Genomic DNA, 140,018 nt, shown 5'->3' with positions numbered 1-140,018 from the left:
AGTTTGCCAGCACAAACATTCAGACACAGTCAGAGTTTGAGATGTGCACAAAGGCTGAAAAACAAACGCACAACAGCACATAATCAACCATTAAATCACAACGTTTTGTTTTCACACTTCGGTTTTTGTACAGATTAAACATACAAGATACAATGTGTTAATTTGTGAGCTTTAGAGGTGCAATTTGATGGATTTTGGGCAGAGCCAGGCTAGCTGTTTCCAGTCTTTATGCTCAGCTACTGGCAATACTGTAGCTTCATTTTTATAGTCATGAGAGTTGTGTTGATCTTTGGTCCAAAAGTGCTTTTTGGTGGCTGCTGCATTTGAGGGAGACATGGTGTAAAAACAGACACTCCGGGGAAAAGGGGAAAAGTCACTGAGGCTGTTTGAATGGCTGCTGATAAACAATCAATCACATAAACCAACTATTTGTATCCGGGGCTCACCTGTGCCTCAAATAGAGCTGTTTCGGCCCTGTCAATATGCATTTTAGCATCTGTGACGATGAAAGCCAGATGACGCCCAACTGTATTTGACTTTGATATTTGATGGCACCTTTCCTGAGCCCCACATCACAGCTAGTATTTTATCCCAGATCTACTTTGTCCCGGTGGAACTAGCTTAGAAAACATTAAAGAGACTCTATTGAAGTGATGTGAAGCATCACATCTAGAGCTATCAGCACTTAAATCTGTCATAGGAGTTATTTAATATGACAAATGTACAGGACTCACTACCTGTTTAACTGCCTCCACAACAACGCATATAAAATTGCTATACTGTTTAAATGACTATGACAGCTATTGTCTGAAAACAATGCCCTTTGGTAGACAGACAGAAATATGTCTTTTCATCACTTACATAAGACAGACATAGACTTTTTAAGGTCATGGGTTAATCAAAATAAAATGGTATCGCTTTCTATGAGAACATATCTTTCCTTCACTTTGAACTGCACTGTCTGTAACATGGGAAACACGCACTCCCCGGGCAAAAAGCATGTTACGCACTCCATGCCGTCGCCAAAATTGCTGAAAGGTTAGATATACAATCAGGAAATTCTCCGTGATAGGTTGCAGCAGCTCAGCAGGATTTCAGATTCCCCGCTGTTACAGTGTGTCATGCCTTTCCCTTTCCTCTATGACCCCCAAACCCAGCAGGGACCACACCGCTGTGCTGCAGTGATGGCCTGGAGGATCTCAGAGGGGCCTCTGGTAGATTTATGAGCACCATGCTTTTGTTTAGCCTAGGCGTCCTGCTTATTTTTGCTTCACTGTTAGAGACTACAGGTTGAGATAATGAATCAAGGGCTGAGGTTATGGATCCTCAGAGAGCTGCTCCTCACTGGTCACCTGGTTTGGAAAGAAATACTGTGTAGATAAGACTCACATACTCAAATATAAATATACTCACTTTAGATATGACTACTCTCCATACATTTCACACCTATTTAATTCAGCTTTTCTCTGTTTTTAGCCATACTAGCGTCATGTCTTTAGGGATGGCAATATTGGTCTGTCTGTTGGTCAGTCCACTAATTTAGTTCAGACTGAAAAATCAACAAAAAAAACAAAACTATTTGATGGATTGCCATGAAATTTTGTACAGATGGATGAATCCTGCTGGCTCTGGTCATTCCCTGGCTTTTCCTATATATACCCTCAACAACAAAAAAAAACTAAATTTTGAGTCATTTTGAGCATGTTAGCATTAGCACCACTGTGCACAGCGTACAGCCTCACAGAGCTGCTAGCATGGCTGTAGACTCTTGGCCTTGATTCTACAGTTAAAAGCAAGCTGTCAAATTTGAGAGGCAGCTCGAGGCCTGAAGCTTTTGCTCTTCTGATTGTGCATTGCATATCTCCTTACAACACATGACACACAAGGACGCCGACGACTGGTGCAGTCAGAGATGAGAAAGAGACACATTTCTTGAACTTGAACTCAAGCCTGAAGCTTTATGTAACATAATGATCCGATTCAATTAACAGAACAGTCCCATATCACTTATTGAATATGTAACACAGTCCTGTGTACACAAAATGTCATACACACACATACTGTACATACTGTGGGGGATTTACTCTATTTCACTACTTATGTCCACCATGCAAAGTCAGTTATGTTTAATCAAAAGCACAATGACAGCAATGGTTCAATGCACCATTATATCTGCATGCTTTTCACCTCAACCTCTGAAATCCTGTTGCTGCAGCATCAACGAGATGTATCATGACCACAATGCTTTCCCTGTTCTTTCTTTGTCAATGATATGCTTGGTCTGCCAGACTGTCAGGGGTTGGTAGTTTCCAAAGGCTAAAATAACATTTGTTCACAGTGATAGAGCCTGGAAATGGGGGCTGGTTTAATTACTTTAAAATGTAGATAAGGGTACGGTGAAAGGTATAGCTCAGTAATAACACAGCTATAAATAGCAGATGTCATCAGAGCTGGGAGAAGAAGGTGTTTGAGCTAACAGGGCTGACTGGATGATATGTCGACTGAGGTCAGTGTGTGCGTGCCGACTGCAGCGGCTCCATTTTTCCATTGGTCACTGCTGGCACCCATAAAAGTCCTGCACATGACGGGGTTGCAGCAGCGTGGTCTCATCGCCCAGAGGTTTGCTTTCATTCTCCTTCCAAGAGAGGCTTTATAGTCAGTGCCTCAAGCTGAATTCCACATAAATGGTATTGTTCTGTCAGACTGAAGTGACAAGTATAGCCAAATAAAATTGTTCTTTTTGATTGTAGTTTTTTTTAATAGGGCACTGTATATGCCATTCAGTATCACATTTGTGGATGGTGGAATGATTTAGAGCATTCACATTCATATTAAACACCCAACATTAATATTTTGTTCTTTTCTGTCTCCATTTTATTCATAAATAAATAACAGAGGCTCTTTCTTTCCTTACAAAACAATGACTCATCACTAATATTAAGATATCATCCTCATGCTCTGAGCTGTAGCGGCTTCCTCACCAAGTTTGTGTCCAAGTTTCCTCATTATCTTTTTCTTGTTACATGGCAGTTTCCATACACCCTAACAAGCCAAAAGAATAATTATGTACAGTGTTTTTCCCTCCTCAAGTCTTTCCCTGCTTTTCAAATGTACCGTATCTGCATCAAAAAAAGCGGCTCATGGGCTTAAAGCTGCCTCTGACAGCAGCCTCAGCTCTGTTTCACTGCTTGCCGGAACACAGCTTAACCCCCAACTAGAGCATATAATGGGCCAACCTGACTGGCAAAGTTTGACATGCAGTCCTCCCTTTGTAATGGGGGTCAGAGCCTGCTATGGAGGAGCAGTTTACAAGGGGAAGAAGGGAAGAGGAATTTATGAGGACAAGACAAAAGCCCCTGCAGCTGAGAGGTGGTTGCCTTTTTCCTTCAGCTGCTGTCTGTTCGCAGTAGTGCAGAGGCCTTATTCTGAAGGGTCAGGAGGTCAAGTCAGGGACCACGCTAATCCCCTCACAAGCTTATTATGAGCTCCTGAATGTGCGGACACGAGCAGTGCAATACTTTAAGTCGTAAGTCGAACAAAGCTCTTGATATACTCTCGTTGTTTCAGCAGCCATATGTGAAACTTGAAGAACCCTTATTTTCCATTTAGTTCTTTGTATTTAATGCTATACATTACTTATATATCTATTTAAGCAACTGAGTTTTCTCATTAGAGATGGCAATGGTAGCACAGACAGTCAGATCTACATACTCGCTAAACATCAGCATATTAGCATTAGCTGACATTACCCTTTAGCCTCACAGAGGCGCTGAAAACATCTGCCTGCTGTAGCCGAAAACAATGCAGATGAGAGCGGTGAGAGTGCACCAAAACAGTAAAGGTACACGCCGCAAAACCAAAACAAGAAGCTGAAAGACGCTGTAAAGCTCCATAGAGCTGAGAGGAGTCTGGTGCTAACTCTGTGGGTGACCTCTTTAACATACCCAGTCATTTGATCCATTGTTATTATACATGTATGGTTATAGCTGCTTTAAGCAGAACTGTGGCTCATTAACCTGGCAGTCAGCAAATGCTCCCAATGATTTCTCTTTAGATTTTTCCTCATTGGCTTCCAACCTGCTGTCCCTAATTTACTTAAAACTTATCCACGATTAGGGATTAGTGGAAAAGAACAATATCCACTTCTAATCAAGCTGCAGGAATTGAGCCACGTAATGTCTGTGAGGGCTGCAGGAGCACACGTGTTTGTGAATGATCACTTGGTCATCCACGGAGATTAGCGAGCACAATGGCATTCCTCCACATACAGTAACATCCTATGTAATTAAAATGGAGCAAATTCCAAAGTACAATTAATGATACCAATTATAGATATCGTTGAACAAACAAGCTGACATGATGACAGACACACACACAGGATATCCGAAAGTAAGGAAACACTGTGTGTCAATAGGAAACAACACAGCGTGAGCCGGAGTGTGTCCCATGTCCCTGAAGGCACCGTGCACTTGAACCAGGTGCCTTCCTCTGTGTGTTTTCCTGTTTACTGACTCGCCTGCCTGCTTGTTTGGGTGTTTTCTTTTGGTCAATACCTTCCTGTGGGCCGTGTAGCTCTTGTCTGACTTCACTGCACTTTTCTGGCCACCGGACGTCATTAAAAGGGCTCAGAATATCAGCCAAGGGAAGTCTGATAGAGTCCAGTGTGCGGTGCATTGTTTTGAAACCATGCTGGTTTGGGCTTTAGCTATTTCTGGAGCCACAGAGCTGCCTCCTGCACATCAACTGTATTCAACTGTAAGAAGTAGTTATTTTCCACCTACACCGTCATCGCCAAATAAAACAATGCCATTTCCAAGGACTTCCTTTAAGTATACATTTATTTCCTCTCTCAGGAGCGACTATTTTTTCAGTGACTCAAACACTGGAATGTTTTTTAAACTGTTAAATTTAAACATTACAAAAACATACCATGTTTTCATTTGTTGGTAATCAGAAATTACTGATAAATGTCATGTTTTATTCTGACAAATAAATTGTTTTATCAGTGCCTGTATGGACAACTCCCCATGTTTTTAGCCATGTTACTGGAATGTGTTTATTTGGTACAGACATTCATGTCACCCACAAGATGAAATGTAATAAGTTTGGTAATCCCTTAACTTTTTATCTAGTGCCACGTGGTGTTTCTAGCGTTTACCTGCAGATCATTGTGTCAAAAGAGAAAAAAAATGACGCCTTTATAACTTTCCAGAGTTGTAACATCCTGTCTCAGAAAACCATTGTGCAGTGTTTCGGTGTCTGAGAAACCTTCAAATTCACGGATCTGTTACTCAAACTGGATTTCTCTTATCTCACCGGTACCTGAAGCAGCACGCCCCCATCAATGTTAGGGCGCTTGCATTTTGGTCTCAATACCCGCTTAGTCTTGTTCTGGTATGTCCACCCTTTGTCTTCAGTGCAACACTCTAGCTATCAGATGTGAGAGGACACTAAATCCTCCAAATATTCCTGATGGCTTGCTTGACCTCAGGTTGTGATATCGCTCAGTATCTGTGTCACTGATTGAGACTTTATAATGTGACCTTTGTGTTATCAGACGCACCGTAGACCCCAGACTGCACAGATCACATGCCCCGCTCACAAATACACACAACTCTGTCTGTGTTGACACACCCCAAAGTTTTCTGCTTTCATCCCGACCCAAGACAAACACTCTGATAACGACGGATTAGTCGGACTTGTTCAGAATTGCTCGGCTGACTCTTAACATATCATACACTCACTCCAACCTTTATCAGGCCTTTATCAATTGAAACCTGCTACACTAACACTCTACTGTATTCTCCACTGATGTGTTCCTCCCCTCGCCTGCAACAAGTCGGGTTATTCCCTCAGCGGTTTGGTATTTGACACTCTGAGAGACAAATGGAAGCGCAACAAGTCTCCCTGGTGAGGGTCCAGAGCCCTGCAGTACTGGAACAAGACCCTGTCACCTCACACCAAGCACACACTGTTATCATCCTGCGCTCTGCCAAACATGCCACCACCTCACCAGCTGCACTCGGATCAGCCAGCGTTTTTTAGCCTCCCAGAATGACAGCAGCCTGTGCCCTTGACAGAGCCACCGAATGAGCCGCTAGCTTGTTTAAAAAAAGAAGTGGCATCAAGTACAGAAAAACTACTTAAGTCAAACTTCTGGAGAGAAACAGCTCAAAAGTTTGCCATTACTTCTTGAGTGGCGCTGGTAATTGTACACTGACCTCAGTTTCAGACAAACTGAAGTTGATCTCATTTCCCAAAACCAGTCTTTGAATGTGGGCATGATTACTGTCAAACAAACCTCATCTAACCACCAGATTTACCACAGAAGAAGCCTTGAGCTGAATTGGTGTCTGTGGTCAGTATTCCCTTGATATTTCATCACTGAAGCAGAGCTTTTAGTGGGCAGCAATTTTAGGGTTATTCCAGGCTTGTTTTAGTTTTTCAGGGCTATCCCAGGCTTCAGTGATTTGAGGTGATTTCCCCCAATTAAACACTTTTAAGTTATTAATTATTTTCACAAAACCTCTTAAAGGATCATGGAGTCCTTCACCAAATACCTTCTGACATATTACACCGCCCTGCTTCTTCTCAACAGTACAGTATTTACACAGTAGGTATTCATGAGGGTCTATGGTCTATGGAAAGTAGCAGATTGCATGTGATGGTCTTGTTAAGGAACATAACTCATCCGTGCCACAAAGTTCTGCAAATTGCCTTAACCATGCTATCTCATAACCTAAAAGTCGATTACATTATTGAAGACAGACTTGAGAATTTGCAGACTCCAGCCATTTGTTCCCCAGAGCCCCACACACTGCTTTACTGTAAAATGCGATACCTCTTCATTAATCCTGCTGATTGGAGCGCAGCCCAGTAGGATGCATGCAGTTTGAGAGCTGACTGCATGGCTGACATTTTTTTGTGTGTGTGTGGGCACACACACTTGTACACACATATCTGTTTTATTGTGAGCAAGTGTGCGTTTACACCTAAACACGTGTGTGTGTGTGTGTGTGTGTCCATGCATCGTAAGTGAAGCATTGGTGCCTCAGGACTCAAATCCCTCCACCTCTGAGTGTGTATATGTGTGTGTGATTTGAGCGCCAAAGGAGAAGTCTTGCATCCATCTCATCTGACAGCCCCCGACCTTCCAGTAATCCCAGTATTTCTCACTATCTCACTCCCTATTACCTCACACGTACATACACATACACAGGGACAGCAGGCATGTGACCTGCTGCAGCATCAAAGCTCAGTCAGCTCATTCATCTGCAGCTGAATCGACAGGCAATCTCACCCAGGACTCCATCATCAGCTACTGGCCAAAATCTGTTGTCATTCTATCTGCATTCCTGCTTTAAAGTGAAGAGTCCTCCAGTCCACGTTTTATCATCTCTGCAGCCTGATTTGGTGTTGGATTTCATTTGTCTTCAATCGCAGGAGAAATGAGACTCCACTATGTTGGGTAAAATTGCTACAGAGATATTCCTTTTTATTAGCCATGTTATGTTGGTCTGCCTGTCGGCTGGTCCAGCACTTCGTTCCAGACTGAATATCTGAGTAAATATTGGAAGCATTGCCGTGATATTTAATACGAATATTCATGGTGCCCAGAGGATAAATCCTAATGTTATTCAGTAAAATATCTCAACCACTTGGATTGGCATTACATTTTGTACAGATACTCGATGTAATCAAATTACTTGACATTTGTGGTTTTTAGTAAAATGTCTTGACAACTATTGGACGGATGGATTGTTACAGACACTCATGTTCGCCTCAAGATGAATTGTAATAACTTTGGTGATCCCTTAACCTCTTCTCTAGCGCATCAGGTAAACATTTCAATTTGTCCAAAGCTTTGGTTTTTGACCAGAAAACCGATGGCATTCCAGTAACACTCTTCTTTTGGTGTGTTATAAACAATTTATTAAATGTTTATATATTGTTTATAAATGCTAAATAGGTGGATTAAAGTAAAGTGTTACTGATATTCCCACCAACCTCAGCTGCACTTTGTGTTTGGTCCTAATTAGCAAATGTTAGCATGCTAAAATATCAAACTAAGATGGCGAACATGGTAAACATTATGCCTGCTAAACGTTAGCATGTTGACATTGTCATTGTGTGCATGCTGATGTTAGCATTTAGCTGTTAGCTCACAGAGTGGCTGTAGACTCTCTGCTGTGAATGTCATGATCACTAGCTTACAGTCAGAAACTCATCCTAAAGGTCGTATATGGCGGTGCAATGAAAACATCAGCACAAACATTATACAGACCAGAGTTTTACAGAAGCTATAACTCTCCTGGTTGTTGCTACTGCAGAAAGGTGTTACTCCTGTTCTATATGTGAATCTCTGGCTGCAAACCTTTGTCACCCAACAGAATCTGATTTACCGCCTGTTATCTTCTGCTTCCTCTATCTCTATGAACAATCTGGTTTCACTTGGGCTCCCAGCTCCATTTAAGAGCACTTTGTCATCACAATGAGAGGAGGAGATATTCCTCCCTGCCAAAGCACCCCAAATTATGTATTGTGTCATAAAAAGGGAAGACATATTTTATATGGCTGGTGCTGAAATGTCCTAATGTCTTCAAGATGTTGGGATTCTTTATGGCACACATGAAAAGAAGTTAAATTTTTTACAAATACAGCCTGTATTTGTGATCACGGCTTATCTCAAATGAAATCTGCTGAAAAGAAGATATCATGCACTGTTTAACTGGACACAGAAACTGTACAATAATAATGGTAAATATCAGTCAACATGGATTTCTAAGGTTAGAAATATTCTTGACAAATTTGGGTTATGATATTTGTGATACGATCAATCCAGACTACATAAAATTTCAGGCTAACCTTTGACTCAAAGATCTGGATCTTTAGGATTGGCTCAGTGAGGTTTATGATAACTATGAGCTTTCTAAGACTGATATTGTTCTTGAAAAAAGTCTTTTTTTGGTTAACCCTGTGAGCGAATCTGTAACTGCCAACAATTATAATCTGCCAATATCTAACTGTGACTATATTCCAAGACCGTCTAGTGTATGTTAGACAGGAGATTAAGGTGATGAGTTTTTCCTAGCTTTGACGACTCTGATAAACTCACTGTAACCTACCTGCTCAGCACCAAACAGCAAAACAGACACCGTTAGCAACTAGCTGGTGAACATAGTGGAGCATCTAGCCGCTAAAGAGCCAGATATTTCTCTCAGAAGTTGGTGGAGACCAAAAACAGAGCTACATGGAGAGTGAATATTGGGCTTTCATTTGGCAGGTGGCCACAACGACTCCAAATGAATGATAACATTTCTCCATGTCTGCTGGATGTGGTAATACTGTAGGAAACTGTTGGCTTAGAAGTAGATGATCAGGTCAGTGTTATGTTAATCGAGTGTTTCCTCTGCCCTGAGATGCCCAAAAAACTGCTATTGCAGGTTTAAACAATACTATAAGAATAATCCAAGCACTGATAAATCCGAAAAGCACTACATTTGCTACAATAATAATAATACCAGTGTGTGCTTTTTTTCTCATTTGTATATTTGTTCATCATTTTCTTCTTTATTTTTATACTTGCCTATTACTGGGGAACAAGTGTCCCTGTCCACATTATTGTTTCCTTGAGGGCTCATAAAAAAGTATCACTTTGTTTGTCATAAAAGAAAAAACACTCCTTGCCTTTTTGAGCAAATATGAAGTTATAAAATCTGCCTCGAGCAGTGCAAAAATATGTATGTGTTATGTGGCTGTAATCTGTGGGGAAGTGGCAAGATTTGTAATCAGCTTCCCCGGGCCTCTGCAGTGGCACAGCAAACAAAGGCAGCTCGAAGATTGGAAGTGAGTGACCCCAACATGGCCAGTTGTTGTTTACTTTATACAGAGACTGACGGCTGCATACGGGACTGCACTGTGTATACGTGACTGAAGTCACAAAATGCTCGATACGGCTGCATAACAGGACAGGACTGCAACTAATTAACTGTTTTTTCTTCTGCATATTTATGGCCTTTCTCTTTCTCAGTTTGTCTTTTAGGTTTCCTCATTATCTGTCACTCTATACAACCTTTCGTCCCGCCGTAGACCACATGACAAAGACAAGTAGGGCTCTGGAGGCTGGCGTCCACTGTCTGCAGCAGTTTAACTGATTTATACTCGGTTAACAACCCTACAAATCCATAACAACCATTATGGTCACTTTAAAAATATCATCCACTCCTCAGAGATACAGGAGAATGTGCATCATAACCACAGTACAATCCCAGGGCAGCAGGGGGAACACCCATGTCGTATTCCCTCAAATGTTTGCTGTACTCCAATCCTGTCGTGTTGTTCAAACCATTCAAACACTGCTGCACAAAGTCATTAAATGTAATTGCTTCAGTTTACAGTGCTGCGCGTTTGATATGTGTTGACATAAATGACACAAAGCAAACAAATCTCTGGATCCCTCAGTGCCAAAATGACTCCAAAAAAACTTGACTGTAAGAGCTCGCTGATGCAATTATTTCATGCTGATTTGATTATAATTCAGCCCGTCCTCTAACTCTCGTTCGGCACAGATGTGACACTTGTTCACAGCCAGCCTCCGAGGTGGTTTTCAGAGAGCATCCATGTTCGGCCACGGTGCCCTGCCTTCCCCTCTGCCTGAGCTCCTCTGACTCACACACTGAACACTGTTGCCAGGGCTACCATTTATTAATATTGGTCCACAACTTTGAGCCTCATCACCAGGCTGCAGAACGGCCGATGGCTGACACAGACACACACACACATACACACTGATATACACATGCATGCAAACACACACATACGCATGGCTTTGTGTTCAATTGATGTTTGAATGAGAGCACCTATAACAGAGCGAGGCTTTGGAAGAACAGGGTGTTCACTGAGACTGAAGAGAGAATTGGAAGTGGAATATGTTGGACAGTAGCGACCCCTTGTGGTCATGTTTGGTGAAGTGGTCACTCCCCCCACCCCCCACCCCCAGGTTCAGCACTTTGTATATCCTGTGTCATAAATCGACACCACATGCTAACTCTAATCAAGGTGTGAGTCTAGTTACAAAAATTAAGAAGTAACACTTAACACTGTTAGGTACACAAGATCCTGTTACTGAGGAATGAACGAGTGAGGAACGAATCAGGAAGGACCTGATAATTGATAAATTACTAATAAGTAGTTCCTGACTATGAACTATGAATCAAGGACCAATGATTAATGACGGAGAACAGAATTAAAGATATATTAATAAATCATTATATAACAATTAGTTCACAGATTTCTGTAAATCGACATACAACTTGTTTTTGTCGTTCCTGATTAACTCTGAATCAGCAGGCACAAAACTAGTCATTAATTACTAATAACTTAAACATTATTTACTGTTTTTGCACCTTCAAGTAACGTGGTGCGTCACTTTCAGACCACATTTATATTAATAGTCACAGCCGTATGTCATACTCTGTAGCATCAGAATATGAAACAAACAAAATACAAAGCGTTTGCGGCCATGGTAAACCCACTCAGGTGATTTCATTTGTTTTGGTTGATTAGACCTTTTCTCAGGACTGTGCGGGTGTTTGCAGACTGTGTTTGACTGACATCCCCGTCTCACTTTCCTGTTAGTTTTAATGACAAATTACAACTTCATCATTCTTATTAGTACCAGGAGTTTGGTGACCTCGCGTAATTCACAGTGTAGTTCTGCCCAACTTCAACCTGAGCTGTGTTCAAAACACCTGCAAGGGTCTTTAAATCTTAAAAAAACAAAAAAAACTATTTGCTTTCTCTGTGAAGTTTAATTGACAGTGGCTTTCCAAAGATGCAGACATCTGTCAATACAAGTGCTTTATCGTTTCCTGTGAGTACAAAATGTATATTGTTTCCTTGTGTAACTGCAAAAAGAGTGCACTATGAAAATAACTGTATAGCACATCCTGTATACTATTGATATGTAGTTTGGAATTTGTACGCAGTACAGTTACAACAAATAACATTACCAATTACATTACCTTCACATTTCTTAACAACATTAATTTCTCTGTTGATGCAAGAAATAACAATGGAGCACTTACGCCCCCAATTGGTCACTTTGTGTTACTAAATGCTGATGCAGAAACTGTGATGTAAAGCAAGTGACAGACCATTTTTATTACTTTAAGACGTAATACTTTAGACTTTCAGTGTGATTAGACTACACTTGTGATAGACTGAGTAAAATAATCATGCTCTCATTTTGTTAACCTCATCTTCACTCAGTCAACTCACATTGAATGAATTGAATGATTAAAAACAGAGATGAAGTAATATTTGGCATCTACACCACATTTGTGGTTTCAGCAAGTGTTTGCAGAAGTATTGCAGCAGCAGCATATCGACATCTTAAATTGACTGCATTATTGAAATGGCTGCCACAGACATCTGTTGCAGCGAGGAGAGTATGTTCTGTGACAGAGTGACAGTGAGTTGTCCGCCTAACACACAGGCTTGATAGTTTCATGCACAAGCCAGACGTACAAGAAAAATACAAGAAATTAATTTACAATGATAACAAGGCAAATACTGCACAAATTAGTACACAAACAGATCTGCATACAGTGAGTGAACAAGTGATGAAAATATTGCCAGGACATAAACTTACAATATGCATGTTAACACAATCAGCAACCTTAGTGAAGTGAAACAGTGATCCCTGGTCGCTCAGCACGTAGTACTTCAGGAGGCATCATGGTCCCAAGTGGCCAAATGCAGGAAAGCAAAGCTTCACTGTGGTCAGTCTGGAGTCACACAATTTTATGTTGGTCACAACGTTAACAGACCAAGAATCTGAGTGTTCAGAACATACTAAACACGATGGGCAATCCAGTAGTCAAACTGAGTCACCTTTGCAATCCACTGTGACCACCTTGAATCAAAGCTGACTACAGCTGCATTTGTCTGCGACGGAGCAAAACTTTGAGAGTCACCAGTCAAGATTCACAAAACCGGATCACCTTGTGCAAACGGTGCATCGGATAAATGTTGTTCTACCTGAGAACGCTCACAGACGTCACTCCGTTAAATAAAATAAAACTGAGACTCTTTTTTTCCTGAGGATTCAGTTTCCTAAAGGACCTTGGAGCTTCCCTGAACAACAACCATTTCCAATCAACAGTTTACGACCTTTGAGTTAAAGTTGCATAATCACTTTAACTGCTTGTCCATCTGCCTCTTTTTGTTCTCTGTGTTATCAAGAATTTATGCAAACTAAACACGATTTATGACCAGTACTGGGTTTTATTGACCCATATGCAGTTTCACATTTCAATGCCCAATAACAGACGGTGGCCAAACATTAACAGCTGCATGTCGTAGTTCTCTCTCCCTTCTGTAATGCAGGTTTTGGTCCAAGGTCAAAGTAACAGAGAGGCTTTGCTGAAGCCATTGTTACGTTGAGTGCAATTGCAAAACAAGAGAAGCAAGTGGGAGCTCAGTTAATGAGGTGTTTCTTTTATCTTCTTATTCTTGCGTACAAGATCATTATAAGTCATAGGTAATGTTGCCGTTCACTGACTATTGACTATTTTAGCACTGTGCTTGGTCTAAGCTGTCACAAAGTGTTTGATAAAGATGGGGGACAAGCCAAGTTGAAGTGCCAATGAATACCATAAATTCTCAAATACTGGCAGAGACCTTGATTTACCCCAGCAACAGAGAGAACCAGGCTTTTATTTGGAACAGGCTTATATAAGTGACATGCCTTTATTTATAGCTTACCCTGTTATATAAATAAATCTCACCATATTTCAGTAAGACCTGTTTCCTGGTCTGCTCCTGTCTTAGTTTACTGTTGACGAATTTCCCCCATGTTTACCTGTTGTCTTAATAAATTCAGTATAATGTACCTTCCCACTGACAACAGCCATTTCAAATTCTGCTCTGCTCTGAGTTTCTCTACTACTGTTTTCATTCATTTATTATTTCCAGTTGCTTCCATTTTGCTGTTTCCGGCTCCTGGAGGTCTTCCCAGCAATCAAACACAACATGTGTCCTTATGAAATGTCTGGACGCTGAAATTCACCTTGTGGGGACCATAAATATCTGTATCAAATTTCATGGAAATCTATCCCTTATTTGTTTAGATATTTCAGTCTGGACCAAAGTGGTGCACCATCCAACCTGACCTTCCCGTCCCTGGAGCCTGCCGTCTGTCAGTTTCCCCCTTGACAACAAGATGATGGAGCCTCCTTGTCTTTCCTTTTGGGGAAAGAGTCCCTTGTGCCTCTCAGGAGGAGGAGTGCTGCAGGAGGTGATGGTGTAGGAGGGTGCAGCAAGGTGAACCCATGGTAAATCTGTCTTCCACTTCCTCTGTCTCATATCTGCAGCACAGTCTGTTGATCCGCAACGATGCTGCAGTTGAGAAGAAATTATTTTCTCATGTCACTATCAGCATTTTTACACGTTTGCTTTTAGTTTGTTAGTTTGTTAGTTAAGCTTTATTTATTCAGGATATCTCAGTGAGATCGATTTTGCAAGTGAGACCTGAGAAAAAATGACATACACACAAGGTAACAGCCAGACGTAAGTAAGTAGGTAAGTCACACAAAGCAGTCATTATGCAGCAGACACACTACTTAACAATCACAAATATTATTAGTAAGGTTACCCTAACCTTCAGCCATGACCTTTAATTCCTTCATGACTTAAAACACAGTTCATGTAGATCCAGGGTGACTGTCTGAGCCGGGACTCGGTTACAATTTGCTGGGTCCATCACAGGGTTACGTTCAGGCGTGCACTCTACTTAAAATGTTGTGGGATCAACAGCCTTGTTCAGTGGAACGTGGATAAGATTTGCACTGGGGTGTCATCACAACTGTGAATAAGTAGGTATACAAGTGTATTTCTTCAGTACAGTACTGGTCATGATACACTGGCCCATCTCTGGTTTGCACTCAGATATGACTTTTATGCTTCAGTGTTCACCGACGCTGGTTGAAATGTTTTTTTCTTAGAAAGAAGGATTAGAGGCCAGAAGCAGATTATTCTAATAGTTGTCTAAAGTCAATCAGGCTTGTGTCAAAAGGTCAAAACACAATAAGGTGAACCCAAAGCAAATCTGTCAGCCATTTCCCCTTTCTCATGTAAGCAGCTCAGTCAGTGCTGAGGCGGCTACAAACAGACTACAGATGCTTGCAAATGAGTCCTCCTCTGCCCCTCAGTGGAAACAGTCTGTGATTCCTCTTTTTCAAAGGAGCTGTTAAAGCCCATCAGGCTCTCAGGTCACTGTCAAAGCCAATCAGGCTTGTGTCAAAATGTAAAATGGAGTAAGCAGCAGGTCCCAATGCACCTACGGCATTATTTTCCTCTTTCTTCTTAAGATGAAAGAGTCAGTCCTTTGTATGTTTGTTTTAATGCTGTTTTTTTCTACTACTATATTGAGCTATGTGTAATTTAAACCCTTTCACATTGATTACAATCATCAGATGGTTTGCAGAGTGTACCCGAGACCTTTTACTGAATGTGATAACAAAATGTCCAACTTAATATCTGGGTCACTTTATATCTAAAAATACTGATGTGAGCAGTAACAAAGCAGGCTCTGCTGTGAGGGTGACACTGTAGAACTACACTGATTTATGGCAGATTTATGCATGCAGCCTTCATCAGTCAAACTGGTATTTGGTTGTTTTTGATTAAGAATGGCGCTTATCTGTTTATCTCTTCATATAGTACACATGATTTTTATCAACCACATAAGCAGCATTTCATGGTACTGTGGTACCTTATTTCTTTTTTTGAACACAAAAATCTCTTGTACTTGGTATTTTAGACTGACTGAATTATCTCAATAACTACAAGATGGATTGCCATGAAATTCTGTACAGATGTTCATGGTCCCCAGAGGATGAAACCTACTGACTCTAGTGATCCCCTGACTTTTCCTCTAGTGACACACATTTGCGATTTGGAGTGAAATATCTCAACAACTATTGGATGGATTGCCATTAAACATGGTACAGATATTCATGACCCCTTCTGGATGAATTGTAATAACTTTAGTGATCCCTTAACTTTTCATCTAGCGCCATTGCTAGGACATTAGAACCATCTAATTCTTCATAAAACACAGAAATCTGTTATACTTTTGATTAAAAGGGTCCGCTGAGCTCCTCTCACAGGGTGAATTAAATCAAATTGAAATTAAAGGGAATCTTAATGAAATTTGAACCACAACAATTCATCATTAAATTTAGAAAACAGTTCGTATGTAGGCTCTCTTGCCAGTGTTTTCTGAGCCTGGATAAGTACCGAGCTCTTCCTTGGGCTGGTTAAAGCCTCTGTGATGCTGTTCTCTAACTCATCCAGTGGTTTAATACCTAACCAGCTTTACAACTTTCTTTCATATCCATAGATTTTAAAGCCCACAGACACCTTATTAACGTAATACCTCCAATGAAAAAAGAGGTTGTTTAAGAGACACAGCCCTGTGATCCTTGTATTTTACCCATGTCTTCGTTCAGCATTACAGCTCTGTAGTCTGAACGTCTGCCAGGTTTTGAAGTCATGATCAAAGCCAGTGGATCCCAGTGCATAGAGGTGTTACCTAATAAAAATGTATTCACATCAGGTAGCTGCAATGTCAGTAAACTGTATGTGCATAAATCTGGTGCACCGGATTAATAGACCAGCAACAACAGACCACTCTGAGGCTCCATAGAGAGTTGAAGTTGCTGCACTCTGACTAATTCTATATAATAATGATAATAATAATAATATTTATTTGTCGAGCACAAGTACATTAAACACCAACATTAAAAGAAGCAAATGGAAAAACCTTCTTAAATAAAATACATTAAAGGAATAATGAATTGAGAAGAGCGATACCACTCTCATGTCTGTGTGCTAAATATGAAGCTACAGCCAGCAGCCAGTTAGCTTAGCTTAGCATAAAGACAGGAAACAGCTAGCCTGGCTCTGTCTGAAATTAACATAAATTCTCTGGAGTCTCTGCGACCTCACAGTGATGACAAGACTTGAGGAAATCACTGCGCACGGCCAAGAAATAGTCCTACACATAACCTTCTTAAAAACAGTGAATTGTCTCTTTTAAACTTAAGTTTTTGCACGGACTGAAAAAACAGGATAAAATGTGTTAAGTAGTGAGTTTTAGAGGTGCTGGTAGGCACATTTTGTTAGCTTCTGACGGAGCCAGGTTAGCTGTTCCCCCTGTTTCCGGTCTTTATGCTACGCTAAGCTAACTGAGCTGCTGGCTGTAGCTTCATATTTAATGGACAGGCATGAGAGTGGTATCGATCCTCTCATCTAACGCTCGACAAACTCAAAATTGAATAAGCATATTTCCCAAAATGCAGATAGTTTGACATCTTGGGAAATATGCTTATTCGATTTTGAGTAAACTGAGACAGAAGAAAACAGAATAAAATGACGTAAAACAAATTCCACTGAAATAAACTAAGATATAATGTATTACAAAGTATTACGAAGACAGACTGCTGTAATAAATCACCTCCTCATTCACTCTCCCACCTCCTCTTTCCTCCTCCTTCTTTTAGCTAACTGGCATTATACATTTGGCTTGAGTACAAGGATTTAAAAATACCAAAAGCACAAACGTTTTCTATGGAAATCTCGGCAGGATTACAAGGACGTGCCTACACGTGCATTCATGTGCAAAATATGAAAAATTCACAATCTACATCTACATATATCCGCAGACAAATGCTCTCCAGTCACTTATGCGCAGTGTGTAAACAGCCTGCTGCATGTTGTTCAGCTTTTTTGAATGCAGCGTTGGCATCTGTCACGTCTTGCAAATAATTAAGATAAAAACAGCACAAGTGTGTTTTTATTTGTTGAAAAACACATGTGCTAGATGACCGTGCATCTTAGTGGGAAGTCCTGACCTTCAGCCTCTGTGTGGCATCATGATACAATCAAAAACATTGAGCAACTCAGGGAAAAAAAACAGGTCACTTAACCCCTAACCCGGTCATTGTGGTTTGGCACGTTGTGTTTTAGGTCAAGGAGCAAAGAAATGTTTCTGAGAACCAAGAACCACCTCGAAAGCCACTGCTCATGATTTCTGTCAGAAGTCTGCAGGGAGAGGAGATAGTGAGTGGTGGCAGAGGAAGAGGAGGAGAGAGAGATAGGAAGAGAGAGAGAGAGAGAGAGAGAGAGGACAGTCATGCACTTACTAGCAGACACCCACACACAATTTCTCAGCAGAAACTCACACACACACACACACACTTTCTCACATACGCTGCATGCACATCGGAGGACCTGCTCTGTAGCCACTGTGTTTGTGACGGGCTCGTTGTGCCAAGATGCCTTCCTGTGGCTGGCTGTTGGCTCTATCTCTGGCAGCACTAACAGGTAAAAAAAGTTCCTCTTTATCCTCACTGATCTGTGTGTGTGTGTGTGTGTGTGTGTGTGTGTGTGTGTGTGTGTGTGTGTCAAGTCTCTGCTCTCTGTGTGAAGACTTTTATTGAGCTACTGTACCACAACCAGTATTTCTATATGTTCACGGTGATGACAGGAGCTGTGAAGTGTGTGTAAAATGTAAAAACACATCATATGTAAGAGTTTGATTGTGTGACGCTGTTAAAACACTCATCTAAATTTATGCTGCTTTCTAATCTTGAATGGGAGCACCAGTACTGTCAAATTTCCCCCCGGGGATCAACAAAGTATTTCTGATTCTGATTCTGATTCTGATCTGCTCTTTCCGTGCCGGCTGGTTTACTCATTGGGATTTCTTTGCATGAAATTAGTCTTGGAATGAGAAAACAGCTCTGTCTGTGTCTCTAAACATGGACATGATTAAACTACACAATCATTACTCTTATTGGACAAGTTGTGCTTAATGTAATTGATATCATCTTTGTTTTGTTTTTTTACACAGCTGCCTTGTTTGGTCTCTGATCTTGTCCTGTGTCTGTTTCTTTGACTGACCCAGTCTTTTTGTCCAAGTTTTTGTCCTCATAAATCCTGAGCTTTGAGTTGCATTGATTCCACAGATTGCTCCGACAGTCACAGTGTCGGAAAAGATTCAGCACGATAAGTCATCAAGAGCTGCACTTTTACGCTTATCTGAGTGTTACTTTCCAAGGTCTCTTGTCAGCATTCGCTTCTTGTTTCAGGAAACACTGTTGGTGTGGCTGCATTCGAGCGAACTGAGAGGAACTGCTCTCTGTCCCCACCGGTAAGATCAACTTGTGAATGGAAGCACTGTGATTTTTTTCAACAAATTAAGTCATGAAATTGACCTCAGAGAAGTCACACAGTATTTTTTTTTTTCCTATCATGAAACATGTTCCATGAGTTTTACACAGTTACAGTTAATGATTGCTGCACATGCACTACAGTTAATGATTACAGTGGGAGATACAGAAAGGGATGAATCAGCAATTCTTCAGGTTTTAATTAAATCTGACGACTTTTCACACTCTCTGTCTGTCTCTCTCTCCCTTTGTGTGCGTGTGTTTGTGTGTGTGTGTTACAGTACCTCCCCAGCACAGCAGTAAACACCACTCACCGGCTGCAGGAGTTACGAGAGCGAATGCTTCCCTTGAATATCTCTGCCTACATTATCCCTGGCACTGACGCTCACCTGGTACATCGGCTGTCCATCATAATTTTAATTCATCTGGGTTTAAACTGTGTGTGTGTGTGTGTGTGTGAGAGAGAGAGAGAGATGCTAACCTGCTCTGTCTCTCTCTCAGAGTGAGTATATTGCACCACGTGATGCCAGGATGGCCTTCATGACTGGCTTTACAGGCTCCGCAGGTACAATCCTCTCCTGCCTGTTGTCTTCTCTGCCTCCTCCTCTTCTTCATCCTCCTCCTCTTCTTCATCCTCTTCCCCATGACTCACCCCCCCCCCCCCCCACCGCGTCTGAGTGCCGCCGTCATGCAGCTCTTCTTCTTTCATCCCACATCCTCACCATACAGCCTGCTCCTGGTTCATTTAGTTTCATCGTTTTCAGTCACTGCATCATTGCATCTTCTCATTCATCAGCGCTCTCCTTCGCAGAGCAACTTGACCGTTAAATCACGAGATCTATTTTCACGCAACACTGGTGAACAGAATTAATGATCTTACATATTTCTGTACTCAGCTGTTGCTCGGATGAAAGCATAAGAAGACAGATGACAATTCAGAAAAGTGCTGTTTACACCAGGGCAAACCTATGACAAACTCCATAAAGAAAAGTCATATTTTCTGGGCCTCCATTAAGAATCAGACATGCAGAATTTAGATTCAGGGATCTACTCAGCTGTTGCTGCTTAAGTGTCTCATGTGAGGGTACAACAGTGGAATGATAATGTAAGCCCTGATTATGAATCCACCACACATCTATCTCCTCAGTGTTTCTTCTTAACCTTCCTGTTTCTCCCCATACGCATATATTTCTCAAGATTAGCTGTCCCATCACGCGTTGTTCCAAGTCAACTCTGACATTTATAGGCGTTTGTAATTCACTGTCTCGGCCGCCCTCTCCATAACACAGCTGCTGTCCTGCCTCTCCCCAGGCACTGCCGTAGTCACTCAGACCAAGGCCGCTCTGTGGACAGACAGCCGCTACTGGGTTCAAGCTGAGAGACAGATGGACTGCAACTGGGAGCTGGAAAAAGATGGTAGGGGTGGTCATATTGTGATGACTTGTTATGACAACGCAGGACACATGGATGCCGATCAAATATTTGTGGTTTTGATGATCTGGTCTAAAAATAGACAAATGCAGCATCTATTATTACAGGATTTACATGGTAGAAATAGTTCACCAACAAACTGAAGTCACTGCGTGTTTTGTCTTGTAGAAACACTTTAACGCTGAACATATGATGCTGATGATTTGTAAAGCACAAAATGTCACACACAGCAGCAATTTATGACTTGTATTGACAACTATCAACTAGGATTTGTACTGTGACAAAGAGAGCTCAACCCACGGTAACTTGTAAGAAACAACGCAAGTTCATTTTAATTTTAGCATTCTGATTGTATTGGATATTATTGGGGATATTGGATACACCTTTAGCCGTTTCAAAGCCTGTGTAGCCAAAGTCTGATGTATCTTATTCCTCTGTGCCACAGACCTCCATTGTTGTCCATAAGTGAACACAAAATAATACTGTTGCACTGGATGACATGTTCCTTTGTTACGATGAACAAGGCCACTGTGGTTTATCTTGAGTTGATCCCACATACATTGCCCAGGTGCTGTAAATACTCACTGGAGGGTATTCATACGCTGCTGAAAATAGTCCCCAACAAATGCACTACTCATGTTTGAGTAATGTTTGCTAAATACAGTGCAAATACAGTGTTTTAGGAAATTATTTAGCCCTTTTAAAGTTTTAAAAGATGTACGTCCTCAGTAGGAACAGATGTGTTTGAGGCTGAGAGCCACAGACAGGGTAGCAAAGTCAAAAAGTTTTGAGAGGTGGACTAACGCATCGTTAGTTTTGGTCTTTTCATGGGATTTGCTGACAATAACAAATACATCGAATAACGGCAGCATTATTCTTTAAGATGCATTGCGCTTTCTGGGCGTGTGTAGATTTGTGACTTTAGCCTTTACTGTAATTACACAATATATCTCACACTGTACTTACACTACTTTATACGATGCACCTGTACAATATAATGTACCTTCATTGCTGTAACAATCACACAACATTGTATTTTGTTTTTTAAATCATTTTTGTATGCATTCACACGGGGACTCATTCATAGCATCTTGTAACAAAATATGGACCAGAAAGTGACCTTTAACTGCCTGTAAATGTAATCATTTATATCTTTGCATGTCATTCATTGCTCTACAAAAGCATGAATGTAAATTATAATTAAATAAATAATTATAATTAAAAAAAGAAACATAAATTAAACTATGATGCGTAATCAGTTTTTATTGTAGTTTATGGATATTGTTTAATCTTTTGTTACAAAGTAATTTGTGCTCATTTGATTTAAATTACATCTAATTGGCAAAAACCAAACTATTGCTGTGATGTATCACAATATTCAGCACAGGCAGGCCACTAGATTTATTCTGTCACATCCTCTAAAGTCAATAATAGCTTGACTACAGTCTGTCATGTGTGATGTTCCCCAGTGTCCATCAGCAGCGTAGCAGAGTGGCTCCTCTCTGAGGTTCCACCAGGAGGCGAGATCGGCTTTGATCCCTTCCTCTTCTCCCTCAGTAAGTCTCGATTTTCCATCCCTCCTGCCAGTCAAGGTTAACATCAATAAAGTGCTCGCCCAAGTAGATGGAAAATTATTGATGGAGCCTCCAGACGCCGTGCAGACTGTTTACTTGCAATTGATTCGGTTCAGTGTGTGTAATGATCTGCAATTTCCTCCATTAGAAACGCAGGAGGACTACAGCATCAGTCTGGAGTCGAGCAATCGCAGCCTCAAGTCCATCCCCGCTAACCTGGTCGACAAAGTGTGGAAGGAAAGACCGCCCATCCCACCTGACAGCCTCACCCGCCTGCCCGACAGAGTCATACGTGGGTTTCCTTATATGTGTGTATGTGTCTGTACTGTACACACACACACACACACACACACTGCAGTCTGCTGGTCTGCCTGTGTGGTGCCCCCCTATCTATGTGCTGATAAATACATGCAAATAGACAGCAATAAGCGGCTCCACAAACACAGCAATAAACAGCCATGTTTTTATGGCTGGCTGACAGATCAAATACTAACTTTTGAGTCGATGGAGAAGCCTCCGGATAAGGAAGTTGTCTGGACGCCCATGGGCCTTATTAGTCTTTATGGTCGGAGAATAGACAAATGGAAGAAATGGAGAGCATCATAAACCTAATGGTCTCTGTGTGTGTGTGTGTGTGTGTGTGTGTGTGTGTGTGTGCCTGTGTGTGTGTGTGTGTGTGTCTATACATTTGACTGCAATCTGGAAAAAAAAGCCTCCCCTACAGTGTTTTGAGTTGTTTATAAATGCTGTCTCATAGTTTGGATGTGAAAGCTTGGCAGTCTGAGTAGAGTCCATAAAGTGATGAGCAGTCTGCAGATGACAGGAATGCCAAAGAAAAGGACCAAGTTACTGGAAAAGCACTGATGTGTGTCTGCACTTAGTAGGATGCATCACATTTACAGAGGGCACTAAAGCTGCACTAATCAATGTTTTTATACGAATAATGTGTAAAGTGACGAACTCACAGAGAATTATGACCCGACTATGTGGTTCCCCGCAGCTCTAAGGAGCAATTTAGTGTCTTTCAGGTCATTGTTTGTCATTTACAACTTTACTGTTTTGCTTCACTTTCACCGCTCTCATCTGCCTTGCAAGCAAAAGCTCTCTATGAACCCACTGTACGCTACGTGTTCAGCACCAAACAGCAGACAGACACCGTTAGCAACTAGCTGGTCAACATAGTGGAGCATTTAGCAGCTTAAAGGCCAAATATTTCCCTTAAGATTTGGTGGAGACCAAAACAGAGCTAAAAAAGAGAGACTATATTGGACTTATACTCATCAGGTGGACACAAACATGACTCCGAATGATTTATAATGTTGCTCTGTGTCTGCTGGGTGTGTAAATAGGCAACTGCATAATAACAAGTTGACCATATCTTTAATATAAGGTGATAATATGTGAGTGTTGTGTTTTCAGCTTGTTGCGCTGCCCTCTAATGGCCAAAAAAATCTATTAACGCAGCTTCAATAAGACTTACGGTGAAGATAGATAACACTGGGGAACAATTTGAAAAAAAAATTCTGTTGAGTTAGATTTTTATGCTGATTAAAACTAAAATTGGCATGCTGATTCCAAAATTGCAGTCAGTTTTTTTCTAGCACATCAAGTTTTTTCTCCACAGCTTACCCTCCAGATAAGCAAAATTCCACTGATTAGCTGTAGTAAGACTTGCCAGCTGATTACGATTGGACTCATCTACAGCTACGTGGCAACTTGTTTGTGCAGTCACAATTGAGACAGTGCGGTGAGAGGTGTGTGCAGCTCCCAATAGGTCAGTACTATCACACACATATCTGTTAAGTACAGTATTTTTCATATTTTTTAAGAAAACGGGGATCCTATAGTTCAAAAACTTGACATGATAGAGAAAAACTGAGATCAGTTTTGGATTCCGCACCCAAAAATTTGTTAAAAACAGCTGTCAGACCTAACTCAACAAAAATTGTGTTCCCCAGTGTAATAAGTGTTTATTGTCATGTGGATGTGGATAAATAAAAAATGTAAGTAAGTAAAATGTGCGTGTTTGCAGAAAGGTCCTGGCAGATGAAAGTGGAGCACATAAGGAATCAGATAAGGGACAATCCATACAGACCAACAGCTCTCCTGCTGTCAGCACTGGATGAAACAGCCTGTAAGTAACTCAGACTGTGACAAGCTGTTCAAACATGTTTCAATAAATCACATTGCTGAATTCACTGAAAAATATGTTGATATGAGCATCATAAAAATGCATCACAGCTACTCTAAATGTGAATGTATTCCTTGCAGTTTATAATATTTTCTACTTCAACATTCAGTTTTGTCACATTCATTGTAGCTCTTCACCGCCACAGAAACAGAATTTGATTTCCCATCAAGACAACTGATTAAGAGTTTTAATATAAGTTTTAAACAAAGTTAAATGTGAAGAACTACATTCTGTTATTAGAATCACTGCAAAAAGAAAAAAATATCAGATTATTTTAAACAAAGTATGTACAGTATTGCCTTCAGAGAAGGTGCAAATACAAAAAGTATAATGTAACCAAAAAAATGTTTGAATTATCACCGGTAATGAAAAGAAGACGCTGAACCATGTAACAACCAGACTAATGATGATTTGAAAATACACAACATGTTCAAAAATAGATTAGTAAACCCAAGTGGATTTACAGTTTGCAACACGATACAATGTCTTTTATAATAAAACTGTAGCCTGAGGAGTTGCACTCTGATGTGAAGGATTATGGAAGGAATACAGGAATCATCTTTGCATGACAAGGATATAAGAAACAGACTATAAAAAGATGTTCAAAAAGGCAAAAGACACATAGAAAGATTTAATTTTAAAATAAAGGTTGATAATTCTCTGTCCACTGAAATGTATAATACTGATTTTCTGTATGTACACTGGACTTCAGTTCAGCACATCAAATTCAAAAGCATCTTTCTTATAACCCACACAAGAGCACCACTGAGCCTCAGACGTTTCCTGACTTCTGATTTCAGAATTAGCGAGTCTGGTTTCAATGGCAGGGACACAGAAAAAGTCACATTCGTCAGAGATGAACATTAGATGTAAACTCAGGTTAGATGCAGGAGATGATGTCAATGAATGTGTGAGCTGCTGCTGCTGCTGACAATCAGGGGTGGTGTATATTTTTGATTTCTAGGGCTGTTCAATATGCGCGGCAACGACATCCCATACAATCCCTTCTTCTACTCCTACACGCTGCTCACAATGGATGAAATCTGGTAAGTCCATTTTTCAGGGATTACACGTGAGATTTCTTTCTTTCTGTTCTTTTGATTCCCATCACTTATACTAGAATATAAGAGCAACATCTTATACTGTCCCTTCTACCACATCTCCACATCTGCAGGCTCTTTCTCCACATGGACAGACTGACAGAGGAATTGAAGGCGTACCTGAACGCCTCATGCATCGGGTCCCTCTGTGTGCAGCTAAAAAGCTACAACACCGTCTTAGATCATCTGAAGACGTATGTGGCCCAGCCTGGGGTTAAAGTGTGGATCGGCACAGAGTACACAAACTACGCACTTTATGAGATCATTACACCAGAGGTATTTTATTTCATTATAGACACTGTACTGCATAATTTTGTTCTTTGTTAGTGTTATATGATTATATTTTCATCTTGAATGAGATGCACTTTGTACATACAGTATAACAATCTGTTTGAATTGCTGTATCTTATCATGAAGGCAGCTGTAGTGAGTCACCACTTGGTGGATGCTCCTGGGATAAATACTTTTGATGCGTGTTGTGGACAAAATCCAAGTTTTTAAAACTGCACTAATCAATATTTTTTATATAAACAATGGATCAATGATGTGAAAGGGTTCACTCATGGAGAAGAACCCACAAAGATTTAAAAAGGTCTACCCTCCTTCTTGTGGGTGGTAAATGAAAGGCCTCTCCAGGAATAACCAGTATTATTATTATTATTGTTTTTCTGCATCATGTAGGACAAACTAATGACAAGCTCCTACTCTCCTGTGTTGACGACTAAAGCAGTGAAAGATGACACAGAGCAGCGAATCTTGAGGGATGCTCACGTACGTCATCTGCACACTCAAGTTATACACAAGCACCCCACCGTGTACATGCACACGTGAACACCTCTAATGAGAACATGCAAGATACCAGAATGTGAGTCCACTATCACTCCAGGGATTCATTAACCAGTCCTCACTGTCTGACTGACTGGTGGGACATTTATGAATCGTTTTCATTTAGAGCTTGAACACTTCAGTGAACACACGCCCTGATACATTTATTACCGCCTGAACAGCCTTGCAACATGTCGTGTGACTTGTCAATCTGTATGTCTTGTGTTGGTGTGATTGATGCTGAGACTCTCCTGGTCAGCATGTCGTTGTGGCTCTGCGTAGGTGCGGGACGCAGTCGCAGTCATCCAGCTGCTGATGTGGCTGGAGAAGGCAGTGCCAGAGGGGATGGAAACTGAGCTGACTGCCTCCGACTATGTCAATAAATGTCGCAGGTGAGTGCACGCGGAAATACATGAGGAGAACTGTGAGTTGCACTCACTTCATAGCTGACTTTCATAGCTAATATAAACATGATTACAGCAAACAGAGCGACAGCAGAGGCCCCAGCTTTGAGACAATCTCTGCAAGTGGACCCAATGCTGCACTTGCCCATTACAGGTAAGATTTACTCATAGTCTTCCTTTTCTTCTTTTTCATTTAAATTATACATGTATATAAATACCTCCTCTTTGTCTTTAGCTTACAACATCCTTAAAGGACCATAGCTGTGGTTTGGTGATGTGGTTCTTTACATTGCTGCTTAACCTTTTTCAAAGCACACCATAAGTTTTAAACTGATCTGTCTACCTCTTCTCGTTGGTGTGTTCAAGGATGCTCAGACATCCAAGATTTGAGAGTCGACTGCAGACAATCATCGCATTCATGTCCACAAACAATAAGCAAAACATGAACACTGCAAAAAAAAAGTTTAATTAAAGGATTAGACTGGCGATGAACTATATTACTGTTATTGTCAACAAATCCCACAGAAGACAAAAAACACATAATCCCACAATCATTTTTCTGCTGTATTAATACCCTCTAGTGCACCAAATGTGTACTTATCCACAGCAGAAAATAGTACCTAACAAATACACTATTTACTGTTATAACGTTTGCTAAATGCTAAAGCGCTGAGCTGGAAATTACTGGGCCTTTTTTTTCAAGTGAAACTTTGTATGTTAAGATTTACAAATTCAGTAGGATGGATAGGGAAGCCAAAAAGCCTTCAGAGGGAGCATTCTGGGGAAGATGCTGACCATACAATCGCAATGTCATCAGTTCGAATCAGGCTGGAGACCTTTGTTTATTGCCACCCCCCCTCTCTCAACACTCATTTCTTGTGAGCTCTCCACTGGACGCTACATTATAAAGGCAAAAAGTACCTCCAAAAATTACTTGAATAAATGGAGAACAAAAGCCACCAGATAAGAAATCAATCAACAAATTCAAGGCATGCTTTAGAAAATGGTCAGCAGTAATGTGATTATTTGTAGCTACTGGGCTAAAACTGTTAAAACACCGGTATGGTCCTTTAAGTGTGCTACAAACTGCAGCGCTACTATTATTTCTTGTTTTTCTGTGTTGCAGCCCGACAGAAGAAACGAGTCGGAGGTTGACGGTTGATGAGATGTACCTGGTGGACTCTGGTGGCCAGTATCTGTGAGTAAAAACGCACTCTGCTTGCAGACTCTTCCAGTTTCATTTCTCATCACTTGCATCTGAAATGAGTCATCATGTCTCTCACTACTATCAGAGACGGGACCACTGACATCACTCGGACAGTTCACTGGGGAACTCCCACAGCAATGCAGAAGGTAACACACAGATATTATAATGAAAGTGTGAATGTTTGAAGGGATATTTACATTTTATCTGTCAAAACACGAGATGGCTTATCATCCACACTGCAATTTTTCTGTATCTCTGCTCCGCTATAGAAACATTTTTTCTTTGTTGGCATGATCATATAAGCCAGAAACGTTTGCCTATGAAAAGCTTTGCAGTAATCAATAAAAACATTTAATGCCACACAATTTCCCTGTCATTAACTACATGTCTGACTTCACAGGAGGCCTTCACTCGAGTGCTCATGGGAAACATTGAGATATCTCGAACCATCTTTCCCTCAGGGACAAGAGGTGGGAATGAACATATTTAGAATGACATTTATAATGATTCTACCTTGAAACATTTCTTAGTTTCACCACTAGAGGACACTGTTTCCCCACTGGCCAATGTTTTGTGAGACTTTTTTGAGTGGATGAATTACAGTAAAGTATCTGCAGCAGGATGTTTGATTCAGCTCTCACCTGTTTATGTAAAGGTGTAAACATGGAGATGCTGGGTCGCCGGGCATTGTGGGAGGTTGGCCTGAACTATGGCCACGGCACGGGTCACGGTGTTGGGAACTACTTTGGAGTTCATGAGTGTATGTTCTGTTTTTATTTTCCATAATTTTTTTTACATGAATCCATCCTACTAAAACAGAATTCAAAGTTAGATTTCAGTGATCTGTAATGCCTAAAAGCATCATGATTACGATGCCCAAGAGGCTGTTTTACATCAAATCGAACTTGCTGCTGTTGGGCTGCTACTACAGTTAACGAGAGTGATAAAATTAATAAGCTGGCAAGCAATTTGCATGTTTGAGAACACATTTCATTTTGCAATGCAACCACTTGTGTGACCAAATACACTTGAACAAAAGCAGCTGAGGTCTTTTATTTGATTGAAAAAGACAACCAGTCCCTTTTTCTTTTTCACTCCCTGAAGAAATCACAAAAAGCAGTCACATTAATCACACAATATATATATATAATTAGATAATAGATAATTTAATAGAGACATTTAATAGAGAGAGGAAACATAAGATAGAACTATTCTCATTCGAGGTTGCAGGAAAATGTGAATTGATATCTGGGTACAGAAAAAAAACCCAGTTTGTAACTTAAATGAAACAGCTAACAATGGAAGTATAAAAATGAATGTACACAAATTAGTGCTTTTAAGGTTTGTTTTCACTTTCATTTGTATTTTAATTTTTTAATCATGTCATATTTTTCCAGGGCCAGTTGGCTTTCAGGGCAACAACATCCCCTTCAGAGAAGGCATGTTCACGTCTATAGGTGAGACTTTATTTCCTTTTTCAAAATAAATCAACACCCCCTGAAGAAAACACAACATTATGATCAATTTAAATGAATGAACTGATGATGATTTTTCTTTAAGAACCTGGATACTACAAGGAGAATGACTTTGGCATCCGGATTGAAGACGTTGCTGTGATTGTACCTGTACATACAAAGGTAGATACAGAGTGGTTGACCAAAACAGAGATTTATTGATAAGCTAGAATTATGTCAGTGGTTTCTTGCTTTTAATGCATGATATAAGTAACGTCAAGGCGATTTATTTTCTTTCCCTCAGTATGGTCACAACTACCTGACCTTTGACACTGTGTCGCTGGTTCCATATGACAGAAAGTTGATTGACACTTCCCTCCTCAGCTCAGAACAGGTAAGAAATACTATTTAACTTCATAATCAACTGTATATTGAGAAGTTAGTGGAAGTTCACCATCACTTGTATTTTTAAAAGGAGGTGCTAAAATGCTTAGCCAACACATTAAATAAAAGCCCAGTAACAAGCTATAATGTAAGTTTACTTCCCCAAAGAGTTTCTTGTAATTTGTGAATACCTTTCAGTGTGACATCAACCAAGTCGTTCGTTTTGCTGCTTTACAAGTGCTGGTTTCCTCTTAAAATCCCCCTTTACACTTCAGGTCGCAGCTTCTCTGCAACACATATGTAAAAACATTATTTGTGAAAACAAAACCTTGTGTGAAATCAACTACTGTGCTTTGTTTCTTTTTATTTATATAATATTTAAGATTTTACAAAAAAGAACATTAAGAACCTATGTACATTTACTCAGTACTGTACAATTTTGAGGTACTTTACATTTTATGCTACTTTATACTTCTACTCCACTACATTTTAGAGGGAAATATTGTACTAGTTGCTGGTTACTTTACCTTTTTGGCTCGTGGCCCCTTACAAAAAAAAGCAGCCCTGGTTGGGGTTCCTTGTCACATTTCAGGTGTCTCTGTGTTGTCAGCAGTTCCTCCAAAGAGACATTTCCCCTCTGAACTTCTCAGATGGTTTCATTTAAATATTAGTTTGAGGCCCAATGAGGAAAAAGTATCCACTATTTCACTAAAACTCAAAGGCCTGGCGCCTACGTTGGGAACCACTGAACTAAAATACCAGTATACAGCTGCATACAAAGAAGTTAAATTTAGCTGCACCTCAACTAGCTGCAACAAAAAACTGCTTCTTTGACACTGATGCAAAAGCTTTAACAATTTAGCAATGTCATACATAATAATATGTCTGCAGAACAATTACTTTCATTTTGATAAATAAAGTACATTTGGGGGGTAATACTACCTGTACGTTTGCTTAATTTTGGGTGAGTTTGGGTGCAGAACCGTTACTTGTAATGGAGTATTTTTACATTTTTTTTACCTTAAGTAAACCATATTAGTACTTCTTCCACAACTGTCAGCATCGAAGAAGATGTGACCAAGTGGCAGAATGTAGGCACAGAACAAAAGTGGTTTACTCCTAATTTGGTTCATCTAATTTATCTGGAATATTAAACCAAGATACTTGTTTTCTTACCTTTCCTCCCTCCAGCTTCAGTGGCTGAATAAATACTATGAGATGATCCGGAGGCTGGTGGGTCCTGAACTGGACAAACAGGGACTACGCGAGGAGAAGGACTGGATGCTCAAAAACACAGAGCCCTTCATGGAGTCTGGATCTTCTGCATCTGTCTGTTCCTCCTCGCTGACGCTCACCGCTCTGGCCGTTGCTCTCCTCCACAACATCGTCTGAGCATCTTCATCTCTCTTGCACTCACTCCATTCACAGCAGACTTGCACACTAATGTTACCCCTATGCAGTCTCTATTGAGCAGCTATACCAGGTTGAGAGATGCACTGCAATTTAGCATTCTTTTAATTGAAGGATGTATTTGTTTAATTATTTAGTGGCTGATATTGTGGTGTTCAAAGTTGATCTTTTCTGTGATTCTTGATGTTTTAGCTTTTTGGTTTTTAATCTGGACATTTGTATGACCAGCTGATATAATTTCTATTTTATTAAAGTAACACTGTTAAAAATAAAGGTGTGGACTTGAGTCATGAATCTGATTATTTTTCGATTTGACAAAATCATAAAAAACTTGTAACTTGGCTTTGACCCACTCCTAAAAACACAGTGCCATAGCACCACTAGTGGTAAAAGATAATTCACAGGGTACCTTTAAGTACTGCACTTCAGTGCAACTTTAGGTACTTCCTCAGGTACATATTCTGCTACATTAGACTTCTCCACCATTACATTTCAGAGGGACCCGCCACCAACGTTACATTTATCTGACAGCTACATTTAAAACATCATCAGTTTATAAAATATGATGCATTCTCATTGATTACCTTGTCCAAGAGTATATAAAGTAGTAGTAGTATAAAGTAGTATATAAACTACAACATCAAAATACCCAAAGATTAAAAAGTATGTTATGAAAATTGTTCAGCGAATCAAAGCTTCATTTTCCTGACAAGGCTGCCAGTACTTTGAATCAATCTGACGGCAGCCAATCATCTTGTGGGCCGGAGGGAGAGGTGCGTTTGGCAATGCTCACCAGCAGACAGACAAAATGACACCCCGCATTATCACGTTTGGCTTTACTTCATAGACTACGCCGTGGTAAATAAAAAACGGACAGCAACAACTTCCTTGCGGCTGCACGAAGAGCGGTAAGTTGATGCTAACATTAATATTCTTTAAGCTAGCTAAGAGCGAACGTTAGCGAAAGACTTGTTCTGGTTGCCATGGTCAGTTGCCAGGTAACCAGCGGAAACTCCAGGAAGCTACTGCTCCCACAGTATGAAATACAGGGTCACAAATTGGGCGAAACATTGTGACCTTATATTAGATAAGAAAGGTTTGATAGCACAAATATTAGTGTATAGCTCTGTAGAGCCACGACACTTACTTCCTCTAGAGGAGCAGTAGGAGGCAAATGGCTGGCCGTTGGATAAATCTGTCAACAATCAACAAATATATTTGGCCCCCTGACGAAGGGTGAAGCCTTTCTTAGTTGACATCAAAAATTGCACATGATTCCTCTTCATGAATCCACAAACAATGTCTCATGTAAATCCCAATAAATGCGACCTTGTAACATCTAATGCTGCCCCACATCAGGCTATTTGAGCAGCACATGGTCTAAGTGAAGTCTAATAGACTTATGAGAAAGTTAACACAGGTAAATAATATAATATGGGCTATTTGACAATAACAGATTGGTGTCAACAACAGTACTTCCATTCAATCATAAATGAGGCAGGCCACTGTCTATGAGTGGATAAACTTAACTGAATTAAAACAAACAAAGCATATTAAAAATATAAAGACTTCTGTCTTCTGTAAAATGCTGGCCCCCAATAAACAGTGCTGAAAAAAACTGGCCCATGGTTGAAACTATTTGTCGACCCAAGCTTTAGAGTTACAGAACTAACAGAAAAAAGTGTGATAATCAGGAGACAAAATACATCTGATGGGTCACAGAATGTAGTGTAACACCCCCTGTTTCAAGTCTGTGTGCTATTTTTCTACAAAGACTACATTAAACATAAAATCATATTTATCCTGCAGTTTACTTCTTCCACATGTGAAGAGCTCACACCCACAGAGGGTTGCCTGGCAACTATTCTGTCAGCCACGTCTTGAAGGTGTGAAGGTGCTGCATCAACACCCTCCATCCGCATGCTCTTCTCAAACGAGGGCATCACTGTGATGTTCTCTCAGAAAGTTGGACAGCTTTCAGTAAAGGCATATTCATCCATATCCGCTCTGCGTTGGGGTTTGTGGTAAAGAGGCTCTGAAAAAGAGGAACAGCAAGTATGAGATCATTGTTCTCTGTGAACTAAAGTCACTTCTGTTGTGCCTTTTCCCCCTTTAGTTACTGTTAATAATAATAATAATAATAATGATAATAACTTGCATTTTGCACCCAAGGACACAAAACAAACAGACACAAAAACATAAAATGAAACGTTTGCCGGGTATAACAGAGTTAATTAAGTCCGTAGGCCTTAAGAGGCAGGTTTTTTTTTGTCCAAATATGCAGCATTGCCGAAATTTCAACATCTTTACTTGCAGTCTTCTCCAGTGAACAGTGACCTCCTAGCAGTGGTGGAAAAACAAAACAGGGACCCGCTCGTCAAAACATTGCTCCATAGCACTACTAGAGGTCAAAAACTCCACAGGGTACCTCTAAGTACTGCACTTAAGTGCGATTTCAGGTACATTTTGTGGTACTTTACACTTTTAATCCACTACATTTTAGAAGGAAATATTGTACTTTGTACTCCACTACATTTACGTGGCAGCTATAGTTACCAGTTACTTTGCTGATAACGATTTAATATTTAAAACATATGATCGGTTTCTAAAATATGATAAATTGTTCTAGTAATGTAACAATGTATGATCTAGCATTATGATAATATTTAAAAATTCTGAGGTTGTGGTTATAAAGAGTACTTTTACCTTTGACACTATAAGTATATTTTTCTGATAATACTTACTTAAGTAACGTATTCAATGCATTACTTGTACTTGTAATGGAGTATATAGTTTGTAGTGTAGTATTGCTTCTTTTACTTGAGTGACGGATCTTCAGGTAGCCTCTAGTGGAATCTGTTTCTTATTGTTTTGGTCCCTTTAAGATCTGAAGACAGATCGGTTTATTGCCAGCCTTTTTTTGAGTGACAGGAAACTAAAATAGGGCATCCTCTTATCATGTGGTTTGCTACCCCACCGAAATAACAAGCTAAACTTGACTTACACTTCCCTTACTACCAGTGTTTGCCTCGTCCAGCAGGCTGAGTGTACATTGAGAAGCACGCACATTTCTGTGACTCACTCAAGTTGTTTTTGTCTTGATTGTCTGTTTTTGGGTGTTTTTACAGTATCAGCATGTGTCTTGCCTTGCAACTCATTTGTCTCATAAACCACTTTTGGTATAAATATCCTCTGTTGGATGGACTGGACTGTCTGATCACCGGTTTGTGATTCTGTGCGTCTGACCTCTGCTGCAGCTGCAAAGCCGTTACTGAGTTTCTAAATATGTCATATTTTGGTTTCTTTCACTTCCACACTTTAGGTGCGATGACAAATACGTGCTCATTTGAGAACAACGGCTAAACAACAAGCTGAAGTATCATAAAAACATTGTTTGGTCTGGACTTTACAATCACTCTGAGTTGGCTGACAACTCAAGAGCTGCTGTGTTGCACGATAGAGATCTTTCCTGCCGGCAAATCTACTTCAACATTCTGCTGAAGTTGAAAACCAACGTCTGTAGGAGTAGAAATGTTGAAATGCAGTGGCTGCAGGTTGTATTCTGGCTCTTTAAAAACCACTGCTCTTCATTGATGATCCTTTTATGAGCTTTAATCTGACTGAACATGTTAAATATGAGCAACCTGAGGTCGATTATTTAATCACAACATTAAAAAAAAACCCTGTGTTAAGCAAGATTCACAGAAGAAATACTGAGCCTGTGTGTAATAACAGAACAAACCGAGTTGTGGTGACATTTTCATGAACTGTTTCGTGTGCCAGTTTAGTTTAGAGCTACAGAGAGTTTGTAGCACGCAAGGCTGAGAGATATAACAAACTCACTAGCCTGTGTGTAAACCCGAGCACCAAAAACAGGGTTTGCCTTTTCAGTTTCTGTGCGGCCACGTGACTTCCTCTCAGCCTCTGCACTTCGTTCAGCTGCAGCGGAGTGCAGCTCTACCTCCCCTCTGTTTTCTTCTTTGACATCTTTGGCCGTGACAGCACAGTGACAGAAACCCTCACTGATTAAAACAGGTGTATCGCTCTCACAGCTCTCCGTCAAGAGAGATCTCAGGACCACTGAAGAAGAAGATGTTGAGGCGAAGGCCCTCCAATGCCTCGGAGAAGGAGCAGGTGCAGAAGAAGAAGGTGAGTTTTTGGTTATTAGTTTGTTTTGGAAGGAGAGGATGCTTTAAAGTGAATGTGCTCAAACTGAGCTTTTATAAATGTAAATATTATAGACTATGCTAGTGAAGAAGTCTTTGTCACACACTTGAAACACTTGATGTTTGCGCTGCAACATTTCGTACAGCTGTCTTTGTGTGCACATCTTTGACACAGGATGTCTGCTCAAGTTGGTGCAAACCTCTGCGGTGAAGCTGAACAAAACCACACAGTCTTTATGATCTTTATGTTTAAAACAAAGTTTTTTTAAGTGTGTAGTCTAACTGCTCTCTGGCCCGTACATATTCTTTGTACTTTTTTAGAAAAGTAAAGTTCCTCTATTCTGCCAGGGTGAATCATTGCTGCAGATGTAGTTTGAGTCACAGCAGGCTTTGTGGCTTCTGGTGTTTTTGTCTCCAGCTGCCACCATGAGAGTGAGCCTCCTACGCTCGACACCAGTGCCCTTATTTTCCATCCACAGCTCCCCTCCTGTGGTCCAACTCACGCCTCGTCATTACACATCTCATTGCCTTTTGTTCTCTGCAATCGTCTCCCAGCGCTTAATTGTCACTGGCGATAATCGAGGCTGGAGAACATCATTGTTCCACGACACGAGTCACTGCTCTGCGATTATCAGCGTTAATACAAGATTGATTTATCTGAAAGCTTTGTGGCTTTTTAGGGAGGAAAACTGCAGCATGAAAAACACATATTTACCAGCAAAACTGGTAATAGCCTCATAATGAAGGTCATTTGTTCCCTTGACTGCACTGGCGGTTTAATTCTTCAGAGTAGACACAGACATCAGAGACCATCAGCCGCCAGCGCTGACTGGATGTCTGCAATGATTGGCTGCCAGCAGTTGCTCAAGCTTTGCCCATTTCCTGTGGTTTCAGCAAAGACTCGAGGAAGATGAGCCGCGATAAGATGCACAGTGACATGTGGTTATATGGAAAATTAGACGACGAATTTCCACCAGAGCTAGAAGAAACTCTTAGATATGAAAATTATGCAAAAGAGTAAAAACGTTGGCTTTTTTGGGGGGTTCAAAATAAGTCATATGCAAGTGACATGCTGCATACCAGACTTGAGGTAAAAGGATCAGTCTGTTGATTTGTTGATTGACAGAAAATTAATCAGCAAGTAATTTTTCAAGCTAAAATGCCCAAAATCCCTCCTCGATTATGAGGATTTGTAAATTTAATATCTTCAGGTTTTGGGCTGTTGGTGTTTGGACAAAACGCTATTTTTCACTATTTTCTGACATTTTATTGACCAAACGATTAGTCGATTAATCGAGAAAATAATCATTAGCTGCGGCCCTATGCCAGACTTTGAATTCAGAATAGAGAATTTTACCATCTGTCCTTTTTCAGACTCAGACTAGAAACATGCATCTTCACACTGACACTGAGTTAAACTTAAATGATGAATTTGGCTGTTGTTGTTTTACACATAAGACTTTTTGATTTTCCGTTTAAAAGTCGGTCTTACGAATACAAACTATTTATTTCAGGGACGTTCATGAATCACCACACATCCTCTCCTTTGTGTTTCCTGCTGAGCTACATTTATAAAAACTATGTCAGAAGCAGCTGCAGCATGAGGACATTTACTTTAATCACACATTTCAAGAGATAAAAACATGTTGCATGTGCACAACCATGAGATCAGTGTTATCATTAAAAACCAACAAACAATGGACTGACATGTTTACACCATTTGCTTTGTGGTGACAGAGTTACTGCTTGCCCTTTGCTGTTCCTTATCGCTTGGTTATGATTTCAGAATAAAATGCAATTATTTGTTTGTTGACAGCTCACTCTGCAGAGGTCCAGCAGCTTCAAGGATTTCATGAAGCACAAACCCACCTCCCCTGTTGCGTCAGAAAAGGAGTTTACTTTGGAGGAGAACGTAAGTCTGACGTTTACTCCCAAACATGCTCATAAAAACACACAATACATCACTGTTTTGAGAAGAAGTAGATATCTTACAATCTCTTTGTGTTTTAAGTTCCTAAATGCCAGTTCCTAGAGATGTTTTATCACACTGTTCCTCATCCGTCATGCTGTGAGCAAATGACACTGCATCCAGAAGAGGCCAAAGTGCAGAAATGGTTATCAGTTACGGCTCCACAGTGCACAGTTTATGCTTCCTGATTTAACACACTTCTGCACATGCGGGAAGATGTTAACACTTTTAAACTTCACTAAACTATAATAACTTCCCAGAATCATTGTGCATACAGTGAGTGGAAGTTGGAGGACAAATAAGCGTAGAGGTGTAGATGAAGAGAGGAAGTAAGAAGGAGAAGCGTTGCACAGAGCCCAGATGACAGCAGCATGCAGACAGGATGTCCTCTTGTGTGCGCCAGTCAAGCAGAGAGCCGCTGTGTCAGACAGAGGGATGCAGAAGCAGCAAGTATTTAACTCGGAGTCTGACGGTCATCCCCCAGTGAATTTGGGCATTTTTTATTCAATATTATGCATTTTTTATTTTTCATGTGTTTACATCCCTCTCTGTCTCTGTGGTGGCACTGTGTTTGTCATCTCTTTTCACTGCAGTGCTTAATCGAGAAGGTCTAAACTCATAAAATTTCTAAACAAATAGTTTGAAATAAAGTTATGATCACAGTCTACAAGTGCACAAAATCCTTGACAATATTTGACATGAGTATTTGAGTGCAGAGTACTGGATCAAAATTAAAAAGTCTAATACAACCATCACAAACAATCCCTCTAAATTAATGCTCTATTTTCTCATTTCTGCTTCATTTTCCTTTGCGCGTTGCAGAGGACTCGACCTCCTGTGTCCTCAAACAATGCAAAGTGTCACACAGAACATTTGTTGTAACAAAGTGCCTCATAAAAACACTGAAAACATCATTAGCTTTCATTACTGTGCCCACAGCCCCATGGTGTTTGGCTGCAGACAGAGTTATGCTTGGTAACATTCTCACAAAAGCACCTGGCCGCAATAGAGTGCAGGTGTGAGAGTGTGTGTGTGTATGTGTGTGTGTTGTGCGTGTGTGCATGTGACTTTGTGGGTATCAGCAGTATCACATACTGCAATAACACATATGCAAACCCCATTACCACAAAGTCTGTAGGTTTGAATCATTTGTTAATGCATTAAAACCACTGAGAGTCAAATTATGTCAGTGACAATATTTTTTTTAATTCACTCAGATTTCCCTTCACATTACTAAATCTAAATAAGGTTGTACCACATATCCTCTCGTCATCTCCTCACACCTGTCGACAAATGTTTTGAAAAGGTTTTTTTACTCTCGTCTCAGGTGGCAGAGTGTGTAACAGCAGAGGAAGCAGTGAAAAGTGGCAGCAAACTGGGCAAGAAATGGCGCAACGTCATCTCACGCACCATGACCCGCAAAACATCCAAGATGGTGCAGAAGGCTCTGGCTGAGGAGGGGGTAACTACTGTTTACAGTTACACTTACAGTGACATATGAAGATCACAGTATTTAAAAACTTTACAAGAGTATGTATTATACATAATTGTACTATAAAGCATTACTGAGACAAAAACACACCTTAACATCTTGTACACTTGTAGTTGTAAACATAGAGCTGCTACTGTTACAAAAAGATGGAAATTGTCTCCATCTAGTGGACAAATATATGTACTGTGTTTTTCAAAACAAAGGCAAAATATCTCTGTTGTTTTATTTTCAGTGGTGGAAAGTAACCAAGTACATTTACTCATGTATTGTACGTATTTCCATGTCATGCCTCTTTACTCTTCTACTCTACAGTTCAGAGGGAATTATTGTACTTTTTACTCCACTGCGTTTATCTGACAGCTGTACTTGCAATGATGAGAATATGACTAAATAGAATAGATTAAACTGACCAACAACACACAAAGAAGTTCATATTGGCTCCACCTCGACCAACTACAGTAAAGTGCTACATACACGTGAATGCATCGCCAGTATATGATAAAATGTAGTAGTATAGCAGTCACAGGGCAAAATATTTACTTTTGATACTTCAAGTACATTTGCTGAAAATACTGTTCTTTTACATTCAATGCTGTACTTTGACTTGTAATGGAGTATGTTTACATTTTACTGAAGTAAAGAGCCTGAATACTCCTCCACTCCTGATTTTTAAGGTCTAGAATTTAAGCAAACATTACTTTCCTAAAGGGAACGGTCTAGCTTATTTTATTTTTCACTCATTTGTTTTCCTATTCTTTCTGTCTTGTTTAGTTATAAAATACAGTATAACCTTCTGTCATGTTGTCACTTTCAGGGCTCCTTATTAAATATAAAACATTACTGTTGTTTTAAAAAAATAATTCAATGGTCATCATTATGTGACCTTCAGTTTCAATCGAACATTATTTGATTAAGTGAGCTGAAGGTGAATTGACCTCTGACCTGCACTGTTGTCCTCTGTGTCTCCAGGGTGAGAGCGGTGAGGAGCTGTCTCCGGTCTCTGCTGACTGGCTTCCAGATCTGAGTGCAGGCCAGAGGACGTCTGTGTGCTCCACAGGGTCAGAGGACACCGCGCCCAGCCCCATTACCCGCCAGCTCTCCAGCAGTGAGTGCACATCTGTGTCCCTGTAAACTAGAGGATGAAGTCATCGTCTCCGATGCCCATAAATAAATTAACATTCATAAACCTGCTTAGAAATCACAGGGAAAAAAAAGTTCCATCCCAATCTTGCCTGAGAATCATCTCGTTTTTAAGTTTTCTTCAGTATCAAAGTAATCTAGTGATAGCTGTCTGTTCATCCATCGGGACACTGAAAACAGGAACTGCTATTAGGTAATTCGGCATACTTTTAATGGTGCCAATTTGCCAAAATGTAAACAAAATGTGGGGGTTGACATCCTGTTTACATCCCCCAAAGCATTATGGGAACTGTACTACCAAAACCTAGAACATGAGTATCCCCCAAGTAGAAGTAAGACAAAGAAATGTTTAATATTAATAGTGGAACAGGAATAAATTCATATTTTTTGACATAATTAAGGCTTAGAATCCCATCACCACTGACACTCTTCTATCCTTTCATATGCTGATATTTGCAGTGTGTTGAGAACCACACATCCAAAACCTTAAGTATCTGAAGGCTCAGGATGAGTGTGACCCTGCTTCTTATCTGTGTTCCTCAGGTGGCGACAGGCAGAGTTTGGACAGTGGATACTGCCAGAGGGACAGCATGAGACTGGAGGAGAACGGCGTCTCTTACAACGGACCTTTCTGCGGTCGTGCTCTGGTCCACACTGACTTCACTCCCAGCCCCTACGACGTGGAGTCGCTCAAACTTCAAGTGAGTCTCGGGGGGGTGGGTGTCTCTCTGATTCGGCCCTCGGCCTCTTCTGCTGTCTCGTCCAGTCGTCCTCCAGGGAGCTTGTTAACCGCGTAAAACAAGACGCGTTTTTTTCATCATGATTCTTAAAGGCAGATTTTGAACAACATGAACCATTACTGACTGCCTGTTTGACAAAAGAACATGATTCAGTGATTGCGTCATTACATCATCTTACAAATGTTCATATTTCACTTTTCATTCACTTCATTTCTCTCTACGCAAGTGATACTTATTTTTGAGTAATTGGAGAGAAGTTGGTTCGTCAAGCCGTCGACTCAGAGGAGTACAGACATATAAAGAGTTTATAGTGATGAATAAAAGATCAAATGATTCTTGTTCTCAAGGTCTTTCTGTTGTTCATCCTTTCATCTGTGTCAGTTGGTGACGTCATCGTGACTAAGTCTGATATTCATGCGTCATCTCTCTCTTACAGAAAGGAGACATCATCTACATCATCGAGAAGCCCCCTGTGGGGACCTGGACTGGGAAGCTCAACAACAAAGTGGGCTCCTTTAAGTTCATCTACGTCAACCTGCTGCCTGATGACAGCCCCCCGTCCAGGAGGAGACACCGCAGCAGCAGGACCTGCCAAGCCAAGTCCAAACCCAAGACCCTGGAGGAGGTGCTGGACACCATCGGTCTCACTGTAAGAAACACTCTGAGTTTGTCGCACCGCAGCAGGACTCGTTCAGGTCATTCTCCACGTCATGGTCGTGGACATCCATCTAAATGTTCCTGTTTGTGTTCGTGTGTTTCAGGAGCTGAGTTCTCTGCTGTCCATGCACGGTTTCCAGAGCCTAGAGGACTTTGCGGGACTGAAGCAGTCTCACCTCAATGAGCTGAACATCACCGACCCAGAGCAGCGCTCCAAGATCCTGAACGCCTCTGAGCTGCTGAGAGACTGTAGGTTTACACACTGTGAAGCTGCCATAGTCTTTCATAATGTTGCTGCTCTGCTGACTGGGAATAAGAAAGTACCTCTAATCCAGAATTTAAAATCTGAGAAGAAAAAAAAAAAAGAGTCTAATTTTAGAGTCACTTTGTGCCACTCAGACGTCAGGTTGAGTATAAAAAAAATCTGTCTTTGGGGAACACTTTATGCTGCCATCATATTCTTTCTGCTTCAGCTGCATAATTAGGAACATTTAATGGCTCACTTGAACAGCATTACACTCACAGTTTGTCGTTTAGTTGCTTGTAAGACGTCCTGCTTTCCCCCGATGTCTCGGCTCGTCTGAGCTCCAGACAGATCATTTCAATTTTAACAACATCTATATGTTTAATACAATTCATGGACTTGTTAGCGTCACAGTTAGCTGCAGCAAAACAGTATTCTTTGTTCGATGATGATACGTTCTTGTTTATTTCCTCAAATCTCAATGTATCTACTGTATTTAGATTAATACTGGAATCAAGAGAAAGACCTTTGATTAAAAAACCTGACACACCCCGACTGAGACCGCTTGACCGTCTAGTTTTGAAAGATTTGAAATAAATCATTATGAGTAAATATTTATTCTTTATCTACTATGTACTTCTATTATCTATTAATATTATATATGCTCAGAGATGATGCCCCACCAATAATTCCTGACTGTAGAATTACATTTTACAGTTTAGCATCCTTCTCTTGTTTTGATGATATATTGATGAAGTGTCGTCTCTCCTACTAATTATTTTTAGAGTTGGAGACGATTTAAATTCAACCAATTAAAAATATAATTACAAACTGCAGCATGTTTTCTAAACATTTACTATTTATTTTGAAATATTAAATAATAAAACATTAATACTTCATACTTTAAAAATCAACTTTGTTTTTCTTTTAGAGGAGTTGTTTTACAGTGAAGTCGAGCTGCAAAAACACTGAGGAAGCCAAAACAATCCAACCTGTTCAGCTTGTTTTGTAGCAGCTACCACATGTCATGACCTCGGAAAACACAACTAAGATCAGAGTTCACTCCAATTCAACAGGGAGAAAAGTGCTAATTGATACACTCTTTATATTGTAAAAATCCCACAGAGGTTAAATAAATCTTTGATACATGAAAAACACAAAAATGAACCTCACCTTTTAATGAAGAGACCACGTGGGGAGGCCCAAAACTCAAGAGAGTGCACATTCGATTGGGAGATAATGTTACAGCGCCACCTAGTGTGGCTGTAAAACACATTGTAACAACCAACACCTGCAGTCAACCAGCCTCAGTGTCCCTTATATAAGAAATGACTTGGGTCAAATATATATAGAGAGAGTAATTTGAATATATTTACAAGGTTGGTTTTTGTATTTGTTTCTCTCTGAAGCTGAACAAGACGATGATGAACAGACCTAAAAAAAAAAAGGATTATATTGAGTCGTTCTGTACTAAAATGTGATCCTCTTTGTCCTGTGTAGCTGAAGAAGAGTCAGAGCCAGAAGAGGAGGACAGATCCGTTGAGGATGCCAAGGAGCCGAGGGATTCGGGCTGTTTTGAGAGCTTGGAGAACCTGGAGAACGGGCGCGAGGAGGCAAAGACTGAGGACGAGGAACTCCAGGAGGAAGCATCGGAGGAGCAGACGAACCAGGAGAAACATGAGCAGGAGTCAGAACAGCAGGAGGAGCAGCTGGAGGCTCTGCAGGAGCAGCTGCAGGAGCTGACGGTGGACGAAGGCTCTTGAGAAGTGATGGAGAAATACTCAAACTTCTTTTATTCCTGGTTCTCAGGGACTCTGTGGACGGAGGTCTAATGCCGTTAAAAACGTCTCTTGATTAAAAGAGAGCGGGCTGGTGGTAGGAACACAATGTAAAGTTGAAATACTGAATGGACGTGATGGTCTCTGAGTGTTTGGACCAGTTTTGCGAGCAGCAGTTTCTCTTCATCTGCCACAGCTGGATTATCTGTCTTTGATGTTGCATTGTAAGAATTATGTTTGTTGTTGTTTCCTACTGAGGATATCATGTAACGTGTCTGTTAATGAAGGTACATTTAAAGGTTGTCTTCCTCTTCATCATCACTCAGTCTTCCGTGTTTTCATGTTGTGCCGTCTGATACAAATATGAATGTAAAATATTTTCAGATGTTTTTCATGTAACTTGAATACTTTGCTTTTACTTCCGTGTTATGAGTCACGTTACACTGATTTCTGTCACATGTTATCATGAGGACGTTGTTAATTGTGCTGTAAATAGAGTTTGAATAAAACATAATTCAGAGAGAATTCTTGAGCAAGTCAACTTATTTAATTAAGTACTATTATAGATCTATATGATTCCTGGATAATTAATAGTAGATATTTCTGACTAAATAATCTTAACTCAAGATCCACTTTACTAGCGGTTTCCAGAGCTTTCAAGCAAAGAAGCAAAGAACAGATGTGTTTCTCTTCTAACTCTTTTGTAAGACCTCTTCCCTCGCAGCATTACAGCCTACAGCTGTTACCCATATATAATGCCATTGTTTTGAAGAGATGACCTCTGGAGAAAATTGAATTCATACTACAGTTTGTTATTATCCAGGGGCACAAACATGTATAGAAAACAACAAGTCCTCTGTTGAATATTTAATGATAGTGGATTAACTGAGAGCTGAGCCGTCTCCTCTGGATTTCTTGTAACAGTAACTCTAAAGAAAATCTCTTTTAAAAGACAGATAATAATAAGACAATATTGTTTATTTACCAGACACATTGATCATGTAAAAAGAAGTGAAGTAAATTGAATGAAATACATGTAGTCACAGTGTTGATACTAAACAAAGTGAACATAAATAAAGAGTTCCATCAATGGTATAGTACTGTATCTGTATACATAATGCAATGTAATAGATTGATCAGAGCATTCAGATCTGACCACGTCATTTTAACACAGGAGTCATACATACAAGAGCTCAGCTTGCCTCTACAGTCTGCAAACCTTTACAGCTAAAAATCAAACTTCAACCGTCCCTTTAAAATCCGCCTTAAAACACAAACGTCCCTTCTTCTATCGAATATCAATCACATACATTCTTGCTTCTCGGTGACAGCGACTCAAAGCGATCAGATGCACCAAACTGTCTTTAAATACTTTCTGGAAAGAAAGCCCACGAAGTTCAGCTTCAGTTTTCCACTCCACAGAAACAATACTGCCACACACTTTACAGCTTCTTCCAACGGAGATACGTCGGTTATCTCTCATTTTCTCTTCAGAGAGCAGAGAAAGTAAACATAGACAAAAGGATTCATCTAGAGCTGAAACTATTAGTCCATTAATCAATTAGTCAATCAACAGAAAATTGATTGTCAAAAATTTTTATGGAATTTCTTAAGCAATAATTCCCCAGATTTCCAGCTTTTCAAATGTAAATATTTGCAGATTTTCTAATAGTAAATTGAATTTTTTTGGACTTGGACAAACCGAATATGTCAACTTCCATAAATGAACTTTTCACTATTTTTCTGACATTATATCGGCCAAGAAATCAGTTCATCAAGAAAATCATTCACAGATTTATCAATAATGAAAGAAATTGGCCTTGTTTCCATCTTTTAAAAGTCAAAGTGTCTAAAATCAGTCTTGAGCTTTAAACTGCTCCATGAAAATTACAGTACAATGAAAATAATCACAAAGCTGCATCCTAAAATTTAGGTAAAGGAGAAATTAGGAGAAATTGTGACCGTTTTCAGTCTCATAATAAATCATCTCGGGCAGATTTCAGAGAGTCTGATTCGATGATACAAGAGAATTTCTACACAAGTATATTTCACAAACACTAACTCTGTCTTGCATACAACACAATCACTATTACAAACTCTCGCTATCAGCTAACATCATTTAAATACCAAGAATAAGCTTCACTTCTTTCTCTCAGTTTTCTTAGTGTGGATGCTGTCCCCTCGAGCGATCTGCGACCAAAACAAAAACAAATTCTCAAGCCACATTAAAGGCTGCGCTCCGTCTGAAATACACAGATGTGTGAAAAGAAAGAATTGAGCGTCTTTCTCCCTCTGCCTCGGCTTTATTCTCTGCTATAATGAGCCTGCCACAGACAGGCGGCTGCAGTGGAAGTGGCCTCGGCCTTGGGCGTACTGTAGGAATAACTGTCACAGCGAAGATGCGAGGAAGAGGAGAAGAGTTAAATATGAGAGCCGTTTTTATAGCGCAGAAGACGGCAGGAAGAGAGAGGACTTAGAGGAAGATCAGCTCTGGTGTGACTTGCAGGAGGAGGTGCTCAAGCTCACAGGCGGCATATTTAACACTGGCCGCACTTAAAGAATAATAACTAAACCTTGCTGCAATCTTTCCTCCTTTTCAGTACATCTTTACCTGCTAAAACTATGTACAATTCAACAATGGCTATGCTTAGTTTTTGCTTCACAAGGTCTAATTCAATGGTTCCCAACATTTAAGACCTGAGACCCCTTAAAAAGCTTTTTCTACTCGTCACAGTCTACCAGGTGTAACCAGTTCAACCTCAGATTTTATTTTTTAATAGTTTCTAGGGCAAAATTCACAGTATTTCATAAGGGAAAAAAAGCACATTTGTAGTATTATTTAGCAGAATACTTTACCTTTTAAAAGGAATACTTGGAAATTTGGGAAAATACACTTTAAGTTAGATGAGAAGATTGATACCTCTCTCATGTCTGTACGCTAAACATAAACCTACAGCTAGCAGCTGGTTAACGTAGTTTAGCATAAAGACTGGAAACGGGGAAACAGCTAGCCTGGCTCTGTCTAAAGTTCAAAAATACACCTAACAGCACCTCTAAAGCTCAGTGATCATTTTGTTTAATCTATACAAAAGACAAAATGTAAAAACGACAGGAAGTCAAGAAAGAGAGCCGTAAAACCACAAAAAGTTAGTTTTTTGTACACAATAATCAAATGTGATGAATGTGATAGAACATGTTAATTAGGGAACTTTAGAGGTGCTGGCAGGCTGATTTCTTACCTTTGGACAGAGCCAGGCAAGCTGTTTCCCCCTGTCTGCAGTCTTTATGCTAAGCTAAGCTAACCATCTCCTGGCTGTAGATTTATATCTAGCATACATCATTTAACTCTCTGCAAGAAAGCGAATAAGCTATTCACCAAAATGTCGAACTATTCCTTTAAGAATCTAGATTTTTCTTGCAGCCCCTCATGGGGGTCCCAAACCTCAGGTTGGGAACCACTGGACTGATTAGTGAACGATTAATGAACGATGGCATTTCTCATTGAACTCTGTATCAGTGGCTTTCAAGGGCTTCTCTGTTAGTTGACCTCAGTTGCATTTGATCGTGCAACTGTTATGATAAGGCACTGTTACTACGAGTGTCTACTATCATCAGAAGTCAGGCCTTTTCTCACGCACACGTGGACTCTGGATAGGCGTAAAGCAATTTCATCTATTTTAGAGCACCGACGTCACACTACATCCTTGACTATATAAAAATGGAAGGACAGGCGTTGGTCTGGATCAGATCACTTAAAAAAAAAAAAAGGGAAAAAAAGATGCACGTAGGTAACAACAGTACTGAATGCAGCAATATCAGAATACAAGGTAGATTTTGACTTGCCTGGAAGGAGCCTTTAGGATATCTCAGCTAAGGATTTGCATGTCCTCCCCCTGCCTGGACATCATGTGTACTCACAGACTTACAGCTGCAACCCTCACACACACACAAGCTGCTCATCCAGCCTCCTCATGGTTTGCATAGGGCATGTAATGTGCACACAACAGAAAACTGACTGTATGTATGAAGTTTTATACACGTCCAGAAGTTATATTGTCTTTGCCAGACACTTGCAAGGAGTATATTTGAACTGGCCTCTCACAATAAACGTCATTATGCAATTTTAAATAAAGAACAAAAGTAGTACTGACGATCAGAGCAGCCCACAGGTGACCTGCAGGGATGTCATACTGTATATTTGGAGAGTTTTTCCTCTCTGCAGTTCTCCCAGCAGCTTCTCCCCATCTTTTCCATGCAGTGTTCAGGAGACAGGAAACTGCTGACTTTCCATTAAATCACTCCCCCTCCTGCAGGAGGAAGCGTCAATCAAACAGCTCTGCAGCTACTGGTGAGGAGAGGAGGGAAGAGGAGGAGCTGCCGCAGAAGCTCTGCTCTTCTGGTGGAATGTAGGGCAGGAGTCGGAGCATAACTGCGTCACCCGCACAGTAATCTGACGTTGATTATTAATGTTTCAGTTCCTGACCAGGCAGGACGCCGGGGGAGTGGCTACAATGGCAGCCGCCCCCTCATGCAGCTAATGGGTCTTGTCCTTGGTGAGGGATGCTTCTGGATCGGCCTCGGGTGATGCCAGGGGCGGGACCTTTGCACCAGGAGGGTGTTCCTCTTTGGGGGAGGGGCTCTTCTCTGCTGAGGCGGCAATGCTCGGCTTGGCATCATCAGGTGTGTGCTCATTGGGGATGAGTGGAGCTGTGGTTTTCTGAAAGGAACAAGACAGCATGCTGAAAAGACTCCAACAATCACATTTTGTGTTTGTTCAAGTTCTTGAATCTCCGTTATATTATTAACATTATACTTAAAGAGCAACAGCGCAGACATCAAACTAGTTTTATTTGAAGAATAAAAATGACAAAAAGTTAAATTAGATCACTCTTCTCTTCCTTGCTGACTGACTGTTATATATCACTTTGAATGTGGCCACAGTGCAGAGGGATCTGGCAAAAAGGTTGAACCTGGCTCAGTGTAATGTGGCGTCAACGAGCAAGTCGCTTTGTTGGCCAATCATGTGTGATCACAGGGGGAGCTGTTGGACGCATGGACGTCGTCTTTAAGGGGTTGTTGTTGTTTTCAAATGTTTGTTTCTGTCTTTAAAAGGGTGAGAGAGGAAGGCCAGGTACAGCAGGGTCACGTTGTCTGATCACCTGTGTCACGGTTCTCACCTACTCACTTGCAAAAAAAGAAAAAAAAAGTGTGACAACATCCACGCTAGGTGCCCCCTGTGGTCACACAATACAGTGGCCGCTGTAACAACGTCGCTGTACCTGAAGCATCTTGCCCCGACACAGCCACTTGCATTTTTTTTTAAACACACGGGCCTGTTTTTAGTCTGAATGCCAACTACCAGAAGTGATTTCAATTGCAGTGAAATGCACTAATTAAACAATTAATGAAAGTAGTACAAGTGCGCAAAAAGACCTCTCAACTGCATTAAGGGGGGTAAACAGTTTTGTTACCACCCTTGGGATATCAACTGGATTTTCCCAAACCATTCTGGAGATATCAAATGTTTAAAGCTATAATTTCTGCTATGTAATACTTAATAACATTAAGCTCTGCAGTATGTGGCAGTGAAACATTTTCATGTCAACATGATCTTTAGCAACACTGAGGAGAAGGACACGTTTATATTTCAATATGAAAAAGTATGCATAGCACAAACACGGCTAATGATCTAGCTATTAGCAGACAATATAACAAGTGAACAATTATAAATAGATAAACAATGGCAACTATGTAAAGAGCCACAAAATGGATTATCAATGAGAAAAGTGCTCTCCACTTAGAGCACACTTCCTCTCACACACACCTCCTCTCACTCTCTGTAATTGGTTTAGAGTCTGTTTTATGTCGGCTCTGCGTTCACTATTCTGCAGCCTCGATCCACTTTGGAGCCAGGCTCAGAGAAGTGTGTGAAGGGGGAGGGTACAGTGTGTGTGTGTGTGTGTGTGTGTGTGTGTGTGTGTGTGTGTGTGTGTGTGTGTGTGTGTGTGTGTGCTCACCGTGGTTTGTGACACTGGGTTGCTGCTGCTGGAGGAGGAAGGTGCAGCAGGCGTTGCAGAAACAGGAGAATTCTCCTGCATCAGTCCTCTTCTGTCCAAGACGCTGGAGAGGAGACAAAGCCATCAGTCACTAACTGCATCCTGCTCGTTATTCAGCGGAACGAGACGCAGCAGAGCGACAAATCTAAGAGTCTAATCTATCACTGACACCGATACAGAACTCACTGACGACAGTAGGGAGAAAGCAAAAGATATAAAACTTTATACAGAGACTATGTTGATGGCCGAGTGGTAACTTTTCTTCCTGCCATGAACGGAGCTGTTTAATCAGAGACTTAATTAAAGACTTAATCTGACAAAAGTTACCTCGGGTACGTTGGCCCACAGAGCACCTCACAGCAGTTTTTGAGGAAGTTCTTGTGGCTGTACGGGTTCTGGACTCTGTTCTTTCCCGACCAGGATCCTTTAATCTGGACAAAACAAAATGCACACAACACTCGTCACTGGAGCAGCAAACCTTCCCAGACCAAACATCGAAAAACACATCCTGACTTGCAATCTCGCTCAGTTCTCTTTCAAAAAGATTTTCCCTGTGCTTATACCTTATTCAAAAGCATAGTTCCATTTTTAGATGTTATTCCCACAGGCTTGGCTTTGACCTACTAAAAAAGAATCTTGTCAGGGATTTAATGATTCCTGGTTTAATGGGAACTCTACATGCCAACGGGTGTGAACGAGCACAGCAGCTACAGATTACAACAACTTTAATAATTCATTGAAAAATCTGTGAATTCATACAAAGGATTCCCCCAGAAGTCCTTTTCCACTGTACTGTATATATGCTCTCAGTCATATGGATTATTTGGCAGACACACTCTAACCCCTAAACATCTGGTTTTCCTCAATCAGCTTCAAGGTTGGAAAAATCCCCTTATTCCACACTGACTGTATCCTCTACATATTCTGTATCAGCTTGTTTCATATTCATATGATGTTTACAGCGAGCGAAATATTCACACCCAAGACTTTTTATGGCGGCACAATTACGTCAAATGGAAATATTCTAGGTGTTTCTAGATAAAAACATAGATACATTCACACCTCTTCTGCATGTTTTTTCAATTAAAGAAAAAAAATAATGTAATCTACATTTTTATTCACAGTTAAAATTCTCCTGAAAAGACACTAGAATAGAGCACCAATCAGAGATAAGACAGATGCAAATACAACGTATACAACATGATTTTAAGTAGCATTACTGCATTAACAATTCATTCAAGGTTAACAGAGTTTCAATTTTTTATAAGTGCTAGATTGATGAATTAATTGTAACTGAAACTAATTACCAAACATTACCTGCAGAAGAAGAGAAAGTAGATTGATCAATTGACTTATATAATTGACCCATAAACTGAACAGAGTTTGGCTGCACAGCATGAGTTTGTACTGACTGACCCTCTTTCAGGTCAAAAGAAGTAGTGAGTAGTTTTAGTTGCAGTAGATATAGGTCAACAGTCTGCTCATAAGGTATTTCAGTACTGCATGTGTACTATCTGTGTGTGTGTGTGAGAGAGGGAGAGTGGAAGTGTGAGTGTGCAGGAGACACAGTTGACAGAGTGTGTGTCATCCTGTGGGAGACCAGAGCAGCTACAACACTCAAGGTGCCTTCTCTTGTTCGCCCTTATTCCACCATTTCTATTTTCCTCCTCCTCCTCCTCCTCTCTCTCTGTTACTCTCTCTCTCTCCCCCTTCACCTCCCCCTCCCTCACAGCAGTATTTTCTGGCAGCGTGCCCAGCCCCTGCAGGTATCGATGCATCTATTATTAGGCCAATCACAGATATTGAAACGGCCGGGCTGACAGCCATTGTTTCAACTCCCGGAGCAACATCACACTGTACTGTGGGTGCACATTGCAGAGCTTCATTACTGATTAAATGAAAAAAATGAGGCCAGCTTTCCCGCAGGAAAGAAAAAGGGGAATTATAAATTAATCATTAAAACAAAGTATGAGTGCACTCTCTTGCTTTCAGTCATCTAGAACCTCCCACCATCCACCATCGCTGCTGCTGCTGCTTCTCGTCAGAGCCTCTGCAGTCAGATGTGGGCTAACAAACCTCCAATAAAGTACAAACGCTGTAAACGCTGTAAACGCTAGTATACACAGACACAACATAAACTACTCCCTCTGTGGATTCATCCACCTGCATCACCTCCACTCATCATCTGCTTTACATCAGCCTGAATGTATGTATGTGTGTGGTGACTAAATGATGACTCAATGGTAATGTGATCAAGCAATCGATATTTTTCTCCTCATTTAGCCTCACAAGCTTCTTCTAAACGTGGCTGACAAGCTGAGCGTGAGAAACCAGCTGGTCTCGTTTTGTTCTCATTTCAGCTCAATTCTATCATTAGGTTTATTAAGAATAGCAGCTATTCGTGCATATTTTTAGATCATTCGAATATGTTGGCTTGGTGAGCAGAGAGGAGTCCAACTGCTGCTTTTAGCATTCAAAGCATTTAGCAGCCAATTTGTCATATGGCTCAGACTGAGCAGAATAAAACTGCTCATGCTGTATTGGCCATGTTCCTCTTGTAAAGATCTCAGCGTGGCCGAACTGGATAAAAAGAAGACATATTACAGATTAAAATACAGGCAGAAAGATTGGTCACTCCGCCCACGTGGTCCGTTCTGCCTCATGTGAAGCCTGATTAAAAATAAGGAACAAACAAATGTGACATACAGTATGTTTTTGTTCTAGCTTCAGATCTTGTTTTCTCACAGTCTCAGTTTTATTTTTATTTGAGTTCACAACACTTTCTGTATTTGCTTTACTTTCCTTTACAATATAATAGCCTTGTTTAACAAGCTACAGTTTACCAGCCCTCTGTCCTTCGGTGCTGTACAAGGCGGTGCCGTTGTCAAGGAAACAGTTCTGTGGTCTTAGAAATTGTAATGTTTACACCTCTGTGGTGTATGTTTGTCTTTCCAGTCACATGAAGCCAGGCTGCCTGATCACAACATTTACAGACATATTCTTAACTGTACTTTATCTTCATTATGCGTTTTGACAATATGAATCTAAATCTAATAAATTAATAAATTAAAAACAAACCTTCATCTTCAACACATGTTTAACCCTTAAACGCTTGAATATGTGAGGACTAGAAGAATATCTGCTCATCTTTTTTATCTTATCTGTGATTGATCAATGGGGTAATCACAAAGCTGGATATCAAAAAAGTACAGTGCAAGAAGCATTTCAGTGCTTCCAACCAGATGTTGAAAAGGGTGTAAATGCATGCGTCTCTCTTCATAGATAGTTGTTAGCTACCAAGCTGATAAACTGCACAAGTTATTCTGCTTGCTTCTGGTATTTCTGACAGTTACCAAACAGGTTCAGGTGCATTACTATCACCCTCTTGATGATAATAATGTCACAGAAAACCAACAAAAGATAGAAAGAAAGTTAATCCTGTTAGTCCCTGTGTTATTTGTCATGGATCATTTGCATAAAGACAGTGTGAAACCTAAACAAACGAGATGCAAACTACAGCACTGTGCCTCACAGCATGATTCAGACCTAAGAACAAACAAACTGTAGACGTGACTACAGCATTAGTCTGTAGTCATGTGCAGTTTGAATGGATTCGTGGACAAAAAGCTTCAATGGTATAAAACATGTTTGATCGAACATGCAGTGAGATGCACTTACGTCCTCATTGGTGGTCTGGTTGAGAGAGATCAGGTAGGTGTGGAAGCCGGTCAGTCCCACCACTGACCACAGGGTGAAGAAACACACCAACACCTCCAGCACAGTGAACTCCAGTTAAGAAAACAGCAACAGATGTTTTCTGCCTGACACATGTTCACTGATTAAACAGTGGACAGCAGGTGACAACAGACAATTATGTAACATGATTAAAGCCGGTGATTGAAAGGAACCAAAGTCTAAACACAGTAAAAAGGTCAAAGGCAGGGTTTATTTTTATTGAGCAAAAAGAAAGAAATGACCAGCTGGAATTGAGTTCATTTCATTCGCTAAGCCCTGCGCCCCCTTAGCTACTGTTCAATACATGTGCAGTTTTTATGATGATGATTGTGGCAGATTTACAAAAGCAGCTTCTCATTTATATCCGGTAACCTTTGATTTTGCCAAATGAAATGACAACTATCGCTAGCATATTTTACCAGCTGTAGCTAGCTAGTTAATTAAGCCAACGATAGTCCATGAGTTGGTCGACGAAGCTGTTTGCAGTTGACTTTTTAATGCGTCCAGCTGATTTGTTATAAAAGAAAAAGCTTGTAAAAGGGGTCTTAAATATGCACTTGTACTAAGTAACTGGACATTCTAGCGGCTGTAGCTTACACTAGAGCAGATAAACACTGTGTTGAAGCCATTCCTTACACTTTTGCTCTTGTGTTTTTGATTTTAGAAAGGCTGTAAAAACGACACCACTTAATCATGTTAAGAAATCCACAGCTTGACAGACCTGCTGTGCCTAGTTACAGATGCTAAGTTATTATAGGAAAAATGTTTGGGGAGAAGCTTAGGGAACGGTGCTAGTTGGGATGTCACACTTGAAAAGTATCTTTCATTTCCTATTCTAGGAAATCTGGCAAATATAGCACACACAGCAGCTGTTTTTGTGGCATATACTGTGGTCAGAGATTAAAAGGATATGTCCCAGGTGTTTCCTTCAAAGTGTTCAAAAAGCCATTATCCACTGAACCTGTGAACAGAGCAACACAGAGAGAAGTTAAAAAGAGAAGACTTTCTAAAAAGCCCACTGCTTCCTTATTCATTTTTTATCTACTGGAAAGACACAATTCTTACATATTACTACTATTAAGATAACAAGCCCAGAGCTAATTATCCTGACTAGAAACACTCCTGTTTCCTCATCTCTCTGTCTCCTTTCTGTCTGCATTGCGTAGACCAAGGAAGCAGAGGGATGAGGATGAAAGAGGAATCATGTCGAGCTGTCAGTTGCTGTTGCATGTCGTGTCACGCTCCTGGAAAAGCCTGGTCTGAATTAGGTCATAGTTTCAGCACATGAGCATGAGTTTGCATATACAGCAGAAGCTGCTTGTGTCACAGGTCGTTCTTCCTGTTTTGCCACATTCATTGAGCTATCCATGTATCGTTTTCCTGCATGATGTACCTGTCTGTTCCTTCTGATTGGACAAATTGCTGACAGGATACTCACGCATGACCACGTGGACGATGTCAAAGGTGAAGATGTAGATGGTGAGCAGGGAGAGGGACATGGTGAAAAGGTAGAAGTATCGGTAGTTCCTCTTGCCCACACAGTTTCCTACCCATGGACAGTGGTGATCAAAACGATCTGTGAAAAAGAGAAGAGGGTCACCTTATAAATATGTAAAATGTACCAAAAGCTGAACACCAACTTTCTTAGAAAACTGACAAGTGTTAAAAATACACCAGTATCAGCTGCAGTCTTTCAGTAAAAGACAGCTTTGTGCATCAGCTTCTATAAACCTGCAGTCTAAATATAGTGATCTCTTCCTTTTTGCCTCTCCTCTTCTATAATTTGGAGGCAAGCCAGGTGAAAGCAGGACAGGGTCAAACGGACAACAGAGGTAAACATCTTGCTTTACACTTTTCTCTGCAGCAGACACGCCGCTGCACTCCCTGGATGGAGTTTCACAACAACATACAGTAAACATTGAGGCAGAAATGCAAGACCTGAAGCGGCTTGTAGATATAAGGTCAACTGGATCATAATGGATCATTTTTATATTCACAGAGCAGAGAAGGAACCCTTTTATATAGTCCTTTCAAATAGTTTTTTTTAGCCACACTTGCAACATGGCTCTAGGGAAGACAGTGTCTGTCACTCAGACTGAAATATCCAACAATAAAATCTTAAAATCTTATACATTCATTGTCTCCAGATGATGACTTGTAAACACTTTGGTGATCTAGCGCCACCATCAGGTCAAGATTTCAATGTGTCTGATACTTATGACCAAACACCTAAAAAACTAACGACATTGTTTAGTGCTACCTGGCTAATGTTAACATGCTAACACGCTAAACTAAGATGGTGAACATGGAAAACATTACGCCTGCTCAACGTCAGCGTCATCATTGTGAGCATGTTAGCATGGCAACATTAGCATTTCAAAGCACCACAAAGCACAGCCTCACAGAGCTGCTAGCATGGCTGTAGACTCTTTGTCTTGTACATAATACCCCAAATTTTTAGATTGCACAAGAAGTGCAGCAGGACAATAATCCTCTTCGCTGTTCACTCAATATGGATGTCAAAACCCTCTAATTAAAGCTGAAAGCACTTCACTAGCTTGATAATCAAACTGAAATGCCATTTTGTCCATTTGAATAAAAATAAATCTGATGTGTGCAGCCATTCAGAGGTCTGGAACCAGACTAGCACTTTACCCCCATAGTTATTGTTATATTTCAACTCCCATGTGCTACATAAAGAGCAACTGTCCAAATACTCACAGACTATATTGTACGACAGACATCTCATAATATATTAACCAGAGAAGGCTCCGGGTATAAACAAATATCGTTTGTGAAATGGCTTGGCTGTTTTTTCATTACTGCATATTCTGTGAGAATATGTGTTCCGCTATAAACAATGTTATGTTGAGGAGGAGATGATATGACTGCAGTATAACAGGCATGCTGCTGTGTCATGCTTGAACTATGTGTGTGTGTGTGTGTGTGTGTGTGTGTGTTTCTTCAGCAGGTGGACACAGATGAACCAGTGTTCACAATGACTGAGCGCTTATTCCCTCACTGAGCCTCCACTGTCTCCTCTCATATCGCCTATGAATCTGCGCTCCCCTCAGACGCATTCCTCAATCATCAGAAGCCAAATCACTGTTATTCTGCAGGGTTGAGAGACGACACAGCTGCATACACACACATCACCACACACACACACACACACACACACACACACACACACACACACACACACACACACACACACACACACACACACACACACACACACAGTTCAAACGGCCTTCAAATTCAAAGCACATTCCATAAAAAGCACTCGCTGTGAAGTTTTTGGCCCATTTGTTTCAGTTTTCTAAAACTTTTGCTCCCTGTCTTCCAAGTCCAACATTTATTTATAAAGCTATGACTTTTTTTTAAATAATTTAATTACTGTGACAAATGAATGTAGAGAGGTAATTAAGATTGAGGCTTGAGTAATAATCATCACGCCAGCAAGCCATTTTTCCCACAAAACATTACTCACCTTTCTATTTCTGAAGAAACTGAAATAAACCAATTTCAAAGGGCTGTCTTCTCACTTTGTAAAGCTTTTGTTTGGACGTTATGAGAAGTGACGGCAGATCACAGGAGACTTCTTACCAACGCAGTTGTCACAGATGCTGCAGTGAGATGCTCGAGGTGGTCGGAAGATCTTGCAGGTGTAGCAGTACTTGAGCTTGACAATCTGATTGTTGATCTGAACATTGCGGATTCGAGGTGGGGGTCGCTGCCCTGCGGGGACGTTCCCATTGGCGGCTTCTGTGGAAACAAAAAAACACAACGTTCATTAGTAGGTGTTGGCAATCTTGGTCACACAAGAAATTATTCTCAAAAGGTGTCATCTAATCACAATCCAAAACAACAGCACCACAAAAAAAAAAATCACAAATTAACACCTCTGACAGTGTTATAAGCATCACAAAAGGTACTTAGACTGTGAAGGTGCTCACAATATTGTGTTGCCCTGCTGTATATTTCTTAAATAGGCAGTGAGAAATGTGAGATTCAGTGACAAGGACAAGAAAAAAATAAGACATAAATCTTGACAGCTGAACCTTGAGGATGTCAGTGAATGACGACATTGGCTCGATACTGTATTGATGATGGTGGATTTATGTTTAATCACTGCTGAGCTGTTATTATTATTTATTAGCAACACTATAACGCAGTGTCCTGCTCTATTTGGCCATCAACTAACCTTCCCAACGGTGGTTAGTCACATCTTTTGTTTCTGCAGTCACCAACCAAATGAAATTCTCATACAATCACTTTTCCTGGCAATCCAGATTTTTCTGATTATGCTGCACTGCAGGAGCCGAGAGGCTAGAGAGGCTAGCTAATGACCGGAGGGTTGCAGGCTGGGAAGATACCGTTAGAAAGATATCTACCATTAACATGCTGCATTGGGAAGGCGTGAATGTGGAGTTAATGGAAAAGAGCGAGCATGCTCATTTGACTTTCTGCAGATAAATTAAGATAAAAAATGTGGTATTAGTGCAAATGAAATTATCTGGGCTGGAGAAAGTGTTCGCAGATGAGCAGAGGAAGAAGTCTCCATAAACTAAGCTGCATATGTATCATCTGTACAAAGCTTCTCTGTTGTGTAAAACAAAACACTTGCTCTGCATAAATAAATCACTGAAACCAACACGTTTACAAGCTGGTATCAAATCCATCCGCAGACTTAAAGATGGTGAAATTGAATTTATCTGAAAGCACAAAATGCTCTGCATTATGAATCTACAGAACATAGGATTAGCGGCTTTCAGGATAAACCAGCGAAGAATAAATTAATGAGTCATCACTCACGGGGAATGTTGCCACTCCCTCGGGAAGCAAAGCCCTGTCTGCTCGTGGCATTATATATTCCAAAAGGATGCCTCTGCTCGTATTAGCATTCCCCCTCGAGACTAGCCGCTAACAGGCTGAGGGGACGGAGCATTGAGGCAGCGGCGGCTTCATCAACATGCCTGCCTCAGCCTCAGAATGAGATCAAACCATCTACCTGCCTGCTCGATAGGCTGTTAGCTCGCCCACACTTATAACAGCAAACAGCAACCATAACACAAAAAAATACTATACAAGAGCTGTAAGTGTGGGAAGGAGGTTGTTAAACTAAGTGCTTAATTTAACCTGCTGCAGTGCATATTCTTCACATGGTCATATGAGCCATCTTAGTATTTAAGTGATGAATGTCTTGCTATTTTGGGAGATTTGCCGAGATGAGGAATGTAAAAAATTAAACCAAAAAAGGAAGATATAAGACTGAAACGTGCTGCTAAAAATTTGTTGTTTTTTATGTTTGAGTGTGGAACCAGAACCTAAAAACTCCTCCTTAGATGAGAAGATTGATACCACTCTCATATCTGTACGGTAAATATGAACCTACTATGAGCAGCTGGTTAGCTTAGCATAAACACTGGAAACGGTCCAAAGTAGGGATGTACCAATCAATTGTTTTGTGGCCTTAAACCCCATCCGAGTCATTTAATATTGGGTATCTGATGACATTATCTCCAATCAGATATTTATATTTACCCAAATGACACAGCTGCCCAATGCACACTCAAGCTACAACCTCGAAATGAGATAAGATATAAATTAGTTCTACAGCTCACTAATTAACACATTATATCTTGTTTATTTAATACATACAAAAAACAAAAATAAAAACGATAATTTGCCTTTTTATGGGCGATCACAGGAACTATTTCTTGGCTTGGACCAGTAACCTCATGGAGTCTCTGCTGGTCTACTGCTCTCAAAACTGAGTAGATTTTGCTCTTTTTCCCCTTATGAAATATATATTCACAACACATCTTAATTTAGAGATAGACTAAAAAGGAATCAGCTGATCATATTTAAAAACATATGCATTACTGATGCAAACAAAACTTAACAGCATCTGAAAACATTAATAAGTTCAACATCAACAGTTGTTTTGTGTGTATTAAACGTACTGTAAATAAATCTGGGAGTGAACAGGCATAAAATCCTGCATTTTGAATTTTGTTGGTGAGGGATCTGGATCTGTACTGTAGGGTTATGGATTGGCCTTTTAGATGATGAAATATTTTAAAACTCTAATTCCCTGCAAACACATAAATAAAAATACCCAAGACATAACTTCAGTGCCCTCAATAGTATTTATGAACGTGGCATGCATGTTTGTGTATGGATATAGTTCATGTGTAGTAAAATTAAATATCTTTGGGTTTTGTTGGTCTGACAAAAGAAGTTAATTTGAAGACATCAAGTTGGGCTCTTGGACATTGTGATGGGCATTTATCAATAACAAAAATAATCATTAGTTGCAGCTCTATTCCCATAAATAATTAAAGAGATTTCCTCATTTAAACTACATGCAGCGGCTGTACAATCTTCACCAGGGTCATCACGGCCAAAGCTAATCAGACCACAGAGCCATTGTCATCCAGTGAGCGGTATGAGTCACAGTCATGATGAGTGAAGCGCTGGCTGCCAGCTAACCCGTTCTCAGAGGACAAAGTGCCTCAGCCTTGCTTTTACAGTGCTCCTCTGTGATGAGCTGAGACCAGTCTGCACACATGCCTCTTGAGTGCAGTAAGAGAGCACGAGTGATGTCTGAAGGACACCGTGAATCTTTAACAGAGACAAAGAGTGAACATTGAGCAGCCACACAGGCAGACAGGGAGGGAGGGAGAGGGTTGAGGATGCAGGGAGGATGCAAGGAGGGCTGTTATTCCTCCACACATTATAGAGAGTCTGGACAGCCCAGGGAGTGGACATGAAAAATACAGAAATGCAATCCTTGGTGCTTGTTTATTTTTTTGTTAGCAAAGGCTTTGCTGTCATCATTATACAGCGTACAGTTTGTTCTGTGTAATGAGACAACAGGAACCCTTGTAATGAATGTGTGTTAGACTGAGCTCTACAGAACATCCACGGACCAGCATGCCCAACCTTTAGCAACATAAAGCACAACAAACATGAATAAACCAACAGCACTGAGGCTGTCTGCTCACTGCTTAACTACCATATATACTTAAGTATTTATGCCTCCAAAATACTTCCACTTCAGCTACTTCCACGTAATTTGCACATCTCTGGACATCATTCTATACAAAAAAACAACCTAAAAGATGATGATGTAACAGCACATGAACTATAATAACCATTCGTCCTGTTGTTGACTTAACATTTGAATGGATGTAGATAAGGGATTTGTGCCTGGTGGCATTATCAGTACTGATTGTGCAGAATAGCTATGCATACCTCAAGGTGAGGAGCTGCAATCACACTCGAAGTGAGAGACTACTTCAAACCTGGCAAAAACCTGCGGTGGATCTGATCATTACTACTGAAGGTGCATGAATGGCGATGCTACTGGGCTGGCTTCACTCTTTTCTACTATTATCAGCAATAAACTGACAAATTGGCAGAAAATGTCACAACAAACTTTATCATACATACAAATGTTATGCTAACAACCATTCGTCAGATTCACACAACCATTGTTGATTTCTAATTTCAGTCAGAATCCAAAAGTTTGTAAAGATTTCAAGCAAACTTACGTGAACGTGTTTATACATTTTTACAACGTTTTACAATTTCTATATGTGTAACCATAAGGAATGTTATTATGGATTTGAACATTTCACTAAATTTCACCTGCAATAACTGATTTTTTGGACACTTGGGGGCAGCGAAAACAAGTTGTGAACACAATACTGACATATCATCACCTTTCAAGTTGATATGGGGAACTTATTAGCAAACAGCTGCTTATTTACACGTCCAGCAGTTTGAGCAACATTATCATCATGTTTGCGTTCATCTGATGAATGTAAGTCAAATATTCACTCTTTTCTAAAATTTTCTGTAAACCAATCCTGTAACTCACCAATTTCCATCTCGATGAACGTGGCCTCCTCTGGAAGGGCGCGCGGCAGCACCCCGGGGTCACTGAAGCTGGTCCTCAGCAACATGGCCATGACGAAGAGGAAGAGCACAACAGCGAAAACTGGGATGGCAGGAGACAGATGGACAGCCAGGTATGGACATCTGTAGGACAACAAAGAGATGAAAAGATAAGATTAAGATCCAGTGTGAGAGCAGCAGCACGTTTCTCAGAAAAGGGGAAAAGCTGTCAAGCCCCAGTGTGTGTGTCCGCAGTCACTCCGTTTGGCCTCTTTAGAGTTCACAACAGAACTGCAAGTGAAACATGTTGTGTCTTCCTTTGGCATGATTTCATTACAGCTGCGATTAGTCGATTCATTTTCTGGTTCCAGCTTCTCTAATGTGCGTATTTCAAACAAAATATGACAGCAAGACATTTGATGGAAATGTGATGGACATAAATACTTTGGCATTTTAAAGATAAAACAATTAATTGACTAATTGACGGATTCATTGATAATAAAAAGTGTGGTTTGCAGCCCTAGATTTCATGCCAAAAGAAATACTCTTTGAATTATAATATTATATATTTTTGCATCACAGCTACACATGACGACTGCAGACAACAACCTTAACAGAAATGGGAGAGCATGTGCAGAGAGGGCGTGAGACAACATACATATTCTGAACTGGTGTTCTGAGCATAAGGTCATGAACCGCAAGAGCTGCCCTTTCTCTGGACCGTGCCGAAGTCATGGCCGTGAATAAACACAATCGCCTCACCTTCTGGAAGAGTGGAGAAACATTAGCATAACTCCGTTTGTCAGGCCATTGAGATTAGAGCCAGCAGGGCTCCGCCGAAAAACAGGCCTGCTGCTCAGTGCGATAACAGATGTGAGCTGCAGTGCAAAGTGCTGCGACAGAGCAGCACAGCAGCAGCAGCACCAGCAGCAGCACCAGCAGCAAAGGTTTCTACATGCAGTTATTAATAGTTAAACTGTGCGGCCTCATCTCCCTCCCATGAGGCCAAGATCATATATTCATAATGCAACACTGATGTTGCACTACAGGATTGCAAGCTACTGTGCCATATCCTGTATAAGACTAACTTCTGTACTCCACGTCAAGCATAAAGTCTGACCACACAGACAACACACACTTTGCTTGAAGTGAATTATAAATATTCACTATAGAGCTGAAACCATTAGTCCATTAATCAAATTTGTGGGTAATACAGAAAATTGATTATCAACTATTTTTATTTAAGCAAAATGTGCTAGTTCCAGCTTTTCAAATGCAATATTTCTGATCATAAATGGGGTTTAGGACTTGTTGGTTGGACTAAATAAACAAACTGAATATGTCAATTTCAATATATCAACAAGTATGCTGCTATTTTGATAATCGATTGATCGTTTAAGTAAGTCTTTTCAAGCAAAAATCCCATACGTTCTTGCGTTCCAGCACCTCAACTGTGAAAAATGACAAGGTGCATTGATGTGGAATATAATATCCCATATGGACAACAGCCATTTGTCTGTATCACATATCAGCATATACAGTTACATAAATGAGTGAGACGTATAAATTATTTTGGGTGGGACAGCTTGAAAGCAGCACTAATGCACGATGATGTTTTTATTACTATATGATTGTTTCTGGTTTAGTTGGGATCTGTTAGATCAGACTTGCACTTTACCCTAACAGCCGTAGTTTTATTTCAAAAACAGTGTGCTGAAGTACAGAGCAACACATAAGAAAAATGCCTATCTGTCCAAATACTTATGGACTGCACAATACAACAATAAGAGCTGAGACATTTGGTCATTTTATCAAATCAACAACTATTTTGTTGCACTAAAAAGTGAAGATTTCCTTCTTTCCTCTGTTTTATATCGTTTTAAATTGAATATCTTTGAGTAGTTATGGTCTGTTGGTGACACAAAACTACTGATTTCAAGATGTCTTGTCTTCTGAGTGGCATTTCATCCAATTCCATTCTCACCACACACACACCCACACACACACATACAGCTGAAAGGAAAGGGACAACTGTCAGTCAGCACAACATGGCAGAGAACAAAGTCTACCTGTTTAGCCAGAGTGTGTAGATGAACCAGGTACGTCAGCATACCTGAGCACTGACGAGAAAACCACACACACACACACACACACACACACACACACACACACACACACCCACACCCACACACACACACACACACACACACACACACACACACACACACACACACACAAATACACACACAACCTGCTGAACTGGTCTGAGCAGTTTCCCTGCAGTGCCTTTTTCCACACTAATGGAAACTAGGTGCAGAGATCAAATCAATAGAAATTTCCACTGGACCAGGCCTGTGAAGCATGTTTGGCCCATTTGTTAGTGCAGAGACAGCAGAGAGCAGCCAGGGGATTCGGACTGAGGGGAGGCAGTGTGTCGATGAAGTGTAATTCCCGTAATGATGACTGGTAGGTATTCGAGGCGCACTCTATCATCGCTTCCCATCAAGCCTCAGCGTCCTTCCTGGATGTGACAATTTCCTCTGCTGTTGAGGAGCAGGGTGGTGCTGGCACAGTGACGCTGTGTGTTCATCAGTCACCACAGAGGCAGCAGAAAAACTGGACTTAATCAGGCCCTGTGTCCATGTGGGGAAAATGTTTTCATCAGTGAGGCGATCAATCAGACCACCAAATGACACTCACATACCACTTACACATTCCCTGTCTTTCCTACTCAACTTTCTGCCTCTCCGCCGAGGCTCACAATAAACTAGTTCCAGTCGTGTAAAGCAAGTATCGATTTGATCCGTTTTTAAACGGTCCATCGTGAGCCTGACAATGTTGGAGCAGTGCAATGCTAAACCAGTGAAGTACCCTTTTAAAGAAATAGTTAGACATTTTGGGAAATACACTTATTCACTTTCTTGCCAGGAGTTAGATGAGAAGATCGATACCACTCTCGTGTCTGTGCGCTGAATATGAAACTGCAGTCTGCAGACAGTTAGCTTAGCATAGCATAAAGACTGGAAACAGCTAGCCTGGCTCTATCCAAAGGTAACAAGATCCACCTACCAGCACCTCCAAAGCTCACTGATTAACGTTATATCTTGTGTATCTTATCTCTCTGAAGATTAAACAAACGAGACATAACATATTGAAGATATATAATAATAATATATAAGATGAGCTGGTAGGTGGATTTTGTTATTGTTGGACAGAGCCAGTCTAGCTCCTAGCCAGGCTTCCCTGTTTGCAGTCTTTATATGAAGCTAGGCTAACCTGCTGCTGGCTATAGCTTCATATTTACCATACAAATATGAGCGTGGTATTGATCTTCTCATATAACTCTCGGCAAGAAAGTGAATAAGCTTGTTTCTCAAATGTCAAACTATTCTTTTAATGCTTACCTAATAATAATTAAATACATAAATAATACATTATAATACCATCTATAATAATAAAACACTGAAAGAGGCCATTTTGCCTACATAGGCAGCACTATTATAATAATATCACTATAATCCCTCTTGAGTAAAGTTTTTAATGCAAGGCTTTTACTTGTAACTGAGTATTTCACATTGTCTTATGGCTACTTTAAGGATCTGAATCTCTCTCTTTCATCACTGACTGGTAGGAGCTGGGACTACAGATCCTCCAAGACTCTGGAGCAAATCTTTCTAATTGGATTTTGGTAAAATCACACTGAATATTAGCACTACAACTGCAAGTCATATCTGTTACTGATTGGTCCAGAGCAGGCCTACATCATAATATGTTTACTGTAACCATGTTCAGACCATGAATTCTAAACTACACCACAAAAATATGTTTTTTTTATTATACTTCAGTCCTCCTCAGATTTAGTATGCAAAATAAGTGTTTCTACCATATGCTATATATTGTTTACTTAATGGGCCCCTACACAAATGTCATAAAATCATTAAAGAGAGACCATTAGGCCACAAGTTATTTGAAAATAGAGAAGAGATTGTTTACTGTTTAATAATGGTAACCAATTAGCTGAAAAACCTGCAATCACCTGGTCATAAAGGACAATATTTCCATTAAACAGTGTTACATACGAGATAGAGATAAGATACCTGCAGTGCTGCTTATTCTCCATGGAAAGTGTGAAGTTCACTTTGCTGTGTGTGTGTGTGTGTGTGTGTGTGTGTGTGTGTGTGTGTGTGTGTGTGTGTGTGTGTGGGGTGGGTGGGCATTAGATGTATTAGGGTGTGTCTACTGCAGACTTTGATCCAGAGGATTTCCCCCTCTTAACTCGAGCTCAGTGATGAGAAGCTTCTAAAGTAGGGATATTGCTGAATTAAAATCACTTCAACTTCTCAGCAATGAAACCGCTGAACCTGGGATTAATATGTCACCATGTCATGCCTTGGTGAGTCATGACATTTTACCTTTGTTGAACATTTCAAGCCCTTCCTTTATTAATACTTAATAGTTGTAAGCTGTTGCAGATCTGCATGAATCATACTACATAGGAATGCATCAATTATGCACTTCCTGTGCAGGCAGATCCACGGCCGGCCTCAGTAACAGCCCTCTGTCACACAAACATCTGTAGACTGTGACTCTGCCTGTTTCTGGGGCACTGCTGAAAAAAACAAAAGCTCACAAACTCTACTTGCCCTCTTTCACCACATACAGACAGAAAACCACTCCATTCCTGAACTTGGTAAATATTCTGATTCTGTAAGTCCTTCTGCTGCAGACAACCTTTTCCATAGATGTAATCATGCTTCTCCAGTTTGTACCTCTCATGTATTGCCATTTCATTTGAGTCACCGAGCTAAGCATCCTTTTTGTGATAAATAAATACCAGACTTTCTTTAAAAAATCTACAAGGTCGTTTAACAATACTTAGCTCTGTTCTGATGGTATTTCCAGTATCCTTAAAGTCTTTTCTAACTGCTGCACGATAAAAAAAGACGTTAACCTGCTTCTCAAGTTGTGACTGTGTTTCCAAATCCAGGTAGCCAGAATTGACAAATGTCTTTTTGAACACGGAGATATGTCTGTTCTAGGGTTTTCAAAGATCGCCATTTTCCAAAAATTGAATGCTTAGCTCTGTGGCTTGAATGTAAAGGTAATACATGTGAGGCACAAACTGGGGGACTACAAATATCTGACCAGAAACATGTCCATTAAAACTGAGTGAGTTTAAAAGAGGCTACACTAAAGCTCCACAGGGTACAATCTGTTGTTCAGTTTAAATCACTCTTCCTTGTTATGCAACACTTAAATATCATATGAGAGAGATGAAACATGAGAGCCAGGGTCGTGGTCCTTTAACTAGGATTAAAGCTAGGATTACAGATGTTGCGTCATAGAATATTCACTAAGTGAAATTAAGAACAATGATAAATCTCATGATTTAATTTCAGCCACATGAAAAGCCCTGCTAGTGATTTAACAGTGTGATTAAAGAGGCAGCCATCTCTATGCATTTCTTCTAGGAGAGCATCTATTTCAAACCAAACAGTTGAAGACAACATGAGGAAACATGTAAAATATGCCTCCTGGCTGTATGGCACAAGATGTGGGCAAAAAATATCACTTTGCCCTTCGCTGCCAGGGAAGCTTCCAGAGAACAAAGCCTGTAGATCACTGTTACTGTAAATGGAGCATGTTCTCTGAATAGGGCATAAATCATGTTATTGCTCATTTAGCCAGGCCCGGAAGCCGCTTTCTGATTGGCTAACAGGGCGACAGGGTGGGGTTAGATGCTGAGGGAGGCTCAGGGGTCGGTTACAAGATCTCCTCTGACTGCAGCTGCTCACTCTGCAGGCTCAGCCCTGCACTTCTCCTCAATGCATCTTCCAATTTTATGAAGCTGACTTGAGGACGGGTGGTCAGCCGGACACACTTAACGCCTCTACTTGCACCATATGTAAGGATGTAGATAAAGTACAAACACACACACAGGCAAAGAGAAAGGGTCAGTCTCATTACATGCACATATGCTTCTCTGGCCTCGTAGCTCGGCATCCTGGGTGGACAGACAGATGACACACTGTCCTTGTGTTCCAGTTTCTTGTTCCTTCTCCATAGGTGACTATCCACATGCACACATGCATTCATGCACGCACACCACATACGCATTTACACAAACATACAAATGGGAACCAAACCAGTGAATATCCAACTGTGAGGGAGCCATTTGTGGATATATACATGCTAGACAAAGGACTACCAAAGCCTTTTATACATCACAGGTAAGATGTAAATATGTGAAATCCCATTCAAAAACGAGATCAGTGGATATGAAACGGTCACAACACCAACAAAGTAAGGACATACAGCCCTAAAATTGATTCCGCCTGTAAAGGAAAAAAACAGGCTGGGCCCACCTCTTCAGTGAATAATTTGTTTAGTTGTTCCTAATGGGACTTTCCATTTGTGTATTCGGCTGCCCGTTTCCGCAATTTAGCACAAATTAAAGCACAGAGAGGTCTCCCTGCACGGGGTGCCGATGGCTGGTGATAAAAGTGAGATGTCTGCTCGGCTGGTGCTGGATATGAGCCAGCCCACGCCAGGACACTGCCCTCTCTGTTCTCTTATCAACGCCACGGTACAGCTCACGGCTCAACCTCAAGCCAACATGTGAGGAATGAACGCTCCAAAATATGTATATGTATATGTATGTGATAACAGAGTGATGACCTACAGAAAAATGTACCAGGATTAGCTTTGCTTCTTAAAATTAGATAATAAGTAGTAGACTGTAGTACAGTTTTTAATCAATGCTTAGCCTTTTACAGATTGAACTATAGCCATTGTATGGCAGTTTAGTGTGTTAGCATGCTAACAGTTGCTAATTAGCATTAAAACACAAAGCACACCTGAGGCTGATGGGAATTTCATTACTTTTGCAGGAATTTAGTCATGAACCAAAGTAATGGACAATAACAATTCTGACCTGATGGTGGCGCTGTATGAAAAGTCAGGGGATCACCAATGTGATTTCAATTAATCCTGAGGGGGGAATGAATTTCTGTACCAAATTTTATGACAATCCATTTAATAATTGTTAAGATATTTACTAATACCAAAGTAGTGGGCCGACATCCACTGAGCCACGCTGCTAGCATGGCTAACATTCCCTGCTTCTTCTTCTCAAATGCGAGTATTTGCTGCTTTTTGTTGTCTTAAATTCTAAACTGAATATCTTCGGGTTTTAGACTGTTGCTCGGACAAAACAAGCAATATGAATGCGTTATCTTAGACTCTGGGAAAGTATTTTCTGAGAAATGTTAGTTGCTGCCCTAATACCACCTTTCCATTCTACAATATTCATACCAAGAAAGACCAGACTTATTGTTTTAATGCTTCTGTTAAACATAGTTGCAAATGGGTAGTTTGAGAATGCATTAAACCTCAAAGCCTTTCCGCAGAAGGCTATTACTCCGTCAGAGTTTTAAATCAGATATGTATCAACATGCCGTGTAATGGCGAGTTTGAAAATTACCCCCATGTTGTCTGGGTCCGATCTCCACGTTAATATCCATCCCCCCCATGAGAGATAATTATGTTCCACTGTAATATGAACATAGCATGCTAACAACCCTCCAGCCATTAGTCACCGCAATGCCTCGCCTGGGCTCTGGATGTTCAGTGTGAGCAGTATCATCTCTCTCTCTTTGCTCTGAGCCGGACAACAGCTCCTTCTGTCCGGACTCCAAGGAAAGCAGGAGGCCATTAAAGTGCAGAGCAGATAGAGATGGGAAGGGAGGGCCTGGCACTATGTGAGAGCAGCTACTTCTCTTCTCCGCTCTGCTCTAAATCCATTTGGCCCGGTAGCTGCATACACGCCCACAGTCAAGAGGGGTTACTGTGTTACAGAGCAGGATATAGTGCTAAATCATTGTGTCTGATTTGTCAAGCAAGAAAAGAGATAAGGAAGAAGAAACAAGTGGGACACAGACAGAAAATTAGTGCAATCTAAAATGAGAAGCGGCGCTGCTTTATGATCATCATTCCAACTCATGTTTTCTTCATTTCAAACAACAATCCTCTGTGCTGCCTTAACTGACAGGATTTGGGTTTACATGCTGCATCCGAGCCGATCGGCAGTGTTTGCAGTGCTAATGAGTCCGTTGGGTTGTGCGAGTAGTGGGTTGAGACAGAACTGCTTAGACAACAGAAAAGGGCAGCCTCCCTTTCTTAAACCAGAGTAAAATCTGGACAGCCAGGGTTATTAAATATTTAACACCTCAGTATGTGGTCAATCATAAACCTTTTCTCTGTCAGGGACTGAATTTTGAGCAACAAAAACGTGGATCCACAGTGTGTCTGGGAGCTCATCAAAACAGAAATACTTGCTTGTTACAAATGAAGGCCATACAGGAGGTTATGATCAGCTTACAGGGAGACTGCAACAAGGAAACACTGATCCAAAGAATCACTTTACCTTCAAGTCATTTTGGAAGCTATATCAAATATCCAATACTCATTTAAAACAGGTCAGGTAGATCAAATACATACAACAGCAGTGGTTGAAAAAAGTAAAGTTGGAACAACTATAAGCAAATATTTTGATAATTGATTAATCATTTCAGTCATTTTTCATGCAAAAATACCAAATATTTCCTGGCTCATCAAATGTTAGGAATTTACTATTTTCTTTGTCCTATATGATGGTAAGCTGAATATATTTGGGGTTTTGGATAGTTGGTTGGATAAAACAAGCAATTTCAATGCATTCCTTGAGTTCGGGAAATTAAATGAAACAGGCATTACATTATTCACGCCTTTCTGACATTTCATTGACAAAATGATGAATCTATTAATCGAGAATATAAAGAAAAAAGTATCATTAGTTGCATATCAACTTATTTTCATTATCCACTAATGGACAAATCGTTTGGTTTAGATTATGTCAGAAAACGGTGAAAAATATCGATCTCTAGTTCCCTGATCCTAAGGTGACGGTGACGTCTTCAAAAACACCAAAATATTTGGTTTACAATCATAGAAGCCAAAACAAACCAGAAAACATTCACATTGGAAAAGCTGAAAGCAGAGAATTGTGTCATTCTTTCTCAAAAAACGACAAAAATGATGAATCTATTATCAAGATAGCCTTCAATTAATTTCCCGTCAACAACTAATCGATTAATGACTAAAATTGGTTCCTCACTAGACATACTATAGCTGCTATAGAAGTAGTGGGGATTTTGGGATCCAGAAGAGGCACAACAGACCTAAAGTGATTTATGAACACTTTCTGGAGCAAATCCTAATTTGGACTTGGGCTCACTGGGAGTCAGAGAGAGGAAATGACTTACTCGAAAGCGAAGAAGAGAGCGCAGGTCCCGACGATGAGGAACAGGGTCAGGTAGAAGACTCCTTTCTGCCGGGCCATCATCACCCGTCCGTCGCAGCAGAAAGTGTTCTTCCCAGGGAGCTTCTCCCATTTTCGCACCTTCCGTGTTATCATCACCGCCGACATGGTGTCCTCTTGTCAGATCAGTCCTCAGTCCTTCTTTGGGTTAATGTCAGCTGTTATACTGTAAAACGAGTCAGACAATACGCTGGTGGTTTGGAGAGCTCATATACTGTTCAGTCAATGGTGCACACTCACTCCATTGGCAAAAAAAACAAACCACTTACTCAGTAATATTAAAGATTTCTGCACAAGGCGACGGCTGAGAAGCATTTTGTTTTCCTTTTAAAGTGTCGCAGTCACATCATCAATGCTTTCTAATCCAAATTATTTCCAGTTTCCCGTCTTTACTGCAGCATGTCATCCCCACAGCGAGGCTCCCACGCTGCTCAAACAATCTCGATCCTCTCAGGATCCGCACAGTCAGTATTAGGAATTATTAGAAATTCATCCAAATGCTTGCGGCAGATGTTCCCCACCAGAAGCGAGAGAATCCAGCCGCGGCTGTTGCATCGGGAGAGCGGACCTTGACCGACTGACATTCATATCATCTCGGTAAATGATAAACGATCGTACACGCGAGCTGCTCCGCGTTCACGGACTATTAGACTACATGACCATGCTGCTGGACGTGGCCAGTGTGCCTTCATGTAAAGAAAGAAAAACCTTCAAAATTAAGAAATAATCGCCTCTATGGACGCAAACACGTAAAGCTGTGTGATGTGCTTTTTTTTCCCGCAGGATGCCAGATCTCGGTTTTAGTCAATGGCAGCAGGAAACACGCCTAGATTGAAATGTCTAATCTTAAAGGGGCAGGACAGGTAAAACAAAAAGGAACAAAGGACACAGATCAAGGTCCTATTTAGATCATATTCATATGCTAAATGGCTCGCCGGTAGTATTGCCCAAGGGAGGAGACTGTGAATAAGTGCATTAATGAAGATAATTGGTTACAGACACCAGATGCTTTAATCCCTCAAGTGTTGCTCCGTGAGAGGCTTAAAGGCTCCAGAGAGCAGAGGTAAACACTGCAGAGGTCCTCACAGTCAACCACTTTATACTACAGGAACACTATGGACATAAGATATGTTCACCTTTAGTGTTTTTACTCTGTGTCAAGCTTCAGTCTACTGCATAACATATTTCTTGTGTTTCATGCTATTTATACTTTACTGATTCAATGTATTTCTTATCCAATAACAAAACCTATTCTGATTCTGATTCTGATTATTGAATCTGTATTCTTTGTTTTGAATATCTTTTGTTTGGTGTATTGCATATTTTTGCAGTATGATGTGTATATGTTGTTCCATGTCACACTGCAATTTGCACACTTGTATGCCCGTCCTTAAAGGGCATACTTTTGTACTTTAATGTTACTGTAACTTGTGTGTGTCATTTGTTTTTGCATTATTCTTTGTACCATGTGGTTTGTTTGTGTACTGCTGCTGTGACATGAAATTCCCCCCAGGGAATATATAAAGTATCTTTCTATCTAATGTGTAGTTTTGCCCCTGACTATGATTTATTTATTAATCACAGCAGAGATACTTTTGGATATTTGTTATTAGCATATTCCTCATGCATAATGTAATAATAATAATAATAATAATGGTAATGGTAATAATAATACTTTTTCACTTCTGAATTGTTTTCATGTGTGAAACAAATGTGAAAAAATATTTTAAAAAGGTGAAAATAAAACACAGCGGATTCAAATCCTCACATCATAGTGTGATCTTTTTTCATTTGAATGCCAATTATAGATTTATTTTTTAAGGATAACAGATGTTGGTCGCTGTACTGCGTTCATGGACAATAAGAAGCTAAATATGAGCAGTAAAAGTAAAGAAAAAAATGTATCAATTAATAAAAATGAAGAAATTATGGCAAAAGATCTCATATATTTCATTTTTACAAGCTCAAATCTTTACAGAAGTGCTTTCATATTATTATTGATCATAAAGTTATGATATGATGCATTTGTAACAAGCCCAGGTCATGAATGTCTTGGGTTAGGACTTAGCTTGGTTAGAACATATTTGGCTGTTTTGTAATTCTAGTTTGAATTATGAATATGTCAAAGGTAGTAATATTATATTGACAATATCTATTCTTAAACAGTAAATCCCCTGTGTTGTGTCTTATTCAGAAGGTACCAGTCCATCTTTTGGAAAGCAATGCTGCAGCCCTTGTATTTATCTCAGCCTTAGCCTTTTTGATTTTTGTAACTGTAAACTCTGCATGAGCTTATAATTTAATGTGTGTGTGGTTATCTGTTCATGGCTAGTAATAATAATGGGTTTGTTTGGGTAAAGACACTAAAAGCAATGGTTCAATATTGGCTCTGGTCAGTCATACAGCCATTATGGCCTCCTTGTTGCTCCACAGAGGCAAGGAGATGGCACTTCATCAGACGCACAGGGGAGGGCTGGACCATAAATGACTCGGAGAGTGAACCAAACATCTTTCACCCTCAGTCTGTACAGAAGTTATAGACCAGAGGTAGAAAATCTACTGTACGTCTCCATCATTCAGGATCAGGATCCCTGCTGTTTAATATCTACTCCAGTGGAGGATATTATTAATACATGACCTGTCAGATGTTGCTTTGACCAATCTGCCAACTCAGGTTCCAATGTATACTCATGACTGCAGACGGCTAAAAGCCAGAATTTAAATTCTGGTGCCACTTTTCATCACATACAGAGAGATCGGCGAGGATGAGGTTGTTTGATCTTAATGACAGCAGAAAGCTTAAGACTAGTATGACTAATCTAATGTGGAGCAGATAGACTTTAAACCTTAAACTTCATCCCCAAACAGCAAAATGGTTTTGGACTTATGAAAGACATACTAGTGCCACCTCTACAATACAAACTAACACATATTCCAAAAGGACATTAGTGTAACTCAGGAGTGTGAAGACCAATAAGAAGAAGATCAACAAAGCGGGCAAGGCACATACAAAATAAATGAATAAAATAAAATAAATCTTCATCCTTATGAGAGATCCTCCCTTAGTTGCCTAATACCTAATGTCATTTTATCTTATTTCTTCCCAATCGAGACTCATTTTTAGTTCTTGTACCTTTGTATGAATTTGTGCCTCTTACTAGATTATCTTTCACAGTACATAATAAGATCATGAGCCATTTTAACTTACTGATACGATACATAGGATACATAGATTTATTTTTCTGCTTTATGTATAGTTAGCAGTGCAATTCTACATCTAACTTTGCGTTTTCGTTACTGTACATTAACGTTACTTTACAACGTAAGCGTAATTTACCTTCCTGAGCCGTTTGTCTCCATCTGTCGACATTAGCGGGCAATTTGTCCAAACTGATTTATGCCGCCTTGTAATTTAGCAGTTGTGGTTCTCTAACAAAAATGTAACATAAATAAAAATGTAGCTATCACCTTTTAATAAGAAATTGCTCTTCTTCAGCGTCAGAAAAGCGTAAAGTGTTGCGGCTTAATTTATGACGTAGCCGTTTGTCTCTACAATAAAGATTTGTATTTTGAAACGTCCGTCCTGCATAATAATCCGACTAGAAACACGCGTTGTGTGTTGTTGTGGAGCGGCTATCGGTTTCCTGTCATTTTCGTTGTTGGCTAAATTAGTACTCTTGAACCGTCAAAATATAAATACAGTGGATTGGTTTGTTTGCTTGTAAATGGCCGGTGTGCCTTGCCTTCGTGTGTCGCAATGTCATGCGCAGCAGTTCAGGTAATCAGCCATCTAGTGAGCGAATAGCTGCTTAAGCTACGTTAGCTAGAAGGTAGCATGGGAACCTCAGGCACTGAAAGGAACTAAGAGCAATGTGGACAGAAAGCTTGTTTGTTAACAAGTTGACAACGAGTTAACAAGTTAAAAATGTTTTCTGTGGCTGCCTGTACTCATTTTGATATCCCTTTTACACGTGTTATTTTCCAGGAGATGTCTACAGTCCAAAGGAGCTCTGGACCTGAGTTTGTGTTTATTGAAAGACTCAGGTGGGACAGTCCTCTTGCCCATTTTATCATCCTGTCTGTCACAAGTCGATCTGCAATCTCTCAGAGCCATGGTGGCTCCAGACAGTGCTTGTGAAATAGTTTGGAGTCAGGTAATTAAAGATGAGTTTAAATACTATTAGCAACAGATAGTATCATACTGCAGCTTTAAAGTATGTGTATCCTGTTTTCACCACAGTCTCCTCTGCAGTCAAAGAAGGAAAGAGGAAGAACAAGTGGTAATAAACTAGGGAACATCCTCCAGGAGCTGTTGATATCTCATGGTGAAAGATGGACGGAGGAGCTGAGGGGGGACCTCCCTCGCAGCTTCCAGAGGCATGGAGACCTAGTCCTACTGAGAGACAACTGTTTCTCCCTTCCGCTATGGAAGAAAATGGGTAAATGGGTTCTCACATTTAACCCCACTTTTCTTTTGTAGTAAGTGTACAAAATCTTTCATGACGACATTTATTGATTGCCTTTTACGTTTTTAGATCAACAGCTATGGAGTGCAGTGGCCAAAGGACTGGGGGCAAAGCGCCTGGCAAAGAAGAGTCGAACATCCAGGGATGGATTTAGGTCTCCTGTGGTGACAATGCTGTTAGGAGAGCACAGCTGGGTCAAACATGTGGACAATAGGATTAGGTAAGTCTCAGTCCTAATCAGTCAGAGTAATCTATTTGCTGTTGATTTGCTCATTGAATAGGTCTTGGGTACTTGAATGAATATGACTAAAACATGTCTGAACTTTCATTGTCTTCACCTTTTGTTTCAGGTATGAGTTTGATGTTACCAAATGTATGTTCTCAGCTGGAAACATAACAGAGAAGCTCCGGGTGGCAGGATTTGACTGCAGAGGGGAGACTGTGGTGGATTTATTTGCAGGTGGGATAACTGTCAATGTGTGACAGGTTTTTACAGTGGTGATGTTTAAGTAAAAAAAATAATAGTACTGTGTCTTCTGTTCCTTCTATTGCATCTAATCCTTTTACTCTTCAGTAATAATTAAACATAATCTGAATTATGATATGGATGTTGAGTGTGTAACTATCACAACTGTATCTTGTGTCAGGTATTGGATACTTCACTCTCCCATATCTGGCGCACGCGGGGGCCCGTCATGTTCACGCCTGTGAGTGGAACCCTGACGCAGTTGAAGCTTTACAGAAAAACCTTGTGGCAAACGGGGTGTCTGACCGCTGCACTGTTCACCAAGGAGACAACCGACAAGTAATGTGTTTTCATATGCATCCACATACTGCTGATGTGACATGTATTGTTTACACACAAGTACAATATTAGCTCTGTCTTAATTGGATACTTCGCCACAGGGGTGAAAGTGTTGACTTATGCCCTCTAGTGGTTATTAGTTCCCATCTCCACTGAAAATCATGGCAGCAACTATTGGAACCTCAGGATTTTTCTGTTATCTGCACAAAACAGAACCAATAAAGGTTCAATCAACTGGTATTGCTGAGTTAATATCACAACGATTAAATAAAATAATGTTAATGATGCAATGATAATGTGATATTTTGCTAAGCAAATTTTATTTCAAAACATTGGCATAATGATGTATGAAATTATATATTTATAAATATTATATAATATATATATATTTGAAATATACCTTATGTATATCACACTTGTTACCCCTCAACTCAGTGTGATGAATATTGAATTGTTTTGTGTCTTTCTATGTGATTTTTATACTTTAAACTGTTGTCATGATCAGAGTTTTAGTGGTTATCTGGGCCATTTTTGACAGTTATTATCTTTTCCCGTAACTATTAACGTGACAGAGACAGACTTGATTTCAAAGCCTGAGGGTATTTTTGCAGAATGAAGAGAACAATTCAAATTGGAGTGTAAGTGTTAGCAATGGTCTCTGCGTGTAACAGGAAGTTGGACAGGGAAACCTTGTACCTAACATATTCCAAATGCAGTCTGTTTGTTTGTCTTGTTTTTGTTTTTCTCTCTTTGTAAATTCCAGTGTAATTGCAAGCACATTTCTGGCATCACAGCAGTGAAACATTTGAATTGTTGTTCTAAAGTGGTTCAAGACATCATCTCATTTTGCACAGTACAAGTTTCTTGGTTTAAAAATCCCATTGTCCATCCTTTTAATCTGCATCTCCTTTACAGAATATCAAATATTTGACAGGTGAAATCATTGTAAATCATGGCCTTTAGCAGAATCTCTTCTATGTAAAAAGCATCTGAAAAAGAAATTAGTTAACAGTATTGAAGAGCTTTTTTATTTACATTTTCCAGCTCCAGCTGTGTGACATCGCTGACCGAGTGAACCTGGGTCTCATACCGAGCTCTGAGGACGGCTGGCCTGTTGCCTGTCGACTGCTGAAGAGAACAACTGGTGGCGTTTTGCACATTCACCAGAACATTACCTCAACATTACCGAACACGGCAGCCATTCCAGCTATTGATGATGCCACCCAAAGGGTTTCTGGGAAGACAGCTGACGGAGAGGTGTGGCAGGCCTGGGCCGATGACACAGCAAACCGCATCGCCTCCCTTTTAAAGGACATCACATGTACACCGTGGATAACAAACATCCAGCATATCGAACATGTTAAGTCATACGCACCTCATGTTCACCATATTGTGCTGGACTTGGAGTGCAGACCGTCCTGAGCAGAAGAGATATTCTAGAGAAGAAATAGAAAACTGTATGGTTCAGAAGTTTCCAGTGCAACCAAACATTCCACCAGCTGGTTAGTGAAAACAGCTGCTGCAGTGTTTTTATAAACTTTTATTTATCTAGGGCAGGTTCACTGAGCACAAATGCTATTTTTTATAGAAATGCCCTACCTCACACATGGAATTTACAATCACATCTGGAAGCTGCCAAGCTGTACCACAACCACAGCCTTATCTGTTGGCCAATGGGCAGCTCCACTGGAGAAGTGGTGGTTCAGGTGCCTTGCTCAAGGGCACCTCATTGTTGTGTTGTACTCACTGAATTTCCCTCCAGTGTTTGATCCCTAGACCCCCTGTGGTGTGCTGAAATGAAAAGATGAAGACTGACATCCACTGCTCCTGACTCTCACATCAGTGGTAATCAAAGGAACATGCAAACTTATAAAACTCCAATGTTATGGCAGTAAACTACAGGATTCATGTACTCAAGAAATTTTAATATATATCATATAAACATACAGTACTTTTGTGCCTTGTCAATATATCTTTAGAACAGGAGGCAACAGCTATTTTTTGCAAAAACACTCACAAATGTTACACAGGGGTAGGGTTAGTTTCATTTAAAAAAAAAAAAACCCTGAATAAATGAGTGGAGAAACTGAACATACAGGGGGGCTCACAGAGTGGAAATTATGTGAATCATATGATGTGGCCTTCACAGTCATCAGGTCTGAACCCAATTGAACAGCTATGGGAGAGTTTGGACCCAAATAAGGGAATATCTTCTGGATGAATGGTGTTTATCCTTCCAGTAGAAATCAATGCCAAGGAGCACTGACGCTGATCTGGCAGCATGTGGTGGATCAACACGTTACTAATACAATTGATGTGTTTGTTTTTTTCCCTTTTTTTCCCCACCCATCAGTATCTGCTGTGGAGGTAGCAGGGGGTGTCTTTGCACTATTTGCCAAAACTCAATAGACACTTTTTGTGAGAAATACCTCATATTGACTCGTAGAAATGTGTTATAAATGGAAACTAGAAACGCCATGGTGAGACTTACAGGCAGTTTTTATAGGCCGAGTGATCATTTGCTTTACTATATGTTGCTCCACCACCACTTTGCAAACGCCCTGGTAATAAATAATGGCCTAGTGTATAATAAGGAACTATATAGACATGTCATCTGTAGTGCCTTTTTTCTAAATAGCAGTAAATGAATAAATGTCTCACTGTATATAATTATTTAATGCATTTCTCACGTTTACTGGCAAGAAAAAAGTAAAAACCCTGCACTTCCCGTTGTTCCAAAGTTTGAAAGGCTTTTATTGCTTTCAAAAGAAACTGTCACTGTTGTTGTGGATGAAAAGGGAACAGAGCTAATTACTGGACTGTTTCAATGGATCGGCCCTTCTGTGGTAAATAGAGCAGGAAATGCACCTGTCATGGAAAATGTGGAGAGGCGCTCCTGCCTGTCAGCTGCAAACTTTCCTATCTTCCGGTACTCGGGACTCTTCCAACTAAGTGCACAAAGTCAACAGTTTTGCAGACGGGAGGAAATGAGAAGAAGCGGGGAAGGCAGGGGTATGGTCACAGCCGACAAGGAAAGTGAGTAAACCAGTTTATAGGTACACGACTATTTAATTATTTAAAAAAGCGCTGTTCGGTCGCCTGCTACTTTTGACCGTTTCTGTTGTGTTTTCTGTCAGGAATATCTCGCTGTTGCCCGGAGTGACGCAGTGTAGCGGGGTGAAGTCGACTTTTAACAACAGGTGTGTGTCGTTTTCTTAAATGATCTGTGTTTCGTATTGTTTGTTCTCGCTGTAAAATATGTGAATCGTTTTTACGGTCGGGTGAAGGCAAACAGTTGTCTAAAGACATCATGGAGTGGATATGGAGTAACGTCAACGTTAGCATTAATTAAAAATTTTAGTTGGTAACGTAACTTACGTGAACGTTCGACCGTTGAAGTCGCAGCCGTTAGCAGCTCATCTGTAATTCTTGAAATCTGAATTTTTATCAGTTTTTATACAGTTCATCGCAGATTTGGTGATCTTGGAGTTTCATGGTTGTCAAATTTATTCTGTTAATGTCATTTGCCGTTTACAAAAGCCTACATGTCTGACCTATGCTACAACGCATTTTCGGCTCAATTAGTTTTTTTTTAACGAATTCCCTTTTTTAAAATCCTCTGTTTAGTGTTTGTAAAAGGTTTTTCCAGTTCCTGCAGTATCTCTCTGTCATCTGGCACAGGCGCATGCGCTATTTCCTTGAAGGTTTTAAGCTTTACCTAGACAAGTTGCCTTGCAGGTATTATTAAACTCTTGCAACAGATAGTTGGCCCCAGGCATTCAAACAATGAGGAAAAAAGGTCTCAGGTTGTGCATGCAGGTTAGACTTGCAGCGTTCCCACCGATTAGCTCCTGAACAAGCACACTTTCCCCTCTTTCCACTTTAATTTCCATTGAGGCAAGTGAAATGGAGCATAAAGTTTCAGATGGGAACATGACAGATGACAAGCTTGATGTTGGGCTTAAATAAATGGTTAAACTAGATGCCGAACTCCACCCGGTTCTCTGTATCCTTAGAGGGTGGGAACCCTACGTGACAGCCAAGTTCATGTTGTTTTGCCTGCCCCATTTAAAACAACCTTTCACCCGGGCAGAGGCCTTCTCTAGGATTTCTAAATCCTCTTGCATCCTGGTTCCTATGAGTCATTTGTCATTTTGGGAATGCTTGGTTTGGCCAAAAGCTTGTTTTTGAGCTGTAGACTAATTCCTGTCCTCTCATGAAATGGAAAACATGTCAAAGGGTCAGTCTCTGTTGGCTTTGTGGTTATCTAGATTCCCATGGGTGATCATGTTTGACTGATGAACATAAGATTTTACTACAAAATGATCCATCTCAAAGTTGCTGTACTGAGGCTTCACTGCATCGTCTATTAGTCATTTGATTGGACCACACAGCTATTTCTGCCTGCCTGTATCTTCATTACCACAGGGCATCAGACCACTAAGTTCCTCTTTTTACTGCAGAGCTCTGCTTATGTTGTTGTATGTTACATGAGATCATAGAAAACATGCTCAGCAGTAGTAAAGTCAAGAGGCTTTTTTGAAGTTTAAACTGTTTTTAAAATACAGGTTTTGTCTGCTTTTAATCAAATGTTTCTGCAGTAACAGAGTTGATTACACTTTCAGTCAGTCCCTGATGTTCTGTTCTCTCTTCTCAATGCAACAGCGACTGAGCTGAGCCAGTTAACCTGCGCTGAGGGTTCTTGGTTACAATGCCCGAGGCTGCTGACACGATCAACCTGGGCTTCCTGTCCGACTCCGAGCAGGAGCTGATCCTGGAGGTGCTGCGACGGGACGAGGAGCTGAGGCAGGCTGAGGAGCTGCGTGTGCGGTGAGAAGAAAGCACTTCCTGTTAATTGTGCTAAATGGTTAACTTATTTTAGTTTTCCCCACTTATCATTGATAAAGGTAGCAAAAGATCTATGGTGTTGCTAATCCATTCAATTCAAGGTATTACTAATTAAAACTAAAATATAATTTTATTTTTGTTAAGTGTTCATGTAGGTATTTAGTATCTATTACAGTACGTCTTGTGTGTTTAGCACTCTTGTTGCTGGTAGAACTGCTTATTGAATATGTGTCGATAGAATCAAATATTCAAAAAACTGTCAAGTAACAAAAGTTGGCATCAGAAGTTTGGTCAGATTTTTACTTTTATAATGAATGAATGATGTTGTTTATTTACATCATAAAGTCCTTGTACACTTGCTTGTATTAAGACATTACACACTGCGCTGAGAGGTTTGGCATATTTTACTAAATGGGGGGGGACAACTAAAAGGTAGTGAAAAAAGTATAGTTTTGATATCAGTGGTGATAGCCAGGTATCTATTGGCACCAGCCCTTTCTTTATATACAGATTTTTGTGTTGCAGCATGCACTGTTTTGATTTAGGGCAGGGAGATAATTTAATATTACAGTTTATCGAAGGACTTGGTTCGTGATGATGTGATCGTTTTCTTTTTTCATCTGACAAAATGAGTTTTGCTTTACGTTTGTGATGAAGTTTTGTGTGATGTAATGCAAAGCAGTTAATTGCATTGAATGTCAATTTCATTATTTCGTGTGATTTTTTTTTTTGTTTGTTTGTTTAAAAATTTGCCAAATTGTGATGTATATTAAGGCTGCAACTAATGATCAATTTCAACAGTCAAAGATACAAAATCCAATCCAACACATTTATTATCAAAGAAGATGATGAAAAGCAGCACTATTCATATTTGGAACTAGAACAGAAGCTGGAACTAGTGAATTTTTGGCATTTCTTCTGACTTCCGAAATTCTTTTAATTGATTAATCAACTGATAGTTTCAGTTATAAAACATACATATAAAAAACATTATTATTATAATATTGACCTCAACCATATCAATTAGCATCAGTCTTTGATTTGGATGCATCATACATCCTAAAATCTGTCTGATAATACTTGCACATTATTTCATAAGTAAGATGTACGATGTACTTCTGTGCCTTTCCTGTTGTTATTGTCTTAGACGACTGGCCACTGCTTTCTCCAGCTACTGTACATGTAAAACCCAAAAATGAGTGAAGTTTATGAAATTTAACTCGGTGTCGTCAAGAGTGATACAGGGAAATGTAGAAATGAGGTCATCACTTGCTGGGGAATTCATGTACACCAAAAGGTTACGGTGTTTAAAATAACATAGAGACCAGACAGGCAGTTTTTAAAGTTGTTTTTGTTTTCCTCAGGAAGTTGAAGACAGATTTGCTGGATGTGAAGAGGAAAGGGGCCAAACGTGGCAGTGGAAGATACAGCCAGCGTAGTTGTGGCAGATGTCTGGAGCCTCTGAGTCGACTGACTGTTTTCTCCAGCCAGTGTAAGATGTGCAATCACCACGTGTGCCGTAACTGCCGAACAGCCCTCCCCGAAGGATCCTGGCTGTGCAGTGTGTGTGCCAAAGAGTCGTAAGAGACTGTTTCATTTATACTCTCCTTTAACTTTCCATAATCTTTGTATTTACAAATATTGTGTCTGGATCAAAACAATTTTAGATTTAGATATTTTTCAGATTGACAACAAATCCCATGAAAAGCCCCAAGCCCATTCATACCTAATGAAGGTGTAAAAGTAATAAATATATACTTTCATTTTGAAAAGGCTAAGTAATTTACAAAACAGCTGGGCTCTGAAGTGGTAAGCAACGGCTACTCAAACAGGAGTAAATAGTGCATCTATTTAAGACTATTCAGCGGTAGATTGATGCACATTTGGTGCTGTGATTAACATGTTCAGTGTATGAGGGATTGAGTGAAAATAAACGACAGTGTGTGATATCATGGCAATAAAGAGACATGACACCCAGCGCAGCCGAGTGGCTCATTAATGTGTTTAAAAGTTTTGATGACAATGGAGCTCTACGACACAGAGGAATAAACTATATCAGGTTTCGGATACACAGACAATACTTGTAGTATTTTGTTTGTTTTGATCTGTTCATGGGATTTGTTGACAATAAAAAAAACATATAATCCTCATCCTTTAAAGTAAACGGTCATTTAAAAAAATTATTTACAGTGAAGTCACTAATAAGTAGTATTCTGTGCTTAAATTTATAATCTTGAAATTTTTACTATTTTAGATACATTTTCCTTTACATGAAAGAAAATATGAAATTTGCAAACTGTTGGTCATCAAATATATAAAATGTGCCAAATGAGAGATCATTATTGGTCTCACAGACTGTTTATGTGGCCAATGAGGAGGTCCAGTATCATTAGTATGTAAAGAGACTTGTATCAAAAGTCCAATATATCCCACATCTACCTGTCAATACATTTAACGTCCCTCACAATTACCAACTGTAGCATGTGCTGCTGACTGTAATAGATGTCTTTTATTTTAAATAATCATAACAGCAGCATAAAATATTAAAGTGCTCACAGCACATGGCTTACCATTGACCTTTTTCAAATTGTCTTTTAACTGATGATTGAGTTGAAATTTTATTTATATTGGATTCCAGGGATCTAAAGAAAAGGACAGGTGACTGGTTCTACGATCAAAGGGTCAACCGTTTCTCTACAACGCCTGGACATGACTTAGTGAGAGTTTCCCTGAAAAAGAGGCCTCAGTGTGAGTACAGGAAGAGGAAGTAGGTATCAACTGTTCAATCAGGAATGTAAACAGCCCGCAGCCTGGGCCGATGAAATACTCACAATCACAGAAATGTTGTTCAGAAGTAGGAGAGAAATATTCAAAACTGCAGTAACATGATAACATTTTGTTTAACTGGCATGGAAGCGTGATTTAACTTTTGTTGTGTGTTACAGTGAAGAAGCGTGAGACAACAGGAGAAATTCTGTTGAGAAGTACTGAAATAAACCCAGACCCTCCCACTCCTGTGCCTCGGGCCAGGCAGAGAGATCAGACAGATAACAAAGGGTGCGCAATCGTTCTTCACATCAGTTTTAGAAATGTACCTAGAAGAGGATCTCAACCTTTTTGTCGTATATTTTCTTTTGACAGCCATTCAAGCGAGAATACAGGATCACTTGCTTCAAGGGAATCATTTGAATCAAAGGAGGAAGTTTGGTCAAAGCTAACACGCAGCGACACAGAGTCTGCAGAAAACGCCAGTATAATTAGCAGTAAAACTGAGACGGAGTCTGGCCGTGTGACCCCTGAACAACCAAGGTAAACTCACTCTGTAGTTATTCTAAAAGGTGCAAACACTACCTGCTAACTTCAAAGCAACATTTGAGGCAGGAAGTGTAGGGTTAGACCCTCCTGCCCCACAGCTGGTCAGGGTACTGGACTAGTCTAGTGTGAGGCTGAGACAGCCAGACCAGGGTTAGATCATTTTTAAAGGAGAATGTTGATCAACTAAATTGTAAGTTGTTTTAAAATTCCTTAAATGTCCCATATAATGCTCATTGCAGCTCTATATTTGTATTCTGGGATTCTACTAGAGTAGCTTTGCCAGATCACAGTTCACCCTCCGTCTGAAACAAGCCGTTTTAGACAAACTGAACAACCTCCAAAAACTTGACGAGTAGTCCTGAGCAGAGCGGTCGAATAACTCAGACAGACTGAGGGGCTTGATGAGCGTCCCTGTACTTGGTGGGCGTGCTGTGCCTGGACCAGATGAACTGCTGGAGGCGTGGCTGAGTGCAGTGACTGTATAGTTGTGACATCACAACCATACAGAAGTCCTGACAGCTCGTTTAAAGGCACAGTTAATGAATGCGGGCTGTGTGCATTTCTCCGTGGACTGAATGTTTTGTTTTTTTAGTATTTCTATATCACTTAGACCTGCTTTATAATAAAAAAAGACATGGAAATCTCACTTTCTACAGTAAGCGACCTTTAAACAACCAGATAGATAAGTAGTCACAATGCTTTATTAAAAAATACATTTGGATTAGTTGGCCTGCAAAAGTGTTATAGCGGAGACGTAATTTAAAAATCAAAAATGTTATTTACAGTTAAAACATTGCAGTATATGTAGATTTCAATAAAACTTAACCTGAGGGGGGAGAAGTGTTTTCTTGTGCCTGTGACCTTATACTTTGTGATTGCATAGTTAAAGATCGAGTTTGGTTGTAACACTGTTGTCTTTTTGCATGCTGAGTAAGGTGATCTGCCTGAACGTCCGTGCATGAATGAATAACTTTATTAAAGTGCATGAAAGAGTCCTGGTCATGATATTTGTGGTTAAAGTAAAGCCTAGCATGCAAAACTTGCTGAGATGTCTCAGTTGCCAGTATCAGGCTAATGTCAATGATATTTGTATATTTTATTATTGTTATTTTATATGTATTTGAATGTAAAAAGTTGTAGCTGTGATTGATAATGATTTGTATCATCACACAGGAGAGACGAGCCCTCAGTTCTGTCCAGCCCAGCAGGATCCAGAGTTTCCAGAACGGCCGTCCCAGTCAAAGTAGATATTGTTAGCGTTAGCACCGACACAGAAGCTAACACTGTAAGGTGCTTTCAAGTGACATGGTCATGTTTCTGTCTCAAGCCATTTTATCTTCTTTTTTCTGACTGTGACTCCATGCTTCTCTCCAGGCCCCAGAAGTTAAACCGGTCAGTTCGAGCCCAGATTTTGATGTTGATAGACTTTTCAAGAAGAGTGTCAAACGAGACCCGAGGCCTCCTGGTTAGCATCTTTATGTTACCATGTGCAATGCTGTTGTTTTTCTTCCAGAATCAAATGAAAACATTATGTGTTTCGCAGCTTAATTGCTGGTCTGCATGTTTATAACAGAGTATGTATCTACGCTGGACCTGCGTGATGAACCTGACGCATCAGAGGCCTCAATGGGCAAAAGGAGTCATTCTGTACCCGGCCTAGACATACAGGTACGTAGTTTGCTTTAAAAAAATCTAACTTTTGATTCTCTTATATACTATTTTGTCATGAATATGTTCTGTTCAACTGAAGCCTGGAAGTGCACTGCCATATTCAGCAGGCAAAACATTCGCCCCCGTGAGGGCACCACAATGTGAAAACGTCAGTATAGGGACACAAAACTGGATGTTGAGCAGACCTGAAGTTGCATGAATAAGCAAAAGTGCTGGTTGCAAGGCATGAACCTTTTTCAGCTTCTGAAGGGGGTCATGACTATGACAGAAAAAGTTTGAGAACCACTGCTCTAAATGAAACATGTTCAGTAGCTACATTTAATTCTGTTTAATTCTGGTCTGCTGAGGCTATATTTGAGTTATTTTGTCTTTTTCTGTGGTGGATTATTTCCTGCGTGATCGCAGCCAAATGCAGGAGCTCAAAAGAAGGCCATCCCCTGATTTTAGCAGCTAACATTAAAACCTGCTATGTATAGTTGATTTTTCTTTTTAACTTGACTATTGAGGTTCAAGGCCTGTCCTCAATGACCTTTTTAAGACTGTTGGTGTTTCAGGTCAATCTATGACACAAAGAGAAACCAGACTTCTTTTGTTTTATTTTTTAATGACACAAATCTTATTATGGCCGGCAACAAAAACCCTGTGTGTCTATGATCAGCCCTCTAAATGTTTCTTTTTATTGCCACAGGAAGATGGAGAGGAGGAGGAAGATATTGACAGCTTGGTTAGTTTTCATAAAAGGACAATGGCTTCGAGCTCCTCCAGCCTGCGTAGCTCAAAGGTAAAGTATTGACATTTCTCTCAGCTCGCATTAGTCCTCTAAAGGCTCTTTGAACAGCAACTCATTATGTCTCTCAGAACAGAACTGATGTTGGATAATCTAAACGAGCATCTATAACCTCAGGATATCCTCCAGCAAGATAGGAAGTGTGAAATTGATGTGTAAAGGATAGCAAAATGTTTCTATAGTTACCAAAGCCTCAGGGGAACGCAAAGCTGAGGCCAACATGACTTTCATGCTGTCACTCTGGATTTAGATATTGACAGAATTATCCTGAACTCTGCTAATGTGTTTGTTTGTCCCTGACTCACTTTCTGTTTACCCTTCAGCATTTATTATGTATGATTGCACTGTGATCTGCAGCATTAAGCCTTTTTAGAGCACGTCTGTCCAGATATTATCTAAATGTCAATATTTGGTATTAATGAAACACAGGAATTGTTAATGATTATTTATTCAGGTCAGGTACATGTCTGTTTCTCCAGAGCACACTGGGCAGCCTGATGAGTATTTACAGTGAAGCAGGAGACTTTGACAGCGTGGACGTGAGCGGAGACATTGTCTTCTCCATGAACTACGACGAACACACCCAGAGCCTCCAGGTCTTCATCAAGGAGTGCCAAGGGCTGGCCTGCGGCGACGTCTCACGGCAGCTTTCCAACCCGTAAATGTTATTTTTCGAAGTGTAGCTGTAATGTGAAGCTCCACTGGGTAGAACAGATCATTTGACGCACAGTTTGCTCAAACTTTGGCCCTCACATTGAGCAGCAGTGCTGATTGTGACACATTTTTCTACTGCAGACACACACCCCTCAGTGATGTTTACACAGCTTTGATCAGTGTAGATAAGAGGTTTCTGTGTTTACAAAGTCTCACATCCCAGAGCTGATTACTTGAACTCCACAGGAAACTGTATGTCAACAGATATTTTTCATAGCATTTAGTCAGGAAATACAGCAAAAGACCAGTATCCAATGTACAAGGGAGAAACACTGTTTGACATATTTTCTGTTTTTGTGTTTCAGTTATGTCAAATGTTATCTACTCCCTGACAAATCTCGCCAGAGCAAAAGGAAGACCAGCATCAAGAGAAACACAGCCAACCCCGTCTACAAAGAAACACTGAAGGTGATGGTTTATAACTGGCACCCTTCTTACTGTAACTGTTGACTTTATCCTGTTGATTCAATGACACTCCCTGATTAGTGACCTTGCGCCGTGCCTGCTGCAAATAATGACCACACCTACAGAGACCTTAAGATTGATATTGACATTGCAGATTAGAATAGCTGTCGTCAAATATTGATTTTGGTCGGTCCTGGCTTCCAATGTCGAGTCAGCTCAAATACGGTGACTAAAAAAATGGTGAAGGGGAAATTAGCCGCGCGAATCAATTTGTAACACATGATTGCTCTTTGAGTTTGGATCTGCTCTTTAAAAGTTTGGAAGGAGGTAATTATTTAGATTTCAGATGCATCTTCCAATAAAATCTGAATCAATTTTCTGCTTTAATCTACGTTCCATGATTTATTTAAACCTCCCTCAGCACCAGAGCATTAAAATTATATAAGACTTCTCCACCACTGTGTCAGTATTGAGATAGGCCTTTGATCCATCCTGTCTTCTCTTCCTCATCTTCCTCTACCAGTACTCCATCAGCCGCTCTCAGCTGTGCACCCGCTCCATGTTGATATCAGTCTGGCATCATGGTCGCCTGAGCCGCAACACCTTCTTGGGAGAGGTTGAAATCCCTCTGGACTGCCGAGACCTCGACACCTTGCACGAGGACCGTTTGGCTCTCATGGCGAAGGTAGATCAGAGACTCTGGATTTGTCTTTACCGTATGATGATGAACTTTGTGTTAAAGGTGCTCTGTGGAGTTTTCTGGTAAACAAACAAATGTATACATTCAGTGTTTCTCACCAAAACTCATTATGTGAATCCTCGAGGTCAACAAACATGATGAATGCATTTCCTTCCTCATAAAACACTTGCCAAGCTAATTTAAGTTTTTAAGTTTTAAACCTGCGTTGTTTACGTCAGTCGTCTTTTTCTCTGCTTTTGTGCGTCCTTGTTAAAAACTCCACAGAACACCTTTTTTAATGAGGATGTATATCTTTGTTTTTTTGTCTGTTTGTCCATTACATGTGTAACAGTGTCGACAAAATAATGTACACACTTCAAGGAAAAGGACTTAAAGACATTTGAAGCCTGCGTTCTTTACAAATACGTTTACTAGCTAGCACTCTTCTTCCCTGTCTTGCTGGCACATTTCTGTATTTGGTAGTGCATTACCACCACCTGTGGATCAGCACAATAGTGTGAAACCATTGGCAGGAGAGAACCAGGTCACCCATGTACATGTGCAAACTTGTGCCTTTGCACGAGATCAAAAAAAAGGTGACCCACATGTAAAATATTGCTCCATAGTGCTACTCAGAAAACAAAAGTCTGGAAATCAACACTTTGTAAGTCAGTTTTCAAATTAACAAAAGTGCTCCAAAAAGGCCAAATAATTTGTGTCCATCAACGAGGAGGAACAGCAGTCATCAGCTTAAACTATCCAACAGAGGTGTTATTGATTGACAAATATTGACAAGCTGTCATGTAAGCCAACAAACTGCAATGTTAGTTTTTTGTACATGTGTTTTTGTCTGCCATATTTGACAAAACTGATGAAATTTTCTCACCACTGCACTTCAGCATGTTTTTAAAGGAGTGAGTGGCACAAAGTTCAAAGCAAATCAAAACAAGGTGAAGCTTATTGATTGGCTGCAGGTAGTAGAGCCTGACCAGTATAGATCCTGGTCCTCACAGATATATTGCTATCAATATATCTGTTGGCAGATGTGCAAAAGGAAATTGCAGAACACAAAAGTACCATGAATACCAAGTGAGTTTCCATGACATTTTGACGAGCTGAAAACTCTTAACTGTTTAAAACAGATTCAGGTTGAATTGTTATTCGGGGAATATCCAGCCGCTGCACACTTCTTTGTAATAACTCTAATAACCAAACTCAAAGGAACCCTTGGTACATATGGTTGTCTATGTTTATTAGTTGGTATATTGTTTATGGGATTTTTTTCCACACTCAAATATCAACATCTGTATCAGCCTCAGCCATCCGGTATTAATCAGGTTTCAGTGTAGAAGCCTGCACGTTAGTGGGGATGACATGTTTGCTGTATTGTTGTTTGGGTTTCTTGTGTGTTCTAAATATAATGTACTTTTCTTACACAGGCAGCCTCTTCTCTGCCGGCTTCAGCTTTTGCTCAGTACAAAGGAGAGTTGGTGATCTGCTTGAAGTATATCACACCTAAAAAGCCAACAGCTGAGAAAGTTAAAGGTAAGACGATGAAAAGAAGAGCTCTAGCTGCGTTTGATACACATTACCTTAATTGTCTAAGTGTGTCCGTCTTCTTCTCCTCAGGCAAAAAGGCGGTGAGTGAGGAAGGAGGAGAGCTGCATGTCCTAATTAAAGAGGCAAAGAATTTGATGGCAATGAAACCAGGAGGCACCTCGGATAGCTTTGTTAAAGGGTTAGTGATAAACTGTTGACTCTGTTTTCATGCAAGCATTTCTCTTTTTAAACAAACTCTGCGTTTGTGGTTCTGCAGGTACTTGTTCCCAAGTAAGTCAAAGACCACAAAGAGGAAGACTGCAGTTGTGAAGAAGAACCTGAACCCCCACTATGACCACACATTTGTGTATAGGGAGCTGGCTCTGGAGCAGCTGAAGGGAATGTGTCTGGAGCTGACTGTGTGGGACAGAGAGGCCTTGTTGAGCAATGAATTCCTGGGAGGAGTCCGCCTCAGCTCTGGAAAAGGTAACAGACACAATTCAGATTGATAGATTGCCTTAGTTGGTTTACTGTGAGTATCGTGTTGTAAATGGACTAGTACACCTTTTTAGAAAAGGTGGTCTGTAGGGGTCAGTTGTTTTTGCTTTATCTCAGGGAGTTGGGTTTAATGAATGTCTTTGTTTCACTTAGGTTAGTTGGTATTTTTGAGGAGGTATATTCTCTTTTGTTTGATGTGTTGACCTTGGTTCACCCTGAGTTATACTGCTTCAGCTTATTGTCACCATTGCACCTTTTTATAGCAGTAATTATTTCACTTTAAACGCAATTCAGTGTTTAGATCTTGGTTGGCAGCCTTTTAACTTCTTATGTTGCGCTCTTACCGCTTGACATGGGCATAACACTGGAGTTTAATTCATCTTCATAAAAAGAAAATATCTACCCTTTTCTAGTTTTAATAGTTTTATTGTCAAAGCTTAATTGCCTTTGTGAGAAAGACACACTTCATTTTAAATTACTGCAGAAGCACCTACAAGGCTTCCATGTGCTTTCCCCTGTGTGGAAATTAAGTGAGTGAAAGGAATTTGCCATCATTAATAGGAACAGACTCTGCACTCATTTTGCATTCACTGTGTAATCTTTACCCCTGCAGGCACGGTAAAAATAGGAAAAGAGGAAGTGGAAATGGACTCAGTTGGAGAGGAGATCAGTCTGTGGCACAAGATGATGCAGTACCCCGACTCGTGGGCAGAGGGCACTCTTCCACTGCGTTCCACTATGGAGAAGGATAAGGCCAAATGAGGACAGCACAGGCCTGGACCCCTAGAAAAAAAATTCAGAGACTGAAATGGGGAGACACTGCAGGGTCTGAGACAAATATGAGATTGTGGATTAATAAGCTTATCGGACCAGAAGCTTGTCTACTGGAGTGAACCAACACACAGCTGATTGGCACACAGTTCATTAGCCTGCTGAACACTTAACATCTGCTCACACCTGCCTCCCTGTATGGAGTTCATCTTTATCACCTCCCCCCCCCCCGACTGCAGACTGGTGTAACTGGTGAAAATGTGCCAAAGCATGACAACACTACACTCTGGATTTATTTTAAGAGCACTGCCACAGTCATTTTATGTTTTTAAAATTCAGAAATTCATGCTGTATATAGTATTGCAATTCAAAATCCTGCACAGCACAGAAACATTGTCACCATGTGTCACCCTTTTCTTTATAATTGTGTACAGAATTACACTGATACCTGGGAAAACCATTCATTATAAACTGATATTATACAAAATGTTCTGGTGTTGCATCCAACAAATTGTGCTTAGCTTAATATATAGCATTTCATTTTACATTGATACTATTATGTAAAAATATATTTATATAAGTTGCATAAAAAGCCTTATTTGAACTTATTAAATTTGTCTCTTTGCAGATATAAATGTAGATTTTAAACTCTTAACTCCTCATCGGAGTGTGATCAGAGTCGCGTTCACCTCAAGGTTGCCTTGAATATTCTGTTCCCCCAATAAAAATTAACCAAACCAAAGACATGCTCGATTGTCTCAACTCTGTATTACACTCAAAATACCAGCTGCATTTTAAAATGATCTATCCACTCGAGTAGTCCCTCAGTGTAGAAGTGGTTGTCGGGTTTAGTTCTCATTAAGTATCAGATTTACTGTTTACAAAAACTACTAATCCACATCACGCATCCAACCTAATTTTATGTGTCTGTTTCAAAATGTTTGTGTACTAATGCTATATTGCAGCTTTGATGTCCATTTTCTGGCCTCCATGCCTTTCACATGATGTGATATAGAGAAAACAGTGCTAGCACTTCAGTGTTGTATAGCGATCACATTTGAACATGAGGAACTGCCTTCTTGTCCTCCTTTTCCCCCCTAATGTCCCTCTGGACCTGGTTTCTGGTTGTTTGTCCTTCCTCATCTTGTAATACTGATGAGTTTATCACCGTGGCAACCAGAGAGGTTTATCAAATTAGTCACAGAAGTCTCTGTGGAGCTCCAGCCTCTCTCGTTCCTCTTCATCCAGCAGGAAGCTATCGATGTAGGAGAACAGCTCATCCGACGCCATCGGGGTAATGAAGCGCTCTCGGTCCAGTCCGAGCTCGTCCAGCAGCACCATGCTGAAGTAGGATCTGGAGATTCTGAATGCCTGTCTACAGAGAGACACAAACCAGCAAGTAAATTATTAACACTTCACCATCTCGTACTTCTAATCTGAGCTTTTTAACTAAAAACAGCTGCCTGCTGCAGCTGGAAACAAGGTTGATGAGAGCGGTGAGAGTGAACCAAGCTGAAAAGTGAAAGACACTAAAACACTCTGTACAGAGTTGGGTGATAAATCTCTGTGTTCGTCACGACAAGCAACCTCTTTTATAATACACAGTCTCTTTATCATTAACATTAAAATATTGATTAGTGCAGCTTTAATCTTAAATTCTCTGGCTTTGCAGGAATGACTTTGTAACGCTCTCTTGTTTACATTTATTGTGATGTCCTTTTGATAAAGAATGTATCTGTCATCATCTTCTACCTTAGTGACGTCCCATTGCCTACATTTCCCAGAGTGCTTTGTACTACACTAAGAAGAATGTGCCTCAGTATGCTGCCCTCACTCAGCTGTGGGATTTGTGTGTCAGTGGAGAGACTTAAAGTTCAGAAGATTTTCCAGTCTGGAAAAAGTGAGCAGTGCCCCTTACTCAAATTGCACCGTTAGTGGAAAAATCTATATCTTTGGCTCTTGAATTAGATGCCTGGGTCTGTGTCTGGTGCAAAATTAACTTCAAAAGAATCTCTTCCTCATTGATTCTGGGAAGCCAGATGTTTACTATTGATGTTGTTCTGTCAGTCCTGTCAAAATGCCATTACTGCCACCCTGGAATTATTACACTGCTATTTCTAACAGTGTTAATCTTCCGAGCGGATTTTTTTCCTTTTAAAGTCAAACTAACAGAGGCTCCCTTTTTATGAGGAGGCTCCTGGCATTTAAATAAAGTGCTCAATAACTAAGTGATGCAGTATCTCACTATTACCTCAAACCCTCGATGACTTCAGAGTTGAGCAGACTTTCTTTAATGCGACCCGTCTCACGAGGCGGGGAGCCCAGGAGCTCGATCAGGGTTACATGTCGCAGGTCTAATCCACAGTCGGATTTCTGGTTGAAACAAGGAAAACTGATTTTGAGAAACTGTCTTTTTTTGGGGGCTGAGATTCATGCAAAGTCACCAGCAGCAAAAAGTTTCCTCACTTGTATCATGATGTTCTGCAGTTGGTAGTCTGGGTCAGATATGTTGGGCGCAGACATGATCAGCAGCCTCCTCTTTTCATAGAACTGATCCAGGAGAGCGGAGGCCGTCTTTACATCTGATTTAATCTCCATTGCTACAAACACACAAGGTCACAATTGCACCCTGCATTTATACCCACTCACACACGTATATTATTATGTATATGTGGTAGATTCATAAGCATGCAGACTCACGAACACACTCAGCAGGTCCTCCGCCCCAGCTGCGGTTGAACTGGCAGACACGACTAGATATGCCTCTCCGTTCATACCCTCCGTCACAGTGGTATTCACAAGTTGCGCCATAGTTATTCCCAGCAGAGGAGCAGGTGAGGTAGCCGTGCAGAGGTGGAGGTAGATCCGGACATCTTCTCACTGGAGGGAGAACACAGTGGAAATAAGAAATCCAATCCTGTAAGTTATAATGCTGTCTTCAAGTTAGTGTGTAGTATAATGTAACTCATTTCATGAGTTTAAAAATGAAGGTTTGGCAGCTTACCCTCAACACGTACAATAAACTTGCAGGCAGCTCTGTTCCTGGCTTGATCGTACACTTTGTAGCGGATAATGCTTGCGCCCTCTTTAAAGTCAGAGCCTGGCTCCTGGCCTACTAGTATTACACTGCAGAGAGACGAGCACAGTAAAAGGCCAATGTTTAATTCCATTTTAAAGTGAGCAGGAAAGGGAAGCAAAGGAAAGGAGTGACATACTCGAGCGATTTGTCAGCAGTATCCTTGGCAGTGGGAGGGTCCCAGGTCACCATAGCAGTGAGTTTTCCAGGCTCTGCGACCTTGAGTCTGGACGGAGGACACTTGATCTTTGGAGGATCAGTATCTGAAGTAAACAGTTGGAAATTTACAACAATATTGGAGATTCTGCAGGAAGGAAAGTCATTTAAATGGCTACGTTGTTTTTGGATAGTCAAACAGAGCAGAACATGAGGACTGAAAGACTGCAGATCTGGATTCAGTCCAAAGAACAGCGAGCAGGAAATGTGCTTGTTTTCGTGTGACTGTGAGACTGGACACATGGGGATCTGGGCTCATGAAAGAACAGCAACACAGATGGCCTGAATTTAGTAATAATAACATGTACCTGTGCAGTCCGGCTGTCCTCCGCTCCATGACCCCCCATGCTGACAGGTGCGTGAGTGTTGCCCCTCGATGCGATAGCCGGGGTCGCAGGTGAAGTCACACCTGGAGTCCACGACAAAGCCTTGAGTGCAGCTGTATCTGCCATGTGGAATGAGAGGCAGCACATGGCAACGCATCTCTGAAGGAACATCAGCACACAGACATCCAGTATGTTGAGTGTAGAGGTCAAAACAATCACAGAATCAGTGTATACCTCAGGATAGAGATGTGCTATACTTTTGTTATTGTCACCAAATCCCCTGAAAGACCAAAATCTGTTGAATTCAATCTCCAAGCCCATTTATTGCTACTGAAGATGTAAATCTTTAAAAGCAGGTCATAAGGTAATACTTTCATTTTTAAAAAAAGGCTAAATAATTTCCTGAAACAACTGGGCACTGTAGGTTTTAGCAAATGTTACTCAAACACTAGTAAAAAAGCTGCATTTGATGGGGACTACTTTCAGCAGCGGATTAATACACGTTTTGCAAGCTATTGAGATCTTACAGCAGCAGGAAGGTGCATGTGCTATCGACTCAAAATGAACGACAGTGCCCAGGTTTTGGCTACACGGACAACACTTGTTAGTAGGATCAATTCATTGTTGGTTTTGGTCTTTTCATGGGATTTGTTGAATATAATTTTAAAAAGAGATTTTAAAATCTCAACTTCCACATACTGCGGCAGTAAGCAGTCCCAGACCAGCGGCGGTTGGCGAGGCACTGAATTGACCTCTTTCCCACCAGTCGGTATCCTCGATCGCAGTTCATCTCACAGCGGGTGCCCAACGTGCTCCGGTAGGCCGGGCCTCGAGGGGACTGACAGGTCACCTCCCCATTGGTCACACCCGGAGAATGACACCAGTATGGGTCTGCGTTTAAAGAGTAACCAAATCTGTGTGAAGCACTAATGGTAGAAAGCAGGGTACTGAAGTAATCCTAACCTCTAACCCTTATATCGTGATGTAATAAATATTCCGGAAAATCAATTGAGAAATAGTTATTGGATATTATTGGAGTATAAATGTCTGCTTTGGGGTTATCCAACAAATAAAATACATGACTCCATCACACTGATACATGTCCTGATCACTGATTTACACCTAACACATCCAGAGGAGTTTGACCCAGAGCACCCTAATTCATTCTCACAATATTTTATTTTATTTTATAAGTTTAGTTAATTGAATTGCAATAATAGGTTTCAAATTGGTGACAATCAGAATATGAGCATATAAGCAAAATAGAGGTAATGCCAGGAGAATTACTTAATCAATGATTAGCATCATCCTCTAAAACGTTATGTCTCCATAACACATTACATTAATTTATCTTCTTAACATAAACATTTATACAGGCATTATGGCAAAGCTTCTTATACTTGGATTCCAGAGCAACCACACGGTAATATGTAATAGCAGAATCTCTGAGTGTGTGTGTGTGTGTCTGTGTGTGTGTGTGTGTGTGTGTGTGTGTGTGTGTCTGTGTCTGTGTGTGTGTGTGTGTGTGTGTGTGTGTCTGTGTGTGTGTTTTTATACGCACTTTTATAGTCTAGTTGCGGAGTGTTGTCTTCTTCTGCAAAGTCACTGTAGCTGTCTTCTACTGTGGTCCCACAGGCAGCTGGAAACACAAAACAAACCTTTAACATGTGACCAAGATGTCAGATGCCAAACACTGTTCTCAGATCAGTCAAACATTGTGACTGATTGAGCTTCTGTATATCTGAGTGTTATATATATAGGTCAAACAGAGGCAGTCTGGCATGCAATTGATTCTCCCCACACAATCTCTTTTCCGTAACTTCCTTTCAGGTTTCCTTTAACAGGAGCTCAATAACATTCCAGTCCACACACACCTGGATTTGCGATCAGTGATGCTAATGGAAAAAACGCCTGCGAGCAGGGTCAGAGAACATGGAAATCTTGCAAATGTCTTGCAAATAAATATTATGTTGCTTTTTTTGAAGGGACAGAAATGAACGGAGATATGAAGCGCAGAGAGAGGATGTTAGACTTTATGTTGTCGTGTTTTCAGGCCTTTTAACTCGACAATAACTTCACCACAGATTAGGACAAACAGCATGTTTTCATTACTCACTTGGAGATCGTGCCTCTTACTCATATCTTTTCATGCACTCAGCAGAAGGGCTTGCGTACATTACTATGGCATTCATTCTGATTTTTGTCTTTCTGCACAATAAATCCTTTTCACTGTTATCCTCCTCTCTCAGCAGTTGTGGTTCAGGCACATTATCCCTTTGGAAATCCCAAAAATGACTCCATGTTTAGAACTGAGTGCCAAACTTTCCAGTCTGTCAACCTCCACCCCCCCATCTCGAGTCAGTTCCTGTACTTTGCTTCCTTTGCTTCTGTTTTCTGGCACATAAAGTTCACTTCAACACAGTTTCTAATAATAATGAAGCCTCACATTAAACTTCCCTACTCTGGAAGCTGCTTCAGATTCTTCCAGCCATGTGCGGATTAAACATGTAGTCAGCATTTTTCCTCGTAATGAGCCCGATGTTCCACTCAGCAACACTTCCCCAGACTAATATTTCCCAACCCCCCCACTTACAGAGAGTTAGTCACAGAGGAAATAAACTGCAGGGCTCAAGTAGAGACAGACATTACTTCTGGTGACATGCACTCATCATGCATATGGCAGTAAAAAAAATATTTTTAATTCCATGCAGCTAAAACTACTGCAGTGCTGAAAAATAACCAAGTACATTTACTCAAGTGCTCTACCTAAGTATAACTTTGAGGTACTTGTACTTTACTTGGCCATTTTATGCTACTTTATGCTTGTACTCACCTACATTTCAGAGGGAAATAGTGTAGTTTTTACTCCACTGCATTTTACTGACAGCTATAGTCACTAGTTACTTTTCAAATTTTACATACAGTACGATAAACTTATAAAATCCAACACATTGTTAAAGACCTACAACGAAACTACAAAGATCTCCAGTTTATTATCATTATCATCTATCAACAAAGAAAAGCATCAAATCCAGATTAAATTATTTGCTTAAAAAATGAAACAACGATCATTTGATTATCTAAATAGTTGCCAGTGAATTTTCTGTCAATCGATTAATCGACTAATTGTTGCAGCTCTGTCTTGGGACCCCTTGACATGTCTCAGAAGTCTTTGAGTTGTCAGCTGTTCCACCAAAGAGACATTTCCACTCTAAACTTCTCACGTAGTTTCATCTCAATAACTGTTCGAGGCCCAAAGAGGTACAATTATCTATTAATTCACACAAAAAAGCAAACATTAGAGAATAATCCAAAAATGTAATACACATTTGTGTATCAGAACAACTATTGAGTGAGCCTTCGGAGGGGCCCGACCCCTAGGTAAGTAGTTAAAAACTAGCTCCATTTCCAGCAGCTACAACAGTAAAATGCTAATTATATATTGATGCATCAGTATTAACAATCTAATATCTAATATCTAGTATCAGTCACAGGGGCCATTATTCTGCAGAACTAGTACTTTAATTTTTGACACTTAAAGTACATTTAGCTGATAATACTTAAGTAGGGCTTTAATACAGGACTTGCACTGGTACTTTTACTCAAGTAAAGGATCTGAATACTTCTTTGAGGCTGCAGAATACCAAGACGCTGACACATACACACACACACACACACACTGTGCATCACGCAGCACTCACACTGCTGGGCAGGGATGAGTCACACCAGAGGAAGGTGTGCACTCTGTCTGAGTTATAAAAGGCTTCATCTATCTCTAATGACAAAGGTGAGATAATGACCAGCATCCTTTCAATCGCTCTGCAGTATCACCTGAGCTCATGCTTCGAGGTGGATCTCAGGTCATGTGATTATCCTGCAGGATTAAATGAAGGCTTTAGCACACTTGGCCCAGAGGAGGGGGGGGGCTCCTCAGTAATTAACAGGCAGTGATTGGAGCCCAGTTGTAATTAAACTGCCTGTCAGCGAGCCGAGGGGCACCTGAAGAAGAAGGCGGCTCACACAGCTTATTTTTCTAAATTCATTTTGACTGGATTCCGGCCAGTTGCATGTTGGGAGATGTTGAGGAGGAGCTGCATCCCCAGCTCTTCATTCCTGCAGGGAGGAGTGGGCACCATTTGCATTCATCCAGTCGCCTCAAACATTCAGCACATCTGCATCTAATACAGCTGTTGTTCCTGTGGGTGTGTTTGAGTGACTTGTCTCTAGCAATCATGATATTAGATTTTTTTTTAACAACTTTTTAGTGATGATTTACAAAAAATGAAAAGGCATCTTGACGCCATTGCCTGATTTAAATTAAATCATACAAACACGGACAAATAACTAAAGACATGCGTTTCCTACCTTTTATTGTTTAGACTCGTGAACTCACCTGTGAAGCAGAAAATGAACACAACAGCAGAGCGGCTGAGGGGCATGTCAGAAACGCAAAGATGACACTCCTGTGGGGGGAAAAAAGTTTTTTGCGCAGCGTGGTTCAGATCCCAGAGTCCAACAAAAAAAGCGGACAAAATGATAAAACAGGGAAAGTTCACAACTAGTTTGACAAACCACCCAAAAAAAACGGAATTATCCCCGCTGAGGACAAGAGGCGCTCCCGTCGCACCAGAGCCTCCGCAGTTTTTGTGAAGCAAGGATCCTTCTGGTTCATCATCAAAGTCCAAAACCACTTGGTGGCGCTATCGGACCCCTCATGTTGGTGTGTTTCCTCCCACCGCTGTATTAAGCATGATGATTGAGACATTTTACTAAACCACACCCCTCATACAGCTCAAAAGCCCAGAAAGTTATAGGCAACAAATGAAAATGCAGTTAAACTAATGTTTAACACATTATTAATCCCCCCTGATGATGATACTCATATAGTCCTTTATAGTCCTCCTTGTGAATGATGTTCTCCTCATTACCAAGTTATTATAGACTAATAATACTTAATAATATCGTTTATTTATATTGCACTTTCCGAAAACAAGTTTACAAAGTTAAAATACGCCACACAGGTTTGTTGTAATATTTCTAGTGTCCACTTGTAGGATTTAATATAATGTGTTGTTGTGAGTGTCGTCGCGTGTGATTTGGTTACATGTGTCCCACAGGAAGCCTAACAGATGTAATTTGAGTGGAAATTAGATTTAAAAAAAAAAATCTTATGAGCGCCATGTTATGGTAATTATATTTACCAGCTGATGTAATTTAGCCCATCCAAGTGTGTCACATCACCAAAAGGAGCGAAGCCTTTACTTATAAAGTGAGACAGCGTGAGACCGGAAATAACGCTGCTGCCTTCAAAATAAAAGCATGCATTTTATCAAGTTAAAGAAAACAAAATTTGCTGGAAACTGGGACTATAAAAGGAAGCCCACTTTAACCAAGAAAAGAAAAAAAATGTTACGAATTAAAAATAAACATACTTTTGTTAAGACGAGATACAACGTCAAAAATAACTTATCAGCTCATAATTTTTCTTAGGAGGTTAAAATCAATTAGATTACTAAGTCGTATTTAAAGTCAAAATTGTAAGATAGAAACATCAGGAGATGGTACGGCTTATCATTTTAATCAAGCTAAACTGTTGGCCTCCACAGCTGTGTTTTGAGGATTTACATTAACATATAATGAGACACAGTGGTGGAAAGTACATTTAGTCAAGTATTGTACTTTATTTTGAGGTACTTGTACTTTACTTGAGCATTTCCATTTATTGCTGCTTTATACATCTGCTCCACTACATTCATTTGACAGCTTTAGTTACTAGTTAGTTTGCAAATTCAGATTAATGCAAAATGCAAAGAAATTATGATGTATTATCACTGATAAAGATACGACTTTATTGATCCCTTGGTGGAAGCAGCATATGTAGGCCTAGTAAAAATAGCCCCACCTTAATCAGCTGCAACATTAAAGTGATTCACAGATTAGTGTTTGAATGCATGATTTTTACTTGTACTCATATTTCTACGCAGTGGTATTGCTACTTTTACTGAAGCAGCAGATGTGTGCTTCCTCCACCTCTGACGAGACAGTTTTGCAAGAAAATGAGTGGAGTCCGTTGAAAAGTAACGCAGGCAGTGTTTTATTCTGAAGTGTATGTGACGGTGACATGTGTTGGATGTTGCTGCGGACTTGACGCTGGTCTGGAGGGTGGAAGGCTGTTTTCATCCCATCAGGAAAGTGAATCTGGGTTAGTGACGACACTTCCCCCTCTCTCTTCTTGGATTTATGCCCGAAGTTTTTTCTCCCCTCTCGCCTCCAGGGCGCTGTGAAGTGAACTTTTCTCCCTCTTTTTCAGCTTAAAGTAAATATAAAAAACAACACCACCATGTCGCCGCCGTCTCGACGGCTTCAGACGAAGCCAGTGATTACCTGCCTGAAGACTTTCCTCATCTCCTACAGCCTCATATTCTGGGTGAGTTTGTCTGACATGGGGGACAACAAGCTAAGGGAGCAACAATGGGCTAAAAGCGGCGGCGGTGCCAACACGGCTAACTAACCCACATCGTCTCCTTAAATCACGACAGGGACACACACACTAGGAGTTAAACATGTCGAATAAATGTCCACAAGTAAAAAGTGGAGTTGGTTTTGTGTTGACATAAAGAACCACTTGTTGAAAATGTACCGACCGTTGGAGCAGATGTTCATTTGTCAACGTTTTAGTGTTCTAAAAACAGCCGTTAGCTAACGTTATTCCGTGTCACTGGTAGAGAGAAACATTTCACGTTTCAGTTAACTAACAGTTAACTACAGCGTTGTATAGTTATCAGAAGTGACACATTATCCGTTGAAGGTTAGATATAACACTTTATCTCTCGTTGTTCTACAATCCAATTTAATTATACATAAAGATTATTTGTAGATTAGATTATTCGATTAATCGATTGGCAGCAAATTAATCGGCAGTCGTTTTGATAACCGAGTGTTCGCTTTAGTCGGTTAAACTGCAGTAACACTTTATTATGATACAATTGGGGCTGCAATTAAAGGCGAGGCTTCTTTAACTGTTTGATCTGTGGATTTTTTTTTCTTGATAAATTTGGTCGATAAAATGTTCGAAACAAACAGTCAAAACCCCAAAGATACCCAGTTTACTATCATACAAGTCTAAAGAAAGCATAGAATATATGCATTTGAGAAGCTGAAACTGGTCAGATTTTTTTTATAAATATAAATATGACTCAAAACAATTAATCAATTATCAAAATAGTTGCTGATTAATTTGTTAATTTGTTCAGCTAGTCCACCAATCGTTGCAGCTGATGTAACAGACTATGTAATTTGGTACTTATTACAGGGAAAATAGGAATTTCCTTTAAAGAAAAGCTTGATTTAAATCATTATATATTTATACATTTTTATTATTGCAAACGTTATATATGTTGGATTGTATGCTTGCCTGTAGGCAAAGTTCATATTTTTCAGGGTCCAGCTGTGAAAAAAGATCAAAACATTGCATTGCACCAAATTTGTTGGGTTTTTTTTGCTTCCAGCACCTTCTCGTTTTGTGTTGGTGTGAGGCAGTTTTGGAAAGTTTCAATGTACAGCTCATCGACTGTACATTGACTAAAATCTCTCCTATGTTAGACTGGCATTTAATTAGAATTAAGTGGAAGATTATCATCAACACTCTGTTTCCTCTATTATTAGTACAAAGTTGCCTTCATGGAAACTATTAGAGCATTAGTGTATCCAAAAATGCAAAACATTTGCTCGTTCCAGCTTCTCAGATGTGAGGATTTGATGCAGGTGGGATGTAGATTAATTGTTTGATTTTAAAATGTCAAAAATGTGTGATGTCAGTACAATTTCCTGTAGCCTGAGGCAACGTCTTCAGATGTTGTGTTTTGTCCTACCAACACGGTATTCAAGTTTTTTGTAACATAAGACAAAGAAAATATGCAAGTCATCATACTTGAGAAGCAAGAACAAGGGAATGTTTGGTATTTTTACTTGAAAAAGGTGCGCTTCTCAAAATAGTTGCTAGTCAATCGACTTGCCAGTTAATCGACTAATCGTTGCAGCTTTAATTTGATATTTTTCTTTGTCATGATGATAATAAACCAAATATCTCTGGAGTCTGGACTGTTGGGCGTATGAAACAAGACATTTGAATACATGACTTTGGGCTGCGGGAAATTACAACAAGCGTTTTCACTATTTTCTGATATTTTGTTAATAAAACAATTAAATCGAGACACTAACTAGCTGAATAATTGATGTTATAATTTAATAACCTGCTGAATAATTGATGATAAAAAGTAATTGCTACTTGCAGCCCTAATTACGTGTAAGGAAGATATAAACATAAGCTTGTCTTCAGAAGAAAATGAGCACTTATATCTTTGCCCCCCCCATTAATCTTTGTACCGAGCAAACAGCCATCTCAGGCTGCTGCTGCTGCTAACACAAAGTTCAGGTCAGTGCTTTTATCTGGCAATTTATTGCTCTTGGCTGGTTGAGCTGATGCCTCCCCTCCAGCTAATGACTTGTGTGGGCAGTCTTAAAGCCAAAGATGCTGTGATGATTAAACTACAGGCTGGGGCTAGTGGGATATCCCAGGTGTGTTTTATGCTAAAATGTTGACGGGTAAATAAATAATCTGCAGCATATGAAGCATGCATCTTACGACTGACAGAAAGAGAGGATATCAAATATATGGTGATTGTGGACAATATTAGAGGCTATATCCCGTTTTACTTAATATGTATCATGTGTTAGAGCTCTAGTATTCCTCTCTTATTCATCTGCTTCTTTTCATCTGCATTTCCTCCCCTGAGAACAGTGGATTTAACAAAAGAAATCAATAAGAGAAATTGTGTTTTTTCTGGATTCAGCACATCATGGGTCTTCATTAAAAGATTCCCTGGTATTTGCCTGATTCAGTGGAGATCACTGGTCTATCACGGCCAAAGCCTTGCCTTTATTTACTTATTGAATTATTTATTTATTTGACTGAAATAGTGAGTGATGGCATCACAAGTTCCCAGAGTCCAAAGTGTCGTCTTCAAATGGCTTGTTTTGTCGAAAGATATCAAATGTACATAAAGTGTTGTGTATGAAGAAAAGCATCAAATTCAGCAAATGTTTGACATTCTTGCTTGACAAATAAATGATTAGATTATCAAAATTGTGGCAGATTTATTTTCTTTCCTTACAGTTTTACATCCGATTTCGAGTTTGGTTTAATTTCGGAACCAGTTCCAAGTTTGTAAAAATATCCGCAACAAATCTGATCAAATCTTGTATCCTCCCTGTTCACTTTTTTTATTTGAGCTGTTAAACATGAAGTTATTCTTCATTTCTTTGTTTGTTTGTTATTCTTTGTTACTTAAAATCACTGGAAGCAAAACCTACACACCATACCAGAGTGTAATTGACAGAGTGGTTTTGAGCCTTTAATCTTAGGTCTTGTGTCAGAGACGGCCCTTAAAACCTGCTCATCTCTCTCTCTCTGGCTCTTTGATGCTGGAGCTGACTCGCCCTGCTGTGTTCTTCAGTTCACAGGCGTGATCCTGCTGGCCGTCGGGGTGTGGGGGAAGGTGAGCCTGGAGGCCTATTTCTCCCTGGCCTCTGAGGAGAGCACCAATGCACCATATGTCCTCATCGGGACTGGAGCCACCATCGTTATTTTCGGACTGTTCGGCTGCTTCGCTACATGCCGCGGCAGCCCATGGATGCTCAAACTGGTCAGTGAAGGTGCAGAAAGTTCCCTGAAATATTCCCTTCAGATGTGGCCATGCTTAATAGATTTCTTTTCATGCTTCCTTCAGTACGCCATGTTTTTGACCTTGGTGTTCCTGGCTGAGCTCGTGGCCGGTGTCTCAGGATTCATCTTCAGACATGAGGTGAGTTACTCATCCATTAAAACATTTAAAAAATGGATCACATCAGCTCACTAAAAATATATAATCTATTTTGTTTTGAATTCACCAGATCAAGGCCAAGTTAGGCGTCGCCTATAAAAACGCTGTGCTGTCATACAACAGCACAGACAGCAGCAGCATTGCAGTTGACGCCATCCAGAGGACTGTGAGTGGGAGGTTTTCATTACACTAATGGTGTTACTCTTATCTGACTTTGTTTGTGACTCACTGTGCAAACCAAAGAACTCTTGTTTATATAAGAACATTTTAAAAGGGCCACTAAACTACGGAGAGCAGAGAGGCGCTGCTGTACTGCTCTCTGTGGGTGTAAACTTCACTGCAGGTGTTTTCCCAATAGGTGATCCAAAACATCTGCAGTGACATCACTCAATCTGTTGTGGCGAGAAAACCGATATCAAAAAACACTTTTTGACCCACTTGTCTGTTGCATAAAGACATTTGTTACAATGTTTGTATTAATTTTGTTTCCATATAGTTGCATTGCTGTGGGGTGACAAACTACACCGACTGGAATCAAACGGCTTACTTTAAAGAGAAGGGCATCCCTACCAGCTGCTGTAAAGACAACACCAACTGCTCACCAGAGACCCTGAAAAACCTCGACAAGGCTGAGAAAGAGGTGTACACAACGGTGAGTTCACTGCCTGCACCACCACTAAATATTTGTGTAGTTTTAAATCAGTTTTCAAATGCAGGAACAAGCAGGGTAATCAGTCAAAATCTGTCCGACTGTGTTTGCAGAAAGCTTTAAAATCCCCTCTATAAATCTTTGTTTTCCTGCCATGTAGGGCTGCTTCTCACGGGTGACCAACACGATGGAGGCCAACCTGGGAATCATTGCGGGGATCTCTTTTGGGATTGCGTTCTTCCAGGTACGTCACATGTTGTTCTTTCATATACTTTGTCTCCAAACAAATGGGGCAGCGCTGTTCTTCTGGAGGTTTAAAGCACATTTTGTTTTCCCAACATTGTTTCTTGTTTTTGTGGAATTCCCATTAGTTACAGAAACGCTTTACCCCCACGTTCCTTCGTTGAGATCTGGGGATCGTCTGGACAGATGACTTTGTCACATCTGAAAATTAACCTTCTGGCTAACTCTATTAATGTGCATCGTCCCTGTTTAAATAAACCAATAAATAATTAAAATAACAGAGCAGCCAGACAAACAAAAATGAATTCTGAGTGTGAAATTTATGCAATACATAGTACCCCCACGTCAATGATCCATGCATGTCCAAAATCTCAATTTACTGCTCACTATAGACTATGAAGTGTCTACTACTTAGGTAGTAGTGAACAAGAGAGTGGTTTTAAAAGCCTAGATAATATGCCTGTAAAAACAAACGTGACCACACTAATATGTTGATTATAATCAATCATCACATTATAAAACAAAGTACAGCAGGTCAAAGTTGAACCAGATAGTCTTTGTGCAGAATCAAATCAGACAGACAGCAGGTAATAACTTCAACTTTGTTTTCGCTTTGAAAACGTTGTTTAGACGATATAGTTTGTGTGGACGGTTATTTATAGCCCGTGATGCGGTCCCTCCATGCCCCCTTCTGTACAGCTGCGTCAGATAGCGGGAAATAGAAAAGAGAGCAAAACTATACAATCCAGGTGGTAACAAACATAGTTTTCCTTTCATCCAAGAAGAACATTTGTTGTGTATTAAATGTCTTTGTTTTGTGTGTTTTGTCTCAGCTCATTGGGATCTTCCTGTCCTGCTGCTTGTCTCGATACATAACCAACAACCAGTATGAGATGGTCTAACAGCGACCGTCCACAGGTGAGACTTTTTATTGTGAAACTCTGTCGCCCAAGAAGCTGCAGCAGTGAATTAATGATCCGACGTTCAGATGCAAAGACGACGTGTCTGACATGTTTTCTGCCTGTCTTTGCAGGTTACTGACGGGCAGCTCCTGATGCAAATTGAGTTGAAAGAATCTCCTGTGATTTTAATAATGTGTTTTGTGTTAGTTGATATTATTTTAGAGAGGGAAAAACTCTTCTTTTATTCAGTCTCACCAATGACAAACGAGCAGAAGGGAATGATGTTAAAGGGACATTATCTGCAGTGTAGTTTGACCAAAAATAAAAAGGGACCTGGACATTTTGGGGATCATTTGTTATACCTGAGATTTAATTATGGATTTCCATTAAGCATAGATGTCATTACATAGATTTGAGTTAATTAACTCTACCAATTGTCAACATTTCCATTTGTTGTGTCTTTGTATATTGCAGCTGCCTTATTTTGTAATTTTGCTATAAATTAGTCTGTAGCTGAGCAGATGAAATCTAGACAATAAGCTGATAAATGTTAAACTTCTCTGCAACACTAAGTGAATTTCTGTGTGTGAAACCTGTAAACGCCTGAGAGATGGACAGGAGGTCACCAGCCTGAAATCAAGTGTGTCATTTACAGTAAAATGAACCGTACTGATTCTGTAGGCCAGTATTGTTGAAAGCCAGCGTTCATGTGTGCCAACCACAGTCGCCCAGCCAACTTCGTATCACAGTGTTAAATTGTTGTTTATTCTTTTGTGGATGCATGTGAAACACTTGGAAGAAAAAAATTAAAATAAAGATGAAATCCAATATCTTTAACAGCATGCATGCTCAGGATGCGTGCTGTCCCACAGCTGTTTGCTTCTACATTCATCTGAAGAGATGCAAAAAGAAAATATTTTGGCAGACAAAACATGACTCAAGTTATTTGGGGCCTTGTGAGGGATCCATGCAAAATACAAGATGTGGAAGGCATTTAGTTTCTCAATATGCAGGGCTGATTTTAATTTAACATCAGCAATATTATTATAATATTTCTCCTGGCACACGTGAATTATTTGACCGAATAATTGCATGTAAAATTCAAATAATGTGACGATGTGTGAGAAGTGCAATCAGAAGAAGTTCATACCGAGCTCAGAAACGCTCAGTCACTTTTCGGCAGACTTTGAAACAAGTGAGGATTATACTAATCTAGAGCCCGATCCGTCAACCAGAGTTCACACATTGTCCAGCTGGAGAGAGAGCACTGAAATGATGGCTTTGAAAAGGAGATGTAACAGATGCATTTTGGGTAATATGAACCCAAAAGTAAGTTATGAAACGGAGGATTTCTGACTGTATCACAACATCAGTTTCTGATTTCAAGTTTTATGTTCAGTAGTTAAAATAATTGACATAAACCTGTGAACATTGCATGTGTGCACTCTTCAAGTTGTACTTTTCTTTAATACCACCAAATATAACTGCGTTGCCTGACAACCCACACTGAAAGTCTAAAATAGCGTCTGTACCCAGACAGGTTCACTGCCTGCACTGTGTGATGAGCGCTGTACCACTCTGTAATGCTGAAGTATCACACACTGCAAATAGCATGTAAATTAACCTGAAAGTCTCTGGTTAGTAAGGTATTTTGGAGGCTTGGAGATGGATTGATTTTCCATCTTCAAACTGTATTAGCCGCATTGTAGATATCTAGTTACTGATAAGAATTTTTGTTACTTTTAATACTATTGGAAGATGGTTTTTTTAAGGCCTGACTCCTTTAAAAAAAATGGGGGGGAAATACAGTAAATTAATGCAAATATCTAAAGCTGTATGTGTCCTTGTATACAGAAGCCGTGTTGGGATCCACCAAAGCGTCGCCAGTGAATCGGGAAACTCAATAAAAGAGAGAAGATTGTGTTTTTCTAGACTTGGCGTTGATCTTTGCCTTTTTTCCCCCTGTAAATGAATGGATAATTGGTCCTCCACACACTTCTAAAGACTATTAAAATAAATTATTCAACTCAGACATTTGCAACCTGGGAAAAGGTTTAGTTAGCCACTCCCTATTGGTCTGTCTCACAGCAGATATGTTGACTTGGCAGAGCAGGAAAATCACAGGTGTAACTCATAACAAGACCAGTAAGCCACCATTAATTAACTTTATTAAATCCACTAGTGCTGTTCCTGCATGTCAAAGTGTCTGCTGCTCTCTGTCATGCAGATAAACCTGAAGGGCAGATAGCTCAGTGTGAAGGATTAGTGTCATCGTTTCACTTTAAAGGTGCACAAGTGGAGCATCTTTCAAACTGAAGTCATCTGGTAAGAACAACACCTCCGCCAGAGTAATTCAAGATTGTAGTGAGCGTCATTATAAACGTACAGCGACTGACTGGTTAATTTCCAGACATGTGAAACAGTGAACGGTGTGGTGAGATAATTCATCCAGCAGGTGGCGGTGCTGTGTAACCGTGAACTGAGGCAGCTGTAGAGACAGTGACAGTGACTCCGGAGGGAAAAGCGGGGAAAAAACGAGCTATATTTGACTTAAACAGGGGGATCTTGCATTATTTCATATTTTTATTTATTCATATTATATTTTTATTTTTTTATTTCTATAGACCTGGTAAACCCGACACATGTCGCACAACGTGCACCCCTGCAACTGTGCCAGCTTGCATCAGTGTTGCCTTCAGGCTACAAACGGCCTGGAAAACATGAGAAGTAAATAGGGTGCAGCTAATTGCAGACCAGCCCTGGACAAATACATTTGACTGACATCTGCGATCTCATGTCTCACTGGTCCGTTTTGGATCAGATGCTCCGTGACTCCGCCTACATCCTCCATGCTGGCCAATTGGCTCGGTAGAAAAATACAGGGAGGGCGGACTTTATTTCTTATTTTCACCCCCTTCCACCCCCAACCCGCCGTGCCTGGTATAAAAGCAGAGTTCAGCCGCCAGTCAGTTGGGGAAATTTTCAGTTTCCTTCCCGGCGGGTGGTGTGCAGAGCCTGAGAAGACTTGGTTTATCCAACCAGCACGCCAAGAAAGACTTTCCTCAGGTTTCCCTCGTGGTTCAGGTCAGTCCGCATCCTTGTTTTTTTTTAATTCAAGGCCTCCTGAAGCGAATCTAGGATTTTTAATACCAGGAAGTCAAGGTCATATTGATGTGATTCCGGCGTTATAATGCGGCAAAATGAAGGTGATTTATTCATGTAGAAGTCGACATGGATTGTAGGCTTTTTTTTCTTTTGAAGCTAGAAGCCTGGTAATGCTCTGCGGGGGAGATGAGAAACAAGCTGCCTCGGTTTCATTAGATTTCTAGCAATCTAGCTGTACGTGTGTGTGTGTGGTTATGAATTGGGTGCCTTTGTGTCCATGTTGGTGTGTAAACCTGTGTTTCAGAGCGCTTCAGGCCTGGGTTTGGCTTTGTTTGTTTTTTTGCAGCAATCTTTGTACACCTTTTTACTGCATCCTCATGTTTCCTCTCTTCCTCCTTCAGATCTGCCACCTCCTAAAAACACCAAGCAGCTCTGCCTTAAAAACCCCACCTGCCAGCTCTACACTGTAACCAAGCCAACCCCCTAAAGCCTTCAAAATGATGCAGATCAGCAGCGACTCCGCCAGCAACAAGCACTCCCTCATCAACGTCATGCACCGCTTCATAGCAGCTGCCAACAACATGGACGAGACCATCATGGTGCCGAGCCTGCTGCGAGACGTGCCGCTGGAGGAGCAGGCGGCCAGCGAGGTGGAGCCCAACAACAACAATAATCTGGAACCACCGTGTCCCAACAAGCAGAGGGACATGTACGAGCACTACCTGCTCCTCAAGTCCATAAAGAACGACATGGAGTGGGGTCTGCTGAAGAGGGAGATGAGCAGCGGCGCCAGCTTCCTGGAGATGGCGGTGAAGCAGGAGGAGCAGAAGCCCATCACCGGGGACCTTCTCCTGGAGGAGAACTCGGACCTGGAGCATCAGTTTCATTATCACCTCAGAGGACTGTTTGGCGTTCTGTCCAAGCTCACGCTGCAAGCCGACCACCTTACCAACAGATACAAGAGAGAAATCGGAGGCGGAAACTTCATGAGATAGAAGTCACTACATTTTTCGTTTTTTCCCTCGGACTGCTTGACTTGCACAATGGGATGTGTTGAGAAGGGCTCCATCTCTTCCTAATAGATCTCAATGGACAGTGAACTGACCAGGGTAACCACTTTGTGACTTCTCACTCCTGAGTAGCGACACTCCGACTTCCTCTTCCTCCCACCACCAAACATACCTGAAACCAGTGACGCCTGCACGTGTCCTCCTCCTCGTCTTGATGCAGAGGTCGACACTTTGTGCTCGGTGGAGGTTTATTGAATCTGTACCCCCACCCTCAAAGTCCAGATGAAGCACAGCTCTGATTTATGCAGAAACTTGCCCTCCCCTTATCTGTCATTTCAAGTTTGAACATGAATCTGTCACCAGATTGTGAAATAAAAAGGTTTCTGACTGTAGGAGAAATTGAATGCTGGTTATTCTGTCCCTCCTGTAAAATATGATTTTAATGCTGAGCTGAAGGGCTCTTACCTGCAGAGGTTTTAAATCTTTCCACTTGGTATTACTGTAACATGGCGTGCCTTGACTTTTTGTATACCGTCATGCCCTGTTCAGTTACCTCCCCTACATCATTGTCTGACTGCTTAAACTGTTCATCAAGGTGTTCATGATGAAATGATTCATTTGTTTGTCCTTGGATATTTCAAAAGCAATTTTATATTGAAGCAGAAATGCAGTAAAACTGAAATAAATAATTGGAAACTTGACATTGTCGTCCTCTAGTTTGTCACTGCTGACAGGAAGGATGTTGGGTGTTGATGTCTCTTCCTCTTCGTAGCTCAGAAACTTTTTTTTTTTTTTTTTTTTTAAAAGTTAAGTGACTAAGGCAGTGCATGAACATACAATGCTGCATTTTGATATGCAGCAACATGCCAACTACAACAGTTACCTCTGACTCACTGTTTTTGTAGTTCAGCAGGTTTATGTAATGTTGGTGTTAAGGGATTTAAAAGTGCTTTACTGAGGATTTACCTAAAGGAGAAGATGGAGCAGTGTTGCAAAAGAGGTCATGGCTCTCAAGCAGAATTTGTTAACTTAATCACTCGACATCATTTCACATCTGTTTTATGCAATAGGCAGTTGTGCTGAAACGCAAATCAGCTGTAATGTTTTTTTTTTTGTTTTTTTTTGTAGCATTTGAAAAGATTATCCTGTAGCTTGTTTGCCCTTTTAGGATGCGGTAAAGCTAATGTTTTTATTCCAGTGTAGATGCAATTTAGGACCACATTTTTAACAAACACCTGTAAGTACTTGATCTATGTTAACTATTTGATTTTCCTCCAGAAAAGGATTGATTTGCAAACAGAATTCTTAAGTTGAATGGCTCTAGTGGATTTTATGCATATATTTCCATAGCGATCTAAATTGTTGACGTTTACAGTCAATTAATCAAACGGTGGGAATAATAACTGCAATAGTGCAAGCAGTGCAAAGCAGTAAAGTGCATTGACCCATCAGAAGTGATAAGACTTTATTTTGGTGAGACAATAAACTTATGGCACCATGGTGGCACCGAGAACATGATCTTTAAAACCTCTGTAGGAGTTTGAGGAGATTTAGAGGACATCAGTCACATATTTCTGCAGCTTTGTCATGTTGAACATGATGGCAGTGGAGTATAAATGAAACATTAAATTGATATATATGTTGCTCAGAGTGGTTGCCCCCACCAGCTGCCACATCTCACAGTGAAACCCTCCCCTTAGCAACAGCTCCACCAAGAGCAGCCAATCCGGTCGCAAAGGTTTTTTTTTCCCTCTCTCTCGCTCTCTCTCTCTCTCTCTCTCTCTCTCAAAGGCACAGTGGTGATTAAGAGATTGTAGTGTGATGAAGGGCATCCAGGAAGCGAGTGGAGGGCAGACATGGTCAAACAAACTGGTGCTCCTCTGACCAGCAGCATGCCGAGGCCAAGAGTTTGCATAAAAAGTGCTGCGTGAGCCCTGTGGTGCGAGGCTGCGGTCCTCCTCTTTTTCCACTCACAAAGGGCCATACAAATGGCTGCAAATCAAAATGGCTGTTCTGGTCAGTGTGCCTCATCCCACTCAGATAAACTGGGTCAACCAAAATGGTGACAGCTGGCCAGACAGCAAATGTGAATAGAAATTTCTATTCTTTCAAGATTTTAAGCTGATCAATCTGAAATCTATAAAATACAGCAATCAAATCTGCATATTCACTAGTCTTTTGATTTATTTTTGAAAGCTCAAGATTTTGAGAAATCTGCTTATTAGCTTTCTTGCCAAGAGTTGGATGAGAAGATTAATGTCTTAGTATCAATACTAAGGCTACAGCCAGCAGCCAGTTAGCTTAGCTTAGCATGAACACTAGAAACAAGGGGAGCTAGCCTGACTCTGTCCAAATGGTAACAAAATTCACCAAGTAAAGCTCACTCATTAACACGTTACATCTTGTTTGTTTGATCGGTACAAAATCCAAAGTGTAAAAACAATAATTAGCTGTTTTACGGGGGTGTTATGTGTCAGATTATTTTTTGGGCTTGGAGAGTTGCTAGGCAACCAGCCAAGAAAGAGTCCAGCACACAACCCAGCGTAAAAAGGTGGGTTTTATTCTTCAGTTGTTGTGTGGATTAGACAAATGAGATAAATCATGTTAATTAGTGAGTTTTTGAGGTTACATTCAGACAGAACCAGGCTAGCTCTTTCCCCCAGTTTCCAGTCTTAATGCTAAGCTAAGCTAAGATAAGCTAAACAGCTGGTGGCTGTGGCTTTGTATTTCACAGACATATATGAGATGGTATCAATCTTCTCATGTAACTCTCCGCCAGGAAAAGAATAAGCATTATTCTATAAGCGTTGAACTATTCCTTTAGACTTTCAACTGTCTCAGCTGCTGAATGCTCTGTTTTATTTCTTTAGACAGATATTTCTCGCAGTAAATGAGTGACTATCTCCTCAGATTTAAGCTTTAAAGTTGTATTTTCCGTTGCAATCTCTAACCAAACAAATCTCAAAGGGCTAGAACCGTGACATTGATATTCTGTAATACAGCCCCGACTGCCGGCATGCACAAGTTTCCCAAGTCACGTTAATGTCTTGAGAAACCTGAGAGCAAATGGCTGCAAGCACTCAGTTCATTGCAGGTTCAAAAAGGCTCCAGGGTTGTGAGGAGGATGTCCCGTTTCATCATGCGCAGCAGCTGTTTAGAAAATTGTCTCAAAGTCCATGTTCTAAAATGGAGAATAACCTTTCATGTGCAACAAGAAATCAGATTATGCAAGACGCTTGTGGATTTATAAAAGTCAGAACCCGAATATAAAGAATTGTTTGGATGTCAGATGTCAGTCAGGGATTCGGTGTTGCAAGGGTTTATGGGTTCAGTGCAATGTGACCGACAGATCTTGGGTCATGGGAGGCATTTGGTGTTGAAAGGCTGCTTGAAGCTCTGTGTGGTTGGCAGGTCTTTGCTCCACCCGGCCTGCCAGCATGAGGCTGCGTGATCACAGACTTGGCAGACACTGGCAGCATCTGCTGTCCCTTCTCTGGCAGTGCCATGCTTCACCTCAGCAGCACTGTCTGTTGCTCAACGGCTGTAAAACTCCTTCCTGACAGCGATAAAGCACCAGACACCCAGACAGAGCAGAGATTATCACTATATGAGTTTATGTCAGGTTAACCTGATGCAGGTGTTGGATGGGTGACGTCTAAGGGTCAATAACGCGAATCTAAATAAAGGTTAGTATCTTTTTAGCCATCTGCAGATACAGCACCAATATATATCTGGCTGCCACACCTACACTCGGTTTGCTCTTATCACGTGGTCGCGCTTATTCTGCACTTTTCTATGGTAACAGCGCTGCTCCCTGAGTAAACACCTCGGTGCATTCAACACACTGTTTGTTTTAATATCCAGGCGCATATCAGCAAACCTTCGAGTTAACTGTCACATCAAACAAAAGAGACAAACATTGTAAGTGAACTTGGAACAAACGTTGGCTCAACTTAAAGAGGCTTCCAGTGGTGGAGGAAGTATTGTGAGCTCCTCAAAAAGGAGCCATTCTGCATGATGAGTACTTTTACTTTAGTATATTGTGCATATAATACTTCAAAGTAAAAGCAGGACTTTAATTTAACTTAAAGGATCTGAACAGTTCTTCCTCCACTGATCCTACAGACCCACATTCATAGTCTGATGTTCTTGACAGGATGTTTTGGGGGTTATTATTCCTACATTATTAGTTTAACATTTGAACAAGGCCTCTGTATTAACCATTGCTTATTGCACAGAAGATTGCAACTTTAAATCATATGTTTTAAGATGTATTAAGTGTCTGTCTGATAGTTTACTTAAAGGACAATTTTGCTGATTTTCAATAGATATAGTGTGAAAAACAACTGCACTGTTGCAAAATCTGTTGTTCTTCCAGCACCAGAACAGTCATTGTACAGTGACGTAGTCGGGGGCAAGGAAGAGCAACAGGCTTGCTCACTTGTATTGCAAACTAGCGGCATTTCCAACAGCGAAAATGGCATCCCAAAAGTACAGATGGTGTTATGGACGAGGACTTTACAGTGTTTTGACTGACATATTCAATCAAGCCAGAGTGTACACCCAAAGAAATGCAGCGGAGAGAGGCCGAGGTGATTTACATTTTCCTTCTTTCGGCTAAAAGGTAATGTGACACAGTGGTCGCCAGGTCACATTTGGGTCACCTGTAAACCTAAAAGCTGTCTCTGTCAGACAGCCAACTACTGAGGTCTCTGTCTCCAAGGATGGCTGGTTGGAGTGATAAGGCGAGACTGTCACTGTCTCCCAGTAAACCAAGGTTGTGGCTACACTTTGCCCCAGACTCCACTCTGATATACTGTCTCCTCTGAATAACACCTGACATACGATGTGATTTACGTTAACATAGTTCCTTGTTTAGAATCTAATACCAAATAAAATCTTCACACAACTTTAGCTGGGTGAAGAATAACCTTATTTGGATGCATATTGAATCTGGGACGTCTTGTACAGTGTCTCCTCGACAGGATGTAACCGCCAGATAAATGCTTCTTTGTAAGACATCCAAGTCTCCTGAAAGCTTCTTCAATGACAAGTAACCAGCTAAAGTGTTTTAGTTCCCAGACTATCATACCTCAACCATTACCACGATCTGCCTCTTATTATCTGAATTATAAGCATTGTAAAGGTACAGTTTGAAGGTGGAGCTGTTGTCTTGTATTGCATTTGATTGTACAGGTGCACCTGATAAAGTGACAACTGAGTGCAAGTTTTATATGAATAATATCGCTCGTCCCCCTAACAAGTAACTATAAATGCCAAATAAAAGTAAATAGTAAAAAGTACAATATTTCCCCCTAAAATGTAGTGCAGTAGAGGTATAAAGTAGCATAGAACGGACATACTCAAGCAAAGTACAACTACCTCAAAATTGTTCTCAAGTACAGTACTTTAGTAAATGTAGTTCCATCAACTGAAGTTGAAGGAGCCTCCAGTAGGTGTTTAACTTGGTCCCAGGGTAACTGTTGTTTGTGATCAAAACAAGTTTCTTGTTGTGTACTGTGATGTATGTTGCCCGCATGCAACAGAGTTAGCGTTGCTAGGCATTGCCATGGTGTAAGATTGTGTCATGTGAAAGACGATGTGAAGCCCTCATGGTTGTGCACGGCTCACAATATGCCGCCCTGTGCTCCAGAAGTAATGCGAAGCAGCACGCTCACTGATGTCATTAACATTTCTGTGTTCGATGTCTCGCTAACAGCACAAGAGCTGCACGGTCACAGAAAACAGACTTCTTTAGAGAGGATTATATCCACAACTCATGAAGTGAATGATTTAATATGAGAAAGTCATATTTTTTATGGTTGATATAGTTAATATAAAGTAAATATACAACAATAAACAGATCAAGCGCATACAAGGTACAAGTGAAGTTTGTTTTTGTTTAATTCATGTGAACTTTGTGATCAATTAAGATATTAAGGTGTTACCTAATGTATGAATGGCTTCAATAAATAGCTAGAGCTGTTTTGATTAAGCTCTGAAGTGGTTGTTTTGTGTCTCTTTGTGACTTCCCAACAAGATATGTTGACAGTCACTTCATACAGAGGTTTGCTTCAGCGCCTGTAACCATGGATGTAACTGGATACAGTGTCGGAGGCGGGGCCCCATTCATTCCTATGAAAGTTGGTCAGTGGCACGTGAAGCCAAAAAAACTACCCGGATTTTCTGCAAAGTGCCACATCGTGACACTAGCGTCTCCTTTAGCCCCCCAACCGCTCGGCCTCTGTCCTGGGTCTCGCATGAAAGACAGTGACAATGTCTAGGAAAACAACTGGCTTCAAATCCAGGCGCACCTCCTGTGAGCTCGCCCTCCTGTAACCTTTTCAGGGGAAGGGGGTCAGATTCCAGAGGGGGGCCGGTGCCACCTCAGGCCACCTCGTCTGGGACTAAGTCAACAAAATGCCTGTGATGGGTGTTCACCAGCTGTGTAATATAATAGCTAACATAATGATATATATGATGACAAGATTCTCCTTTGCATTTAAACCTCAGTCTGTATCCCTTTAATACCTCTGTGTGTTTTAGACCATATGGATAATCACAGGATTTTTGCAGTAATGTGATGAAATATTTTAATTTGTCAGAAGTCACAGGATTAATCAAAATCAGACATTCCAGAAAATGTTCTATATTCTAAATCTATATTATTATCTATATTATGTGACTGGTGAATGATATTGCTGATGTAATGGTTCTGCACAGTGGTGGAAAGTAACTAAGTACATTAACGTAAGTACTGTACTTGAGTACGTTTTGAGGTCCTTGAGTATTTCCATTTTATGCTTTCTCCACTAAATGTCAGAGGGAAATGATGACTTTTTACTCCACTACTTTTATCTGACTTGTAAATTTCCCCGCTGTGGGATTAATAAAGTCTAAGTCTAAGTCTAAGTCTAAGTCTGTAATTACTTTACAAATGGTAGGTTTTAATAATATTATTACATTGCGGCATTAGTACTTTTACTTAAGTTAAGGATCTGAATACTTCCACCTCTGGTACTGTGGACCAACATCCATAGGCTGATCTTATCTACTGTCAGGATGTTTTGGTGTTTCCTTCATTGTTACTTCGACATTTGAACAAGGCCTCCATGTTAATCTTTGATTATGGCACAAAACTTTAAATACGTGTATTAAATGATAAAAAGTGTCTGGTTTCAGATAAGAGCTGCCGTCCAGTCCTTCAGCCTCAGATCAGCCTCAGCTCTTTTGTCTTGTCAGCACAGAGACGCAGATGTGAAGCCGGGAGGGAACACCATGTTCTCTTTTAGGCGGAGGCTTTCCCACTGAACCCCTACATCACAGAGGGCCCCCCCCCCCCTCCACCCTGCTTCCTCCTCGACTTTATGATAAGGCCGGACTGATAGCTCTGTGTTCTCTGTTTTTGGGGAAAATAATCAATCTGTGTGTTGTTTGGGTTACAAAGGGCCAGTGAAACTTAGTCCTCTGACATGGGAGGAATCCACTTAGAGCACAATAAGGCCTCTTATATTTTTCTCACAGAAGAAAGCCCATCTACCCACGGTGTTACACTTGCAAACCACAGAGAACACGCCACTCTGCCATCGCCGGTGAACACCACACTACAATTAGTATGTGCACGCTCCGTACAGAGCATATAGGGGAGGAATGTATGAGGTTATGTAAGAGGAGAGTGGGTGTGGAGTCCAGCTGGAGCAGCTTACAGCCTGACACAGAGCGCCAACAACCCCCTCAGCCCGCCCTTGTCTGCTTGCTCTATCCCTTTATGTGCTGCTTATGTAGGTCAATACAATCAGGATGGGTTTTTAAGTTGCTGTGTGTGCTAGTTCGGTCCGTGTATCGTCACCTTTATCTTGCATGCCTCATACGTTTTTCCAAAGATATCCTCTGTGAGAGTTTTGCAGTAGTGGTAGAAGCTTTTCAGAGCTTTTATCTAAGAAAAAACAAAAGTAAAAGTACTCATTTGACAGAATATATGATATAATATATGATAACAGTGGTGGTGGCAGTGAAAGAGATCTTTACTTAAGTAAATGTAGCAACATCACAGTGTAGAAATACTCAGTTACAAGTAAAAAACTATTAGCATTAAAATATACTTAAAATACCAAAAGTACTTATTATGCAGAATGGCCCATTTAATTGTTAATGCATTAATGTGTTCATACTAATCTACTACTATTAACTACGTTATATATTGCTGAGTAACTTATAATAATAAATCATAATTTATTTGTTCCGCAGGTCGCTGCTTGTGTCCAACTCTGGCCGGCTGCATTTAATCTCATCTGCAAGACAAGAGGAGAGACAATGGCCTGACTGTGTGTGTGTGTGTGTGTGTGCGTGTGTGTGTGCTCACTAACATGAAGCCCTCTATTGTCAGAGGAGCTATTGGAAACCCAAACAATCCACAGAAAAACACAGTGATCAGATTCCCAATGTCAGAACGTTTGTTTGCAGCATGAAGCTTTATCTTTTAATGAGGATTTTGTGGTTATCAAGTGTTTTGGGGATTTTTTTTGCTTGTAAGAAACTGACATGACCTCAATTTAGATGTGAGACAAAGAAGAGTTGAAGTGTCTCGTGTTGTTTTGAGTATTTGTTTGAACTCACCTTCATGTAGTTAGACATACAAAGTTTTAACCAGATTTCATGTCTGGGCGATGGAGTTTTTAAAGGCGTGTGCAGGCTGGCTGAGATGTTGGCTGCAGACACAGGAAACACTAACTCTTACACAACAGACGATTCAACTGCTTTCAGTGCTTAAACTGACATTTCGACTGCTTTTATCTGTTACACTTCACCTGACAGTTTAAAAGTACCCTGTGGAGTTTCTGCCCTCAAGTAGCGCCATGGAGCAGTTTATTTATGAGTGAAAAATAATGATAATAATAGCAACTTTATTTACATAGCACCTTTCAAAACAAAGTACAGTTTAAACAAATAAAAGACAATAAAACAAGATCAAATACTTTAAATAATTACAACAAATACCATCAGTATGGATCCCCGTTTTGTTTGTTTGTGCATGTCGCACTCGTGTGACGCAATAAACAGTCCAGCTAATGGTTTCACATTATTCCACTGATCGACAGGTGGCAGTAACGCTACCTGAGGTAGTAACGCTAAGAAGAGCGCTAGCTAGTAAACATGGATGTAAACAATACAGGGTCCGAACCCTTAAGAAAAATCCAAATGTCTTATGAGGAATTAAATGTACTGGAGACGTTTGTCAGACCTCAAGGATACACACGTGTTCAGGTCAGAAACACTGAATGTAAACATAACGTTTGTTTGTTTACAAGGACACATCACAGGGCCCCTTTAACTGCTTTCATCTCTTACACCTCAGCTGACAGTTTAACTGCATACTCTTCAACTGTGAACTGCAACTCCCATACAGTGTTTATCATGCAACTGACAATTCAACTGCTTTCAGCCCTTTATGTCAACCGACATTACATTTGCTTTCATGGCTGAGATATCGTCCGACATTTCAGCTGACAGTTTTACTGCTTTCAGCTCCTCAGTGTGTTTCAGTGCATACCTACAAACTGTCAACTCAACTTCCTACAGCGCTTGAATCAAAATTTCACATGCTTTCTGCGATTACACTTCAGCTGCTTTCAGCTCTGACATTTCAACTGGCACCTCAGCTCCTTGCAGTGCTTCAACTTAAAGTGCAGCTTATTTCACATTCAAGAATTTACATTTTATGGTACTTTAATCTTTTTACCTGCAGCTTTCAGCGTAAGCCTTTTCTATGTTACTTAACCTTCATGCACACAAAGTGCAAAATGTCTTAATTCTAACCAGATTTCATTACTGTGTCTGGGTGACTGGGTTTTTTAGGGACATGCAGGCTGGATGAAATGTCGGCTGCATACAGAAGCTAACTCAGATGTCTGGACAAGGTCGACCGTCTTGCAACATAACGAGGAGCAAAGCATGACTGTTATTTTCCCCCTGGATTATATTTAGAGCTGCAGGGGTGAAACCATCGAGTCAGAGATATCAAGGAGTAAACACCATTAGATGTCTTAATATTAACAAGAACAAAGGATATTTAACAGCCTATTTATGTGCTTGCTCATGGTGGGAACTGTTGGGTCTCTGTAACAATATTATAAAGAGTACGATCTAGACCTGCTCTATTTGTAAAGTGTCATGAGATGACTTTTCTTTTGGTGATTTTGGCGATTTTGGCGCTATATAAATAAAATTGAATTGAAAAATTGAATTGAATTGAACTTATCAAGTGTTATTTCAAAGCAGTGCTGTAGCTTGTTTGATTCGTCATGTTTTAATGTAGAGCCATAGACAGACATTCAACAGACAGAGTTCCTGGCAGTGGAGAGTAAACCCAACCCTAACACATTCATCTAAATCCTGCTGATCATAACAAAAGAGCCCTGTGTAGTGTCCCGGGATGAAAGCAAGTTTGATCTGTCTCACGCACTAAAACATTCCCCAAACATCCAAAAGGACAATTCAGACAGATTACAACATTTATTCTTGCGTGTTTAAGATTCTGGTCAGCAGTCGACAGCAATACAGCAAGCTGTTTTCAATGGGGACTGAGAGAAAAGGAAGTATCTGGACTGAGCTTTTAGATGCAAGCTAAGTGAGCAGGACTTCCCCCTTCTCTGTTTTTTTTTCTTTTTTCAAAGAGGGCTGTTACATAACCCGATCCAAGTGCAGTTAACAGAGACAACAGATGTCCCCAGTGAACCCGTGGCAACGCGAGAGGCATTTAGAGGAACTGATTTTCATAACAAATAATATACAGACGGGCACAAAATAATCATTAACAACTGAAAAGCCTTCTGAAGCATGTTGGCATGTGTTGCTTGGGTTGGATTTAAAAGACAGGATTTAGTTTTATTGGAAGATTTGATGTTCATTTGAACATATTGGAAGTTTAAGTTAAATAAAATGCAAAGATCACCCACCCCCTCGCTTCCACACACACTTAAATTGATGTGTAATGTGCTACTGTTGCTTTCCCTCATGTCCCATTGTGTTTCCATGTTAGGATAATGCAAAACTCCAACAGGCTGGCCTCCCTTCCTCTTTCCATGTCAGTCTGTCAGTAGGTCTTGTGCAGACTTGCCCTCGTTTTCATCCAATCAGATGCTACTTCCCCACAACAGGGAGCCAATGAGCAGTGAGGCATGGCAGGGGCTTGGTGAAGGGGGCGGCCCTGAGAGCTCAACTCCATGTATGATGTAATGAGGCTTGATTTACAGGAGAGTCAAAATTTCCCAAGACTCCCGGAGTCCCTCAGAAACATGATTGCTTCACTTGGAACAGCTTGAACCGTCTGGATAAAGTTTACCACCAAAAAAAACCCCAGTGAACTTTAAATCTTTAACTCCAAACTCTATTCATTTCTTTATGTATTTTAGAATCCATTACTCATGTACAGTTATAAGAAGGCTATGAACAACTTTCATCAGATATAAACAGTCTCAAATCTGGCAGCAGCCACATGCGCTCACTGCTCAGAGATAACGCCCAGTTGCTGCTGTGATTGAACTCAAGTAACCTCACGGGGACTGCACAGGTTACACTGTGGTTAGGACCATCTGTACCACGGGGCCCTGCGAGGGGCTACGACTGGTATGTCACGCCCCAGTACAATGAAACATCTCTGCATTTCACATTCACACTGAGGCACCAAACAGAGGCCCATATGCTCCCAGGAAAATGTTGAATTACAGCATTTTAGAGAGGCTCAGATATTACTGTGGTATCAAAAGGAGAAATAGGCTTCTTCTTAGCTGATTTGTAAAATTTGCATTCCTTAATTGTATCCAGGTTTTAAGATGGAAAGTTGTAGATGTAACGTTCATCTACATTTGTCACAGCTGTTTGACAGCTCAAAAATGGGTGGAAAAAAAAAAAAGAAAAGGTAAATACAATGAGATGAAACTGGTCAATGAGTGTGATTTAATGGCACTTTTAAGTCATTTCTAAGAATGAATCCTGCTTTTTTTGTGCAATTCTTGTAGATAACTGATATTAGTATTCAGTCAAATGTATGTTCCTTTATTTTAATGGGTAATAATGTTAAATTCAGAGAACAGCTGCCTCCAGGCTGGACAGAAGTCGTAACATGTCTCACATGATGCCGCCTCCTGGTATTTGGCTCTGTTACTTCACTGCATGAGGCTCCATTGTGTCTTGGACAGAAACAGTGACGAGAATTTATATAAACTAAGAACTTGTTAAAGTTTTTGATTTGTATTTTTGGATCTTTTGAAACTCAAGGCTTGAAGCTGAGTTTATGTAGTTTCAGGCCTCCAATGTATTTTTTTTCAGATAACAAAAGAATATAATGAGAAGTGAAACAGAAGTGCCAGTGAAGTCACTAGTAACTCACTTATTTAAGCTCACTGAGATCAGATACAATGAGAGAAACAGGCAGCAGATTGAGTCACTGTCATTGGTTCCCTCTAGTGGATAAAATAAAGTCAGACCACGCTGAATGTCCGAGTTACAGGAACTCATTAACATTTCCAGTCTTGAGCCTGACGGTTTATCTTGACCTTAGAGACAGCAGTTGTCAAAACGATCCACATTCTGTACCCCCTTATTCTGAAGATTTCTACCAAATCACACAGTCTTTATCAGCAGGTTGAGTTTGCTCAGCTGTCTTGGAAATGTTTGATTCTGATTCTGAGCACCTCTGGCACGTCATCCACGTTGGTTTAAAGAGACATTATGTAAATTCTAGTGGACAGTGGCCACAAAGTGACATAAGCTACTCAAATGCTAAATCCTTCTGTAGCAGTAGCACAACTAGAGAATGGTCATAAGGTCAGTAATGTCAGTTACACATTTACGTAAAGTTTTGACTTTAACCACCATAAACTACTGGCCCAGGTCCCAGTCCCAGACCAGGTAAGACTGTAGCAGCAAAACCCTGCAAGGGTCTTTCCCGTCGTAAGAGGAAGACTCTGTTGTTTCTTCTTTCAACAGTTTCATATTCTCACTTTAGAAGTTGAGCTTCAGTTCATTCTTGACCTTGAAAACAAACTCAGAGAGGCAATCAATCTGCCGATATAGACTGTGTGAGACGGTCGAAAGCTCCAGAACGAGCGAGTAAGTGGACCTTGAAAAGAGATTGTTGAGTCAACATCCCAATCCTGTTTTGTATTTCTGGGAAGGCGAATTATCATGATGAAAGTAAGTACACACAGCCAGAAAACAAACAAAAAACTCTTCGACAGGTGCAAACAGGAGATATCATGGCATCACAATATATATACAAACTCAGAGAGGCAATATGTGTATATATATATATATATATATATATATATATATATATACACACCGAAAATGTATGTCAATCTACAACAGGTGACCAAACCGAAGAGCCAATGGCTTTAGCCCGAGGCAACCATATACGTCTTCAGAAAACAATGAAGTGATCGTCGATCACAGGTGTCAATAATTGGAATGCAAAACAACATGATAAACACTCGCACAGAACCCCAAAGAGAAAAGTATAATAAAATAATAATAAAATGGAATAAGGTTTCTTCAGTTCGGTCACCTGTTGCACACTGCAATCATTTTGAGTTATATATATATATCTGAATCAGATCTGCTAACACTACCGCGAGATGAAGCTTACTTAAGCTTCGATGTAAAAAGGTTTTCCTCAGGTACGGCACAGATTAATGTCATGGTTTCTCTGAGAGGAACATTATCTGTGATTTGAAATAATATTTATTCAGTAAAATGTCAGAGGCCAAAGGGATCATTTGAAATACGCCCGAGGGAACATTCAATTCAGCTATCATTATAATAATCCAATTGACAAAACAAAGAGATTAAACTATGATTCACAATCATGCTTTATTCTTGTTGATTTCTTATAAAAGAATCAAATAAAAGGCTCTCCAAGATCTCACACACCGTCTTCAGTCTTGTTGTATCCCGTTTTCTTTAACTAAACTATACTTTTCTTTACACCTTAAGTCTCTTCATCTTAAATATCTTTTATTAGTTTGTGACTTCAAACCAAAAACATCATTGATTGTCAACACAAAATCTGTCTTAGCACCAGTACAATAAAACTGTACTTTAGCTTTTTTTGAAATACTGTTTTTGAACGAGGGAGGAAAATCTCAGAATAAAGGGATCCTAATAAGTACATTTCAAAATGAAGCACCAACCATACAAAGCATTTCTTTTCATAGATAGGCTTGTCAGATACACAAGAGGTCAAATATATTAATGATTATTAAATTAAGCACAACAAACAGTGTAAATAAAACACTGCAACACAAAGCACTCTGGGATCTGGAAACACCATATCGGGACGTTGAGGGTGGGGGGTGGGGGCGCAGTCGTGGCTGCAGTTACGAGGGTGTCTCAGCTCCTCGGACTCAGGAGATGGTACTACTTTTCCTCTGAGAGAGATCCACAGGATTCTGTATCAGTTCAGGAGGAGAGCAACCTGGGGAGCGGAGAACACTACTATCTGTCCAGTTCTGTAAACAAACTCTCAATCTCAAAGTCCAAAAAGACATTATTTCATACTGCGAGCGGAGACTCGGACAGCCCGTCCTTACTCTGTGAAATGTGGAGGAAAAACAAACACCGTAAGCTATTAGGTCCATCCAGTAATGATCTCTCGAGGATGATAAAGTGAAGAATGAAACGGAGGAGAAAATGGAAATGAGGCTCTGGTCTGGGCGGGTGATTATGTTTGAACATTATGTGCCGTGGGCTCTTTCTCTGCAGGTCTCCGGGTCTCCCAGGTTGACAGAGAAACCATCCGGGCCAATGGCCTCCCTGACTTAAGCGTTTTAGCTTCACGCAAGAGTTCACCAAGATAAAAGCCTTGGATTATCTCCCATCGAAAAATATCGCTTTCCCTCGAGGAACAAACTTGAACAAAAAAAAAGTCTGAAACATAATCCGTCCTTTGCCACAAGAATACATTTATATAACCAAATGTGTTAACCCTGATGGCAAGATATACATATACACTACCATGTACATACATAATCAATACAAAAAGGTTTGCTCAATAGTTCTCATGTATTCAAATATACCTATAGGTAGGAACCTGAAAGCTGCTTTCCAGCACCAACCACCCCCAAGTGCAGGTCCTTGTGATCACTTAATCACCTTCTGTCTGAGGTCAAAGGTTATAGGTGGAGTGTCAAGTCATTTCTGTAGCTGGAGTTTAAACCCATGACCCTCGTTATAACGGACGGAGAGGTTTCCTTTGAGCTGCTGCTTGCAGGGAAGGACTCGGGCTGACACACTTGGAACAACAGTTTGCACGGTGGAGGAGTGCGGTGAAAGAGAGGCTATCGGCTGCGAGGCTTCCCTGTGTTTGTCAGTGTCTCTTCCTCCTCCTCCTCCTTGTCCTCTTGTAGGATGTGAATGGAGGAGCCCAGTAGTCTCTGGAGCTCTGGTACACATCGCACCAGATCCACAAGTCCCTCCTCCTCCTCTTCCTTGTCTTCCTCCTCCTTGTTTTTGCCTCTGTAGGGTGAAGCCAAAGCGGAGCTCACCTGGCTGATTGATACCTGCCTCCAGAGCTCAGCGCGCGACAGACTCACCACCTCCAAGTGCGGGTAACGCGCCCGGAAAATCCGCGCAGACATCTTCAGACGCTTCAGGACGTCCGTCAGGAGGAACCAGTTGCAAAAGCTGCAAGAGACGAATATGTCTGATATTAGCCTTAAGTTAGAGTAACGAATAAGAAACAAAAAAAAACTGAAAATGAAAACAATCTTCCATAAACTGTCTCTCTTTACACTTTGAAGTTTGTTAGTTAGTTTCTGATCATTTTGAAGGCAGAAATTTGTGGTGCTGTAGAATTCTGCATTATGTGTTTCTATTATTTTCCACCCCATTTATATCAATGAGGGTAGGCGAAATAACAAACACCTCTCTGTATAATGCAATAACCTTGATGAAGAGAGGATTTATTGCTGTCGTATTAGAGACTCAATCCAGTTCAGCGAGCACGTAGTCTGCTAATCTTTTACGGCGTGTGGTAAAACATTTCAAAGGAACTCTGCTGAGATCAAACTCTGAAATCAAGTTTGAAAGTTAACTGCCACAAAAAGCTCGGCAGCCACGAGCGACGATGAGTGAAAATTAAACAGTAAGGAAATTTGGACACAGAGAAAACAACAGGCTGTGACTGAGTTTCTTCTTTTAAAAACATCAGTGAACCAAAACATTCTTGAGTTTCCCACGAGTACTTGAATTCATCAACAAGGAGAATTTTTAAAACGGTCAACACTCACAGCTGCATAATAATCACCATTACAGATAAAATGAAGACGATCAGAGTCTGATCCTTTCTTTACTAACTCGACAGCACGTCAAAATAAAACCTGGCTGTTGTTGGGTTTGTGTGCTCTCTACAAGCCATTGTCTGTCAAAGATTGTTTATGATATGTTACTCTGTAACACAGCTGTACAATCAGAGTGGACTGAGTGTTTCTGTAGATGAACAACTCCAACAGAGTGACAAGTCTTCCCTATAGCTGATCGCGTCTATTTCAGGAGTCACATTTTCCCATCATATCAATAATTCATGCTCATCAACTTTTTAGTTTTGAATCAGGACCTTCAGTATTTGGAACAAGTAGCTTGTGAAAAATAAGGTGGGCAGAATTTAGAAGGCTACATCTGTTATTTCAATGTGTCAGATACATGATTAATCAACATTTAGGTAAACATAAGACATCAGTTTCGGTTGATTCCCAATACTTAAGGACTTTGATCAGGATTGGGACCATCGGGGTATCACTAATCATATTGGCTGCCTCCAAAGAAGTAAAACAATCTAAAAACACATTGCATGTTTTCACAAATGACTCAAGATAATGTCGTTAATAACCAACAGCTAAACATGCTGAAAACAACCAATATGGTCCTTTAATGGGACTCCACAGATGTTATACACGAAGATCAGTGTACTACAGGTACACAGGTAGTACTACTCTACTCAGCCTGTGAAAACTGAAGGGAGTTTTCTGAAGTCTGAGAACATGTATAACAAAAATTCTTCCTTCTATACGGACTTTGGTTACCAGGTAGGCAGAGTCAGTGCCAGTCTATTTCCATTTTTATATGTAAAATAAAGATCTAATGTCCTTCATCCCCGCTCTCAACTACTAAAATGTACACGTGTACCAGCAAACCGACGGTGAAGATGTCGGTAGATCATTAGGGGACGTGGTGCAAATATCAACAGTATATTTCCACTGTGTACTGCTGTGAAATACAGTACACCCATGAGTCACATCAGTGTCCACCATCATCATGGCTTATTTGACATCAATTCACATAAATATTGAAAACATAGTGAAACTGTATCCACATTCAGATGACACATGCTAAATTTAGTACAGAATCAATTAATTAATCCACACGGACATAATTGTGACTCACTTATTCACCACACATATAGAAGACTGTGCAGCCTTGGCGGAGGCATCCATGACTTTCTATTAATTCTTGCCAACAATATTCATCTTTGTGAACTCACCCCTGGGTTAATGACACCTGAACATGATAGCAGGGCAGGAGAGGCTCGGAGGAGAACTCAAACAGAAGGCAATCTTTGTCCGAGTCCGTCTCAGTCTTCCCGGTTGGATCCTCCTCCAGCTCCTGGTTCTGCTCAGACAGCAGGAAGTCCCAGCACGGCTCCTGGTCGGTCTCTGTGAAGACAAGAGGAGCGGACAAACTGAGTTGCTTTGAAAAACAGGGTTTGGACGCCCTCTAGTGGACGATCTATTCACACCAACCGAAATGCATGTACGACTGACTGCTGGTGACGCTGTGATCAGTTAAAGGAATACAAACTTCATGATGTCAGACGCAGCTTGAAGTTAATTGCACCACAAAGAGACAGATGGATATGAACATAATGTTTACAAGCCACATGTTTTGAAGAATTATTATTTACTGATAGACCAGAGAGTAATTTAATGCATCTACTGATAAGAGAACTTAAAGTTTCATGTCTTCTGTGACATAAAACGGTATAATAATGAAAGACATGAAAGCCAGATAAATTATCCTCTGTATCTCCAATCACTCAGAGAGAAGGCATCACCAGAAATAACATTCAGAGAAATATCAAATTACTATCACAAAAATACATATTTTACAGAAATGTATGCAACATTAACAAATAAAACAAAGAAACTGGCACCAGGGCCATTAATATATTAATAAGTTGTTAGGGAGGAAGGAAGTTTACAGGAAGTTTAGGAACATTTGGCAGAACTGGACATGCAGAACAAACTATGGCTGATTTAAAATGTGTCCGTGATCTTGGAAAATGTATATTTTCAACACATACATGGAGAATAATTAACAAGTTAAGTGATTAAACCTGTTGTACAACATTTTTCTACAGTGGGAACAGAAACAGCACAAACTAATGACAAGAATAAGATAAACACAGCTAGATGGGAAAAAGTTAGATTAACAGAGTGGTGATAAACTGATGAAATAAACTAAAATAATAGACATAATTGAATGCAATTTTTTAGATAAGGGAGATAAGGGAAGATAAGGGAAAGACACATTTTAAAACAATAATAAAGGATAATAAAGATATTTGTCCTCGATGGGGTGAACAAATAAGAGTTTCCATGGTTACACATTACCAACATTTTTTTGTCTCTATAGTTTATCCAGAAAGCTGCAGTTCAGTTTTAGCCTCCCTCAGTTCCTCCATGCAACTCTAATCCTGTTCTCCCTCCACTGAGTAACCGGCTCCCTGTGGCTGTTTACAACACAACAGTGATGCTGGTACACAAGGCGAACACCCCTCCACGTCCCGAGCCCGGCCTACAAAACTACAATAATCTCCCTGCAGCAGCCTGGTCATTGCTCCAACAAGCCTAAACCCAACTTCCTCGCGGCCAGCGGAGGAATGGGCTTTCAACCGCTTTTTCCACCGCCGCATTTACAAACTAAAATAGATCAATGGACGGATGCATCGACAGACAGAAAGACAGATCCAGCTATCATTTCAAGGTTTCTTACCAAACAGGGAGCTGCTGTAGAAATCCCAGGGCAAACTTGGATCCAGTTCTTTGCGGCCTTCGAGGTCTGTGAAGTATTCTGTGAAAAAAAAGTGTCTTGTATTATATTTTGCAGGTGTATTAACAAAATAATACAAAAATCTAGTTCTAAGTATCAGAAAATGAACTAAATTTGCAGTTTGTCTTTGTGATACGGCCTGTTTTTTTCTGTGGCCGTCCAATGCAGAAAGAAAACATCGGAGCTGTACGTGTGTGTGGCCTTCATCTCTCTGTTTACCTGAGATGCAACATGTGAGACAAACACACTCCAGTAAACACTGATACTGCAGCCAAGTTGATAGTGAAAGAAACACGTTATGGAGCGAGATGCAGGTTCCTTCAAAATCATTGGCCTTCTTAATGATCAATAATTGAGAAATCATTGGAAGCTTTTACATCACAGAATGCATCTTCAGTGAAAGCTTTATTTAAACTGACTTTTATTTAATAATATGAGCATATTGGTCCCGAGTGGCTCATCTCTTTCCTGTAACTTTTTCCAAATAAAAATTAAGCAGATCATTATTCAAAAAGAGGATAACACTGCATGATAGAAATTGTAAAAAGAAAGAAATCAGGGTGAATTGTTTATATGAAGAGCTGCAGGTGACAACAAAACAATCGGAGTCACACGTCTGAAAGCAATTGGCTCAAACAATGTCAAGCCCTGTGTGGATATAAGATTCTCTGGAGTATTTCTGCATGCTACTGTGCCAAATGTGATGTAGTGGGAGTGGGCACACAGCTTTGACGAGTGACTGAAGTTGGCAAATACAAGTTTCATTATTTATTTTCATGTCTTATTTCAATTACCTTTATCATCACCTTTGTGTTATGTTGTTTATTGTGTCTGAAGTGTTTGTTGAAGATGTGGGAAATTAATTTAGGCTGGAATAAAACAGCACTCGAACAATTTGGAAATCTAGTTTATCCAAAACTAGTTGCACAGGTGGAAAAAGGAGGCTGACGAACAGGATGAACTACCTGTGAGGAAGGTCTTCATGCTCGTGCTGTGCGCCAGTTTGACCGGCGTGTGTCCAGAGTAGGTGGCCAGAGTCGGGTCTGCACCGTGGTTCAGAAGCAACCAGACTATCGGAAGGTTATCACTTGCTACTGCATCGTGAAGGGGCCTAAAGAAAGAACAAGAAACACAAATGCCTTTCAGGGATTGTACAACTTTAGACAACAACTCACTATAAAATACTTTCCGGTGATGAATTACAATTTGTGTAACTCTTTCAACTGGAAAAGTAAATAAGGTCAATCAGGCACCAGCACTCATTACCACATCTCACCAAGATATGCAACCAGAACATAATCTTCATTTAACCATAAGATTCAACCTGTACGTCACTACGTTCATTGCTGCTCCCAACACCTGTTGAGGGTGTATATTTAAATAAACAACACACAATGAGACAATGATCAGGCTATTTTGATTTTTAACCACAAAATATGCATTACTCCATCACACATCTTTAAGAAAATGCAATATATGCGGCAACTATATGGATATATACAACCACTTGACATCTTCGCAAGCTCACGAAGACTGTGAGATGTGACAGATGGCTTCATGAAAGCTAATAAGTGGACCTTTAAGAGATTATTTTGTTACACATGGTGCGAAGGTCAAGACATAACCTCCATGCTTCAATAGTCACATAGTTTACACCCATGATAGAACTTACATGTGAAATAACTAAAGTTTTTATAAATTCAACTAACTAGACTCTAAATCATGCACCAGGACGCCTCACCGTGTTCCATCCTGGGCGCTACAGTTGACGTCAGCGCTGTGTTTCAACAGCATCTGGACAATCTGAGTCCAGCCTCGAGAGGACGCCTCGTGGAGAGCTGTGTAACCCGCATTATCACGCCGATTGACCTCCCTGATGTCCTTCTCAAGACAGTACTGAACTACATCCTGCAGAGCAGAGGTAGGGCAGGTGAGACTGTGTCACATTAACATGGTTTAAAGAGGTACGCTGTTTACTGGAGTTAAATTCATGTTAGCAACACTACACAAGTAAACAGGTGGATTTTACCTGATAGCCCAAGCGTGCAGCACGTTGCAGCAAAGTCTCCCCGGCATTTTTATTGACAATCAACCGACGAACCTCTGGAGGAATGGGCCTTTTGGGTGGAGACTCTGAACCGCTGCTTCTTCCCGATGAGCCCTTCTTATTGGATGGAGATGATGGCAAACTTTTCGGAGCGGGTGGGGGGCTATTTGTTCTTTTTACATCTGCACCATCATCATCCGTGGCGAGAGAAGCGCCACGCTTTCCCAAGCAGCTGCGTTTGGTCTTAATCTAAAATACAGATTTATTGATTAGAGCACTGTGTGAAATGGAAGTACTGCCAAGTTAAGGCAATAGGTTCCACTTATCAAGGACCTGTGCAGTACAAAACCAGCTGCCATCACAAATGTGACAAACACAGCATTTATCTAGCCACAGGGGGGCACTGTAAGCTAATATATTCATGGCACATTGTACCTCATTCCAATCCATCAACCCTGTAATGTTTGAAATGTGCTGGAAGCCCACAAGCAGCATCAGCAAGCGACTTACCTTCGGCTCATCGTTGTCACATAAGTGCTTGCTTTTGAACTTTCTCTTCCCTGAAGGCTTGTCGTTGCTCTCTGGGGATACCTCGCTCTCCTGGTAGCGGACCGACCCGGAGCGAGTGAATGAGGGTCTCCGTGGAGGAGGATCTGGACTGGAGGCGGTGGGACTCGGACACTGATCTGCCTGTGGATCTGTGATGACAAATTGGATTGGCGGTTATGCTGAGTGGTACCAAACAGACGAACAAAGTGAAAAGTCCACAAACAACCTTAACATTTCAGCATCACCCGTCTTATCTACGATGTGCTGATGCCGCTGTGGAGCAGCTTCATGCTCTTGCTCATCTGCCGAGCCGAACGCGGAGCATGGAATATTTTAGGTGCCGACATCAGACAGCATGGCATTTCCTGCACCAATGGCCCTTGGCTTAGCCATCTTATCTGCTGAAACAGGGTGACTGCTGTCTATGAGCTGCTCCGCTCTGCTTTCTGCAATCCTGTGCTCAGGTTCGCCACATTTCTCTAAATTATACACCTTATGATATGTGTCTTATCCACATCAACAGGTACCTTATGTGGACTTGCTGACACACAGTAGGCACCTCAGGAATATAAGCTGCAAATTGCATATACATGCTGTCTTGATAATCTTTGGTGTTTGTTAGATGTTAAATTTATCTCAATATTTTGTATTCGTCAGTTATCGTATACTGTATATATTGTAGCTGCTGCATAATTTCAGTCTGTCTCATAATGTTCTATTAATGCTTTTCCAATGTGCCTTTTATGAAGATGTACATCCTCTAAAATGTATTTGGCCAGGTCTTTAATCTGTTTTAACTATAGAAGCCACCAGCTTATCTTTTTTATGGTATGTTCTAAATCATTTATCCTTAATTCCTAAACAGATATTCTTCATGAACACACTAAGAGCTCACAGATACCGAATCAGAAGCTAATAAAACCAATATATTTAGGCACAATATCTAGGGCAAACACATAAAAATGTTATATATGTATTTTATGTCACCCATTCCTAAAAGCCCAGTTACTATACAACCATAACATCTGGAGCATCCAAGATTTTTAACCTTGTCAGTGAGCCACATTTGTTATGCCTCATAACAGAATAATAATGATTGAAAAACAAATCTGCATGTAAAAAAAACAACACGTAAATTGGTCATCTTGTTATTTATAATTTGTTAAAACTCACTAAAATCACACATTAGGTGGACTAAGTTGATAAAATCATGAAATGATATGAAAGAGAATCTGTAGACAAACGTTCAGAAAACATTGTCCGGCGGCTGCACAATTATTCCACAGACTATAACAGGTCTAAAACTATTGTCAGTACAGATTAATTCATTAGATATTTCTTTAATAATACCACTTAGTCTATGAAACATCAGAAATAATGACAAACGCCCATCACAAGCCAGCGCAGCCAAATGTTTTGTCACTTAGTCTGGTCAGCAGCCAAAAAAGGATTAATGTATTAAAGATATTAAAACAAAACAATTCAGGCGAATTTATGAGGCTGTTACCAACTAATGTTTGGAGTTAAAGGACTAAAATAATTATTCGATTATTAAAAGCTGCAACTAGCGGATCATTTTCCTTATGAAAATGAATCTGCACATTTTTTCACAATTCATTGACTAAGAGTTTAACGCGCTATAAACTGCCAGAAATGTTTTTAAATGTCCATCACCATTTCTGAGGGTCCAAGTTGACGTCTTCAAATGTCCTTTTTGACAACATCTCAAAAGTCAAAGATATTCAGTTTACAATCATATAAAAACAGAGAAAAGCAGCAAATCAGCACAGTGAAGAAGCTGGAATTACATGTTTGGCATATTCATGACTTATCAAAAGAGTTGCTGATTAACTTTGTCAACGAACTAATTGATTAATCGACTCATCGCTGCAGCCCTAAACCTACGTTTTCTGTCAATCAGCTACTCAATCAACGTTTCATTTCAGACCTGAATTGTATAAAAAAATTAATAAATAAATAAAAGCTCCACTTATGATTAAAACTTGGGCTGGAAACAGTTAATTGAAAACTTAACTGATCTCTGGAGAGAAACTGCATACCTGCTGGAGTTCCACTGTCCTGTCTCAGAGAGTCCTCGAGGTGCTCTCCATCTTCCAGCTTGTCTTTCTCTGTGATGTATTCCCCAGTCTGATACTTTTTGCTGCGACATCGCCGGCGTTTCTTATGAGCAGGCGTCTCACCCTCTGCGCTGGCCGTCTTGCCCTTGCCCTGAAACGCTCGCTCTGGCAGGGGGTTTGAGCGAGGCCTCCCTCTCGGACGGCGGGCCGGTTGGGCGGGAGTCAGAGGGGGTGGCAGGGAAGCTGGGGGAGGAGGCATTGGTGGGGGTGGAGGGGAAGGCGTCGCAAAGCCCCAGAGGTCAAGTCGAGCATCATCAGCTCGCCGTCGTCCTCTCCTCAGTCTTGGGAAGGAGCTCTCTCTTGTGTCGGTCTCCTTACTGAGTACAGCAGAGCTATTGAGAGACACTGGAGTCTCTACACTCGGAGGGCTGCTGCCGCTATCTGTAACTGATTAAATCATTTTTGATTGTTACACTCACACCAGCTTCTTTGCATAGAAGTATGACTGAGACATCAAAAAATGCCATCCAGACAATATGTGTGACATTTTCTGTCTGCTTAACACGAAAACTACCATCCTACAGAGGCTGACTGCAGGCTATTTATCTTATGGCAGAGTAATCTAACAATAAGCTCAATAATAGGCTACATGCCTAACACAACTGAAAGCATCATTAAACTTGTGATAGACATCAGTAATGTGTCCACGCTGTGAGAACTCAGCGCAGTAAAGGTCACAGGGTAATAAGAAACAAAGACTATACCTGGTCTGTTGCGGGTTGGCTGCTCAACCTTGTTGGGACTGATCTTGTCCCTTGAAGTTGGCTCTTTACTCTGAGGAGAAAGTTTTCCCGCTGGTAGACTCGGCTCCAGCACAGGTGCACATTGTTTCTTCTGCTGAAATACACAGGGGACAGAGTGAGCACGCTGTATTGGATGCTATTGATCACAAAGCTTTCATGGGCATGGACAGCATGTAACAGACTCACAATAAGCTCTTGGAAGTTAAATCATCTGTCATAGATTAATGTTATGAGAGGGAGCTGTGTACGGCCAATTCAGTGGTTAAAATCTTAAAAAAGATTATTTCTACCTAAAATATATCCCTAAAATTCAACCAATGGGAGATAATAAGAAATGAACAAAGACAATTTAGACATTACAATTACTTATAACCATATACACAAATAATTTACCTTCTTTTGGCAAGACACTTTGGTTGGCGTGTTTTCTGTGTCTTGCTTTTTCTTTCCTGCAGCCTTCTTTGATGGGCCCGTTGGTGACTTCTCCTTTGCAGGTTTCTTCGGGCTGCTTTTCTTTTGTTTGATGGCGGCAGCTTTTACTTTGGTTGGCGACTCCTCTTTGGTTCCGTTTGTTTTCTTCTCAAACTTGTCGCCTCCCCCCACACACTGGCCTGTAAGAATAGACGCAACCATGCCCTCCAATTTGTCACTGGGAGGACTGTCTGACGTCCCACTTTCTTTCTTCAATATCTCCCCCTCTAACACCTGGGCTAGTTTGCTCTCCATCCTGTTCCCATTTGTTGATGCATTGCTCCCAAAGAGATGAGACTGGCCAGCAGGCTTTGAGGAGCCTTGCTTGGCTTGTAGTCCCATGTGTTCTCCCTTACTGGTGTTTAATTCAGTATTATTCTCCAAAGGCTCAGTGGCGTTCGCCTTCTCGTGTCTCTTCACAGCTTGAGTTGAATCCCCTTGAGATGGCACACCAGCCCATTTTTCCACAGACCAGTATGGCGGGAATTCAAAAGAAGCATGTTTAGATTGGGTGTCTTGGCTCCCAGTGAGTGGATTCAGAAGGTCAGCGTTTCTTGATGCAACAGGTGTGGCTTGAGTATTACCCTCGCCTGTCAGTGCGGTTGTTTCGAGAGCTTGCTGCTTTACAATGGACGCAAGGTTTGACAGGGGAGACTTCATTTTCTCCCATTTATCATCCTCAGGTTTGGACGGGCTGTGGTGGGCGCTCTGAAACTTGGATCGTTCTGTAACTGTGGTGCCCTTGGTTTTTGCAGATCCCTGTGTGATTTTCCTCTGAACAGACGAGGCTTGGTGGGGAAGATGAGACGGCTGTTGCCAAGCTGGACTGACAACGGTGGTCGAGTAGGGCACCGCTGTTTTGCCAGATCCAGATTTGTGATGAATCTGAGCATTGGCAGAGCTTGACAGGGCGGTCGTTAGGGCTCCTTTAGAGGGACAGTTCTTAGTTATGGCTGTGCTGGTGTTTTTAACATGCTTGACGCTGTGAGCATGTTGGTTGCCCTTCATCAGACAGGATGGCTTCTTTCCTCCTGTGGCCAGATGTTCTCCTTGGTCAATTATAGATATAAACTCCTGCTTTGCAAAACTCTGAAATTCATCTGCAAAGGTCCCTTTTCCATCTTTGCCCCGTAGAGTAGAAGCCAGTATGGGGCTAGCCACGCCTACATAAGTTCCAGGGATGTTTTTTATGGAGTCTTGTGAAGATCCCTTACCCCAGGTTGATTTGGGTTCTGGGACCTGGTGATTCTGAGGTTTATTTATTTGCTTTTGATGAGATCCATTTCTGTGGGTGTTGGGTAAGATAGGGTATTGCACAGCTGAGCTATAAGTTGTAGAAGGAGTCCTCTTTGAGTTGAGAAAATCTCTCTGATTTGACTCATTGTTATGAGGCCCAATCATAGGAACTGGAGGGTCATTTATGCATTTTGGACGTTTTGATTTAGCAGACAAATCAAGAGGTACATCTCTAGGTTCAGCTGAGCGAGCTGTATGTTCCTCTGAAGTCGTTTTAAGAGAGCCCATGGTTGTCTTGTCTATGCTCTTGCCTTTTTCCACGTGGTTCAGTAGTCTGCTCTGAGAGGTGATGCTGGCCAGTGCAGAGCCACAGCAAATGGCAGCAGTGGGAGACAACGTGTAGCAGGTGGGTGCAGCAGAAGTTAGTGACGGGTGCTGCAGTGGTAGGGCAATAGCTGGTGAGGCTACCACTGAAGCTAAAGATTTATGCTCTCCTACAGATTTGGCGTTCTTACTTGATGAATGGTTAGATTTCAGTTTTGACGTTGATGTGCCCGCTTTTTTCTCTGCAGCTGGAGTCCGGCCCACAGAGAAAGGATAGGGATAGGTCCGCATGAGAGGTGTCCCCCCGACACCTGAGCTTTGAGGCTGAATTTCTTTCTGAAACTGACTGGCTGTGGCTTCTCTCAACGCTGCAATCTGACCCAATGCTGGTGGAAGAGTGATTTTACAAAGAGGAGAGGAAAAATTAGTGGAAGGAAGGAAGGCAACGGGCTGGACTGGTTTGAACATGGTGGAGCACTGAAATCCAGGTGGAGCACTTTGCACCGATTGTGTTTGTGGGTGTGATTTCTTACTGGAAGTCACGTTGCTGTGACAGGCGTTGAGTGAGTCCTCCCGGCTGACTTTTACACCACTTGACCTCTGAGGATTGGGGCAGACCCCAGCACCATCAGCCTTGAGTTTAGGGGCCTCTGCCCTTTTGTCTGCTCTCTTCTCTGAGCTGGTGAGGGCTGAGCTGGACATTGGTGCATTGTTGGGCTGTTGAGGTGGAGAAAGCTCAGGGCTGTGGTTGTAATTGCTTGTGTCCAGGCAGGCCTTTGCTGTCTTACAGTCTGTGGTTGGAGTGGTCTTGTTTTGCTGACTGAGGGTAACATCTCCTCTAAACTCAGGGGGTAGCGTCTGGGGGGGATTTCCCACCATACTAGCAGACGCTTTATTTGGAGCACTGATCTCACTGCTCACCGTGCCTCCATCCCCTACATTCATTAGTGTAGGATCCACCTGAGTAATAAGAGAAGTTCATGAAGCCAGTGTTAATTAGATAAGAGGAAACAATGCTCTAATCTAGTAATCTAACTGTAATGAACAACAACACAAAACAAATACCTGCATAGGTGTTTCTTTAACACAACATGCCTCAGGGGTAGCCGAGTCAGTCAGGTGAGAGCTTTCCTTGAAATACAGTGATATGCTGCAGAACACAAGAAGAACACTTGTGATCACTGTGCTGTTCAGATTCTCATTTAATCCTTCATGAAGTAAGGCCTCCTCTATGCAACAGTAAATGATTCAGAGTAACCAACATTGGGAAATTGAAAACTTCCTTTCTTTGCGGAGGCCAGCTATGTTACAATTTCCTCAGAGCAGGGAGACAATTCAGGGCAGCAGAGAGAAGTGTGGTAAACTGAAGAACGTAGTTGTTCTGCCGTTCCCTTTGGTTTTATTTGTTTGCACGCAGGGAATACGAACAATTTGTCAGTGTTGATTGATCCTGAAAGTCAATTATCTTTACGAAATTGGGACATTCAGTGAGACCTAAAGCATCAGCTGCAACATGGACGGATTCTGGCCCCGGCAGAGACATGTAAAAGGCCACCATTCCTAAATACCTAACATTCACCCCTTCACATTGGTCGCAGCTGTTTTGCGTGTGTTTTCTGTGGTATTTTGCAGATTAAACTTTCTAAAGTTCTGTTGTTGGTTGAACCTGTTTCGTTCACACTGGTGATGAAGAGCGGCTGTTTAAATCCTCTTCAAACCTTCCTGCCACAAAAGATCCACACTGACACTCCTCTCCATAGATATCATACAAAATACTTTAACATACAAGATATTATAGGAAAACTTGCTAAACTGCTTACTAATTTTAATGTGGCTTACTGTAGCCTAAGTATGCACTGTGCAGCTGTTTTAGGAAAACAATAAACAAAAATATAGTACAAATAAATACTAGATGAGACTTGGTATCAGCAGATAGTCAGTATTAAAGGATCTGGATGAAAAAAATGTGAATACCCCTAGTTTTGACTGAGCCCTATGACTTTACAATGGCAAATGCTTATAATAGTCACAAAAACAGAGAGTTTTGCTTATGTCCTGTGACCCTTGGGCCCCTGGGCCTGCGCCCGGTAGACCATTCAGTAATCCATCTGTGAGGCAATAAGCTGTGACTGCTCAAATGATCTTTTATTAGTGAGCGGCGGCCTCAAAGTGTTATGTGCGGATCGAGCCACCACTGGAAGTGAGCAAAAGTTTGCGTTACTTGCTTGCACAGTTAAGGATTATCTACCACTGGACAGTTCATTCATGATGGTTACAATAAAGCATCCCACCTCAGTTAAATGCAGTGTTGAGTACTCATCAGTCTGATCTAAAATTAGACATGAAATTCCACCCATTGCTTCTCTATTGAAAGACAGTTTCACAACAGAATACAGACCTCCCTTCACAAAACAATGACCAACAAATCACACAATTATGAATAATAATAAGCACACAGTCATTAGTCATCTGAAAACAAACATTTGAAATAGTCTCATATGCACCGGCGACACACGATAGAACAGCTCCTGGTATGTAGGTAGAGGTGAGCGCAGGCGAGCGCATCTGCAAGTAAATGAGACGACTACAAAAGGGACTAGGCAAAAAAAAAAAAATCTATGTCAAAGCTTTGGGAGACGGGAAAATGTTTCGCCCTGGAGTCAGTGAAACATAACGAATACGATGCACATAATGACTGACACACCAATCTCTGCTGGAATCTGCGAGCACGGACTGAAAGGGATCCAGCGATGCAGACACCGCTCAGTGCAAGGAGGGTCTGCATTCATTACCGTACAACAGTTGCTTACAGCTAGTTTGTCTTTGTGCTGCGATCGTCCGCGGTCTACTCCGCCACAACATTTGAATTCATCCGCTCTGATGTAGGCCAATAAATGCATGCAGTAGTCCGCACACACGCCGTGGGCAACACCGCTCAGACAAAACAAAAGTCAAGCCTGGCGTTACCTTTGGAGAGAGGGAGAGAGAGAGAGAAACACACAGCCTCGAAGATCATGTTGTACTTCAACCCGGCCAGCT

At 40.7% G+C, this 140,018-nt stretch overlaps 9 protein-coding genes across 11 annotated transcripts in view; 6 read left to right on the top strand and 3 right to left on the bottom strand.

Moving 5' to 3' along the window:
- Positions 1-18,341: 18,341 nt before the first annotated feature.
- On the top strand, positions 18,342-31,422 carry xpnpep2 (X-prolyl aminopeptidase (aminopeptidase P) 2, membrane-bound). Its single transcript, XM_070913328.1, has 21 exons — positions 18,342-18,390; positions 19,158-19,219; positions 19,520-19,630; positions 19,740-19,803; positions 20,550-20,654; positions 22,139-22,225; positions 22,392-22,535; positions 24,276-24,377; positions 25,399-25,480; positions 25,609-25,810; positions 26,216-26,305; positions 26,642-26,751; positions 26,840-26,917; positions 27,890-27,961; positions 28,056-28,116; positions 28,371-28,440; positions 28,626-28,730; positions 29,368-29,427; positions 29,531-29,607; positions 29,729-29,818; positions 31,000-31,422. The coding sequence occupies exons 1-21, from the start codon at positions 18,342-18,344 to the stop codon at positions 31,198-31,200; spliced, it is 2,022 nt and encodes a 673-aa protein (XP_070769429.1). The 3' UTR covers positions 31,201-31,422.
- A 3,803-nt stretch (positions 31,423-35,225) lies between these two features.
- On the top strand, positions 35,226-43,919 carry sash3 (SAM and SH3 domain containing 3). Its single transcript, XM_070913364.1, has 8 exons — positions 35,226-35,367; positions 37,201-37,296; positions 38,681-38,815; positions 39,815-39,950; positions 40,529-40,686; positions 41,162-41,374; positions 41,487-41,631; positions 43,127-43,919. Exons 1-8 carry the CDS (start codon positions 35,311-35,313, stop codon positions 43,387-43,389), a joined length of 1,203 nt encoding a protein of 400 aa, XP_070769465.1. The 5' UTR covers positions 35,226-35,310; the 3' UTR covers positions 43,390-43,919.
- Positions 43,920-47,854: 3,935 nt separating this feature from the next.
- On the bottom strand, positions 47,855-70,824 carry zdhhc9 (zinc finger DHHC-type palmitoyltransferase 9). The gene is made up of 10 exons (XM_070913424.1): positions 70,731-70,824; positions 70,406-70,627; positions 61,087-61,247; positions 56,805-56,963; positions 54,634-54,771; positions 54,108-54,156; positions 53,139-53,241; positions 49,788-49,891; positions 49,422-49,524; positions 47,855-48,121 (listed from the first exon to the last, which is right to left on the bottom strand). Exons 2-10 carry the CDS (start codon positions 70,567-70,569, stop codon positions 47,939-47,941), a joined length of 1,164 nt encoding a protein of 387 aa, XP_070769525.1. The 5' UTR covers positions 70,570-70,627; positions 70,731-70,824; the 3' UTR covers positions 47,855-47,938.
- Positions 70,825-74,186: 3,362 nt separating this feature from the next.
- trmt12 (tRNA methyltransferase 12 homolog) lies at positions 74,187-77,154 on the top strand. The gene is made up of 7 exons (XM_070913713.1): positions 74,187-74,239; positions 74,447-74,615; positions 74,702-74,900; positions 74,997-75,147; positions 75,278-75,387; positions 75,575-75,732; positions 76,777-77,154. The coding sequence occupies exons 1-7, from the start codon at positions 74,187-74,189 to the stop codon at positions 77,152-77,154; spliced, it is 1,218 nt and encodes a 405-aa protein (XP_070769814.1).
- Positions 77,155-78,673: 1,519 nt separating this feature from the next.
- sytl4 (synaptotagmin-like 4) lies at positions 78,674-91,701 on the top strand. Of its 3 annotated transcripts, XM_070913109.1 has the most exons (18): positions 78,674-78,768; positions 78,870-78,932; positions 80,398-80,562; positions 81,945-82,160; positions 83,219-83,328; positions 83,526-83,637; positions 83,722-83,889; positions 85,069-85,180; positions 85,270-85,360; positions 85,469-85,563; positions 86,255-86,347; positions 86,833-87,011; positions 87,373-87,475; positions 87,996-88,157; positions 89,591-89,696; positions 89,781-89,889; positions 89,968-90,176; positions 90,802-91,701. In XM_070913109.1, exons 3-18 carry the CDS (start codon positions 80,444-80,446, stop codon positions 90,948-90,950), a joined length of 2,133 nt encoding a protein of 710 aa, XP_070769210.1. In that variant the 5' UTR covers positions 78,674-78,768; positions 78,870-78,932; positions 80,398-80,443; the 3' UTR covers positions 90,951-91,701. The 3 variants fall into 3 exon arrangements, with proteins under 3 accessions (XP_070769210.1, XP_070769209.1, XP_070769208.1); XM_070913108.1 differs by having other exon boundaries at positions 85,069-85,138; positions 89,591-89,889; XM_070913107.1 differs by having other exon boundaries at positions 89,591-89,889.
- Positions 91,702-91,710: 9 nt separating this feature from the next.
- Positions 91,711-99,025, bottom strand: srpx2 (sushi-repeat containing protein X-linked 2). Its single transcript, XM_070913110.1, has 10 exons — positions 98,971-99,025; positions 96,139-96,216; positions 95,277-95,468; positions 94,560-94,736; positions 94,175-94,298; positions 93,964-94,085; positions 93,660-93,839; positions 93,426-93,559; positions 93,211-93,332; positions 91,711-92,334 (listed from the first exon to the last, which is right to left on the bottom strand). The coding sequence occupies exons 1-10, from the start codon at positions 99,014-99,016 to the stop codon at positions 92,154-92,156; spliced, it is 1,356 nt and encodes a 451-aa protein (XP_070769211.1). The 5' UTR covers positions 99,017-99,025; the 3' UTR covers positions 91,711-92,153.
- Positions 99,026-100,829: 1,804 nt separating this feature from the next.
- On the top strand, positions 100,830-107,688 carry tspan6 (tetraspanin 6). The gene is made up of 8 exons (XM_070912956.1): positions 100,830-101,004; positions 104,093-104,281; positions 104,366-104,440; positions 104,529-104,624; positions 104,955-105,110; positions 105,268-105,351; positions 106,184-106,268; positions 106,384-107,688. Exons 1-7 carry the CDS (start codon positions 100,918-100,920, stop codon positions 106,250-106,252), a joined length of 756 nt encoding a protein of 251 aa, XP_070769057.1. The 5' UTR covers positions 100,830-100,917; the 3' UTR covers positions 106,253-106,268; positions 106,384-107,688.
- Positions 107,689-109,231: 1,543 nt separating this feature from the next.
- Positions 109,232-111,068, top strand: mid1ip1l (MID1 interacting protein 1, like). Its single transcript, XM_070913349.1, has 2 exons — positions 109,232-109,336; positions 109,759-111,068. Exon 2 carries the CDS (start codon positions 109,855-109,857, stop codon positions 110,350-110,352), a length of 498 nt encoding a protein of 165 aa, XP_070769450.1. The 5' UTR covers positions 109,232-109,336; positions 109,759-109,854; the 3' UTR covers positions 110,353-111,068.
- Positions 111,069-125,376: 14,308 nt separating this feature from the next.
- Positions 125,377-140,018, bottom strand: part of bcorl1 (BCL6 corepressor-like 1) — a 15,619-nt gene continuing 977 nt past the window's right edge. Inside the window, exons 2-12 of the mRNA XM_070913936.1 lie at positions 138,045-138,129; positions 135,342-137,939; positions 134,910-135,042; positions 134,128-134,592; positions 132,029-132,216; positions 131,501-131,767; positions 131,213-131,379; positions 130,437-130,582; positions 129,415-129,492; positions 127,904-128,075; positions 125,377-126,048 (exon numbers count right to left, since the gene is read on the bottom strand). Of these exons, the coding sequence (XP_070770037.1) occupies positions 125,703-126,048; positions 127,904-128,075; positions 129,415-129,492; positions 130,437-130,582; positions 131,213-131,379; positions 131,501-131,767; positions 132,029-132,216; positions 134,128-134,592; positions 134,910-135,042; positions 135,342-137,939; positions 138,045-138,129 (4,645 nt within the window). The 3' untranslated portion in view covers positions 125,377-125,702. The remainder of the gene's footprint in view (positions 126,049-127,903; positions 128,076-129,414; positions 129,493-130,436; positions 130,583-131,212; positions 131,380-131,500; positions 131,768-132,028; positions 132,217-134,127; positions 134,593-134,909; positions 135,043-135,341; positions 137,940-138,044; positions 138,130-140,018) is intronic.

Source organism: Enoplosus armatus, chromosome 10 (assembly GCF_043641665.1).
Source record: "Enoplosus armatus isolate fEnoArm2 chromosome 10, fEnoArm2.hap1, whole genome shotgun sequence".
In the NCBI taxonomy this organism is placed as follows: domain Eukaryota; kingdom Metazoa; phylum Chordata; class Actinopteri; order Centrarchiformes; family Enoplosidae; genus Enoplosus; species Enoplosus armatus.
Note: the sequence above shows the minus strand (reverse complement) of the source record. Positions and strands in the feature narration are given on the sequence as shown.

What these genes read in the sequence shown, in the direction of transcription:
- xpnpep2 (XM_070913328.1), top strand. Translation starts at nt 18,342, where the DNA reads ATGCCTTCCTGTGGCTGGCTGTTGGCTCTATCTCTGGCAGCACTAACA. An exon ending in GAATCTTGAGGGATGCTCAC is followed by an intron (nt 26,306 to 26,641) that starts GTACGTCATCTG and finishes GGCTCTGCGTAG; the next exon opens with GTGCGGGACGCAGTCGCAGT. An exon ending in GACTCTGGTGGCCAGTATCT is followed by an intron (nt 27,962 to 28,055) that starts GTGAGTAAAAAC and finishes CACTACTATCAG; the next exon opens with AGACGGGACCACTGACATCA.
- sash3 (XM_070913364.1), top strand. Translation starts at nt 35,311, where the DNA reads ATGTTGAGGCGAAGGCCCTCCAATGCCTCGGAGAAGGAGCAGGTGCAG. An exon ending in AGTTTACTTTGGAGGAGAAC is followed by an intron (nt 37,297 to 38,680) that starts GTAAGTCTGACG and finishes CTCTCGTCTCAG; the next exon opens with GTGGCAGAGTGTGTAACAGC. An exon ending in TGGACACCATCGGTCTCACT is followed by an intron (nt 41,375 to 41,486) that starts GTAAGAAACACT and finishes CGTGTGTTTCAG; the next exon opens with GAGCTGAGTTCTCTGCTGTC.
- zdhhc9 (XM_070913424.1), bottom strand. Translation starts at nt 70,569, where the DNA reads ATGTCGGCGGTGATGATAACACGGAAGGTGCGAAAATGGGAGAAGCTC. An exon ending in GCTCTCTTCTTCGCTTTCGA is followed by an intron (nt 61,248 to 70,405) that starts GTAAGTCATTTC and finishes GTTGTCCTACAG; the next exon opens with ATGTCCATACCTGGCTGTCC. An exon ending in GTTCATCGAGATGGAAATTG is followed by an intron (nt 56,964 to 61,086) that starts GTGAGTTACAGG and finishes TTGTTTCCACAG; the next exon opens with AAGCCGCCAATGGGAACGTC.
- trmt12 (XM_070913713.1), top strand. Translation starts at nt 74,187, where the DNA reads ATGGCCGGTGTGCCTTGCCTTCGTGTGTCGCAATGTCATGCGCAGCAG. An exon ending in TGTCATGCGCAGCAGTTCAG is followed by an intron (nt 74,240 to 74,446) that starts GTAATCAGCCAT and finishes GTTATTTTCCAG; the next exon opens with GAGATGTCTACAGTCCAAAG. An exon ending in CATGTGGACAATAGGATTAG is followed by an intron (nt 75,148 to 75,277) that starts GTAAGTCTCAGT and finishes CTTTTGTTTCAG; the next exon opens with GTATGAGTTTGATGTTACCA.
- sytl4 (XM_070913107.1), top strand. Translation starts at nt 80,444, where the DNA reads ATGCCCGAGGCTGCTGACACGATCAACCTGGGCTTCCTGTCCGACTCC. An exon ending in GCTGAGGAGCTGCGTGTGCG is followed by an intron (nt 80,563 to 81,944) that starts GTGAGAAGAAAG and finishes TGTTTTCCTCAG; the next exon opens with GAAGTTGAAGACAGATTTGC. An exon ending in TACCCGGCCTAGACATACAG is followed by an intron (nt 85,564 to 86,254) that starts GTACGTAGTTTG and finishes TTATTGCCACAG; the next exon opens with GAAGATGGAGAGGAGGAGGA.
- srpx2 (XM_070913110.1), bottom strand. Translation starts at nt 99,016, where the DNA reads ATGCCCCTCAGCCGCTCTGCTGTTGTGTTCATTTTCTGCTTCACAG. An exon ending in TCCGCAACTAGACTATAAAA is followed by an intron (nt 95,469 to 96,138) that starts GTGCGTATAAAA and finishes CTTTAAACGCAG; the next exon opens with ACCCATACTGGTGTCATTCT. An exon ending in TGGGACTGCTTACTGCCGCA is followed by an intron (nt 94,737 to 95,276) that starts GTATGTGGAAGT and finishes ATGTTCCTTCAG; the next exon opens with AGATGCGTTGCCATGTGCTG.
- tspan6 (XM_070912956.1), top strand. Translation starts at nt 100,918, where the DNA reads ATGTCGCCGCCGTCTCGACGGCTTCAGACGAAGCCAGTGATTACCTGC. An exon ending in CCTACAGCCTCATATTCTGG is followed by an intron (nt 101,005 to 104,092) that starts GTGAGTTTGTCT and finishes TGTGTTCTTCAG; the next exon opens with TTCACAGGCGTGATCCTGCT. An exon ending in TTGACGCCATCCAGAGGACT is followed by an intron (nt 104,625 to 104,954) that starts GTGAGTGGGAGG and finishes GTTTCCATATAG; the next exon opens with TTGCATTGCTGTGGGGTGAC.
- mid1ip1l (XM_070913349.1), top strand. Translation starts at nt 109,855, where the DNA reads ATGATGCAGATCAGCAGCGACTCCGCCAGCAACAAGCACTCCCTCATC.